The 144,179-nt window shown below is 43.8% G+C and overlaps 1 protein-coding gene and 1 long non-coding RNA gene across 3 annotated transcripts; one reads left to right on the top strand and one right to left on the bottom strand.

The window, feature by feature from the left end:
• Nucleotides 1-28,912: 28,912 nt before the first annotated feature.
• LOC117227893 (netrin receptor UNC5C) lies at nt 28,913-138,364 on the top strand. Of its 2 annotated transcripts, XM_033483434.2 has the most exons (12): nt 28,913-29,780; nt 68,675-68,891; nt 100,660-101,073; nt 104,241-104,522; nt 107,242-107,409; nt 109,274-109,306; nt 110,515-110,679; nt 114,574-114,615; nt 126,773-126,910; nt 130,524-131,021; nt 133,966-134,923; nt 136,495-138,364. In XM_033483434.2, exons 2-12 carry the CDS (start codon nt 68,810-68,812, stop codon nt 136,664-136,666), a joined length of 2,952 nt encoding a protein of 983 aa, XP_033339325.1. In that variant the 5' UTR covers nt 28,913-29,780; nt 68,675-68,809; the 3' UTR covers nt 136,667-138,364. The 2 variants fall into 2 exon arrangements, with proteins under 2 accessions (XP_033339325.1, XP_033339326.1); XM_033483435.2 differs by lacking the exon at nt 109,274-109,306 and having other exon boundaries at nt 29,063-29,780.
• LOC117227894 (uncharacterized) lies at nt 112,762-114,767 on the bottom strand. The gene is made up of 3 exons (XR_004492180.2): nt 114,501-114,767; nt 113,471-113,550; nt 112,762-113,338 (listed from the first exon to the last, which is right to left on the bottom strand). It is a non-coding gene; the product is annotated as an uncharacterized LOC117227894 (long non-coding RNA).
• Nucleotides 138,365-144,179: the final 5,815 nt, after the last annotated feature.

The raw sequence follows: 144,179 nt of genomic DNA, 5'->3' as shown, positions 1-144,179 counted from the left end.
AGCGGGTTCGCCCGTTGTTTTATCTGCGTGAATTCATTCTTGCCGACAGGGCGAGAGATAAATGTTGATCAATTTTGCTGGGACGCGCATATGTCTTCTGCTTCAACCCTCCGACGGCGGACTATACAGGGTGTCCCAAAAATGTCTCGCAATCTGAAAGTGGCGGGTTCCTCGGGTCATACGAAGCAACTTTTTCCTTTACAAAAATTTTCTCCGAGGCACCGTTAACGAGTTATTAACGAAAAACAGTGACCAATGAGAGGCGAGCTCGCCTGGCGCGAGGCGACCGAGCCAATGAGCGGAACTGGGCTTCGTGCGCTGGTTGGCTGGGCCGCCACGCGTCAACCGTACTCGATTCTTATTGGTTACTGTTTTTCGTTAATAACTCCTTAACGGTGCCTCGGAGAACATTTTTGTAAAGGAAGAAGCTGCTTCAAATGATCCGAGGAATCCGTCATTTCCGGATTGCGAGACATTTTTGGGACATCCTGCATATTTTGACGATTATATTATGACAATTTTCAGCTTTATTCGACAATTTTACTTGTACAACTGAATTGCCGAAAATTGATTAATTAGACAGCGATTTAAATACACTGGGATGAAACTGGCTCGGCGACCGCGGTCGGAAGCTTCGACTTCAACGATTTCTTGCATTTCGTTGAACTGCCAATGTAATTTCATCGTCAGAAACGGAACAGTCGAACGATGCTTCGGAGACACAGCCATTGATTCTTCTATTCTAACCCTTAGCGCTCCGAAGGCTCCGCTACGGAGATATTTGTCATTTGTTAGCATACGTTATCGTCGACGTTAGCAATTGTTATCTGTAGTTAAAACGTGCTAAGTCTGTGCCATTACGATTAAACCGTTTTTTGACCTTTTCTATAGTTAGCAATATGGAGAAAAATAAATATTACGATGAGAATTTAGAGCCGAGCGACACCGAAGACGTATTTGATTTTGAAGAGTTAAAAGACATTGTGGAAGACAATGTTAGTTATGATTTTGACACTTCGAGTAGTAGTAGCGAAATTATACTATCAAAGAGACGAAGAATGAGAATTATTGAAAGTGAAAGCGAAGATTCGTTACAAGACTTAGATGAATGGCGTGGTGTTACGGAAGAATTACATATTCCACATAGAATACCTTTTAGTGTATTGCCACAGGTCATTGGACCACAAGTTCCTACAAACATCGAACAGCCGATACAATATTTTAAATTATTTTTCACGGACCAATCGGTAAATGAAATCATAAAGAAAACCAACGATTACGCAGAAAATGTTCTAAACTCGAAAGAAATATCTAGTAACTCTATTTGGTAAAGCGAATACTGCGACACTTGTCCAAGTAAACACAGAATGCACATGGGAGATTGTTACCAAAGATATCGCACCATGGTGAATTACAAAATTGAAAATTTATCTTTTATTTACAATAGGAAAATGTATATTTATAAAATAAATAAAATTAAATGCATTCACAAGGACGTGTAATCTTTCCCGCTCAAAATAAGACTTCCTTTATTTCAGGTGCTTGAGGCAGTACTCGAGAAACGCGCGGAGCGCTAAGGGTTAAATCTCTTGATTTTCTAGCGAGGTTTAAACACGTCGTGGCAGAAAATAACGTGTGCATTGAAGGTAGAGGCACGCCGATGTCGCGTCGCTATGCTGCCGAAGTCGAAATAGGAGAACAGGGCCGGTCATTTCGCGAGTACGGGCGCACAGGTCAGAAACGGGTCAGGCGAATCACCGAAGAGATCAATGGGAACCGGAGCCCGCGCGGCCCGAAAAAGAAGAAGCAAACGAAAACTAGAGACAACGGGTGGGCTGAAAGGAGCCGGGGTGGAGGAGGAGGAGGAGGAGAAAATCCCAGCGCGTAAACCAACGCTTTCCATCGTCTTCGACGAGGTGGAAAACGGACGGGGCCATTGTGAGCCGACGAACGAATTAAGGTCGGATAGATTCTTCCACTCCAGCCGTGGCTGTGGTATCCTCGGGACTCGAGAGGAACGGAGACGGCGCAGAGGCAGGGCTATCGACGGTGTTGCACAAAGGGCCCGGTGTTGCTCGATGCATTGTGCAACAGCCGAGACCGGCGTCCTAATACACGAGGAAACCAGCGGGCTGTCAAGAGAGCAAGTTGGCTCGGGCCTCTCGAGCCAACAAGACCGGGCATTGGTGGAAGAAGAGAAAAAAAAAGCGGTGGCATGGAACCGTTCCCTTGACCGTAAGCATCATGGGAGACGTCAAGGTGGACCCTGAGGGTGGGAGACCGGGATCCGAGGAGATAGGGGTCCGGTTGCCTGCAGCTGCCTGATAGAGCTGTCGTCGCCGATGTGCGAAATCGACGAAATCCGCACCTGTGGAACGAACTCTCGGGTCCGGGCTGGCCATGGTGGCCATGACACGGGCGTCGATCAATGGGCCACCGTGTCTGAATGAACCGTCGACGGGCCGAGTAACAGGGACGTCGAAGGTCGCGCCGGCGAATGGAAGTTGCCGGCGCGGTCGCGCTGTTGCGAACAGCGTTGCCAGCTACGCCGTGATTCCGGTGCGATTTCGATGCTTTTGGAGGGACCGCCAATGGCAGCGATTCCGGTGCGATTTCGGTGATCTTGGAGGGGTCGCCAATGGCAGCGGTTCGTTGCCACCTCCGCCATGGAAAGCGCTGAAATCGCACCCGGACCCGGCAACGCCGATCGCCGAACGCCACGCCGCGAAACTTCGCGGGAACATTGGACTTCGTTGGATCATTTTCCGGAGAATTTCTCTAATCGTTTAATTCCAGTCGCGATAGCCTTTCCGTGCCGGCGTGGTTCAGCTCGCCGGCATACACTCGAGCCGCAGCCTTCTCAAAAAGGATCCGGTCGCTCCGACCAGACTCCACTAATTACATCATCCTCATTACACGTGTCCACGCTCTCGAGCAGCCGTTCAACAAGCTCCATCGACTTCAAAGACTCCTGACCCCGTTTGCTCTCAGCAACAACTGATACACTCGGCCGGCCACTCGAGCGCCGCGCACTAAATGAGCTTATCAAGAACCACCACGGACAACTTTCGAGCGAACTAGCCGACTGCTTTATCAAGTTCGGAGCGAAGAGCTTTTTTTTAGATCATTCGATGGTTTATAAACCACTCGGCTCGCCGGGGAGTGCGCACTTTACGTGCAGGGTGCTAGGCGAACGGGCTGAGAGAGCAATCCGAGGCGGGATAGCGTTCGTGGGACACGTTGCTTAGTGGTGATCGCGTTTAGGGAAATTAAGTGGGTGTGTTCTTAGTGTAGGATCCTAAAAGAGTCGATTTTTTTCCCGTTTCGTTTTCTGAGAGTACAGTAATTTCTCCTTAATTAGCGCTCAGATTACGCGCAGAAATGGACAATTTGGGAAGAGGAGATACGATTATTAGAACCTAAAATAATCTTGATATAACCTTTATATAACCTTGGCATCCATTTTAGTACCTAAAGATGAGGGGGGTATTAAATGGGATAATTGCGAGATTACCAACATCCAGAGGAAGAAATTGATTTGTATATTCAATTCTTTTAATTATAGAGATATGATTCAAAAACAATATTATTACTATTAAATTACTATTAAATTACTATTAATTACTATTACTATTAAATTACTATTAATTACTATCAATTACTATTACTATTAAATTACTATTAATTACTATTACTATTACTATTAAATTACTATTAATTACTATTACTATTACTATTAAATTACTATTAATTACTATTACTATTACTATTAATTACTATTACTATTACTATTAAATTGCTATTAATTACTATTACTATTACTATTAAATTACTATTAATTACTATTACTATTACTATTAAATTACTATTAATTACTATTACTATTACTATTAAATTACTATTAATTACTATTACTATTAAATTACTATTAATTATTATTACTATTAAATTACTATTAATTACTATTACTATTACTATTAAATTACTATTAATTACTATTACTATTAAATTACTATTAATTATTATTACTATTAAATTACTATTAATTACTATTACTATTAAATTACTATTAATTATTATTACTATTAAATTACTATTAATTATTATTACTATTACTATTAAATTACTATTAATTACTATTACTATTACTATTAAATTACTATTAATTACTATTACTATTACTATTAAATTACTATTAATTACTATTACTATTACTATTAAATTACTATTAATTACTATTACTATTAAATTACTATTAATTATTATTACTATTAAATTACTATTAATTATTATTACTATTAAATTACTATTAATTACTATTACTATTACTATTAAATTACTATTAATTACTATTACTATTAAATTACTATTAATTATTATTACTATTAAATTACTATTAATTACTATTACTATTAAATTACTATTAATTATTATTACTATTAAATTACTATTAATTATTATTACTATTACTATTAAATTACTATTAATTACTATTACTATTACTATTAAATTACTATTAATTACTATTACTATTAAATTACTATTAATTATTATTACTATTAAATTACTATTAATTACTATTACTATTACTATTAAATTACTATTAATTACTATTACTATTAAATCACTATTAATTATTATTACTATTAAATTACTATTAATTACTATTACTATTAAATTACTATTAATTATTATTACTATTAAATTACTATTAATTACTATTACTATTAAATTACTATTAATTACTATTACTATTACTATTAAGTTACTATTAATTACTATTACTATTAAATTACTATTAAGTTACTATTAATTACTATTACTATTAAATTACTATAAATGCTTACCACAGCAAAAGCATAGAACACCGCAAAACCACGATAAAGTCGAAATCATTATTTTTTTCTATTCATTTTGGCCTGCTAGAAAAAAATCAGTAAAAATCGATATCTCAATTTCAAAAAGCTGCGACTTTTTTAATCGTCAATTAACTTAAATATCAATTTTTGTCTTTGTTCGTGGTTCCTTCTACTTCTAAGAGAGTCTCTTGTTTTTTTTTTGTTTTGGATGGAATCCGAACGGCCGGAATCATGGCATCCTTTCGATGCCCAATTGCTAACAAGGCTCTGTACTATCGCTGATTTCGATTGTTATATCTCGTAAAAATTTTTAAATATTCTTGAAAGAATAACAAACGTATGTGACGAACGCCGAGAACGCAAGAAGTCGCGTAGTTTCTTTACAAAAGAAATTCTGAGAAAATAAATGCGTGTAACGATTCGCCGCGAATCGTAACGAGGATCTCCGTTGCTCCGAAAATTCTCGAGAAAACTCGGGGATTAGCTGGACGGTCTTCAAACCCGGATGGATCAGAACGGGTCGCTGAACGTCCACGGAGACGTTCGACGTCTTCGGAGCGGAGTCGGCAGGTTGCCGGCCGAAAAGTTGAAAGGTCATCGGCTAGGATCTCCTTTTCCCGAGCCCTTTCCCTCCCACGCGGCGCTATCTCGCAGAGGACAGGCAACCCCATCCGTCTATTAATCCGATCTTTTGTGCCCGCTATCGATCACCGGCGCACCGGGGGGCATCCACGACGCGTCCACGGTCCACCCGAACGTTTTTCTCGGGCCCCGTGACCGTCCCACGTCTCCTCGCGCAGGTATTTTCAGGTAAAGCCACACGCTGCGACGCCGAAAGCACCGGGCCCCGGCTTGTTTTTCGACCGTGGGAGGCGCTCGTCCGGGGAATATTAATTATGTTAATTACAGCCCGATGAGACCGTTCGACGAGCGGAACGTGCTAAATGAGTTTCGTTAATTACGATTGCACGGCGGGTCGATAAACGCGCGCGGTGCCCTCGGACACGCGTCCTACACGATACGCCACCACCTGACCGACTGTTCTCTCTTATTTTCTACATCGACGACTCCGATACCTTCTCGTCTCCTACATATTTATACTGCTCACCGTACCGACGGCCCCGGGGCGGCCGGATTCCTCAGACTTTTCGAGACTCCGGGCTCACGATGATTGCGCTAGAATGTCATTTACATCCAGAAATGCCCGACCGCGGACGTAGAATGGCTGTTTCTATGCATGGTCTTGCTGAGAGGCGTTGACAGGTTGTAAATTTTCGTAGAGTCACCGTGGAAATCACTCTTGGCTCTATTCTAGGCTATCCGTTCGCTGGAAATGCTGTTCCTGGAAAGCGAACAGTTTCGCGTTCGAGTTAGAGAAACGCTGAGAATCGCTTCGGGACTGAAATCGTTTCAAACCGTGCGCCTAATATTATTTCAATACGTTTGAATAATTCCTACCCGGTTCTGTTTGCCTCGAAATCGATCTACGTCGCCGCTAGTCAGAAATAATTTGTTACACGCCGTGCCGATGCGTGTATTCGTAACATTTATTTTTAACGATTTCGTTTTACAGCGTTTCGGCCGATATATTTATTCCGATATATTTATTCCGATATATTTATTCCGATATATTTATTCCGATATATTTATTCCGATGTACTTGTTCCAATAAATTTATGTCTTGAGAAATTAATTTCACCTACGATACCTCATCGAATCCGGTATTTGGAAACAAAAGCGGAAGACCGTTGCAAATATTCCACGTAGAAAAATAGGTTTTCGATTAAGAAAGACATATATTCATTTCATATCGTGATCGTGAGACGCGGATACCAACGCCGACATTTGTACACCAGTCGTGATAACTGAGACGGAACGAAACAAAATCTTTCAGCATTTCTGGAAAAAATTTTTATAGGAGAAATAACCTAAAATAAGCTAAATAGATATAGCGTTGGATTATAGATTTTCGGAGTTCACTAAAAAGAAACTGAAAAGAATAAATTTGAAAAAAATCACATCGTAGTTGCTCTACGCAAAAATCAGAAGACGTAGAGTACTCGATATAATTATATATTAATATAATTATACATTCTTATTTCTTATGTAACTATTTACATAATAAATAATACATAATATATAATAATACATTATTATTACATATATTATTAATCCCATAAACAGAACGATTTCACGGCTCCGCCAAATTCTGCCCACAAAAATCGCAGAACTTAGAAGACACAGAGGACTCGATATAATTATATATTAATACAATTATACATTCTTATTTATTATATAATTATTTACATAATAAATAATACATAACATATAATAATACATTATTATCATATATATTATTAATCCCATAAACGGAACAATTTCACAGCTCCGCCAAATTCTATAAAAATCGCAAAACCTACAAAGTGCCTCTCGACGGATTAAAAAGTACTTTGTGTAGAGCTAGTGGAGCACGGAAACGAAACAAAGCCAACTGGAATGAAAAGAATTAGCACAGTGTTCCCGCAGAAATCGCGCGCCGTCATCGCGACCGGTAACGGTCGTGATCGGGATCGGTTCTTGGCGGCTGAAGGAGTTGCAATACATTAATCCATTTTAAAGAGCCGAAGACCGATACGGCGAGCATTGCGCGAGGGGTGGGAACAACGAGACGGCTGCGTGCTCGACACACGCGTACGGAATCCTCCGCGCGAAAAACACCCCGGCGCGGCTCGGCGAGGGCACAGCGACGACAACGAGGCTCGGAGCGTGGCTGCGAACCCTCGAGAACTGGCAGTGTATTGCAGAGTTTTCAGGCCGGCCATATGCTTGATATGGGCACGGAATAGAGAGAAAGAAATAAAGAGAAAGAAAGAGAGAGAGAGAGAGAGAGAGAGAGAGAGAAAGGTCTCTCATTGTGCGCCGGGGCAATAATAAAAATAATCCCACCGGCAGAAACGTTCTCATCTAGCCAGCATTAGCGAGCTAATGAAACGTGAGTTGGATCTCGCAGGCCTCCGGTGTCGCGTTTCCGGAAGACGGGCGAGAGGAGAGGAGGGGCGCTGTCCTCCTCGGAAGAAGCTTCGGATCGAGGGTGGCTAGGTGAATAGAGAGAAAGAGGAAGGGGAGGAAGCGAGCGAGAAAGAGAAAGAGAGGGAGAGAGATGAAGGGAGAAACCCGATCAATTTATTTATTAAACGTTTTTCGTGCCTTTGTCGTGGACTGTCGCGTTCCCACGGGAAATACGAGGCGCTTAAAAGAGTACCGGGATCCGGCGGGAGAGGGAATCGCCACGAGGAGGGTGGCCCGGAGGAGGATCGGCGAAGAGTAGCAGGGCTACCCTTAATGGAATCACGGCCTCTATCCCGGGGAGAGAAGTCGGACGTTGCCGTCGCGATTCCGCGATACAGACGAATTTTCGGGTCGGAGATATTTTTCCCGGTGTTCTTCGGGGAGTGAAGGACTGCTCGATGAAGGGCGCGGGAAGGGGGATAGGCAGAGAGAACAAAGAAAAAAAAGAGCGCGGCGGATAACCGTGGATAAGCGTGGAAGAGGAAGAGTGGAGCAGGCAGGCCGATTCTTCTCTCGGAAGGAGACAGCGGTTCGCCATTAGCGCAATCTAATCGGCAGGGTCCCTTAATAACAGGTTGGTCTCCGGTTCTGGAGGAGCCGCGCCGAGAAGAAAATGAGAAAGCGAGAGGGGGGCGACGGGCGCGGGCCGGGGACACACCGCGGGCTGAAATTCATTCGGTTTCTCGGATACCTCCACCGCGAACCATAGATCCTACCTCTGTCTGCCTCGCTCTCTCTCTCTCTCTCTCTTGCTCTCTCTTTCCTCCTCTTTTTCCGTGTCTTCGTCTCTGTAATCTCACGACCGGGCTCAATTAATGCTTAACGACAAAACCGAGGTGGAGAGAGCCCTTCGGGGCTGCCGCGTGGGACCAGCCCCGCAAGAAGAATGCATCCTTCGGCCGTCGTCCGTAGATACCGCTAATTGTGAAGGCGTCCTCCGGCCGCAAAATTGCCGAGCACGCGCACCAAGAATGCGCGTCGAATTGCCACTACGTTTCCTTCCATCTTTTCCCGAAGCCTATCCTCCGCCGACGGTCTTCGCCTTCTCCTCCTGCTCCTCCTCCTCCTTTCAGCCTCTGCGTTCCGAGAAGTCAAAAGGCTACCCACCGACGGCGGCGGGAAAGAAAAGACGATTCCTCCTCGCGAGCCTTCCGACGCTTTTTAACCCTTTGCACTCCGCGCCGTTTTTCCCTCGGGAAAGCCAGCTGTTTTTATCGGCGAAACGTTTTTATCGTTCTTCTATGAACGTCTTCTGGACGAGAGCAAGCGGAATTCGTCGCTTTCGTTCCGGACTGTGCATGCTTCCGTGCAAATTATTTTTGTCCTACTCGATTTTCAGGTTTCAGGGGATTAAAATTGTTTTAAGGAATCAAGGAATTATCGGGTCGGTCAATAAGTCATTGCGTTTTTTCTTTTTTTTAATAGATGGCAATACAGGAAATATACGCAATGACTTATCGGGCAATCCGGTATTAACCCTTTGCCTCGAATGGCGACTCTGTGGCGCCGCTAAAAATTGGTATACTGTTTTTCAAAATCATTCCAAGAGCATCAGACTCGTTTATATTTAACACGTTGAACGCCCAGCACAAATCGGTAGAGTTTCTTCCGGTGCCACGAAGCAAAACACTATAACGTATTGTCCTGAGTGTCCAGAGTCACTCCAATTATGTTTACAATGTTTTAACGAATTCCATCGTGACTAATAAAATATTATAATATTATAGAAACAAATTTAAATATAAGTATAATTTGTTAGTATAAGACTGCGAAAACATAGCCGTCACCCAGATATGGGTGACGTGGCGTTCAATTTGTTAAAAGAAAAAGCTATTAAAATTGCATCGTACTTGCCAATAAGCTCAATTTCATACGCATAAATCGCAATAAATTATGTCAAATAGAAACACTATACATCGGAAATCATGTTTTGGATTTTGAATTCAAATAGCTTCGACTGCAAAGGGTTAACGGTCCATCTACTGTGCCGGAGTTACGACGTGAAGGAATGCGATTATGCGTCATTAGAATATCAGTGTGGGTCAGAGGTGACTCCGTCTCCTCGTGAAACAGCCAAATCTCTAGCTGTTCGTGAACTTTCGTCTATTTCTGACTATGAAGAAACGTTCGAAGAATTTCAGAATATTTTTATACTAACTTCCACTTTCAACGTTATTGAAATAAACCGCACGATCTTACACCATCTCTGTTTCCGACTGATTTACGAGAGATTCACACAACACACAGTTCGGATAAGAGGATCAACGTCGTCGTCAATAGGATCAGAATAAATCCTAGTTATACAATCAAAATTCTTGCGTAAAAAACGAACGGGCTCCTCGCCGACTGGCTCTCTCACGATACCCTGAAAAATGTTCACCCATTACGAACTTTATGTACAGTACCCAGTCGGATGGTTACCGCGAACGTTTGAAGGGTTACTTGAAACGGCGGAAACTATCAAAGCCCGGCATGCAAAATAATTAAGCAACATTTCCAAATCTTCACCGAATTAAAAAGCTTCGAAATCCTTTGGAGGGAACACGCCACCAGGTACCGGCACAGTGGAGTACGGGAAACAAAGCGAGTTGGTCGAGGGTAGGCACATTAACCCAGCAGCGAGAGCTGGCCAGCTTTCCACGCGTATCCGCGAGAGAAACGGGAGCGGAAAGGGGGCCGGAAAGGGACGAGAAGCAAACGGAAAACGCGTTTCAGAAGGATCCGCGAATCCTGGCTACGGGTTCCCCTTGAATAGCGGAGGCGCGCGCGCGCGCGCGAGCGAGCGAGCGAACGCTGCTACTCGAAACCTTTGCGCGCGCGAGTCGCATTGAAATGCATAGGAACGCGGCTCGCGGGGTACCGACGCATTCACGATTGCATAAGTGGCGCAACGGGCGCATAAAGCCTGTTGCACGAATGCGTATCCCGCAGCGAGGAATAGGCGAGAGAGAAAGAAGGAGAGAAAAAGAGAGAAAGAGAGAGAGGGAGGGAGAAAGAGACCTGGTAAGAGAGAAAAAGCCGGAGAGAGAGAAAGAGAGCTGGTAAGAGAGAAAGAGAGCCGAAGATCGCAGAGAGAGCCTACTCGAGTTACTCGCCGCTCGCTGGTTCACAATTGTGTCACCCCGCTGCCGACCCCCCGTTTCCACCCCTGCCGAGAGGAGCTCGGCAGCGGGGCGACGATTCACAAACTGCCGTGTAATAACTCGGACCCACCGGCGCGGCTCGCCGGCGCGCCAGGTTTTTTACGAAATCGACCGGCTGCGGGTACACCCTAATTTTCCAGGCCCGATTGTGCCCGCGACTTTTGAGCCGCGCCCGCGCGACTCGACGCGACGCGGGGAAACGCGGCGGAGTCTAGCGACCGGTTAGAATTTCAGCCTCGAGTGCAATCGGGCATATGGCTCGTTCGAGAATCGAACTCTCGGGGTTCTTAAAAGGTGGTGCGCCCGTTCGAACGCGAAAGCCTGGAAGCCACTTCTAAGCCATTAGAGAGGGTGTTAAATATGTCGGGACACACTCGGGCTTGTTTTACTCCGCCGGGCTGCGACGCGATTCGCACACGGCGTACCGCCGGCCGGTTGTTTGTTGATTGCTGTTGGTTTGTTGTTGCGCGCTGTTTGCACGGTCGAGTCGCTAATTGCGCTCTTACGATTGATTGCATAGGTCCGTTGCGGCGTATTTCTCGGGGGGCGGGGGGATGATGTCTGCGAGGCGGAACAAAGGAAAACGGTATCAATTGTACGGTTCTTTGAATTACGATTCAAACAATAGGAGTTCAAAGCCTGCTCGGTGTTTTCCGCGAGGTCTTTTCGAGTAGCTTTTGCAACCACTCGTTGCTTCGAGAATATAAATAATTGATGAGCCAAGCTTGCAAAACGCAGACTACTTGTGAGTAAGTTCGGTATACGGTCAAGCTGTTTATGAACTTATTTATTCGATCAAAGAAAGTACAAATTTAACGCTAGATTTACGGAGCAGAAGAAACAGCTGTTCCATATTAGCCCTTTGCATCAAAAGACTTAAAATTGCAAGTTTTCTACCTGCCAATAAGCTTCCATATGCATAAATCGCAATAAATCATATGAAACAGAAACATTGTAGATCAGGTAATATGTTTAAAATATAATTAAAATAGCTTCGAGTGTAAAGGGTTAGTTCATTAAAGTAACGATAAGACATTTGTTCTGATTTTTAACAAGTGTTGTAACGTTTGCCGTAAGTAACATATAAATTGAATAAATAACTCATAAATGTATCTTTACGATATGAGTAATCGTGAATATTAAAAAATTAGCGACCCGACATTTTGACGGGTTCCGTAAATCTAGTGTGGTCCACAGTGGTCCACAGAAGTGTTCGTACCCCTTTTAAAACTGAACTAAGTCGCTTGAATACATTTTAGATGACAGCGGGACCAATCTACGACGATCAAAATGCTTCTGTTAAATCTTGCTATTGCTTAGAATCCCGAAGAAAAATAACTTTCTAGGCCACCGTATCTTCGCCACTGGACGCCACCAACGGATTCCGCAGGCTCCATTTCTCGATGTAGGCGCGCACAATGGCAACGAAGGTCGTCCAGGAAATCAGACCAGGCATCGGCGTTCGCGGGACGCCAATTTGTTGCGCGATTCGTTCCCGGAACCCCGATTGGGACAAGAGAGCTCTGTCATTATCCCGGGGACGAGAGCCACGGGATAGAAGGACCCTGTAAATTGAGGGAGAGAAATACCTCGTTTCTGAATTACAAGCGGCGCAAAAGTGCCGGTCGCCGGGAAGAACGGCTAGAACGGCGCGGCGTTGGAGGACCGACCCGGCTAGATCATCGTGGCCCGCTCTTTCGCGGTGTATAGAGGCCGCGGGAAGAGATAATTCGCCTCCTAGGCGGGGATGCAATCTGCCAGATTGCGGGGCACCGAAATTGCCGGGTTAGGAGAGACAGAGAGAGAGGGCGAGAGAGAGAGAGACTGGGCCGGAGACTGCGTCGCGTCGCCCGCTTTCAGAAAACCAACGTGCCATTAGCGGTCGAGCTGGCCCGAGTCGAGCTGAATCGTGTCGGGCCGAGTCGGGCCGGGTCTCTCTTCTCTCCCTCGATACCCGACATGCACGCCGGATCGAGTCACCGGCGAATAATGCGCCGCGGGGTGGTGTCCCCCCGCGAAACAAAGGGAAGCAGCCTGCCTCCTTTTGTTTCGCGGCGAACGGAACCCGGGCCGGCCTCCTCGCGAGCACCGTTTCCTCCTCCTTGATCTCCGGGCGCAGGATCGTGGAACGGCTCGGCTGCTTCCTTCTTCCTGGCTCGCCCCTGGGACCGAAACGACGCTCGCGCGCTTTGAGGGATTAAAAACCGAAGAACGCAGGGGTTTTTGCCGTATCGGAAACGCGTCGGCTTAATACATCGGCACCGCTCCGCTCCGCCAGCGAACGCGCGCTTTGACTTTTTTCGTCGAATCGATGATTGGGGAGCACCGATAGCTACGCTCGCTCGTGGCAAACAGTCTTTGGCGAGGTTTTAATTCGTTTCGGGGTCCTCGGGGTGGCAGATCTTTGGAGGTCTTCCATGGTCTTCGAGGGTGGCTCGAATGAAATGCGTACGCTCGGTTTGATACGCGGCAATTTAAATTGATCCCTCGGTTTTGCTGGCGAGCCCGATGTCTCCTACGTTCGATTCAAACGATTGCTTACGAAAATATAAATTGCCCTCGGAGGTGTGATTCGAATAGCTTGCTCGGGGGGGGGGGGGATGGCTTGAAATAAGTACGCCAACCGCGGAGATTCTTCGCGAAGGATTTTTCCTTTGTATCCTTTTTGCAAAGAATCCGTGGAGGATTTGAAAGATAAATACACACGTGTGGCAAAATAATTTGTAATCGATGTTTTATTTGTTTTTGGAACTTTCGAAGAACGATTGTAATCTTTTTACAGAGAAGTTACGAATTAAATTCACCTGTGACGGAGACCCTTAACCCCTTGCCGTATCGTTTTTCTTCAAATGGTAGTACAATGATTTAGATTTAGTTTACAATGATTAGATCTTTTTCGATTGTAATGATTTCTAAGGAGAAAAAAGATAATCTATATTTATCTACGTTAATCTACGATAATCTATATTTATCTAATCTATATATATCTACGTTTACTTGGATGTTTAACCCCTTAACTTGTACGCTCGTGTTAATTTGAGCACGCTAAACAGGCAAAACTGTGCACACTCGAGATAATTCGAGCGGCGTTGTATTTTATGCTGCTATAATTTTTCACACTCGAATATAATTGAGAATTGAAAATAACAATGTGAAAGCAAAGAAAAATGATCGTTTTATCGATATTTATCATTTGCATAGGATTGTAAGCTATAACACTTATTTATTCAAGTATAAAATATAGCCTTTTTCCATGGAACAAAAGCGCAGTATATCAAAATTCTCCATAAAAAAATTGATTATTTTTGGCCGGCTTTTTTCACAAAAACTGTGCATTAAGAGATTAAATAGTGATGACAAGACATCAGAATTTTATTCAGATCGAAGAGAACGGAATAGCATTCATATTATTTAACAGGTTATTACTAGAACTCAGACACGTCAAAGCATGGTAAAGGGTTAATGAAAATTTGAAAAATCGTTCTCGCGACACAATTGCGATCTCCTCACGATTCGAGAAATGAACCAACTATTTAAAAAATGAATGCATCCCGGACGAAAAATACGAATTACCACTTTGCTTTTGTGCTAACAATTTTAACGTCTCCAGGGACGGCTCAGGAAAGCAAATAAACCCGTAGATGTCTACCCCCCGCTCCCCGAGAAATTCAAATTGTCATCGAACGTATAATTTAAATACCGGCAGAACCGTCCCGGGGTAATTCCCGCAGCCGGTAATTTTCAGAAAGGCGCAGCGATTTGATATAATCGTATGTAAAAGTATACAAATCGCGGGACGAATTTGAATTGCTAAGGCTCGATCGAACTATTCCGATCTCCTATTCCCACATTACTATTCATCTCTGGTACACGCCTAATCCTTATCCGACAAATGTGTACGAGCCGTGTCGCCGGGCCGGGGCATGCTCGCCGTGAAATCACAGCGATTTTTAACGATTAGAACGTCGACGACACGCTCGGGTGTCGCGCAAGAGCGACGCTCGGGTGTCGCGCAAGAGCGACGCTCGGGTGTCGCGCTAGGGCGTCGCGCGACGCTTCGTGTTTTTAATGCTCGAAACTGGTCCCGCGGACGAAAATAATCTTATTACCCATAAAGGCGGCCCGTCGAGGGGACCGTAAAGGGCACGGTAGTCATTAAAAAGTGTAGAAACAAGGAAGAAGCAAGAAAATCTAGGGGCCCATCCAATGGGCATCGCGATGTGAGAATATTCGGTGGGTCCAAGGTTGCGGCCGAATTTACGACTGCCGGATTTTCGTGTATCGAGCACGACGGATAGCGGAGATTTGTCCTACGACTTATCGATTCCATTAAGTACTATTAGCAAGGTGAGCGAGGGGAGCGTCTCGAGACGGCCTCTACCTGTTCGTCCGGTCCTCCCGGAGTGGATTCATTTGTTTTACGGGCCGTAGTGGACGGGAGATTCAGCCGCGGAGATAAAGGAGTCAATCCAGGAAAGTATCCATCCCCGTCCACGGGGATATCCATCCGTCGAATATTCGGAATGCGTCGGGGGCAGCGCGTTATCCGTCTCTCGTGGCCCTTTCGATATCTCCGAGCCCTGTGCTCGCCTCTCCGCGGTCGCTCGAGGTCCTTCCTTTGCTTCTCTCGTCGCTTTTTTCTCTCTTCTCTCAGTCTCCTCATCTCTCTCTCTCTCTCTCTCTCTCTCTCTCTCTCTCTCTCTCACTGTCTTTCTTTCTCGTTGCTGGCCTCCCTCGAACCGTTCGTGTCCTTACGAGAAATGGGACAGTCTCGAATTTCATCGGTGGCCTGTCCTCGAGCAGCCTCGCGTCGTGACTCTATACGTCGATTTTTCCAGCGGAAAATTAATGGGCCCGACACAGGCAAAGGGCCGCAAAAATGCCCGTCGTACACCGATTGGCCACGATGTCATCTCGCAATTTTTGCGGGAGAATCGCGGTCGCCTGAAACAACTCACCGATAGCGAGACACTGAGCTGCAACTTCAAACTGTGCACCTGTAATTTATTTATTTTTTTATTAATATTTTGTAGTACTTTATAGTATTATATAATATTTTATTTATCTTTATTCGTGTATACGGGCGTTAAAGATCCCGTATAAAATCGACTATATAAAATCTCTTTCTTTTATTTTCCTGTACTATACATTTTTACTAATAAGTATACATATAGTAGATATAAAAAAGTGTACAATACAAGAAAATATAATAGATGACAGATTCGATGTTCCTCGCCGTAAACGCAAACTGGAATCTCAGTTAAAAGGAAACCTCGTCGACGATCTTTATCAAAAAAGCGAAATTAATTGATAAAATAAAATCGGCAATATAAAATCTCTTTCTTTTATTTTCCTGTACTATATACTTTTACTAATAAGTGTACATATAGTAGATATAGAAAAAGTGTACAGTGCAGGAAACTATAATAGATGACAGATTCGATGTTCCTCGCCGTAGACGAAAACTGGAATCTCAGCTAAAAGGAAACCTCGTCGACGACCTTCATCAAAAAAGCGAAATTAATTGATAAAATATAACCGGAAGTCTCCCGATCAACACCGCCAATAACCTCGCAATGGACGCGACGTATAAGACTGCTATTTTTAAAAAAACGAAAGTACAGTAATGTCTCCCTAACTGACGCTCAGATCGTGCAGAAAAATGGACAATTTCGGAAGAAGAGGTACGATTATTCGAGTCTTGCGCCTCGTTTTTATGATTGTTGAGAATCGGTAATTATATAAACAAGGCGCAAGACTCAAATTAATCGTATCTCCTCGTCAGTTAGGGAGACATTACTGTAGTTATTTCTTAATTTGAACCGTCTTTTCCGTAGTAATTCTAACAAAATCGTCCGAAATTACCATAAAAATTACGAATGAAATAGCGGCGGCAGGTGAGAGACACGTTCGGTCAAGAGTTGAATAAAAGCTGCAGAATTATGAACCAGAAAAACGGCGGGAATGGTGAAAACGTTGAATTTCCCACGGCCTGGATGGCAGTTTCGGAGCCGCGGCGCGAACGTAAAACACGGGGGCCATGGGGCATTTTTTCACGGCGACGTACGTGCAGCACGCGTGATTGATCGCGTGTCTCTTGTTACGCGGAAAGCCACCGCGTACTTTCCTCGAAACCGCGGCATGCACCTCGTTAGACACGGTGATCTATGGACGACTGTTTCCCGAATTCGGAAAAGGACTCTCTTTCGTTATCGCTGACCCGGACAGTCAATTAGCAGCGTCTCTGCGAGCCGAATCGGCCGCGTTTCATCTGGACGCGGACTGATTCCGGTCTGTGCCCGGCTCGAGATTAGGCGAACGCTTTCAAAGCTTTTCGTCTCGCTGCGCCATGTACCCGGCACCTTTAATCATTCCGAGATTAATGATTTTCGATTTAACGATCGGTCGGTGGTTTCTTTGGACCACCCTCTAGAAACGGTTACGTGAAAGATCTTTAGGTTTATTTAGGCGGATTTTATGCGTTTATGACAAGAACGGCTCGGTATGACGTATAAGAGAGTATAATATCTAATTTGTTCAATTTTTTTCTGCTTATTTATGTAAATCGTACATTCGTCTGAGTGGAATCATTGAAGGACAAACGAAATTTCTGTGATTAGATTTTATTTCTCAAGCATTTCTGTTTCTTGAAAATGTTAAAATCGATGGAGGCCGTTTTTTATTCTGCATTAAAATCCGCAGTGTAATAAATGCATATTTTGGAGGCGTATGTTAAGTTTGGATGTAGTTGAAATGAAGTGAAATATTTTAGAATGTCCAGAAGTAAACGGAATGGACGAATTTTCTAACAGTCGAGCAATTTTTGATGGATGAATTTTATTTAATTTTATTTAATTTTATTTAATACCATTTAATTTTATTTAATTTCATTTAATTTCGATTAATTTTATTTAATTTCATTTAATTTCGATTAATTTTATTTAATATTATCTAATTTTGTTTATATATATAATTTTAGTTACTTTAACTGAATTAATTAATTTATTCGTTGATAAGGTACAGTTTCCGTTGTTATTCCCTGCGAATAGTTGGACACAGAAGTGTACGTTATGCACAATATGCGCGAACCAGAACCTAAAACGCCAAATACATGCGCAGTACAGGCGAGGAGTTCATCAGAACGGAGAAACTTAATTTACGAATTTACAAATCGTTAATCTCGCGGCACGGATCTAGCGGTCTCATATCATTCCGCATAATTGGTAGGGAGTATGCAACTCGTGGCTCGATAACCGCAGCCCGAGCGTCTTCCCCAAGCATGCAATCAATCTAAACACGAGAGAGCCTTACCGGCTGAACGAGAAGTAACACAAATCAATAGCCATAAAATATTCGAGAAACTCCTCTAGAGACGGATGAACGGGAACCCAGCAATTTCAAAGGTCTCGCGTGGAAGGTATCCAGAGGACTCGGGTCTCGCCGTCGAATAATTGCACCCTTCCGTCTAGTTTGCCCCGGTTCCGCGTGGAAACTCCTCGTAGAATGGAGAAGATGATCGGCTCGTAATCCTATATAAACACGGTTATTTTTATCCCATTACAGGGCGGTTCCGTAACGGCCCTGTACAACACGGAGCCAGCCTGCATAATGCCATAGTTCGGCATCCACACGAGGCCCTGCGAGCACCGCCAAAGGATGGGGATGACCGCAGGATCCCGAGAGGGGTGCACCGGTGCCACACCCGCTCTGCTCCGGTACCCTCGAGGCTCGAGCTGTCGCGCAGCAGGGGTCGATCCTGCGCGACCATGATACAGCCCCCTATACGAAACCGAACAGTCCCCGGGTCAGCATTCCTCCGGGCCCAGACTTTTCCTTGGTCATCCTCGTCCGCAGACGTCGAGCATCCCGATTCCTGGAACTTCTTCTACTCAGGAGTTCATCAGTTTTATGGGAGATCATGGGGAGGAGGTACAATTTCTCGTGGCTCGATGAAAGTGGGCATTTTTTAGGGGAATTAAAGGTGAAAGTATTTATTCAACGGTCAATTGTGAATACTTCTTGAAACAGTAGCACAAACGATACAATAAAAAATAGATGGAGCAGATGAAGCTGAGTGTGAAAATTGTATATGTTGTTGTTCTTCGTAAATTCACTCTCACTAATAACACTCAGCTGTAAAAAAATGTGTATTCGAATATTGTTTGCCTTTTGAAAACGAGGATTTTTTGGAAATATTGGAAATATTTATCTCCGGGGAGTAATGCGTAGATTCACCATAAAATCTTCATGTTTAAATGGACTGTTAACACCGACACCAATATTATAGATGCACGAATACACTGACAGATGGAAGAATATATATTTCCTGACAAAAATAATTGATTTAATTATATAAGAATTACCTGAGAGTAATGCATAGATTGACCATAAAATCTTGATGTTTGAATTGACTGTTAACACCAATACAAATGCACGAATACACTGACAGATGGAAGAATATATATTTCTAAACAAAAATAATTGATTTAATTATATAAGAATTACCTGAGAGTAATGCATAAATTGACCATAAAATTTTCATGTTTGAATTGACTGTTAACACCAACGCCAATATTATAGTTGCACAAATACACTGACAGATGGAAGAATACATATTTCCTGACAAAAATAATTGATTTAATTATATAAGAATGACCTGAGAGTAATGCACAGATTGACCATAAAATCTTCATGTTTGAATTGACTGTTAACACCAACACCAATATTATAGTTGCACAAATACACTGACAGCTGGAAGAATACATATTTATTGACGAAAATAATTAATTCAATTATATAAGAATTACCTGAAAACCCAGTAAACAATACATTAGTATCTAAAAACCGGAGAACGAGAAAAATATACCCTGCTCCTCTCCCTATTATCACTGCAATAAAATTACCAATTTGTTTGCAACATTAAGAATTCAACGCACAGCTGAAATAATACACAGTTGAAATAATTCAATAACCAAACGCAGACATAAAATGAACCCGACTACGATTTCTGGATAGTAGAGGCCTAACGAGGGGCTCGCGTAATTTATTGAACCACGAGTTATTAGACCGAAGTAATCGCACCTTAAATTTTCAATTTATCGAACAGTACAGAGATAGTTCGACGCGCGCAGCAATGAATTTCAAATGGTTTAAAAGCTTGCGAACCGTCGCGATGCGAGAGCGTTCGCGGAGCTCGATCATCGGTCCGAAACCGTCCATTTTTATGGAGCACCCAGTACGTCGGTCGGAAACTCGTTTTATATTGAGAGAGAGAGAGAAAAACGAGTGACGAGCGTTTTCGGCCGTTCGAATTTCGGGACGCGTATACACCGGGGAAAATGTACTGTAAAAAAATGTTGCGCGTCGCGCCGTTTCGACGATATTTATTGGTACCGGGGGCTGTTTCCACTCCGCTGAGAATCTGTTTTATTCGAGTATATGTACATTCGGCCGATCGGACGAGTTAATCCGCGGGGCCGGATATTTTACACGCCGAGAGAAAAAGCGACGGCGTGGCGCCCCCTGGAGGAGAAATAGGAGGAGGAGGAGGTGTAGGAGGAGGACGATCCTAATCGGCCGACGGAATTGGTCTTTCTCTCCATAAGTTCTCGGATAAGCGGTCCCCGACGGCCCGGAGAAAGCAATCGAAGGTATCTAGCCGTTTAAACCCAGAGAACCGTTCCGGATTCGACCCGACCACGGAAATTCGGTTCGCTTCTTAAACACCAAGGGGGTGTAACAAGAGGATTGCGTTCGAGTTCGATCTCCCGGGCGAAAAAAAAAAGGAAAACGACCTTACAAGAGTTTTCGCTTAGGAAAAGCAGACCGATCCGCGCGCTCGACCGGGACAAAAATATTCGGAACGAAACGTCGGCACGATGATCCGGCACGCATTCTAGACGGAAGCGGTTACTTCCGGTGAGTCAAGGCTGCGTGGCCGTCGGCGCATGGATTTACATGAATTCGACGTGACGCACCGTATTCGTCTATTATTATTATTATATATATTATTATTATATTATATTATATATATATAATAATAATAAATAAATATATATATTATATTATTATATATATATATATATCTATTATTATTAGGTTTCGGTGTCCCCAGATACGCAGCACGTCGACACTGAACGCTGAATATATGGTCTCACACTTTACATATTTGGACACCGTTAGTAACGATTAGTTTAATTGCTCCGGGAAACGCGGTAAACACGTGCGTAGCTAATGAACACCATTTTGGAACTGCCGACGGCAGCGGCGTCCGCGGCGAAGTCACGAGACGCTGTCACACTCGGACAAAGATGTCTCTGATACGACGTGCATAGTGATGTAAATCGTTATTAAATAATATTATTAATAGTATTGTTGTTGTCCTCCCGGAAATATGCTTCGAATTTGCATGTAAGTTCTCTGTTAACACGATGCATAATATTAGAGTAAGATATTGAGGTTATCGTCTGAGAAGATACGATTTAAATTGATTTAAAATTAGGTTAAATTGTTGCTGTACAATATGGCGTACGACTCGTAACGGAAGTTTCCAAAACAGTCCATTAAACACGTTGCTTATTTTTCTATTATTCAAATGTACCCATTAAATATTGTAAATATTATAAATAGTATAAACAGTATATAAACAGTATTGCTATTGTCCTCCCAGAAATATGCTTCCAATTTGCACGTAAGTTCTTTGTTAACACTACACATAATATTACAGTAAGAGATTGAGATTATCGTCTGAGAAGATATGATTTAGATTGAGATTTAAAAACAATCCATTACTCACGTTGCTTATTTTTCCATTATCCAAATGTACTCATAAGAGAAAATATACGTATTAAATATTGTAAATATTATAAACAGTATAAACAGTATACAGAGTGTCCCAAAAATGTCTCGCAAACCGGAAATGAGAAGTTCCTGGGATCATTTGAAGTAACTGTTTCCTTAGCGAAAATGCAATCCGTGGCTTCGTTTACGAATTATTAACGAAAAACACTGACCAATGAGAAGCGAGCTCGCCTAGCACTTGGCGGCCGAGCCAATGAGCGCACGAAGCCTAGTTCCGCTCATTGGCTCGGCTGCCTTGCGCCAGCATATCTCACTTCTCATTGGTCACTCTTTTTCGTTAATAACTCGTAAGCAAAGCCGTGGATTGCATTTTCGCCAAGGACAAACTTACTTCAAATTACCTCGGGAACCTGCCATTCTCGGATTGCGAGACATTTTTGGGACACCCTCTATAAACAGTATTGCTGTTGTCCTTCCAGAAATATGCTTCGAATTTGCACGTGAGTTCTCTGTTAAAAAATACTATACATAATATTATAGTAAGAGATTCAGGTTATCGCTTGAAAAGATACGATTTAAATTGATTTAAAATTAGGTTAAATTGTTGCTGTACAATATGGCGTATGACTCGTAACGAAAGTTTCCAAAACAATCCATTAAACGCGTTGCTTATATTTCCATTATCCAAACGTACCCATTAGAGAAAATATATGTACGAGTTCCAAACAGCGCGGCCATAAAATAAATCACAGGGGACAGGCTTGAAGTTTCCCCATGTAGGCAACCACCTACCATATCAATTTATATAAATTGAATCGTCTGTTCCAGGAACTAACGAAACCACCGTCCGGAGATCTAAAATTTTGTATCTTCTTGGAGAACGAGTGAGCGGGATCATTGGCTGCCGAGGGTTCCACCGTGAACTTTCGGACAGCGTAGAAAGCGTTCGAGCCAGCGAACTATTTTTACGCGACGGAGGGCCCTCATCTGTTGGGGGATCTCGGCCGATCGCTGGCACGCAGATTTTTGGAAATCTTTGTCCGGGGAACGTGGCTGCGTGACGCGGCATGTCGTTAACGAGCCGATGGAGATCGGCGAACGAGCGTCCCGGCGCTGCGGCGTCACGTGCGGCGATGTTCTCTACGGGGCCGAGTGCTCGACACGTGTTCGTGGACGGTGCCCGGGCGCTGCCGGACCCGCATCGTTTCAAGATCCACAGATACTTGAACATGCCGGCCTGGCGAACATCAAAGAAACCCTCATTGATGCACGGAAAACAACGAGGAAATCCAACGGGCCGTACGAAAATAAACTGACGCGGAATCACTGGGCCTCGACGAGTAAACAAAAATAGAACCGGATCGTCGACTCGGATGCTCCTCGATCCGTCACACTGGGCCACGGGTAAGTGTCATTCCGACGATCGTGATTCCGCTTGAATATCGTTCACCGTTGATTGACAAATTTACACGTTCGCCGCCGGCTCGACGGTCCACGAGTTTATTTTCACACGGACGTATGTATTTAATGAATCGCGATTCAGTTATCTTCCGGACGTATCTTCAATGATTAATCGAACGACGATGTTTACCGCTATCCATTATCTAATAACGAAATTTAATAGAGAGAGAGAGAGAGAGAGAGAGAGAGAGAGAGAGAGAGAGAGAGAGAGAGAGAGACGTGACGGATTCTCTGAACGTTGCTGAATTATTTACGACCTCGAAGAAAAATGTGCACGAAATAAATCCGACGTGTACAAATTCGACCGCGGTACAAATTACACCGACCGGCCCTCTTCCATCGTGCCTTTAATTGTGCATGCATAAAAATAAATCCGGGTGACTTAAACAAATAAATAGGTAAGCTGCGAACGAAGTTCGGTGCGCAGAATTTACGTCTGCGACCGCGGCACAGCGAACGAGGCGCCTCGAACGCTTAAATCACGGGATAATAATTCCATCTAGCTGCCATTTCGGCGACCATAAACAGATCTTAATGAGTAATTCCCAGCAACGATGTCTTTGGCACGCGTAGAACCGTGAACCACGACCTGATATTTTCTGTCCACAAATACAGGGTGTCCCAAAAATGTCTCGCAATCCGGAAATGACGGGTTCCTCGGATCATTCGAAGCAGCTCCTTCCTTTACAAAAATGTTCTCCGAGGCACCGTTAACGAGTTATTAACGAAAAACAGTGACCAATAAGAATCGAATACGGCTGACGCGAGGCGGCCCAGCCAACCAGCGCGCGAAGCCCAGTTCCGCTCATTGGCTCGGTTGTCTCGCGCCAGCCGAGCTCGCCTCTCATTGGTGACTGTTTGTTCGTTAATAACTCGTTAACGGTGCCTCGGAGAAAATTTTTGTAAAGGAAAAAGTTGCTTCGAATGACCCGAGGAAGCCGCCACTTTCTGATTGCGAGACATTTTTCGGACAGCCTGTACGCACCCTCGGAATCCGATGCCAGCTGGATTTGTCCTCGGCCGAGGATAATGAATTCCCGCGTGATAAGTGCGATCACCCGCGAGACAATCGAACCAGCCGGATGAATCACGCTCCCCGTCCCGATGTTTTAACGCCCCGCGTACATCGCGGCACGACACCGTGTCCGACGATCGACGCGTATTAATGGACACGTCACCGGCTCGTCGGCCTCATCGCTACCAATTTCTGTCGTACGACTTTCACGCCTGGCTTTCGGGGCCCTCGGACGAGGCCGAGTAATAGATACGTGATAGAATCGTCGAGGCTGTTGCCGGAGGCATGGGAGGGGGACCGGCGGCGATCGACGGGCATACACGACGTATTTATACGCCGATCAATTCCTGGAGCGGACGGTGTCGCGTGCGGACTATTGTCGCTCTTTTCGTGTGTTGACCCTCGTGGACGGCTGACGCATCGTCTTGCTCCGCGTTCATTTTCTCACGGCTTGCTGCTCCTCTTTTCTTTGTTTTTTTTCTTCTACCCCTGCTTCTTCTTTTTTACCCACTGCCTGCTTCTTCTTTTCTTTCTTTCCCCCCTCGCTTCTTCTTCTTCTTCTTGGTCTCCTTTTAATATTTAACGCCGCGGTCTCGAGGAGCCCGGCGGACAGAAGTGGCCGGTGGAACGGTCGGCGAGAGACCGAGCGGATATTTAAACGGCAAGAGGCACGGGGCACTGCCATTTACATTACTCGGCTCGGTTAATTCTATTTGGGGAATGGGAGGCCGGGGAAAGCTAATAATACAATTGTACCGTAAATAGTGAATGAATAAATAAGTCCGGGGAGAGAGGGCGCGCGGGTGCACGCGCGTACCTGTTGGCGCGGCTCTTGGCGGATACAGCAGGCGCGGGTTAACCCTTTGCAATCGAGTCGCGACTATGATTCACCGCTTAAAATTGCCACGTCTCGAAATAATTTTAACGTTGTCAGATTTGTTCGCGCTTTGAAAACCGTTTAAAGCGTAAAGTAGTGTGCGAGTCTCAAGGCTTGATTTCACATGAATAAGATACGCCTGAGTCGTGCAAAATGGAGGTACTGTAAGTCGGAAGAACTATTTTGAATTTAGAATTAAAATGGCTAAGAGTAACAAGTATCGTGCCGAGCCGTTTCTCTTCGACTTTTCATTTTGACCATTCGATATTTTTACTGGAGATTGATGTATTATACGTAATTAGTAATTATTGCAGATGTAACGAAGCTTATATACGTACGCTGTATTTTTGATCATGCTTCATTCTTTTGGGGGAAATGTATTCTTCAGTCTTCGACTTATTATAAAACATATCTATTTAATATATTATTCAATTTTGAACATATTCTGAAACATATCTGTTCAATATATTATTCAATTTTGAACATATTATGTGAAACATATCTATTCAACATATTATTCAATTTTTAACATATTATGAAACATATCTATTCAATATATTATCCAATTTTGAACATATAATGAAACATCTATTCAATATATTATTCAATTTTGAACATATTATAAAACATATCTGTTCAATATATTATTTAATTTTGAACATATTATGAAGCATATCTATTCAATATATTATTCAATTTTGAACATATTATGAAACATATCTATTCAATATATTATTCAACTTTGAATATATTATGAAACATATCTATTCAATATATTATTCAATTTTGAACATATTATGAAACATATCTATTCAATATATTATTCAATTTTGAACATATTATGAAGCATATCTATTCAATATATTATCCAATTTTGAACATATAATGAAACATATCTATTCAATATATTATTCAATTTTGAACATATTATGAAACACATCTATTCCACAAATTCTTCAATATTGAACATATTATAACGTATAAAATATGGTACACGTGGCATTAATTAAATGCTTCCAATGCTTTCTGCATTGGATCTACACGTTTTTGTCACAAATGTAAAAAAACCGCAGTCCAGTAACGACAGCAAAGTATCTGTCACACAGTAGCTGGCATCTAAAGGAATAAAATTATGCTAAAAGGAATAAAATTAAGCATTTCGGCGCGACTTCAATTTCCGCGCCAAATATTAGAGAAACAGCAAAACGCCTACTCGAATTATCCCGTGTCCGTTCTTCAAAACCGGCCGCATAATTGAACACCTGGAGCGTAAGTAGTGCAGCGGAGTGGCCACAGGGTAGCCGTGAATTTAAGCAAATTCGGTGCTGAATCGCGGCGCGAGAGCGCGCCGGAAACTCAAGGGTACCGAGGCAGAAGGATTCAACCGTGCTCCGTCAAGGCCACGTCCTTAAAAGATTAACGCGCCGTCCGCGGGCAAAGGGTCGGCCGGTTCCCCTCGCCTTGACCCCTGATAAAAGAGAGAGAAAAAGAGAGAGAGAGAGAGAGAGAGAGAGAGAGAGAGAGAGAGAGAGAGAGAGGGCTCGGGAAATCAGAGAACTCTCCTCGGGTCCGCGGTCCGCGGTAACATCCGCGTTTTCGGTCGGTGCATAAATTTGTTTTTTCACCAAATAAATACGCCGGCCATTTATTTACGGTGCTGCGCCGGGAGGGAGGTCCCCCTCCTGACCCCTTGACCCCTCGGCCCTCTATCCGGCCGGCGCGAGTCCTGACTCGCGCGGTCCTGTCGGCGCTGGGCAGGACTTGTCGCAGCGCTAACGTTCGCCCCGGATAAATAAATATTGACCGTTGGGAGCCAGGCACCGCAAACAAATCCATTAATAACAGGAATTTAGCCCCCGTTCTCGCGGGTAGGTGAAACGGGTTACGCTCGCATTTAGCCGTACCTGGCCCGATTGTCGTCGGTCCGCGCGCGCCGTCCCGTCGGAATCGGCGTTGTCGGTGTCAATTTATATCTGCGGGTAGATTCACCGTTACGCCAGAATAATTTAATAACGCTCGGCTACGGGCCGCGTCGCGTCCCCCTTTCACCCCGTCCTTCTCCGACGAACCCCCGCGAAGCCAGAAGTCGTTCGGCTACGATCGATCCGCCGGAAAGAGCGACGAGGACCGCTGCGAATCGGCTCGCGATCGGGAACAGAGCGAGCGGCGCGGCGCGGCGCCGACGGACCGGAGGCGGAAGGGAACAACGCCGGCACGCAATTAGCAAAACTGTAATCAAATATACAGTGCCGTTTAATATCGACAGAGCCCGATTTCGAGACGCGCGGTGTCTCGTTAGCGCGGCCATTATCAGAGCAAACACGCCGCGCACCGTCCCCGCTAGATTCTGCCTTTTCTGCGCGCGGAATCGATTGATTGGAAGACTCGGTGACGTTAATTACTCGTTTTTTGCGTGCTCCGATCGCTGGGGGTGTTCGCCAGCGAGCACCTTCCCCCGCTCTTTCGCGATCCGCTTTTTTTTCCTCCGGAGCTGCCGTGTGTTTTCAGCATCATTTGTTACAGAAACGATCATCCGCCGACGGATCGCACGAGCATCATCTTCGCTTTCGTCATCCCTTAACGCAACAAATTCAACCCTTGACTACTGTTGCCGATCCGCGAGACGGCTAATAATTACGATTATTCGTCTGTGATGTACAAGATTGCGGATCTTTATAAAGAATGGACATTTTCAAAGGCGATCGCTGGAAACAGAAATTGAATGAAAATAAATCGCTTTTTTTTGATAATTTCGATATGGAAGTAGCTTAATAAAATTATGAAATGCTTTTTATGCCTTCGCAAATTTCTATTTCAGCCACTCATTTTTGCCATAAGTGCCATAAGTGCGTAAGATCTGCAGTCCGATGAGGAGGCGATGCAATTGCAAGAAGGATTATTACAATAGTATAAGAAGAATTATTACAATATTGTAAGAAGTGTTATCATGAAAATAATTGTAATAAGAATCGTGGAAAGAGGAACGTTTTTATACACTTTTCTTTCCATTCAATCGAGCTTGGACCCCTCCGTTCAATAACTTAGGTAAAAACAAGGTAAGAACGATTAAGTTTGATTTTACATTTAACACTCTCTATATCAATAACAACGCAATTTTTAATAGGTGTAGCAGTAAGGGATCAACGCGACGTTCCAAGTAACACGGTCCATCCCACCCCGTCTGTACACACACCCTCCGGATGATTTTCGATAGAAAATAATGCCCACGTTGCAATTTGACCTTCTCGGAGGACCGCTCGGGGCTAATCTTCAAACGCAAGATCGGATCACAGTTCAAAGACCGATTACGGTCATCCCCTAGCGGGTCGTCGAAAAATCCGCCCTAGACTGTCTCTTATCAGCCACGGCATCCCTACAGAAGCTCTGCGAATCTCGCACGCCCTGCGACCCCAATAAAAATTACAGGACGACGAAGTATCTCGCAGAACCAGCTTGGTCCGTAAGACCCAAAAACTGCCTTGTATCCACGCGAACTAATCGGCCAGCAGGCACCCTCCATTCGCAAGCTAATTTCCTGGCGACCCTGTTCGTCCGAGACACCACAGCCGGATCCTCGAGCTTGTCTGTACACGCTCTAAAAAAGCAGATCGAACCTTGACATTCCGTGCGAAAGAACGTCGAAGGAAGAGGAAGAAGAGGGTCCGCGGTCCCGGAGCCGACAAAGGAACTCATTCCCCCTTCCACCGGGTCGTAAGAACAGTTATCCGGTGGCCGAAAGCGATCCGCTCTTCTCGACAGCTCTAACCGGACTCCGGCCTGTCCGCGTCGCGTCGCTCCGCTCTGCTCCAGCATCCTCGCTCCCACCAGCGAGCAAGCGGCGCTCTCCGCTCGGGTCCCGTAGCGCCTCCACTAGCTGGTCTAGTGCCACCACCACCGTCGCCGTCTCCACCACCACCATCGGGCACAACACACCACCACCGTCGCCGGCGTCTCCACCACCACCAGCACCACGCCGCGGCCAGCACCGGCGCCCGAGAGGCGAAGGGCCCCGAGGTTTCTGCGCTCCGCTCCGCTCCGAGTCAGTTGGCCGACATGAGCCGCGCGCGCTGGGGCTCCTCGGTGTTCGATCGTTTGCTGAGGGTGTGCAACGCGGCTCTGCCAGCTATCATCCGAGCTCGCTGAGAGATATGATACAGCCGCCGCTCGCGGGACACCGGCAGCATCTCCATCCACCGTCGATCATCGAGCCGACGAACTCGACCGCGCGGAACGCGTCGCCGCCGGGGGATTGTTAATCGCGAGAGGGTTGATCGCGACAGTGTTGCGACCGGGCGCCGTACCGAGCGGATCGTCGTCCTCCAGGGTGATCCCCTCGATCGTCCGCCAGTCAGTCGCGGAGACCACCCCGACCCACCACCTCGTCGTAGAACCGCGTGGATCCGAACGACCAGTGTGATAATATACAGTGCGGTGCCGTTCTAGTGTCGCCCAAGTGATACACCGCTCTCTGACCCGGAAGATACTTTTCAAGTCCCGCGGGTTACCGTGCGAGTGGATTTGTCGGAGGACGCAGCCCGGGATTCGTCGATTAGTCAGTGAGTCGATTTTTCACGTTCGACCTTATCCAGGCCCGGATGTCTTCGGGCGAGCGGCGCTCCTACGCTCGGATCGGTCCGTCGATCCGGGACGATCGTGCGATGACAGTCGCAGATAGGCGATGCATTGTTAAACGAGTCGCGCGCGAGAATCGATCGTTTGAAATTCTAGCGGAAATTATTGGGAAACATTGTGTCATCTTTCGGTGACTTTGATTCGGGGTATTCGATTTTGTATCGTCTTTGCACCGAGAAGAAGAAGATCCTTCCGGTACATTTTCCTCGGACAGCTTGTTCAACCGTTCGAGTCCCGAGCAGCGCGATCGCGCTGTTCAGATCTTGTGTCGTGATCGAAGTGCTTTTATTTATTTTTTTTTCTTTTCGTTTTATTTGTCAATCTTGACGAGCGCTATCGCGCCGCTTGGTTCTCTTCGCAATCGATTAAGCGCTATTACGCTGTGTTCGCCACTTTTCGACCGTGTTTTCCGAATAACCCCTGGGACTCGAACGGTTAAGCATGCATCGCCCACGCGAGATATTACGTACTGTTGCGAACAACTTGCCACTTCAGCGGCCGTAATGCGCGCATTCGGCGTTCCTTCTCGAGAGGCCGATGCACCGAATCTTCGTGCGCGCAGCGAATAAATAAATATCGCGGTACGATGCGGTGCTATTCCACGGGAATTCCTCCGTTGCTTCGGGAGCCACGGTTACCCGGTTTTTCACGAGAATTATTGCGAAGAACGATCGGAGTGCTCGCGTCGGGATCGCAACAGGGTGGCGGTCGCGTTCGCTCGATAATGGTCGCGCAAAGGGGCCGTTAAAACGCGGCTCCGTTTCGCGGCAGCATCCGTTGCCATACGAAGCAAAATTTTATACGGAAAACTAGCGGCGCTGTCGAACAGGATGTCCCCGTAAAGCGAGAAGAATCTGCCGATGGTGCGCGAGAACACGTTCACTCGAGGACCGAAGAACGGTGCTCGAAACTGTTTCCTCGCGACGCCGGCTTTCGAAGGTTCTTTAATTAAAGCTTAATCCGGCCGATACACCGGCGGCTCGCGGTATCCGCTCCGCGGAAACGAACTGGGAAAATATTTCGTGGGGTTAACGAGCTTTGGCCCCGGAGTGCTCTCGAATTAGGCGTGCTCCGATTCGAGCGAGCGCGCGCCCCGCGTTTCCGATCCGCTCGCTGACGAACGGTGCTAGCACGAACGCGTCTCTCTCTCTTCCTCTCTCTCTCTTGTTCTCTTGCTTTCTTGTTTTTCGAAAGTTCGACGAAATTAGGAGACGGATTTTATCTCGGAACTCCCGCTGCGCCCCGAATGCCCCCTGAAAGCGTATTTTAAAAAGGCCGCGCTTACGCTCGACTTGCCTCGGAAACCGCTCGCGTCATTGCTATTCAAATTAGGCTACCGCTGCGGACCGGCAAATAAAGCGATTCTTATGCCGGCCCGCGAATTCCGCAGCCTGTGGCGCGATAAAGCCGCGTTCACCGGTCGGCCAAACCGACGATTTATCGGCCACGCGAATTCATTCGGCTCGGGACATTCTTCTGCGATTTGTCTCGCGCGACTCGGTTATACGCAGCGTTGAAATACGATCGCAATTTCGGCTCGCGAGCTTCTTTTCGATTCGGCGACGTTACTGATACTTCTTTCTGCTACAAGCTCGTCGAGGTTCGGTCTCTTTTCGAATTTGTTCGCGCTTTCGAAATTGTTCGCTCGATCGCGAAATTCGCGAGAGCCTCGAAATTTTCGCTACTTTTTACGCGCACCGTAAACGCAGCTTTGTTTCTCTTTAATCTCGACTCCGCGGCTCTCTCTGTCTCTCTCTCTCTCTCTCTCTCTCTCTCTCTCGATTTTGTACACTTAACACTGAACCTGACAAACTTGTTTTAAAATTGTTTCGTATTATAGACACGATCTCGCAGTAAACGACCGAATAAATCTCCTCGAAGTCGAGCGCGCGTTGTAACTAGATCGCCGATTTTTGTGCGAAATAAAATTTACCCGCATCGATTGCGGCTCGACATTTATTTCTGTTATTAATCATTCGAAGAATTCCGAAGTAATAGAACAGTACTTGAAAATGATTCGAATGCTTTCGCTGTTTTATTTTTTCCATTCGGCGCACACGTTTTTGCCGTGAACGCATAAAATCCGCGGTCTGGTTGGAACTAAAATGGCGAGAAGTTCTAATCAATTCTGCGTTGCTATTCTTGAGAGCATTCATAGTGTTTCATAGCGTTCAACTAATTTTTCTGCACTTCTGTACTCTTGTGGAATAATTTCTGTATTAATTAATTACTGTATGCATTCATTGAATGTCTTAACTCTATGTACTCGAAGCTAGTTTAACTTTAAATATAAAATCATTCTATAGTGCTGAACTAATTTTTCTGCATTTCTATATTCTTTTAGAATAATTTCTGTATTAATTAATTACTGTATGCATTCACTAAGTGTCTTAACCCTTTGCACTCGTAGCTATTTTAACTCTAAATATAAAATCATTTTCCTAACTTTTCTAACTATTTCTATTTTATACGACAAAATGCATTTTATGCGCATGAAATCGACACTTGGGACTCGCACAACGGTTACGCTTTTAACAATTCTTTAAATCTAAATTCTTTTAACATAAAATTTATCTTAAAGCGTGATATAACGAATTTTAGTGGCGCCTCAGAGTCACCATTCGAGTGCAAAGGGTTAATATTAATTCACTATTGATCGGTCAACTCGTGTTCTTACGCCGAGATATTGTAGAATTGTCGATAAAAAATAATGTGTTAATACGGACCGAGAATCGTTTATGCAAAATTGTTTCGAATCTTGTAATATCGGCGGCGACTCGTACAACAGTTACACTTTCAACAATTTTTTAAATCTAAACTTCTTTAATATAAAAGTTACCTTAAAGCGTGATACAACAAATTTTAGTGGTGCCTTAGAGTCATCATTCGGTTAATTACTATAATATATCGTACAACGTCGATGCTCCATTGCACAACAGTTACTTAACCCTTAGGAGACCAAAACTATTTATTTCCAGTTTACACACTGCCAAGTCCAGACTGTTTTTCAAACGAAGAGAAATATTTTACTGAAAATTTTTCTATCAAATATAGAGAAGAGATATTCATTTTTAAAAATAAAACTTCGTTGATATATTTTCATCGAAACAATCGTGCCTATTCTTCCAATGTTTCCTGCTAGATTTTACGGTTTTATTGATTTCTGCCGCGTGTATAACGGCATTGGACCGTTAAGGGTTAAATCATCATCAAAAACGTTCTTCAACGTTCCAAATTGTTCTCCAACCAACCACAGCTTCTTTGATTCGCTCATTCGTTTCTCTCGCATCTCTCGCGCACCGTTCCAGGTCAATTAACATTCGATTCTGCGCGAGATCCGCTCCCGGATTCGCGCGGAACGTACACAAAACCGGCGATATAAGTTGACGCCGAACGAACGATTGGTACGGATGATTGGTCCTCGAACAATATTCCGCGTCCCGTATTGCCGGCATAATCCAGTTACGCGACGTTTCACCCGATTCCGAGAGATACGCGGCGACACACAATGGGCGCGCAAGGCTCGCGCGTTTAACATAAAGTCACAATCGCGGGGGCGACGAATTAATTTATCCGCCTAATACTTGTTGCCGCGAAACAGTCACGGCCGATAAACCCACGGCCGGCAAATGAATCGCGACAATGCCGGCACGTTCGGCGGATCTTTTCGCGATCGCGTTCGAGCCAAATCGACCGGAGCATCCAGAGCCGATCGGCTCTGCGTGCACGCGTCGCCGCAAATCGACCGGAATCCCATAAAATGTCCAACCCTTCCAGAGCGACGCCGATGTGTCGTTGCTTTTCTCAGCGAGATATGATTCTTCCCCGCCGAATCGGTCAAGCGGGTCCACGCGATCGCCGTCGCGCCGCGTGCAATAAAGTCGCGATTTTATTCGACGACGCGCGCGAGAGAGCCGAGCGAAGCGGATCGAGAGCGGATCGGAGCCGAGCGCGCGTTGCTGGAATTATCGGGACATCGATACGCGCGCGAGCTGAATAATCGAAAACCCATTAGGTCGCCGGGGTGGACCAGCCCGGAAAGTAAGTCGCTGAATGTTTGAAAATTGCTTGAAAAACACAGGCCGGTGTAATTGTTCGACGCAGTCGCGCGGCGGCCGGTCGCCGGGGCCAGTTAACGGGCAAGCGAAATGAGGTTGCCCGGATTGATAATATCGGTTTTCACCGGGCGCAATTAATTTTGCCCCGGCGTTATTGTTTTCATCAATCCCGTTCCTGTCTCGCGGCCTTCCCCAACCTTTTTCCACGGTCTCGTTCGAATTTACGAACGCTCATCCGCGGCGCGGCGTTATTTATTTAGCCAGTTATGCGGCGTGTGCGCGCCGTTTCGAGCGATCTCGCGACAATGCGACAACTTGATTGGCGTTACGACACAACTAACGGATCGTTCTCGATTTTCCGTCGCCGAAAGTAACTCCGCGCGATGCGCAGAGCGGCGTGTGTTCTTGTTTAAATCATCGACGATTGTTGCGGGCGCGACATCCGCGCTTCAAACGAAACTAGCCGATTCTTTGGCGCGGTCCGATGAACTTTAACATTAAACCTACCATGGTCGAAATGACCGATTTTTTATTTTACGATACTATAAGCTTTGGAAACTTCTCCGTGAAAAATGATTCAATAAATTATATTATTGAAACAAGTCTCATAATTAAAACTTTACAAAATCCAAGTGAATTCTAGCTTTTCACTCTTATGAGTCGATGCACGCTAATCATCATTACAGGTCGGTTGGTTCAGTTGGTTAAAAAGAATGCAGCTCCGTCGCACAGCTGTTGTTTTATTAACCGTTTGAGTCCCAGGGGTTATATTCAGAAAACGGTCGAAAAGTGGCGAACGGAGTGATAACGCTTGTCTTAATTGATTGCGAAGAGAACCGAGCGGCGCGATAGCACTCGTCAAGATTGACATACAAAACAAAAAGCAAAAAAAAACAGCTATGCGATGTACGCGCATCACTAAAGTTTGATCGCGACACAAGATCTGAACAGCGCGATCGCTCTGCTTGGGACTCGAACGGTTAAATTCCCGATGTCCGAATCGCTTAAATCGTTGCAAATTGTTCTTCAAGACGATTCCGGTTTTCAAAGATTCCTGAAGCGAAAGCACCTACGACGAAGCATCGCTTAATCGTGGACTCCGTTTGCAGCAGAGATAATGCGATAAAAAATAGAGCGTTTGAAAATGGATGTAAAAATTCTAGCCATATTTTTGAACGTCGTCCTTTCCAAATTCACTCATACGAATATTGCTTTGTATGGAATTATTTTCTATGGAATATATTGCATATTGTGTACCTCTGTTTTGTATTATCGCGTCTTTTAATTTACATTTTCGGTTATCTCTTGCTTCGTTTTAATTTACGTTATCAATTACATTTCAGTTTAACTTACATTATCAGTTATATTTCATTTCAATTTAATTTACGTTATCGGTTATATTTTATTTCAGCGTATAATTTACGAGGGCTACATTTATACTGTGTTTTTGTATTAGGTTGGGAACTATGAAACGGATGTTTTTGTTTAGTCTGTGTTCATTGCAATGTGCGCTCGATATTTTTATTTATAAATTTTAAAGGTATTCTTCTTACTCATTTCGTAAAATTTGTTTCGCGTTTGTATCCGATTTTTATTTTGTTGTTCTCCGAAACCAGATGGAAACAAAACGCGATTTACATCATTCAACGCCCGTTTCATAGTTTCCAACCTAATATATTTTACTCGTATTATCAGCGATTCGCGCGCGTGTTAACACGCTGAATCCCACGGGGGTCACCGGTGACCGGCATTTAACTTGGCGGTGACGCCATGGGGGCCATCGGTGACCGGCGCGCCCAAATTGATAGAAATATATATAATTTCAAACAAACGTCAATACCTAAAATTTTGTATTATTACCATCGTCGATTCAAACAGTGAGACCCCTGTCGCAATTAACATGTCAAACATGGTTATACACTGTAACTTATCTATTGCAGATAATATTTCAACATTATTATGTATCGCATAAAAGAAAATTCATCGTGGCGCCACGGACGATTTCTGTAAAACCAGCGTGGCATTCAACGTGTTAAATAAATATTTCAGAGTTCATTTCCCGTTGCCTAGAAAAACGGTCTATCGAACAGTAGCACGAACACTCGACGATAACGCTTTTCAGTTGTAATCGAATCGACGATAATCTTACAACACCCCCTGCAAAAGCGTTCCATAATAGGTACTTTCGCGTTGTAAGTACGTGTTCCTCTCCGCTCGGTGTCCAACAAGCCGCCTCGGTAATAACAAGCCTGTCCATCGTAGCGGCGGCGGCGAATCGCGCGGTATTAAGGACCCGGAATCCGGTCGAAATTTAATATTACTTCGCCGCGAGCCGGGCGCATTAATATTCGATATTAATTCAACCGCGAGAGGAGGAGCAGACAATACGGCGCGGCGGCCGCAATTTTCTGATAAATCCGCGGGCGCGGGGCTTCAGAATCGAAGCGGAAGATATCCGTAGGAGAATCTCGAACAGCCGGAACGGAGGCTCGAGGTTTCCCCGATACATATTTCGCGTGTTCGCAGGGGGTAAAACCCTCCCTCGATCCCGGTGGGATGATCTTCCGGCGGCGCGCACGGATCCGCGCGTAAATCGTTGGGAACGCGGCGCCGCCATTACGGGCCCCGTGGAACGACGCGATCCTGCCCGCGTAATTCTAGTAAGTGCCCTCGAATGTTTGTAAATCTCCGTTCGGCGCTCGCTGCATATGGCCGGCTGCTTTACGATTATGCGAGAACGGCGGCGCTCGCCGATCCGCCGGAGGTCGCGGCCGGCCATTTGTCTGTCTCCTGACCCGACCACCGAATGCGCTCCCTTTCGCGTATTTTTCCGCAGACGCCTTATGGCACCGTGGAGACCGCCGGCAGCTCGCCGGGACCGCACGGGACCCGGCGGTAATTCCGCGGAGGGCATATCCGGAAAACGCCGCTTATGGATCGCACGGGATCCGCTCCCGTTTTGAAATTCAGATCGCGACACGCCGCAACAGATGCGCGCCGCTTTTTGTCCCTCCGAGTCTCTCGAATCTGTCCTCGCCGGCTACTCGAACGTATTTAGCTTTATCGATTTAGAGAGATGCTCGGGAGAGCATAGCTCTCCCGCGGTTTCTGTTCAACGTTTTATCGCGGAATGCCCGCGGTAGAGAGCGACGCCGCGGTATCGATTAGAGAAGAGGTTGGCTCGTGTGCGGTAACACGAAGCAGAGACGCGATGTAAATTAGAAATGTTACGACTTATACGACCCTCCTTCGTTTCCTGTGACATCATGAAAGATGAATCCTTGCTTTCCGCGAAGCTGCCCGCGTAGCAATGGCCGATGCCTCCGGTGGTTGTTTCGGTGGATTAGGATCGACGTGACGCGAGACGCATTTTTGGCGTCGCGAGGAATGAGGGGCGTTATAGTTTGCTAAATGTGTGTATTGTTCGCTGAGGAAATTTGTTGGATTAAATTTTGATGTTGGATTATTAAGATGATTTAGTGTTATCAGTTTTGCGGGGCACTGGAAGCAGCTGAAAGAAGCTGAAAGCTTTTTATTAGTTTAGAAAAGTGAGACATTTATTCTGATTTTGAACGAGCATTGTTGTAATATTTGTCACAAGTAACCACATATATTGAATAAATAGCACATGATTGTATCTACAATCTGACCAATTGTAAATTAAAATGGCGATCGGCCATTTTGTCGGGTTCGGTAAACCTAGTGCTAAGTTAACTTAGCACTATATCTGCCAAACCAGTTAGAAGGACTTGTTTCCGGCCTTTTATTTTACAATTCCTGATGCTATAAGAATGTTTTTCTCTGAAATTTTTACACCAACGTCATTATTCAAGAAAATATTACAATAAAAATAGTAGGAAGTTTAAATAAAGTTCAGGACTTGATAGTTCTAGTGTTAACTTTATAACTTATTTCTCTCTCTCTCTCTCTCACACGTGACTTTAAATTTTGGCACGTATAGATCACATATTTTAAGATCGAAATCAACATTCTCGAAAACCAGTCATTTCATAATAATATTATTCCTGTTGTATACAACTTAAAAATGTATATTAGAGTAGAAAAATCAAATCAAAATCTATCAATGTCCTCTATCATGAATGAAAGCTGTAGAACAAATTTCCAGAATACAAACATTAGAAAACGCAATAATTAGATTGCGGGTTTTACGCATTTATTGTAAAAATAAGCAGACGCAATTTAAAGCGTCGGACAAATTTTAAAAATCGAACATTGCTCGTGTATCATTCCCAGCTTACTAAAATGATTAAAGAAAGGAAGAAACTCTTATTTTCCTCCCGTTTATCACAATCGATAAAGAACATATTTATTATGCATAAAAATCCGCAGTCTATCAACAATTACAAAGTAAAAGTACACCGATAAAAAGTACAGTCATCTTATTCAGTGTCCAAACTCGATTCTAGCGTCAGAATTGTCTGTCCATCGCAGCGGTTGAATTCGAAGGAACCGAAAAAAACAGGCCAAGACAGCAGCAAAAGAAAAACGAAAGTGTACCACAGCAGAGCATGCGTTCGAACGAACGCATCGTTCGCTCGGTAATTTTTCTTCTCTAATCTGACTGGAAGAGCATGTCCATTTCCCCGGTGTCGAGCAATCTTAATCGAGCGGTTTATCGCGCAGTTACGAGCCGGCAATTCCCCGAAATGCAAATGGCGAGGGCGTCGAAGACCGCGTCGCGTCGCATCGCATCGCATCGCGCCGCTCCGAGCCGCGTTTCTCTGGCGGAGGACGCGTAGGAACGATCGATAATTCACGGTCAGAGACACCGTGTCGACCTGTACGATTCTTCGAATGGGATTCAATTGTCAGCTGGCGAGCAATTTCGTGCGCCGGGAACGGACCGAGGCTCGATAACGCGCACACCCGTTTGTCGTGCTCCCGTTCGCGAAACAAGAGACAGAGAGAGAAAGAGAAAGAGCGAGACACACAGAGAGAGCAAGAGAGAGAGAGACTATTGGGGATCGCACGCGATTTCCCTCGACAAATCGATAACGCGGAATTGCTGACCGTTGCAGACTCGATCCGCCGGGAGAGATACACTAGAGATGGCGAGCGAGAGAGAGAGAGAGAGAGAGGAGAGAGAATGGTTGTTTGCGATGCTCTGTTAACCTTCCCGATCAGCCTCCGCGCGATCATAGACGCCGCTAACGAGGATCTATCGCGGGGCGACGCGACCAGAATAATCGCCGCTCGAATTCGCCCCGGTCGCTGCAATTAATTAATAAGTGGCGTATCGCGCCGGCGAGCCATTGATGCTCCCGCATTATCGCGGCCCCGATATACCCTTGGGCGAGGGAATGACGCCCGCGAATTGCGAATACATGCTCGGCGCTTCCGAGAAAACGATAAAAACGCCGGTCGTGATTCGAAGCTGTTCGATGTGTTTTTCTGGGATATGTATATCATGGTCATTCAACTGTGACGTTTAGACACGTCGATCCGCCGGCGAGCTCGTCAATTTTTGATCGCTGAACCGCCCGAAAGTTTATATCCTTCGTCAAAGCCACCCCGGCGAGATCAAAGCCAACAAGAATATTAGGCGACTTCTCGTTCTCGGCGTCTTCCGTTTTAGCCCGGTCGCGACGGATGTTTCCGACGATTTCGTAGCAATTTCGGCCGTTACTTTGCTTTCCTTTCGTTCGACTGTCTTTTAACTCTGTTTCCGGGCTGGACGGGTTAAAAACCGTACCGTCGTTTGCTTAGCTTTTTATGCGCGGTGCGATATGCGTTTTAAATCAGCAGGGAATGTTGAAGTTACTATATATATAATATATTTATTGCTGTAATTCGTTGGCAAAATAGTAAATTGAACTAATAGTAAATGCGTGAACAAGCGAAAGAAAACATTTTCAGAAATCGGAACGCATTGGCGTAAGAAGAGCCGGGCAACGTTGTTCGGCAAGTAACAAATTTTTTAGGTGCAGATTCGCAAGAGCAACAAAATGCAAAATAAAATATTGAAGCAATATTAATCGAATAATGCAAAATTATCTGAAGCTGAGCTTTATTCGAGAATATTTTTAGAGAAGATATTATTCAAGAAGAATTTTTAGGTGCGTTGAAAAGATTCGCAGGTGCAGCAAAATGCAAAATAAAATATTGAAGCAATATTAATCCAATAATGCGAAAGAAACCGAAGAGAAATTAAAATTGCGGAGCATTTTTGCAATTATACTATACTTACAACAATTCTGAGCTTTATTCGAGAATATTTTTAGAGAAGATATTATTCAAAAAGAATTTTTAGATGCATCGAAAAGATTCGCACGAGCAGCAAAATGCAAAACAAAATATTGAAGCAATATTAATTAAATAAAGCAATATTTCCACCAGACTTATCAGCCTTTCCATTGTCCCCGACGCAACGAATCATCAACGATTCATCGAATCGCCGAAAAGTCGAGCGTCCGAGCGAGCACGATTTTAAATACTGCGAGTCGAGGCGGACCCGGGCACCGCCTCGCCGGGGTTAACAAGCAAGTCGCCGGCGATTAAAAATACAGAGAACGCGGCGCTGCCGCATTATCGCGAACAACAAGATTACCGTCGAAAGGAGACAGAGAGAACACGCGACGACAACTCGCGCGGAGGCCGGAGTAAAACACCGAATTAACAATTCCGCAAACAACGGTCTCCGGCCGTGTCTTTCCGGCGCGGCGGGCCGGGCCGGGCCGTGCCGGCCGTTTAATTTCCCGAGGAATTACTCACAGCTTGCCGTTGCGACGGCGGAATAGCTCGGAATTATCCGTCGTGAAAGAGAAAGAGAGCTTAATGAATACCGGAGGCAGACTGCTCGCAATCTTGCCCGTGAAAAGAAGAATTCGTTCTCGTTGCGAAACGCTCGTACTTTTTCGTCTGTTCGCGTTTCCCATCGACGACGCGCGGCCGCCTCTGAGCGGATGGAAAATTCGTCGCGCGCGCGGTTTCGGCCGCGTTCTAGCCGCGAGGAGCCACGAGGGCCGAAGACGGACGGAGACAGGCAGCGAGAGAAATCGCGTTCGGTTCGAGTCGCTCGCGTGTGACGTTCATTCATATAAATAACCGCGGTGCCGGGAAGAGAGCGAGCGAGCGAGAGAGAGAGAGGACGCACGAAAAATCGAGCACTTCGAAAACGATTACGCGGAACAAGATCCCACCGCTGACTAAACATTTCGAGCGATGGAAGGCGGCCCGGGGCGGGTCGGAGGGGCCCGGGGGGCTGCGTTATTTGACTTTGACAGACATTATTAACGACTAACCGACCTACGCGCACTCGCACCAGCGTAATGATCCCGACGAGCCGATGAGACGAGAGAGAGAGAGAGAGAGAGAGAGAGAGAGAGAGGAGGGAGATAGAGGGACACGGAGAGAGACAGTGCGGGAGAGAAAGTCTCTCTGTCCGTCCGTCCGGAAAATAAAGAAGTCGGGTGAACCGCGAGTCGTGCCAATGGATCCTCTTATTTCTGCCCGTGCTCGTCGTTTCGTTCCTGTAAACGCGGCGAGCGCGACACGCGCCGCTTTGAATGTCCCCGTCAACGCTGCTTCTTCGCTTTTCAGCTCCGCTCTCTCCGCTCCGCTCCGCGCCGCGCCGAGAACCGCGACTTCCGCTCTTTCTTTCAACGACGCAACGTCGCCTCGCCTCGCCTCGCCTCGGTGAAATCCGCGCGATCGCGAGAGGACCGCGGGAAACGCCGGCATTCACTCGCGCGGAGCGTGTTACTGCGACGACGACGACGACGACGACGACGACGACGACGACGACGACGACGGTCGGATGTGACCGAGGAATGCGTGGAAAACGCGATTAAATATTGAGCGCTCCGCGAGTCGCTCGGAGCGCGTGCTCTTTTCCGCCGGCGCGCATCCGCTTGCATTATTCCCTGTAACGCTAAGCGCCTGTCTGCCCCGGCTGCGAGAGTACGCTGATTTCGAGACTTTTCGCGCGGAATACGTACACCGATTTTCAACGCTCGCACGTTTCCGCGTGCAGCGCCGTTGACCGGAGTGCACTCGCGCTTTCGTCGGTTGCTTTGCGACGGACAAAGAACGGGAGAAATTGATTGTTACGTTGAAACGATGCCTTTTCGGGACACGAAAGAGCCGTCGAGCGTTTACGATGCAATATAACAGGCGCCGGAAATCTATGACCCGTTTGATGTTTCGGTAATTACAGGAAATCCTCTCTAATTGGCGCTCAGATCGTGCACGAAAATGGACAATTCGGGAAGAGGAGATACGATTGTTCCAGTCTTGCGGCTCGTTTTTATAGTTGTTGACAATTGATATATTATATTATATTTATATTATATTTTATAGTATTAGTAGTATATACTATACTATACTATACTATATACTTTATACTAGTATACTATATTTATATTATACTATAAAAACGTAACTATCGAAAAATAATCTAAAATAATTTAGGAGAACAGCAAGGCTCGAATAATCGTATCTCCTCTTCCCAAATTGTCCACTTTTATGAACAATCTGCGCGTCAATTAGAGAGAATTTACTGTATACTTGTTTCGACGATAATTCGAATTGGAATTTTGTATTTTTATATTTCGAGTTTTTGGAAGCGTATTTTTATTTCTCGTATTTTCTCGTTGTTGTAAATTTATTTTTAATAGGGTTGATGTTATTAGTCGCTGGAAGACGAATTTTAAGATGAAAATGCCACTGACTGAAACCTTTTTGTTAATGTTTATTGTAAATCCTACCGTATTGTCCCTGTTAGTAGTTTATGTATTTAGTCACATTTTGATTGATTTTGACGACCAAAAATGATTGAAAATGCCTTAACAATGTCAGAAGGCTGATATCAAGAAATCGTCTCCATATGCGAAACGATTCACTGTATAAATTAACTCTTTGCACTCGAGTGGTGACTCTGCGGCGACGTTAAAATCTGCTGCACCGTTTTCAAAAAGAATATTCACTTTATTAAATCTGTCTACATTCGATAAATTGTTGGATAATAGAGGTCTTCTATGAGCATACACGTTCAATTTTATATGTACCAAATAAAAAAAACCGTACCAAATGGAAATACTGAAGCTTGAAACAAATTCCTTCATTTTGGAATTAAAATTATCTCAAGTGCGAAGGGTTAATAAAGATGAAATCTGGCGCTGTAACTCAGCAGCAACTGTTCTATTATCCGAACATCTGTGTCACTTTTGCCAGGATAATCGAGGTTGCACCGTATCACAAGAGCCATGAGGCTTAGAGAGAGAGAGAGAGAGAGAGAGAGAGAGAGAGAGAGAGAGGGCTCGGGAAATCAGAGAACTCTCCCCAGAGAGAGAGAGAGAGAGAGAGAGAGAGAGACTTCCAGAGACATTCCGCTGAGTCAAATATCAGCGCCACGCAAAAGACCGCATCAAGCACTTCCGGAAAAAGTCGCTTCCATCGCGTCATCCCATTTTCGCGAATCGTCTCCTGTGCTTCAATATACCGCAAAGAAGTCGGAGAAACTCCCCGCGCATTCGGGGCCAGATCGAAAGAGGGTTGGAACTTTCCTCGGTCGATGAAAGTCGTACTCCGCTGTTAATCGCCGCGGAGAGTTACAGGCGCATGAAATAGAAAATCCCGGCGACACCATCGCGAGGATATGTTTACAAACTGTGTCTCGAAAGGCACGATAACCGGACCAGCTAAACGGGCCCCGGCCCGTGTTCCACCGGCTACCAGTTGCTGAAAAGTTTCTCGCAGTCCTGTCAGTGGTGCGATGAAAACTCGATACGCTTTGGTCTCTCTCTCTCTCTCTCTCTCTCTCTCTCTCTCTCTCGTTCGCTCCAAAGCGCCCAGAAGACAAATCGGCGCAGGCTCGCCGTAGTTGGGCCCACACCGGCTCCACAGTAATTACCAATCAGCTTGCGCCATATTCAGACGGGCCTCGCGATTACCGGCCGCAGATCGCCGCAATCACGGAAGTCCCGATCGCAATCTATGCAAAAACAGCAACGTTCGGTAATTATAGGTAACCGATACGGTGTATCCCCTCCCCTACACCCCTCCGCGCCCACCCCACCCTGGCCGATAATCACGCGGGCGCGGATCCGCGGCGAGCCGGCCGCGCAAAAAGCCGCAAGAAAAACGCGGAATGGAGCTATCCAATCGAGAAGATTAACGATCTCTCTCTCTCTCTCTCTCTCTCTCTCTCTCTCTATCCGTCTCCCATGTTTCGCCTGGACCGCCCCCGAAACTTTCCCCGATTCCCACGCGGCGCAAAAAGAGGATGCTCCTTGTTTCGCCACCGTGTCCCTTCGCAAAATATTCCAATTCTCTTCCTAGCCGATTGGAATTAGTATTAACCCCGAGCCGACGAGAGCCGGCCTTCGTTAAACCGCTGCTCTCGTTCCTTCGACAGAGACGGGGGTCCAATATGTTGCTAGGCATTAAACGTTTTAAGCTGCGCAGCCGGCGCGGCGGAACAAGCAACGACGGAAAAATTCTGCGCAGATTAAAACGTTAAACGGTAGACCGCGGATCTTTATGCGAGATGAAAATTGTTTAGGTTAATATTAAGGGACGTGAGCTCGACGGTATTGTTTTGTCTGTTTTAAGCGTTCGAAACTGTTGTACTTGATATAAGAATATACTGAGGGTTTCTTAATGTCAGTTCTGTCGCAAATGCACCAAATTCATAGTCTAGTTAGTCTATAGTCTATACTCTAATTAGACGGTTTATTACTTTAACAAGCTACACGGGTTTTCAGGAACTCTAATTCAGTATTAGGGGGTTTGGTAATGTGTGCTTTAGTATTTTCTATTTTTTTTTAAGATTTGTATCTTTTTGCACAGGATTATCGCGAACGAAGAGTTAGAAAAGCAATTTCTACAATTCTTTTGATGTGTATTATACTTTCAGTGCATTTAAAATGCTTGTACCACAGTTTCATCATTTCATGCATCACTTTGATTAAGCTAAAAAATAGTCTGAAATAATTTAGAAGAACAGCAAGGGTTGATAAAGTAATACAGTTAGAAGAGCAATTTCTACAATTCTTTTGATGTGTATTATACCTTCAATACATTTAAAGTGCTTGTACCTGAATTTTATCATTTCATGGATCACTCTGATTAACCTAAAAAATAGCCTAAAATAATTTAGAAGAACAGCAAGGATTGATAAAGTGATACAGTTAGAAGAGGACTTTCTACAATTCTTCTGATGTGTATTACACCTTCAATACATTTAAAGTGCTTGTACCTCAATTTTATCATTTCATGGATCGCTCTGATTAAGCCAAAAAATAGTCTAAAATAATTTAGAAGAACAGCAAGGCTTGGCAAAATGATAGTTAGAAAAGAACTTTCTACAATTCTTCTGAATAACCTTGAGTACATTTGAGTACATCATTCTGATTAAACTAAAAAATAGTCTAAAACAATTCAGAAGAACAGCAAGGGTTGATAAAATTATAGTTATAAAAAAACTTTCTACAATTCTCCCGAATAACCTCGAGCACCTTTAAAGGGCTCACCCAACAATTTCAAATTCCCATGCATCCCTTTACCGAAACTAAAAAAAAACTGTCAAAAACAATCACGCAGAACAACGAAGTCAAAAACATATTACAATCGCAAAGACCATAGCACGCCACAACATTTACGAACAATAAAAAACGAGTCTCGCGAAGACAGTCTCCAAAACTCCGCACCCCTGGAACCACTAGAAAGCCGACGCTCCACTTAAATTCCTAAAAAAAAAGAAAAAGAAACGACACAGATTCGTGGGCCGAGCGAATCGAAACGAGAAAACGGTGGAACGCAACCGAACGGAAAAGTGCACAACCGTTTCCCGCTTCCGTTCGCGCGAGCACACGCGCGCGCGCGATCGGAACGTTCTTGGGCCTGGCGCGCGGCGCAGAGGGGCGAGAGGGTCGCCTCGTCGCCTCGAAATGGCAGGAAACGCTCGGCGCGTGATTCGAGTGCGTAAAGCCGGTCGAGCGTATTCCCTTCCCGCGGTAATCCCGGTTTCGCCATTAAAAACTCAGCGAACGTAGCGCGCGGTATCTTCGGCGAAGGATCGATCCTCGCCGGTCGGTATCGCGGCTCTCGATCGGATCTGCTCGGCAACAATGTTGCGCCCTCGAGTGGAGGGCGCGGAAGGAGAGGAGGGAAGCGGACGGTGAAGCGAGCGCCGGGGCCCACCACACCTGGCACGCGCAGACAGAGCGGGGCCCTCCATCTGCGTTCTCACGGCTCCCTCTGCCTTCTTTCTGCCTTCTACCTGCTCGAGGAGATAAAGCCGTGCGTCGCACGCGGAAACCGTGTTCACGCTCCGACGGATTTCCCGGCGGACAACACGGAGGCCTTGGAGTCGCGGGGGCCTGTCTTCGAGGGCCGATCGATCGGCCCGCCAGCTTCCGGCCCGCAGGATCTCGAGTATAATGGGTACAAATCGATCGGGAGATCCCCGCGATACCCACGAGATACGAGGATAGATAGCGCGAAGGGAGCCGGAATCCGTGGTAAATAACGCGTGAATACGATCTATTGGAAAGTTAACGCGCCGATCGTTAGATAGGCGGGGGCGTTGCCAGGTGTCGTTCTCAGTTATCTCGTTAGGTTCAATTAGGATCCCATTTTCGCAGGGCTACGGGGGGGCTAACTGGTGGGTCCACGAGCGGCTAACTTGTAACGCGCGAGCACGAGTTTAGATGCGACAGTAGCGACGAAATAAATATGTATTCGCGAAACTCGAAACGAGTTTACATGAATCGTTTGTCTAAACCGCCGATTCGCAGATTCTGTGTTATATTAATGGTAGCTTTCGGTTCGGTTGAAAGAACGGTTTTGTTGAAATCGAACAGTGTTCGAGCGTCGATGTTAAAACGGAACAAGAACAGTTGAAATGGAGTAAGGAATTATTCAGAAGTTGGAAGATTATCAAGTGACTTGGATTTGTAAAACTTTACTGTTAATTTACTGTCAATTTATTGTTAATTTACTATTAATTTGCTGTCAATTTATTGTAAATTTATTGTTAATTTGCTGTCAATTTGCTGTCAATTTGCTGTCAATTTACTGTCAATTTACTGTCAATTTACTGTCAATTTGCTGTCAATTTATTGTTAATTTACAGTTGATTTACAGTTGATTTACAATTGGCTTACAGTTAATTTACAATTGATCTACAATTCAATTACAGTTGATTTACAGTTGATTTACAGTTGATTTCCAATTAATTTCCAATTAATTTTCAGTTGGTTTCCAATTAATTTTCAGTTGATTTCCAATTAATTTTCAGTTGATTTCCAATTAATTTTCAGTTGATTTCCAATTAATTTCCAGTTGATTTCCAATTAATTTCCAGTTAATTTCCAGCAAAATTCATGCTCCGCTTTTCCATTAAAATCAAGCTGAACAGCCGAGCCGAAGATTTGAATCGCTCGTGTCGGAATCGTGATCGAAAAGACAGCTTAACTAATCGATGGAATCGATTTATCTCGCGTCAGGATCGGCGGGTCTAACGAACATCTTCTCGACGCCGGAACGTGTTTACGTGGCACGAAGGAGCCGAGACACTAGACCGTTTCGGTAAATAAATAAGCGGTCAGCGAAGAATTCGAAGGATAGAGCGAAAGCGACGGGCCAGGTAGATAAAGATTAATTTTGCGGCGCGTCGAGGATCCTGTAATTATTTTCCCTGGGCGGCGGGAGATTGTTCCGTGCGCGCGCTAAATGACCAAGCAGCTATCGTAAATCGTTCACGGAGCACCTTTCAGTTCCTCTAGACCCATGAATCCTTCTAACTCGAATTAAACTTTGTTCTCACGTTACCGGGTACATATTGGGAACGGTCGGCCCCTCGCCGGCCCGTGCCGCGAGGTCGGGGGCGGGGGTTATTATTAAAAGTTTCATAATGCAGGAAAGTTCGAAGAAAGTTTGAAAAAGAACGACGCCGTAGATCGTGTTGCCCCGTGCACGGCCGGCATGGTGCTTAACCGAGTGTAAGTTTCCCGCGGAAACTTGAGCTTTATACTTTGATGAGTGTTAATTCCGGTTGTGGCTGGCCACGCGCGCGGCCAGATCGCGGGAACGTTGCCGGCAGCATTCTTAACGAAACGACGCGAAACAACGAGACTATCTACGAGCCAGTTAACCGGGCTCTATACCGCAAGTATGTTTCCGAAGACCGTAACAGGGAACACCGGCGACGATAAACACCGTCAAAGAAAATTAAGCGGGAATGCGAAGCACGAAGCGACGTAATGAATGGTTAATTATATCTTCCGCAGCCGCTGCCAGACCCGAGATTTTTACGCGTTTATGAAAGGCGATCTAGACTACGGATCTTTATGTACTCGTGATAAGATCATCTCTAGTTGTTTCTTTTAAAGAAGAAATAAGTCGGCTGCGGAAGCGAGGAATAAAAATAGAGCTTCGTAACGACGTCGCAGGATTTGAAATCCTTTTTCTTAACCGCGATATTATGATTCAGAAAACTTGTTTCACTGTTTGTCTGTATTTAAGAAATTGTTGAAAAAATTATGTAGAATGAGAATATCCTAGATCTGCGTTGGAAAAAGAAATAAATTTAATTGCAGTGTCTTTAGTGTATGAAATGTTATAGTAAGGGTTTCAACCTTTTTTCTTAACTATAATATCATAATTCAGAAAACTTTTCTACAGTTTTTTTGTATTTAAGAAATTATTGGAACAATTATATAGAATGAGAACATTTTAGATCTGCGTTGGAGAAAAATAAATTTTGATTCAAAGTCTTTAGTATACGGAAGGCCTCAGTAAGGGTTTCAACCCTTTCTATTAACCACGATTTCATGATCCAGAAAACTATTCCACAGTTTCTCTGAATTGAAAAGAAATTATTGAAAAAATGATATAGAATGGAAAAGAAATATATTCGAGTACAAAGTCTTTAATATACGAAAGGCCACAGCAAGAGTTTCAACCCTTTCTATTAACCACGATATCATGATCCAGAAAACTCTTTCACAGTTTCTTTGAATTGAAAAGAAATGATTGAAAAAATTATATAGAATGCAAAAGAAATATATTCGAGTACAAAGTCTTTAATAAATGAAAGGCCACAGTAAGTGTTTCAACCCTTTCTCTTAACCACGATACAATGTTTCAGAGAACTGTTCCACAATTTCTCCGCATTCAAGAAATCGTCGAAAAAATTATGCAGAATGAGAACACTCTAGATCCGCGCTGAAGAAAAGAAATAAATTTGAGTGCGAGCGCTTTGGTATGCGAAAGGTCGCGATGCCCGAAACGAAGATAAAATGTGTAATAAGTTGCCGCGGTAACCTTGCCCGGGAAATCCGAGAACAACGTAAGGTCTTGTAACAATTCGACGAACGTATACCGCCAACAAACAAGAAGATAGGCATCTCGAGAGGAGCGAAGATAGAAGACGGGCCGAGGCGAATCTGCTCACGTTTCCCAATAAACTAACACGACCGCGCCACCCCCATTCATCAGGTCCCCGAAAAAAGCACGGTTGCGATGCGAGTCGGGCGCGCGATGGACACGAGAGATTAGGGGAAAACCGTATTGGGAAACGAGTTTCTTCTGGGAGGGAGGATCGCGTCAAGATCGCGGCACAGGATAGGCAAAAAAGCGAGAGGTGAGGAGGAAGGGCGGCGAAGACGAGAACGACTCCGGGGGCGTAAAAAGCTCGCGCTTTTTTCCCTTCCCCCGCTTGACGGATATTCGCGTCGCGACGCCGGCCCAGTGCTCGTCTCGCGTTTCATATTCATGCAAAAACGTCAAATAACTTTCACCGCGGCGAAAATCCGCGCGTGGGAGGCGCGTTTGATCCTCTCCGGGTCCACGGAAACCTGATGGCGTCGTTGACTCGGCTAGACGGGGGGCGCTCGGCACACGTGGCCCCGTGGTGTATTTTCAGCGACCACGGTCCTGCCGCTCTTATTCGCCGGCCACGTTTCGCGTTCCGCCCTAACGAAGCGATCAAAGAAGTCGCCAAGGTGTATTTCAATTTCTCCCAGACGTACCCGGCCGCGGCCGCCGCCGACGCTCGGCCCTCCCGGCACACAAAAGCCACACGTTTCAAGGTCCTCGGAATTTGCTTCTACACCGCGTATCAATGAATCAGAGGAAAGTTAGTTTCTCTTGGGGTATAGTGTTTCAGGATATCGACGACGTCGACCGTCCGTGACACGGTGCTTTCCCCTTTAATTTACAAAAAAAGAAACTCGGCTGCGATTTTTTCTCGCAAAGTTACAGCAGTTTATAGTAACCCTTGCATGTTCTCCAATCTATGGTACGAATTGTCAGCGACCATAAAAACGAGCTGCGAGGCTCGAGTAATCGCATCTCCCCACCCCAAATTGTCCATTTTTGTGCACAATCTGTGCGCCAGTTAGGGAAACATTACTGTACACTCCCGACGATCGCCTCAAACTCGATAGAAAAATTCTACCGAGCCGCGCCGACGGCCCATTACAGTAATGTCTCTCTAACTGACGCTCAGATTGTCCACGAAAATGGACAATTTGAGGGAGAGGAGATACGATTGTTCGAGCCTTGCGGTTCGTTTTTATAGTTACGAATTGTCAAGGTTATGTCAAGGATCGAATAATCGTATCTCCTCTTCCCAAATTGTCAATTTTTGTGCAGAATCTGAGCGTCAGTTACGGAGATATTACTGTATTTCGAATTTTCTCGAAATACACGAGATGATGGTTTCGAATCACGCGGAACGAATCTCGAGGAGACTCGATTATACGTTATATTATGGAAAAGTATTCGTACACCTTTTACAACACAATAATTTTTCTAAAACTGGACCGAGTGATTTGAATTTTTGTTTAGATGATAGCGGGACTAGTCTAGTCGACGATGACCAGGATGCTTTCTTAAAATTTTGCTATTACTTGGAATGTCAAAAAAAAATAAAGGCTCTCGTTTTTTAACTTTTTTATCTGAGCTTATAGCGGAAATTTAAGAAATGTTTCTTGTAAGTCTCGGTAACTTATATCCGTGTTGAAAATTTCATATAAAAAAGTTATATCTTGTAAAAGTATTCGTATAAAAGTATTACTATATTAAATAGTATTATTTATTTATTATATTATTAATTATATGATAGTAATATAGTATATTACTATAATAGTAATATACTATACTACTATTACTATATAATAGTAATATACTATAATATACTGTATATTACTATGATAGCAATATACTGTAATATACTGTAGTGATAATTACTATCACTACATAAAAGTATTATCTTAAAAAAAAAAGACAGTTAAGAAAGAGTACAGAGTTTCTTATTTTTCTTCTCATCTCAAGTAACAGCAAAATTGCAAAAAGGCATTTAGTCATCGTCAAGTAGACTAATCCCTCTATCACCTAAAACAAATTCAAGTCATCTAGTCGAGTCTTAAAAAAGTTATTACGTCTTAGAAGATGCACGAACACTTTTGTCGGCTACTGTACAACATTCGCCCTTTCGTCGAAGTCTCCGGAACGCAACCGCGCTGAAAAATGTCTACAAAACGGCTACAATTTAACACACAACATCAAATCCGTCTGCAAAAGCGTCCAACAAAAAATCCGGAGGACTTGCAGAGGCTCGATTCAAATGATCGTAAAGATCCGTCTGAAAAATGAAAATAAAACCGGCACGTCGAGCTGCGTCTCCGGCAAAAGATACAGCAGCAAAATAGAAATAACTCCGGAGAAAAGTTCTGCCGAACGGCAGAGAAATTCCGCTCCGTCCGTCGATTTCCGTGTGCGGACCATGCCCTCGAGGATTCTTTTGACCCGTCCGCGGAATTTCCGCGGCGACCCGCGCGGGTCAAAGCCGCCGTTTAAGGGTTAAAACCTGGCTGCTCTCGAAGTCACTTTGATCCGGGGTCGTCCCATTCACCGGAAAAACTCTCGAGGAAGACGTTTGAAGGATCGCCGGGTCCCCGTTGTACGGCGGTCACCAGGCAACAACCCCCCCGGGGCGCGGCCATAGAAGATCGATAAATCGATGAGTTTGTAATAGGACGAGCTTACAGGCTTGTGTCCGGCTGCGGCGGCCAACAAGGCCGCACACAATGGTCTAGAAAGCCATAAATCGGCGCCGGGGGCCGAGTCCGGCTCGAATTGAATCCCCGCCTCGCAGGTAGCCACAAATTTGTACGAGCCGGGGCCCCGAAGTTGCGTCGCCACCCCCTCGGAGCCGCCGAGAGGAGCAGCAGCTACAGGACGCGCGGATGGTTTATGGGGGGCGATTCCGATGAGAATTTGATTAGAGAGATATCTCGAGGATCCTCGACGATCCTGGCGCGCGGAGGACGCGCACCGTCTCCTCGGCGTTGTTTTTTTTCCCCCAAAGTGCGGGAGAGATCGGGCCGCTGCGCGTCGATCTAGATGTCCGAGGAGGACACCCTGTTAGTTTTCGACACGCCGAGGGGGAGGACGGGGGACGCTGCGCGCCCTATCGGCCGCACGGAACTCTGTATCTGCGAGGGCCAAGATCGTAGGAAGATAGAGCACGCGGTCGATCGCATGCGTGTGAACTTTTTCGCTGCATCTGCCGGTGGCCGAGGCAACGGCCCGGCCCGAGACCTGTATCTTGAGGGATCTTCATCCGCAGGACTGCCTGCGTGGAACGCGAGCCGAACGAGAGGAAGACGAGCGACGAGGAGAGGAATATTCGACGCACGGTCTATAAAGACGCTCCGCAAACCCACATCCCTCCCTCCGCGGGGGGGTTGACATGTTTATTTCGCTCGGTAATCTTCTCGGATTACGTTCGCTCCGAGAGCAAGCTGAGAGAGCGAACAGCGAGAGAGAGAGGGCGGGGGGCAGAAGCTTGTACGTGGGGGTGGAGAATAAAAAGAAACGGAACCGAAGAAGAGATAGCCTTCGCTGACCAAGGAGAAACGTATACCTGAGGACCTGACGCGTGTATCCCCGGATACATTGTGGGCACCTTGTGGTTACCTGCGAGCACAGCCGAAGGTTTATTCGAGCAATAGGTCAGACCTGGAAACCCCGGGATCGTCGGGTCCTGTTATTGCGTACACGCTTCTGTCGAAGTCGAGCGGAAATTGGTTTTCCCATTTTCAACAAAGAGAAATACTTGTTGCGTCGCTTACTCGCCGACGGAAAAATCACGCTCGCTTCGAAGTTGTAAAATTCACACCAGTCGCTCGCGTTCTCCTATTCCCATTGTATGTGTTCACTGATTTTTGCCTTCGTCGTTGTTCAAGATTTCTTGCCGCCGTGTCGTCGATTTCGAGCTTGAAAATCGTTGGAAGAAACGTGGATAAAAATGGACCCAGAAATTGCAGTCTACGAAGCCGATAAAAATTCTCTGCGTTTGAACACTTTGCACTCGAAGCTATTTTAACTGTAAATATAAAATTATTTTTTTTAAACTTATAGTATCTTTATTTTATATGACAAAATGCATTTTATGTGTAAGAAATTGACTCTTCGGACTCGCGCAACAGTTACACTCTTAACAATTTTTTCAATTCAAACTTTGTTAATACCAAGCAATAATATTAACTGGCATGTACTGTTTCACAAAAGTGAGAAGACCGAATTTATTTGGAATTTGTAAAGTTTTTATTATAAAACTTGCTCCAATAATATAACTTATTCAAGCGTTTTCCACGAAAGAGTCCCGGAACTTTGCAGAATTGCAAAATAAGAAAGCTGTCACTTTGACTGCGGTAGGTTTAGTGTTGATATAAAAATTATCATAAAATTCAAACTTTGTTGATATAAAAATTATCTTGGAATATGCTATAACAATAATTTTAATGGTGCCTCTGAGCCACCACTCGAGTGCGAAGGGTTAATATTTCTAATATTATTTCTTACTCGACGCTTTCTTTTCAATTTTTCTTCTCAATTTTTTTCCACTCTGACTTCGTAAGACGAGCCGCGTAGATTTACGTAATTTAACCTCGAATTTTTATTAAGCTGTTTCTCGTTTTCACGCGTATTTATTTCGCGGAATCCGAGAGAAACGCCGGAAGAACAAACCCTCCGTTAAGCGTCGAACAGGTAAATCGAATCGCAACGCAATCAAAATCGGATGTTTTACAGCCGAATGGGAAATCGGGGGCGGGGAGGGGGGAATTTTGCGCAGGAGTATCGTTAACAGGTGAAATAGTAGGCTATTTTACAGTTAGAGAGGCATCGTAGGATGCGCAGGGAAGGATAAACTCGGATCTTTCGTCTAGATAATAAATTTGCCCGTTTCCAGCAATGAATCCTTGATCGGTTTAATACATTCGAGTCCTGTTTCGAGTAATTTTCCCCTCCCCGCCCCTCTGGCGCGCTCCGCGAGGGGATTCATTTGTAACCGGCCGGAGAATAATAGTGGAAACGCGCGAGCATGTTCACGGAGGAAAAGAAACCCCAACCCGGGAAATTTACGACTCCCCTGGACCCGCGTTTCTACATACTGGGTGACCCTGGAAACTGGGACGGAGCGGCGGAGATAGGGGAAATTGGTCGAGGGGCGCGCTAAATGGCGCAATGACGGTACAACCCTTCGCCTGCCGGTCCTTCGTGGCGGCAATGAATTCCAATTTTTGCCCTAAATGCTTCCCGTTCCCGCCACTGAACAATGCGATACTGGATTTGTAAAAGCAACACGTTTTCGCGAAATTGTATCAAATTGTTCCAATAAATCGTATATATATATATATTAAACTACCAGCTTCGGTAAGAATATTTCGTTTTGTTAAAACGATAGCTGTGTAATCGTTTCAATATTGAAATTTATATTGAGATCTCAATATTCTTGACATTCGCGGGAGTCTTGCAAAAATGATCGAGTTAAAGCAAGAAACAAGATTTTTTGACAAATTTTCTAGAAAGAATTTCTTTTTACTGGACGATTAAAGTAAGTCTTTTAAAAATCGATATTCAAAAAGCTAAGATTTTAACAAATTTTCACACAGAACGATCTATGAGTCTTTTAAAAATCAATGTTCAAAAAGCCAAGATTTTAACAAATTTTCTAGTTAGAATTTTTTACAGAACGATCGCCTAAGGGTCTTTTAAAAATCAATAATCAAGAGTCGAGATTTTAACCAATTTTCCAGTTAGAATTTTTTACAGAACACCTAAGAGTTTTTTTTTTTAAATCAATAATCAAGTGCCAAGATTTGAACAAATTTTCTAGTCAGAATATTTTGCAGGATAATTGAGAATGGATAAACAAGAGCCAAGATTTTTTAACAAATTTTCTATAAAGAATTTCTTTTTACCAGACTCTTTTAAAAATCAATATTCAAAAGGCCAAGATTTTAACGAATTTTCCAGTTAGAATTTTTTACAGAACAATCACCTAAAAGTATTTTCAAAATCAATAATCAAGAGCCAAGATTTTAACAAATTTTCTGATTAAAATATTTTACAGGACAATCGCCTCAAAATCGACGATCAAGCGCAGAAATCTTAACAAATTGTTCTACACAAAATTCGTTTACAGACCAATCACCTAAAAATCTAAAAATCAACAATTAAGCACCAAGATCCACTCTCTTGTCTCTTCAAACATTATTATTTAAAAGCAGCTTATTACATTCTTCTCTAACACAGTTTCACGGTCTCGGGACATTTTCACCGATATCAGCGAGCCATCCAAGTTCCATTCTTATCGGAAGCAAGTTCACGTTCGAGAAAACCACCGCCCCTACCCCTCGACAAACCCGGTCCCGAGCGTGCGTGGCTCGGAAGAATGCAGTCGCAGGAACCGAATGCAGCATCGTAAACGGCGAAATTTGTTACGTAGCATGCGAACGCATGCAAACTTATCGTAGCCGGGGGCAGCAGCCTGCGCGCGTCATAATTTATAATACGGGGCTCGGATAAAATGCGTAATACTCCCCGAGCATTAGGAATGTTACGGCGCGGCGCTTATACCACGGCGAGATTACACGGCGGAGAAGCAGAGGTCGTGGAAGAAGTACCTAAATAATACCGACGCCGGTTTCCACGGTGCTCGTGTAGTCTCGAGGTAATCGCACGATGTTTCCGGGATCTCCTTCGGTCTTCGAGGGGTTGGACTTCGGGTTCGAGGGGTCCCCCCCGATCGATCTTCCTGGACCTCCGAGCCCCTCGGCCGGGGGACGCCCGTGATGGGATAACTTTCGTTAAATGGCTGCCTCTTATTGCGAGTAGCTCAATTTCCCCGCTTGGATAATGAATAATGCACCGTTTGTTCGATTTAGCTGTCCACACAACGAGCAACCCCTCCTTCCTCCCCCCGTTCCAAACTCTACGAGTACGCACTACAAACTTCCTAATTTTATTGGACTACTCGCGAGCACAATCCCATAAGCCGCGATATAGGGCAGCCGTGTCCCAATTACCGTGCCTTTGAGCCTATTTTTCCTTCGCCGGAGTTTTCGTTGAATAATCCGATTTTATTAGGTTTCCGGTCTGCTTTTTGCTTTCTAATAATATAAATTAATATTTATATTATAATATACATAATATAATTTATAATATAAATAATATTTATATTATAATATACATAATATAATTTATAATATAAATAATATTTATATTATAATATACATAATATAATTTATAATATAAATAATATAAATTGATAGGTTAGGTACGATTTCGCGGTCTAATACGAGAAGGCACCGAAATACGGACACGTTCTAAAATCTGACCCTATTTCCGGATTTATCGTACAAATATCGAAATCTGCGCGATTAGGGTGTTTTTGTTTTATCGTTTTTATCACATTAATATTAAAATCAATTTTGATCACATTAAAAATTCATTTAGAAGGAAATCTTCAAAAAGAATTTCTTCTGATCTTTGACCACAAAAAGCTATATAAACTCGTCGTAAACTCGTTGCTGTAGCAACGATTGAAAAATATTTACTACATTCTCTCTATCGCATGTTATAATATAAATAATATACATTGATAGGTTAGGTTCGATTTCGCGGTCCAATACGAGAGGGCACCGAAATACGAACACGTTCTAAAATCTGACCCTATTTCCGGATTTATCGCACAAATATCAAAATCTGCGCGATTAGAGTGTTTTCGTTTTTATCACATTAATATTAAAATCAATTTTGATCGCATTAAAAATTCATTTAGAAGGAACGCTTTAGCAAGCATTTCTTCTGACTTTTGACCACAAAAAGCTACATAAACTCGTCGAAAACTCGTTGCTGTAGCAACGATCGTAGAAATTACATTCTACCGCATAAACGATGTGATATTTCTCTCTGAATCATGCATGCAGTTGTTTGCATTGTTTTGCATACAGAATCAGCATCGTCCGACGAAATAATTTATGCGGATCGCTTGCCCAGATAATAACAATGAATTTGTACGCGGTGATTCGTTTCGATCTACAGATGGAACGCCGAAATTTTTTAAATCGACGCGTCCATCGAGCCGTTCGATCGATTCGAGAGCATATTTTTACAATCCACGACGATCTACGATTCGATTTATTTTTTCTGCGTGCGGAACGACGCACTGATGCATACAGTGTCCGAGACGATAAATTTCAACGGTTCTGACAAAAGTACAAAGAGAGGCCACACCTTGGTGCAAAACGTTTGCCGTGTCACGGCAATCTGTGAACGCGGCAAACGCGCAAGGTCCGCGTTCAATGGCGGGTTCCCCTCAGCATGCGACAGAGATTAGGAGCTGCCAGGGACATTGTCCTAGCAACAACACGAATCATTGAGAGCCATTGTACGAGATTAGTCCAGCTATGCGACACTGCACTTAACAACTGCAGCCGTGCCCCCACCGTGCGCGCACATGGCCACATCGCATGCTCCCGATTTTCCTCTTGGCTTTATCTCGGAACGATGGAGATTCATGCTCCTCGTACCCCTAATCCGAGATTAGAGCCTCGGGAACGGGAATGAAAATGCCATCGTCAAAAGTCCGTTCGACAACCGACCATCCCGCGAAACCATCCCCCGTGGCGTTGTTAATCCGCGGATTTTACGCGTTAAACACTTTGACTTTGCAACCGCACGAATTTCGTGCAATTTTCGAGTGTTTTATTTTGTGGAATCGAAGCTGAAAAATTAAGTTGCGGAACATTGATGATATTGCTCGATATTCTTGCGCTTCGCTGATTCCTAATTAAATTGGAAAGATATCGTAGATCATCGTGATAATTAAGTATCGAGTTAAACGATTGTCGCATTAAAATTACTGAAGGAAGAAACCTATTTTTATTCGATTGTTTGTGATTTTCTCGTTGCCCAGAACTTTTACTTTGTCTCGCATTTTTCATCTTATTTAAATATTCAACTCAATCATTGTTGAAATGCTGTGGCAGATGTAGATTATTAATGTTTTCTATTTTATCGACAATTTTTAAGTATCGATTAAGTTTACGAATTATGTTAACGAAGTTTTCGTCGCTATGTAAATATTGTTACCTACCAACGAGTATTGAATTTATTACAAATCTTCTTAGAGTGAACACGTAAATTTATTAATAATAATTTATTTTTATTAGTCTGATGATTTTATATTAAAATATTTAAATTTAAAAACATCGAATACATAAATTATACGCCATTATTTTGTACTAAATTGTGTGTTGAAGACAGAAGTGCCTTGTTAACATTCCAGTGGTGACAATTTTTATAGCTTGTTTTGCAAAGTGATAATACGTCAAATTGACGCACGCCACCAGTTGAACATCGAATCAAGTCTTTTCATTCATTTGAATATTTCAAGAACCATGTTACAATGATTTTAATGCGACGTAAATTTATCATTTTATATCAGTTATCATTTTATGTCAATTATTATTTTATATCGATTGTCATTTTATATGAATTGTCACTTTATATCAATTATCATTTTATGTCAATGATTATTTTATGTCAATTATCATATATCAATTGTCATTTTATATGAATTATATTATCAATTATCATTTTACATTAATTATCATTTTATATTAATTATCATATTATATCAATTATCATTTTATATTAATTATCATTTTATATTAATTATCATTTTACATCAATTACCATTTTACATCAATTATCATTTTACATTAATTATCATTTTACATCAATTATTATTTTATACCAATTATCGTATTATATCTTTTTGCGTCAAACGACGTCGCAAGCATCGAAACTAGAATCTTCGAAGCGGAAAATCTGTAAAACCAGCGACGGAAGAAGCCACGAATTCAGCTCGTCGTAGAAAGCTGCGCGTCTCGCGCCCTAGAAGAGCCGAAACTCAATAACGCCCCGCGTCTCCGTTGAAAATATTCCGACGACAAACAGTCATCGACGAATTCCCTGACCGGGAAAAACTTCTAGCGGACAGGGATCTCCGCTCGGAGGCAGTTTCCAGCGCATTAGCTCCACTGTTTGGCCGATCGCGGCGCGGCGTTGTTCCTCTGGGGGGGCTCGCTCGTCTATTCGTTCCGCGTTCAGCTTGGAATAGACACATCCAAGGGAGAAAGGAGAGCCACGCAAACCGGTAGCTGAATACTTCGGGGAATCCGGCTCGGTTGATTTCCCCTACCTGTTGTCACGCGATACCCAGGTTGCCCTTCGAAGCTTTTAAACCGCTTTTAAGTCGCAGCCGCGTTCACCTCGACGCTTGAAATCCTGGGGTCGCGCCAGCGGTGCAGAAGCTCGAAATCGCGGTCAAAATGTAAGACCGTTCGACGGATTTCATTGAGAATTTGTTCGTAAAGGTTTTCACGGTCGCCGATTGCGAATCGGAATTTGCAAATTTCGAGAAAAATCGTAGATTCGATCCTGCGATTCTCCGTTTCGTAACATCGGCCAGAAAATAATTTCTTCGTCGCTGCCATCGGATTACAGTAATGTCTCCTTAATTGACGCCCCCATCTAGTTTTTATAATTGTTGACAATTGGTAACTATAAAAATGAGTCGCAAGGCTCGAATAATCATATCACCTCTTCCCAAATTGTCCAATCTTGTGGACAATATGAGCGTCAATTAGGGAGACATTACTGTACTCGGAAGCGAGATATCGAGTTCTAACAGAGGACAACTTCGAGCGACGATAACTCCGCGAAAAACCACCTCGGGACGATGACTCTTTTTTTAAATTAAAGCTCGAAACCTCTACTTTCGGACAGTGTATCTATATTTTAAGTTCCCCGCAACCTCGCCACTGTAACCCTTTAAATGCGAGGCCATGTTCGTCATACGTCATACGTCATATCGTCGACTTCGATGAATTGGACGAACTTTGGACAATTTTTCTCCGAGATGCCGTTCACGGCAGAACGAAGTTCGATCTTTCCTCTTTAATTTAAAAAAAAAGAAACTCGGCTGCGATTTTTTCTCGCAAAGTTACAGCAGTTTATAGTAACCCTTGCATGTTCTCCAATCTATGGTACGAATTGTCAACAACTATAAAAACTAACCGCCAAGGCTCGAATAATCGTGTCTCCTCTTCCCCTCTCTTGTCCATTCTTCTGCAAAATCTGAGCGTCAATTAGGGAGACTTTACTGTATATTTGACGTCGATGACGCATCCTTTTCGCTCAAATATTTAACGTTTAAAATGTTCAATCGTTGAACTGGTCTCATCACTTTACCCTTTGCATTCGAGTGGTGACTCTCAGGCACCACTAAAATTGTTATAGCACGTTCCAAGATAATTTTTATATTAATAAAGTTTAGATTTAAGAAATTGCTAAATTGTTTATTACCGTGAATTGCCGTAACTGTTGTAACACGAGACTCGATTTAATATAAGATGGAAATACTATAAATCGGAGAAATTATTTTTGATTTACAATTAAAATGGCTTCGAGTGCAAAGGGTTAAATGTCCTAGTGATTGCGTTTCTTCCACCCCGTAGAGGCGTCGATTTCGGTGAAATTTTAAACATGCATATAATTTACCGACGTCTTCGAAACAAATTTTTTAAATTTTCGTTGCAGACTCTGATAAAAAAGTTAAAAAGCAAGATTATTTTCTTCTATCATTGTAAGCAATAGCAATCTTTTAAAAAAGCATTCTAATTATGCTCTAGCAAACTGGTCGCTCTATCATCTAAAAAAAAAATTCAAGTCGTTTACCCCAGCTCTAAAAAAAGTTTGAAGTGTCCTAATATTAATAAGAGCCCTGATATTTACATTCCGTAAGAAGTTCGCGATTGACGCACGATATTTGTTGCCCACGTTCTCGAGGCTTAAATCGCAGATTGAAGGGTTAAAGCATCCAATCCGCGAGTTAAAACCTCCCCACGTACGACTTCAGTATTTGGGATTTTGACCATGATTTCGTGCTTCTGCGCCACTATGGGGAGAAGCACCCTCCCCTCTGTGGAGGGGATAAGGTGTCGCGGTGGGTAAATCCTGGGCCAAGAGACCGAGGGCGACGACGAGAATGAAAGAAAAGAAGAAGAAGAAGATCGGCTTCGAGACGAACGGACAGCTTCGCAGACCGCTTGTAAAGCAGCGAAGAGGAGCAACGGCAGGCAGGAGCGTCGGCTGCGGAACAGGTCCTGTGAAAAGAAAGAGAGCTTTTCTGGAGCTGCCCGGTGAATAGCACTCGAGTTCTCGGTCGCCGCTTATCCCCGCGACGAGGGGTGCGCCGCAGCGACGCGGCGAGAAGGGCGCGAAAGGGGGGTAGAGGGAGGGAGGGTGGGAGGGCTGTGCAGGGAGGCGACACCCGAGGACGACAGAAGAGGAGGTGGCATTCGTGGCAATTGCAGTGTGAAATGCCATGTGTTCGTCCGCACGGCACGACGTCGCTCGGTGTCGAGTGTTTTAAGCCTTTGAGTGGTAATACCGGGCACGTTTATAAATTGAGTCCTCGTCCTGGAGGATTAGACCGGGCTCCGGCGATGGGAAATCTGTGTAGGGACGCCGATACGCTCGCATAATGCGCGTTCCATGGGCTCTTCGCCGTGGATTATTCCGCGTCATGAATCTCCGAGAGCATTCTCGCCCCGCGTCGTCTGCCTCCTCTCTCTATTTCTCTCTCTCTCTCTCTCTCTCTCTCTCTCTCTCTCTCTCTTTCGATCGCTGTTTCCCCACATATATCCGTTTCCCGTGTTTCTCCGCGGTTTCGTCGACTTTCTGCGTCTCCGAGATAACGACCCACCGGGAATTATCGATTCGACGGTCGCCAAAACCCGCCGCGACCCCCTCTTCAAGCCCTGCCGAGGATCGCGAGGCGCGGTACGCGTGGGTGGCTAAGCTTATGTTTCAATTAGGGCGGCATCGGTTCGCGCGTCGACACAGAATCTCGATATGTTTCGGTGCGTAGCCGCGCGCGGCGAGCCCCGCCTCCTGGGATCGGCCACGGGGATTTGTACCTTCTTCGGGGAAAGAGACCCCCCCCCTCCCCCTTGGTGGGAACCCTGTCTAATTACACGATATCGGGACTTTAGCGTCGATTCCTGGAAACGATGTCTCGGACGATCCTCCGCGCTGCGTGACGAATAGATCGGCGTATATCGCGAGCTGAATACATCGGCGAATATCAGAAGCCCGATACATCGGCGAATATCAGAAACCAAATACGTCGGTGAATATCGCGAGCCGAATAGATCGGTGATTATCGCGAGCCGAATAGATCGGCGATTATCGCGAGCCGAATAGATCGGCGAATATCGCGAGCCGCTTAGCAATCAGCATCCGAGGATCCTGGGATCGCTAGAATGATCTATAATTGACCCCGGTAACACCGATGCCTCGATATATTCACCTCGAATTTGCACCTTCGTTGATAAGCAGACGGATATTATCTTCTATCAAGAATAAGGTGTGAAGTTTGTCACAATAGCACTCAGTTATTTATTTTCTAACTTTTACCTGACTTTTCGTGTACCGAAGGTGTGGAAAATTGTTTGTTCTTCTGATCATTTGTAATGGAATGCGGATTCGATCTATCATTGATCGAAATTCGTAGAAAATTGCTTGGGCAGTTTCGCGGTTTTTTCTTTAACGCTTGAACTGACTTATAGCTTAGTATGTATAGCTTAGTATGCTTGGGATCATTTGTAATTTTATATAACAATTTTTGTTCAATATATTAAGGTTTTATTTGGACACGTTAATTTGTCTACTACAGATTTTAACGAAACACGCGAAAATTTTAATTTGCAGTCGAGCGGTGACACCGACGCACCACTAAAAATTATCACATCGCGTTTTAAAATAATTTTAACATTATCAAATTTGTTCACACTTAAAAAACTGTTAAAAGCGCATCTGTTGCACGAATCGCAAAATTCGATTTCGCATTTATAAAATGCGCTATAAATTATATCAAACGGAGTACCGCGAGTTTGAAAAACAGTATCGGATCTCGCGTTAAAATAGCTCCGATCGCAAAGGATTAATCATCGGTAACTAGACGGTCAAATAACGATTATTTGAACTGTGTGTCCAAGCGGGCCGGGAAAATTAGTAGGTTGAATTTAAAACGATCGAAAGACAAAGAGGAGTCGAAACGATGATTGAAGAGCAGCTATACGCGACCACCGTGTTTCGGAAAATTTCACGGAAAGAGCAATTTACATTTAACCCCATTGACTGGCACGCGAATTTAGCGCGTCTTAAGTTACTGATATAATATTGCAATGGCATTTACAGTATTTTTTTTTATTGATAATCAATATGATCTCTACACTATAATAACTTAACTCATTGACTAGAGCCGTGCAAATTTAGCGCGTTTTGCCCTGGGTGCCATGGTTTTATTTGAAAGAAAAAAAACACGAAGTTTTACAAAACATAATAATATTAAGTTACTGATATAATATTGCAATGGCATTTACAGTATTTTTTTTATTGATAATCAATACGTTCTCTACACTATATACATTTTTCATTCATTCTTTCTAATAGTTCCTAACTCAAATAGCCATTTGACCCGTTTATTTTGAAAGTGGCATAAGTCACTTTACCGTGATGAAAAGTGGTGATTTTGTAATGTTTATACGAAATTATTTATACCGAGAAAAATATCAGTATCCTGAGATAACAAATACAAGTAAATCTTCTCGAAAGTTAGCATCCATATTTTTAAACGTGTTAAAACGCAAACCCTTAAATATATCGACTTAACAACAAAGTGACCGACTTAAAAACAAAGTGACTTATGCCACTTTCAAAATAAACGGCTCGTAGCTGGCAGTTTTGGTACAGTCGCTTACTACGAGATATCTCGCAATTGGCAGTCAATGGGTTAAAACGTAAAATTTCGAAGCTCGATTCGGCGCTCGTGAAAACAGCGGCCCCGATTCGGCGAGGTAAAAGTAAATCGCGGCGAGGCTCGGCCGCGGTCGCGGCCGCGTTTCGAACAAAGATCTCGGGAAAGGTAGACATTGACAAACGATCCTCCCGCCGCGTTTCAATCCGCCAATAGAACGAATAGAATCGTACAAGTCCGTGCCGACAGGTTTCACCGTGCGCGGTGCGGCGCGGCGCGTTTGTTGCCACGGGTTTCCATCGAAAATGCCCGGACGCGGCTGAACAACGCGATCGCGCTCGCTGGTCCCGCGTAAATATTCAACTATCCGAGTCGTGTTACGGTGAATAGATTCGTTGAATGGTACATTATTGCTGAAACTCCTGGAATCCGCGGGTCCCGGCGCAACGTTCGCGCGATTCGCCAACGGTTTCCCCGGCTGTGTTTGCCAAACACATCGCTGCCGAGCACTGTTTAATCTAATCTATGTTAGCCCGTTACAAACAATCCTAATTAAACCGGATCGCAATGATTTTTACCGCTGTCGTTTATCGAATCGGGCCCGTCGATTTTATCGCCGGGACAACGTCACCTGTTTCGCCTATCGGCTTTCGAACGATTTATCCGTTCGCGATTCCGCGCGAGACTGTCACCGGCGACCAGAAAATGCAAATTAATCGTTCTCTTCCAGCGAGATTTTAAGCCTCGCGCGACGGTGGCTGTGTCAATATTGACTCGGGAGTATTTAAATCGTTCGCCGAATCGTTGAATTTTTGGAAATCGAGTCGAATGAATTGTTTGGGAAATTTGGGAACCGCGGGAAGGTTAATGAGCTTGTAAGAAATATCTTGAAGAATATGTTTGGAAAAATTGCTGAATGGAATGTAGAATTTTTATAATTATTGTCGATAGTATAGTTGCGAGAATGGACCGAGGATTAACCTTGATTCCTTAACGTTGACAAGTATACTCGTCAATGTAGCTAAAACCGATTGAGAAGTGCATGTATAGGCATACTTTGATATTCTTTGTTAAATTGTATATTTTATTGAAGCGTTTTATTTGAACGAAATGTGAAGAAAATCAAACGCTATTGTATAATAACAATATATATTGTATAATTACATGTAAATAATTCCAGTAATTCCAGTAAATAATTACAGTAACCCCAGTAAATAATTCCAGTAATTATAGTAAATAATTCCAGTAATTATAGTACATAATTCCAGTAATTATAGTACATAATTCCAGTAATTCCAGTAAATAATTCCAGTAAATAATTTCAGTAATTCCAGTAAATAATTCCAGTATATAATTCCAGTAAATAATTCCAGTGATTCCAGTAAATAATTCCAGTAAATAATTCCAGTAAATAATTCCAGTAATTCCAGTAAATAATTCCAGTAATTCCAATAAATAATTCCAGTAATTCCAGTAAATAATTTCTGTAATTCCAGTAAATAATTCCAGTAGTTCCAGTAAATAATTGCAGTGATTCCAGTAAATAATTGCAGTAATCCCAGTAAATAATTACAGTAATTCCAATAAACAATTAAAGTAACTTGCACACATATCAAATAGACAGCAACAGCCGACCGGTCAATAAAATCCCACGTTCCGTTAAGAAAATACTCGACGAATCTCGATTTCCATCGATTTCCATGAGATGCAAACTGCAGAAAAGAGAACGGATCGCGCAGCCAGTGTCTCGCATACGCTTTATTCTAACGAAGAAAAGATTCGTGGAGTAGCAACCGAGTTCAGTGCACCCTGAAAGTGCACCCAATACCGTGTCGCGCGCGCGGGCGCGCGTCCGACGTGCTCGCAGCTGAGCCCAAGCAGGGCGCGCGGTATCTCGTTGCGCCAGAAAAAGCGCCGGGAATCGGTAACTTATACGAGTATCAGGGTTCCTAAATGAAAAACCCCCTCCGGAAGGTTCCCCGGGAGCGTGCTCGACGCCCAAGCTGGTCGTCTTCCCGCGCGAGCTAGGAAAAAAAGGGCCAGCAGTGTTCCGTCGAAGCGCGGAAGCCACGTTTATTATTCGACCACCCGTGCGAGGGGTGCGTCGCCATCGAAAAAATGCTCGCCGGCTGGTCCCTCTCTCTCTCCTCTCCTCTCCTCTCCTCTGGTTTCGTTCCGTTTCGCCGGAAAGTGGAAAAAACGTCGGGTCGGGGAGAAACGACGGGGTGAAGGAGGAGGAGGAGGAGGAGGAAGAGATTTAAACTCGCAAGCGGCACGCGATGGGCGCCGACGAAGGAGCAGCATCGACGCCGCGCGGATTTAACGTCGGGCTTCGTTGTTTCCACCGGAAAACGTAAAAGACGGTTAGGAGAGGGCGAGAGTGCCACTTAGGCACCGGCTGGCAACCCTTGCCATTTAAATATTCCACCGGCACCCGCGCACTTTCCCGCACGCGAAATTTCCCCGTGGCGCCTTCGTTCCCTCTTGCGGCGCGCAACCGACGCGGCTGAGAGCGGCGAGAAGCGTTGCGGAGCGTTGCGGAGGCGGCACCGCCCGTTGCGGGGTGTAATTCTCCCCTTTCGCCCATTCATTCGTTCCCTCGGAACCCGGAGGATCTCCCGGCCGGTTCTTCCCGCGGCCAATTCTGGTCGATAACCGACGACATTAATAACTAACGACAATCCGTCTAGGCGAAACTCCGCTCCGCTCGACTCGGCTCGGCTCTGATTGCCGATCACCCGCGCCAATCGAATCCGCCTCGATGGAAACCGAACGCGCCTCGGAGAAATTAAGTTTGGGAGACCGAGCGTGGCTGCCGCCAACCCGACCCGACCCGACTCCTTCTTTGTTCCTTTATTATTTACCGCGGTCTCGATTCCGCCGCCGGAATTATTTGCAGCGAACCCCGCGATCTACGAGCCGAGCTCATCCAATTTGCAAGGGACCAAGTCCCGGTAATCACGGCACCCCCGAAGTCCCGAAGACGGGATACCAAATTGAACGCCGAAGACAGAAAGACTCTTCGTGGTTCGGAGATTGCGTCGGAGTTAACGTAACCGGTTTCATGATTATTCATTTTATAATTATCGATGACATAAAGCTGCTTAGATTAGAAGCGGTCGAATATGTCTTATTATTCAGGCATATGCTGTCGTAAAAATTGTGAAACGTTTATGTAACTTTGCAGACGAGTGATGATTCTGAGATGCCACTAAAAATTGCCATACTATTTTTCTAAGTAATTGTAACAGCATAAGATTCGTTTATATTTAAAAGAAAAAGCTATTAAAATTGCATTGTACTTGCCAATGGAAATACTATAGATAAGAAAACTTGTTTTGGATTTCGAATTGAAATAGCTTCGACTGCAAAGGGTTAAGTAAATCCTTTCTCGTAGGTCTTATAAGCTATACTTATTGCTATACTATTATATATTAATAAGTATAATATGTTATATTATCCTTATTGCTATACTATTATATATTAATAAGTATAATATATTATATTATACTTATTGCTATACTATTATATATTAATAAGTATAATATATTATATGTATTATACTTATTGCTATTACTTATATTGCTGTCTTATAAGCTATACTTATTGCTATACTATTATATATTAATAAGTATAATATGTACATTATATTATACTTATTGCTATTACTTATTGCTATACTATTTTTCTAAATAATTGTAACAGCATAAGATTCGTTTATATGTGAAAAAAGCTGTTAAAATTGCAAGTATTCTACTTGCCAATAGGCTCAATTTCATACGAATAAATCGTACTGAATCATATAAAATGGAAATACTGAAGATCAGAAAACATGTTTTTGATTTCGAATTGATTTCAATTTAGCCTCGACTGCAAAGGATTAAGTAAATCCCTTCTCTTATAAGGTTGCCTTATAACCTGCTTGTTAGTCGCTTTTAGACCTCGGCGGGTATGGCGTTAGCGATCCGAATCCAGAACGAATCTTTTCCGAACGGCAATACAGTAATGTCTCCCTAATTCGCGCTCAGATTGTGCACAAAAATTGACAATTTGGGAAGAAGAGAGCCTTGCGGTTACGTTTTTATAGTTACGAATTATCAACAACCATACAAACGAGCTTCAAGCTCGAACAATCGTGTCTCGTCTTCCCAAATTATCCATTTTTGTGCACAAGCGTGAATTAGGGAGACATTATTTCCATTTTCTGTGATTCGTAATCAGTGAATTTTATGCGGATAATATTCATCCTCGGTACACGCGCAACGCTTTCAACAGCTTTTTAAACACACCCAACGAGAATTATAGAATTAATCTAAAAAAGATCTCGATACAGCCACGCGTGGCATGTCCACTGAGAAATTCGCGGCAACCCGAAATTCGGCAATTCCGGGAGAAACGACCGTAAATTCTTGCCCGACCAGAGCGAACGGAAATCATACAGAAAATCCGGTCGTGCCCGGCGTGCCGGATATAACCTGGCATCGAAGCACGAGGACTCGTCGATTGACTCGGATTAAGCTCGATCGAGAAACAAACAGGCTCGGCGTGTGGCCGAGCGCGCGCGGCGTAACCCGGCTCTCTCGAATTACAAATCCTCTTTTCTGCTTTACAGGTGTAATCCTCTGTCGGGAGGTTCTCCGGTGAAAGTGCAGTGACCAGTTTCCTCCAGAGCCATCATACGCACCGTCTTCTCCCGTTGTTCGCAAGATGAACGAATGACCCGCGCGACAAAGGTGACAAGCGCGCGATGAGGCCGAAATCGTGTTCCCTGTTCCTGCTGTTCTGCGTGCTGCTGCCCGGCCTGGTGCGCCCCTTCACATCCGGCGAAGGTGAGTAATACAATGGGGTGCGGAAAAAGTCACGGGAAGGGTGCGAAGCCACGGGGACGCGTCGAACGGGAGGGCACACGGGGGGCAAAGGGTGTCCCGTGGATTCGTTAAGCTGCCTCGTTACGTTTCGATCCGTAACGAGCCGAGCCAGCCGAGCTCCTCGGCCGGCCGGCTATTCGAAAGTTGACACTCGTGACGGACGAACCGGCCGGACGACGACGACGACGACGAAGCTCTCCAGCGAGTTCTCTTCGGCGAAGCGAATGCCCTTGCTTCGTAGATCGAGAAGATAAGGATGGGAAAACGGGAAACTCGTTGCCGAGAAACCGCGACAAATATTTTATAACCACGGATAGGGCAATTAGCTCGCGACCGTAGATAACGAATTTATGGTGATCAAGCGCGTCAGGCTGCCCCACGAGTTATGATCGCCGGAGTTTCTCCGCGCCGAGGAGCTTCTTCCGCGGATTTCTAGACTCGCCGCGCTTTCTCCGCGACGACGGTTTTGGAGATCGAATTGATCTCCAAAATCTCTGTCTTTTAATAATCCGCCCGGGCCGATCGAGAAATTCGGTGATATTTTATTTGGAATAAATTGAACAGTTCGCGAAATGCGATGAAATGTTCGCTAAAAAAAATATTGTATATTATAATTTATAATATTTAGTGGAGTTCTCTCTCTCTCTCTCTCTCTCTCTCTCTCTCTCTCTCTCTCTCTCTCTCTCTCTCTCTCTCTCTCTCTCTGCTACAGGTAATTAAATAGTTTTCGCATTTGCCGAACGATAACTTTCAGTGAATTTTCATCGCTGTTTTCGATTTGAACGAGAATTGTTGAAACATAATTTTTCGAGCTATTTTTTGCTTTCTAAATATATAATTTTATATTCATATTTCATCGTGGAATACGAGAAACAGAAATTCGAGGAAGCACTTTGTAACCAACGCGTTAATAATTCGCGATAATTACAATTTCTTTTAGTGGTCGGAGATAAGAATAAGCGGTAAAAAATATTCGCATAAAATTTGAATTGGGTAATAAAGAGATGATTAACTCCATAGAAGTATGATTTTGTATTGCATAAAAAATACTTCTAAAATTAATAAAAAAGAGCGAAGTGACAATATCCAACTTGCTTTTCAATGCGATTCGAAGAAGGCAAAGCAACTTTTTCAAGTAATTTCAAGCAATTTCAATTTCAAATAACGATTGAGTTAAATTTTGAGCAAAATGTCACCTAACTTACGAATATTGTCTGCGATACAAATCGAATAATTATCAATTTGTAATAAAATTATAATAATAATTATAATAAATAATTATAATAAATTGATTTTTTACTAAAACGTCACCGAATTCTTCGAACGGGCCCGGCATGTCCGCCACGCTGATTTGCGACCGTCCTGGGCTCGCGGATGATTTGTTCCGGTGCCGTTTCTGGCCGTCGGAAGGCTGCCGTAATAATTTCGTAGATTTATGGAACTTTCCCCGGAAGTTTAGTTTTCGAGTCGAAAAAGTAGCTTGCCGTTCGTAACTGTCGTTTAACACTGTGTTCGCAAGCACATTCGCCGTAGTTTCGCTCTGCCGTCTTCTTCTTTTCCAGCACTTTTCTTCGGCGAGTTCGGACAGGGTCGTAAAACTTTCCCTCGAGGTTCTCCTATTTTTGAGCCCGGCAGAGGTACTCTAACGATCCATGGCTGTCAGTTTAGAGCGATCTCGAACGACGTTGCGCCAATTTGTATCGATTCGAGCAGCTACATTTTCAATCATCCGGTTTCACGTTTATGCTCGCGAGGCGACTGCCGATTTTGATTGCGTTCGTAACTGTAGCATGCACTTGTCCATCGATTTCTTCAAATTCCCGGTATTTTTCTCTTTTAAACAGAATTTATGTCGCATTACCCGATATAATATCGCAACGTTATCACAGTCCGCAGAGATTTATCGTATTAATTCAAGGAATCCCGGTTTTACCTTGTATATTTCTTTTTACCTTAACTCTGTATATCAAGTCACTCTAAATCTCTATAATTTTTTATTTCGTTAATTCGTTTAATTCCGTAACTAATTGGCAACTTCCCGCACATATTCGATGAATAAACAAATAACAAAAACGAGCAGGTCGATCTTGAAACGGTAAAAGCGAAAACGCTAGAAATCTAGAGAATTTAAAAACGTTATTTGTATTGCAATAAATAAATAAATAAGTAACAAAAATGTGCGGATCAATCTCGAAACGGCGAAAGCATCCAAAGAATTTAAAATGCAACTCATTTAAATCGAATCCGGAATTTAAATGAAAATCTGAATTTAAATTGCAACTCATTGAAGTGATCGAGCAGAGAAATAAATCTTTCCGCGGCAGCTGTATCTTGCAATTAATGCAGAGAATTTTCATTTCGCATGAAAGTCCGCGCGCGGTCCACTTGCGAGCGTAACGAATCGCGCGAGCCTGGTTCAGAGGTAATATGCAACTGTCATTAAACGCTGTACGCCGGCCTCTCGGTATGCTAATCCGTCGTCCCACGTTCGGTTCGCGAAGACAAAGGATCGAAAAGGAGGTCCGTCGTTTGCCAGTTTCCTCATCAAGTTCATAGTTCCGCGGAACTTTCTCAGGACGCAGGACTCGCCGAGGTGACTATCAAGGGGTGACTGGCAATCCGTAACTGTCATTTACGACTGACCCGAGCGTCGAGCCGCTGATCCGTAATGACCCGGCGCTTCGCGAACCAATCTCGCCGCGGTTTTCGCTCGGTTCGCCACGCGAAGAAGAATATCCCGATACGTTGGTCCCAGAGCAGGAAGTTCCTTCTTCCCATCATCCATCACCCATTAGCCCACGCTGCACATCACGACGCGCTAACGAAGCCGGCCGCGAGCCACTCGGGATCTCGCGGCCGGGATCGTGCGACCGGTGAAATTTTCGAAAGTGTTCACAAGTTTGCCACGGAAAATCGCGACCGGCCGGCGACCGCGGACAAAGGTGGAGACAGACCGATGTCGCGTGAAATCATGCGAAATTACGCGAAAACGTAGGAATTGAAACCGTCGAGACGCGAAATTGTACGAATATGGTCAGCGTTGGTGTTACGTGCGGTTATGTCAAGGCGAACTTTGACGAAGAAGATAAGACCTTTTACGCTAATTAATTGACGACTTGGATTCTTTAACTGTTGTTCTTTAACTTGAATGTTTTTGCTTTCCTCAGAATATTTGAGTTTCGAAAGCACGAACTTCGTTTAGAAGAGTAATGTAAAGAGACCATGTTTGTGCATATGTTACTGCGGTTTTGTATCTGTTACTGCGGTTTTGTATCTATTACTGCGAGCGGTCGATGCTCAATTCCGCTCTCATAGGCCGCCTCGCACCAGCTAATCTCGCCTCTGATTGGTCACTGTTTTTTCGTTAATAACTCGTAAACGAAACTGCGAGTTGCATTTTCGTTAAGGACAAAATTACTTCAAATGTCCTCAGGAATCCCACATTTCCCGCTTGTACAATAATTTTGGGACACCCTGTATAGATAGAGTGGTTAATAAATAAATTGGCGCAAATCACAATTTCCTCATTATAAGAAACGATGAGTGTTACTGTTAACCGACCAAATTCATCACTAAAACAATTTAAAATTAAATTTACAATTAACAATATTAATTAATCAATCAAATATCTCTGTCATTTATTTCGCTTGCTTTAAAACGAGCTTGTTCCAACATTTCATTACATATTACATTTTTGGACGCGAGTCATTATCAAAAACATGTCACTCACACCACACAATCCTAACGCACCCGATTGCTGCCTCGACCGTAATTAAAAAATCATCAGAATTGCATCGTCGCAACAATAAAAGTACAGACATAACGTTCGCGCATAAACGCCGTGTGCATCGCATGAATTTATCGAAGCCCAGCACAGCCGCCGCGGTAAAACTTTGAAATTCGATTTTTGCGAGCTCTCCCTTCGCCGTCTCCCCCACCCATCCCCCCTCCTACCGCCGCGTTAATAATTAACGCGGCTAATATTTTTCGCGGCGCGCCGGAACGGCGGCGAGTCGGCGGGGCGAAATTATGACACGATATCGCGTCGCGATAAATCGTCGGTGTAATTACTCACACGCGTGTTTCACGCACACACCGGACGAACAGAGGGGCACGCACGCACGCATGCACGCACACGCGCGGGCGCGCACGTTGGTGTAGGAGGAGGCAGCTCTTTGCACGCTCACCTGTCCGCGCCGGGTGAAAACGGCCTCACGCTCGATTTTCTTAGGCGCCTCTGACGCCTGGCCGCGCACGATGCTTCATCTCGCGAGAAGATGCTGCATGCTGCACGCCTTGTCCGTGTGGCGTCCGTGTGCGAGCGTGTGCGAGCGGAACGTCGACGCGGGCAATTTGCATCGGGGTTTCTCGTTATGGACGTGCACCGTGCATCGCTGGAACCGCGTTAACGACTGTAATTATAGCCGCCGGAACGAATATATATGGTCTCTCGCGGAGGAACTTTAGGGCACCAAATTGCTGCTTTCTTGGCTATCGGTTGGATTCCTACGCGAACCTCGCCGATAATTTCCGAGAGAACAGTTAGCCCGAGAAAAAAAGAAGCGATGTACTTACACGGCGCTGTTAGAAACGCATTGCCACTTAATTAAGATTGCTTGCCGCCGCGGATGCCGCGCGCCGTTCAATCTGCTATCGATTTCCGTGCCCGACTCTCTTGCTCCGGTGATCTTTGTTAATTCGTTGTATCGATGATCTCCTCCCGCAGACGAGAACCGTTTCCTCTTCCTTTCGCGATCATTTTTTCTTTTTTTCGTTCGTTTCTTACCAGTTTCCGTGTCGTGTTGGACAATGCGAGCTGACGCGTCGCGATGGAGAATGTTTTGTAACTGTTAATGCGCGATTGATCCACGATTGATCTATGATTGATCCACGATTGATCCACGAGTCTTCGCGCTTTTCTGGCAACACGATTTTTTTTATATGCATCGTGTGTGGATTTCAGAATCGGAGAATTATTAAGCCTTTGCACTCGAATGGCGGCTCCAAGGCGCCATTAAAGACTGTTGTGTCGCGTTTCAAAATGATTTTATTAACCAGATTTGTTTATATTTAAAGAATTGTTATAAGCGTGACTGTTGCATGAATCACGATATTCAATTTCGTGTGTATAAAATGCACTACGTTATGAAAAATTGGAATACCGTGGGTGAAAGAAAACTATTTTAAATTTTGCGTTAATTTGGCATCGAGTGCGAAGGGTTAATAAGTCAGTTTTGTTCCGTGTTGCATCGAAACATTGTTAAAACGAACCTAGAACTGGGCCAGGCGAGGATAGACAGGCGCCGTTTACTGTGCGGCGACCAGTCGCTGTGCATAATTAATACTAAGTTCACGGAACCCGTCAAAATGACGGGTCACTAATTTTTTAATTCACGATTATTCGTATCGTGAAGACACATTTATGAGTCATTTAGTCAATTTATATCGAATTACTCGCTTACGCTAAATGTTACAATAACGCTTGTTACAAATAATAAAAAATAATAAAAAACAAGTATCTTATTGTTACATTTTAAACTAATGCGAAACAGTTGTTCTTTGTGCTCCGTAAATCTAGCGTTAACGCTAATCAAATAACCGAACCAGTCAAAACAACGGGTTTCCGATTTTTTCTTTCACAGTTCCTGATGTTGCAAAAATACTTCCAGAAGAAATGTTTAGGTACACTTCTTTATCGAAGCATATACTATAATTAATAATTAGATAATTAGACCGCGGGCAAAACTGTGTAGCTGAAATATAAAATTCCGAACACACAAGAAGAATTCGATAAAATACAGTTACACTATTTTCAGTTCATCGAAATGGTGGAAAGAAGCGATTTATTTATTTATTTAATTACCGTTCCACGCAATCGTCTCGGAAAAAATTTACTTCGCCTAAAAAAAACCGCGGTCTAATTTTAACATAAATCGTACGCCTAAAAATTTAAACAGATCCAGTGGTGGCATTATTATCAAAAATTAGTGTATATTAATGTTATTGTTATTAATGTTATATATTAGTGTATATCATTGTTATTGTTATTAATGTTATATATTAGTGTATATCATTGTTATTGTTATTAATGTTATATATTAGTGTATATCATTGTTATTGTTATTAATGTTATATATTAGTGTATATCATTGTTATACAGTGTATATTTTACCGTTCCTCGCAGTCGTCCCGGAAAAATTTAACTTCGCCTAAAAAAACCCGCGGTCTAATTTTATCATAAATCGTACGAGGTCTAAACAAATCCACTGATGCCATTATTATAAAAAAAAATTAGTGTCTATTAATGTCATTGTTATTAACGTTATATATTACTGTATATTACTGTCATTAACGTATACATTAAGTCGCGTTTAGGGCTCGCTAGTTCCAGCGTTGATAGTAATTTCGCTTGGATACGGGAAAACGGGAACGGCAATTGTGCCGAAGGCGAAGCCTGGAAAATCCATCGCGAGCAGCTATCACCGGCAGCCAGACGCATGCAGGGGTCGAGAGTACGGAGAACAGCAAGAAAAGTAAGCGCGCGCGTCGAAGGGGAGGGATCCATTAGAGCAGATAGTGAAAAAAAGTTCTCCGCATTCGTTCCATCATAGTTCGAGAGCGAGGCCTAACGAGCCGTAGGTCTCCGCACGAGGTCTCCCCTGACCCTTCGACCGAGGGAACAGAGAGAGCTCGCGAGCAAGCCTAGGCGAGAACGGGAACGTGGACGCCGACGAGACCGAGAACTGCCGCGGACTTTCTATCGTTATATGTAACAATTTTTTTCCGCGCGGCGTCATTCATCATCCGGTACGTCGCGATGACGAGACCGGTGGATGTCGGGGACGCTAATTAGTCGGCCACGTGGTCCCGCGAGAGCCCGAACAGCGAAGAAAGGGGCAGCCCGACGCTTCGCGGACGGGTATAGTCGCTTTAAAACTAGCTCCGGGGGAGCGTAATCCATCATCGAAAACGGCTGGTGTAACGTAACCGTCCGGTTATGCCCACCACTAATCAGCGACGCTGACTTGCCGTATAATTAGATCTGCCTGACCCCTCTCTCTCTGCTCCTTCTCCGTCTCCTCCTCCTCCTCCTCCTCTTCCTCCTCCTTCTCCGCCCGGTTCGCCACCACCTCGTTCCCCCTTTTTCCTTTCCTGAGACCTCGTGCTCGTGACCAGTCCCCGCGCAGTATGAACACGGGCTTCCTTTCTTGAGCAGGGAATCGCAAAAAGCATGTCCGTGTTAGAGACTCCCCCCTGCGAGGCAGCGCTGATTGCTGACGTACCCCCTTGGATCATCCGGCGTCGCGATCGATCGCGCACAGGGCGGCGATCCGTAAATCACCGGACGGGGGCCTGCGGCAGTTTATGTGCTCTTAGCCTGCGCGGGCTCGACCCGGCAGCCCCGCGTTAATTGTGCCTGCAGAATTCGGGACGATGCTTAACGATCGTTTAGCGACGGCTTTTCTTCGTGCACACCACACCCCACCGAGCCCTCGGAAGCTCTCAGTTGCAAAGAGACTTCGTGGTTTTTCGTTCGCTTGCCGACGTTCGGTATCTGTTTTTCATAGTTTTATAGGGTACGGTTCGTAATTGATTCTGGATTTCAGGTATTTATGATGGGGATGTGGATTGTATGTTTAATTACTGTGGTCTGTAATCGGTGCGTTAGGATTGGTAATTAGGTTGTTCGTTATCTCGTAGAGTTTTACTTGTTGTTGGAGATATTGTTTGAAAATTATTCGGAGAGTTATTTTGCATTCGCGGGTGAAACCGGAGGTGCGCAACATTTTATTTAGAATTCATGATAAGGACTAATTAATCAAATTTAATTCGTTGCTGTAGAATGAATTGCATATTCAGTCGAATATGAAATTAAAATCAGATTCTGTTCGATTAAGAATTCATTCCATTAAGGATTCATTCGAATAATAATTCATTCGAGTAAGAATTTATTCCAATAAGAATTCATTCTTGAATAAGAATTCATTTAAATAAGAATTCATTTTCGAATAATAATTCATTCGAGTAAGAATTTATTCCAATAAGAATTCATTCGAATAATAATTCATTCGAGTAAGAATTTATTCCAATAAGAATTTATTCCAATAAGAATTCATTCTTGAATAAAAATTCATTTAAATAAGAATTCATTTTCGAATAATAATTCATTCGAGTAAGAATTTATTCCAATAAGAATTCATTCGATTAAGGATTCATTCGCGAATACGAATTCATTCGAATAATAGTTCAGTCGAGTAAGAATTCATTTTTGAATAAGAATTCATTTGAATAAAAATTCACTGGAATAAGACTTCATTCTCTCCAATAAAAATTCATTCGAACAAGAATTCATTCGAACAAGAATTCATTCGAATAAGAATTCATTCGACCAACAATTCCTTCGAAAAAGATTTATTCCAACAAATAAACTGCTCTATGACTCTTGAATGAATAATCGTAATTCGAATAAAATACTCACCGAAAAAGAATTCACTCAAATAATTACCTCAAATACGTACGTACTCGGAACAGCAATCATTGCAACCTACTGAAACATCGACAAATCTCAGCCAAAGGAGAAAGCAGTATCCGATCGCATGCGCGTCGCGTATTTCAGCGAAGTCGCACAAACTCGCCTCGACTGTCGCAAACACGTGCGTGCGATCGATGTACACACAATGGGCAGCTCGCGATTGAACGTCGATTGCAAGGATCGCGGCGAAGAGCGTCGATTTGAAAGTAGAAGAGGAGTGTCGGGTGGTGGAGAGGGAAGGGAAGGGGAAGGAGGGAGGCGAACGCGAAATTTGCGGCTAATAAATCGGCGACGCGTCGAAGCGCGGTAAAGGTCGCGTCACGATCCCGATTTCGGATTCCGTTCCATTCTCGCTGGTCTCCCAGCGTTATCTTAGCGGGCCCCCGGTCTCCCGGGGTAACAGTATTCGCCGGGGCCCGTGAGAACCTATTACTCATCCGCGACGGGGCCCCGTTGGCTCGATAAGTATCATAAGTAAATCGCGATCAACGTCCGCGATACGACCTTCGATCACGGCGCGGCCCGGCTTCGGGAGATAGTGGGAGGTCGATGGTGGATCTCGTAAAATCGACCCCCGGGCAAAAATGCAAACGCCGCGGACGCTGGTTGGTGGGCTCGCTCGACCGAGCAATTACCCGGTTGGCTCCGCGGGCCCGGTCTCGAACCGACAGCCTGAGAGAAAGAGAGAGAGAGAAAGAGGGGGGAGAGAGAGATGGGACGCGGAGTGACTGGTAGACTCGAACGCAAAAACGAGGAAAAAATCGCGGAGTGACGGGAGAAGGGAGAAAAACACTCTTTAATCTCTCCGTGGTCTCTCATCGGCACCGGTGCCCGACCACGCGGCTCTCTCTCCTCTCGCTCTCTCTCTCGCTCTCTCTCCTCTCCCCGGAGAGGCTCTCCGTTTCTGCCATTCTTTTCCCGGCCGCGACGAAAGGTCGGGTCAGCTTTAATTATCGTAAATCAAACGAGAGAGTGGAGCGCGCTCCGAGAGAGGAGGCACCGGTCGTTGTGCAAGCGCCGATTATTGTTGAAATCGCGGAGAAACGACGCGGGAACAAGGCCGGTCCCGGAGCGGCTCTCGGTCCCGGAGATCGTGAAATATCGAACGATCGAGTTACGACAGCACCCCGGCGTCATAAAATCCGACGAGCACCACCCCCCTGTCGGACTTGCGTCGGCCCGCGAGGAGAGCCGCGCGCCGCCGAAGGACTTAATGCATATAAATCGTGATCGAAGCTCCGTGAATCGTCCGCGATCTTGGCTGCGATGAAGCGCGAACGGGCTGTTTATCCCCTAAAAGTTTTACTGGCGGAAAGAACAGTGTTCGGCTCGTAGGTTCGCGATGCTCGGCGATGCGCCTCCGATGCTCTCGCTGCCTCTGTTATGCGAACGATAGAATCCTTGATTTCTTCTCGCGATCGTTCTGTAATTTGATCGGCTCGTTCGGAAGTTACGAGACGATCGCGGATTTTTACGCGAGCGTTTCCGCTTCGGTTGTTCGATTGTTCCGCTTCGACGAGGCAGGAATCGCGTAGAAATTAGTAAATTAATATAATGTGGTAGAATTTTCGAGAATTTGCACGCGGAGATGTTCGAACTCTGAATCGAAAATAGTGTTCCCGAAGTGCGGTAATGTCTCTCTAATTGACGCTCAGATTGTCCATAGAAACGGACAATTTTGGAAGAGGAGATACAATTATTCGAGCCTTGTAGCTTGTTTTTTTATAGTTGTTGACAATTCGTACCACAAATTGGAGAACATGCAAGGGTTACTATAAACTGCTGTAACTTTGCGAGAAAAAATCGCAGCCAAGTTTCTTTTTTTTTTAATTAAAGGGAAAAGATCGAACTTCGTTCTGCCGCGAACGGCATCTCGAAGAAAAATTGTCCAAAGTCCGTGCAATTCGTCGAACTCGACGATATGACGTATGACATATGACGAACATGGCCTCGCATTTCAAGGGTTACAGTAGCGAGGTTGTGTGGAACTTAAAATATAGATAGACTGTCTGAAAGTAGAGGTTTCGAGCTTTAATTTAAAAAAAGAGTCATCGACCCGAGGTGATTTTTCGCGGAGTTATCGTCGCTCGAAATTGTCCTCTGTTAGAACTCGATATCTCGCTTCCAGGTACAGTAATGTCTCTCTAATTGACGCTCAGATTGTCCACAAAATTGGACAATTTTGGAAAAGGAGATTCGATTGTTCGAGGCTTGTTGCTCGGTTTTTTGGTTGTCGATTGTCAACAACTGTAAAAACGAGCTGCATGTCTCGAATAATCGTATCTGCTCTTCCCAAATTGTCTATTTTCGTGCACAATCTGAGCGTCAAGTAGGGAGACATTACCGTATTTCCATTTTCTGTAATTCGTAATCGGCGCATTTAATGCAGATCACATGCAATCTCAACCATCGATACCACGTGCAACACTTTCAACAGCTTTTTAAATGTACGCAACAATAATAAATCGTATAGATCTCGATCTAACCATGGCTGCCGTATCCGCTGAAAAACGTCCGCCGTCCGAAAAGTTAATTTCTTCCCAAGGTATAGTAAATTCTCCCTAATTCTCCTTCAGTTTGTAAACCATAAATCTGAGCCACGTGACCTTAAATAATCATACCTGCTCTTCCCAAATTGTCCATATTTTTATTTACAAGCTGAACCACCATCTTCTAAAGACAATCTCCTCAGTATCAATTGCCAAAAGGAGTTGTCTCATGTATCATCGAAACAGCGATACATGTTTTATCAAAGTGTTTATGTTACCCTATGCTCGAGCAACGTAATCGATTCTTCAGCTATTTTATAGCACGATATAGCATCTATCAATTCACGATCTCCTGACTAAACATTTGTAAAAAGTCGAGTGGTGTCAGACACGGACCAGCGTCGACGACGGACCGTGGACGTATATTGAATCCGGCGAATGGTATCGGCGGATAGGTGCGCGTATCTCTGCCGCAGACGATGACGGACGAGATAAACAGATAGGGCCCGAACGTCGGGTAGAACGAATCGCGATCGGAAGAGAGGAGTCACGGTAGGCGAGGCGGGGAGGCGAGATTTTTCCGGGCTCGGCCGCGCGGAGATTCGAATCTTCGGGGCTCGCAATTTCAATGCAAATCGGTACACGGACCCCATTGTGTCTCGCGAATGGAACGATGAATCCGCAAAACTCCGGGACGTGAAATTTTGTTCCAGTTCGTCGGCTGGTCGGGCACAATGGCGAATAACGTCGAGCCAGCTCGGCGCGTCGGCTTCGGGCTCTCCGGGCTCCGGGGCCACGGGTTTAGCCGCGGCGTCGGCTTCGGCGTCGGCTCCGCGCCGATACGGCGACTCTAGGGCGTCGTTATCGATAGCTGGCGAAAGAAGGCACCACGGGAGGCGAGCACGCAACCAAGCAGTCGTATCTGATTCTGTTACTCGGTTAATTACACGCCTTAACGTGGGCCTCGTTGCCGGTGCCGCAATCGACTCGTATAATACGCATCATCACCCTCCGCTTTCCGCTCTCCGGCTTCATTCTCTCTCTCTCTTTCTGGTTTCTCTCTTTCTCCTGCTCTCCGTCTCCCACCCCGCGCGCCGCTTTTAATATTCACCCTTTCGTTGGCGCGCGTTTTTCGAGCCGTTTGATTCGTTTAATTCTCTCTTCCGCCGCGGCGCGCCGGCCGGCCTGCTCCCGGGCCCCGCACGAAAAATTTCACGGCCCGCTCGAAACAATCGCCGCGCTTGATGGATGGACCCTGTTAATGAATCGCGTTAAGTTCCCGGCCACGGACCGCCGAATCGAGCACCGAAGGGCGCCCGGCTGATTGCGCCGTGTCCGGAAACTGCGCGACAAAGGGACGACTTCGGGAAATTGCTGATTGACTTCGCTGGATATCCGCGCCGAGTGCACCGAAACTTTTTGTCGGGACGTTTTGTCCTTTTGCAACCGTTTTTTATTTCTATTTTATTCTTTTTTTAGAGAGATAATACTGACTTTACTGTCTGCTAAATGGGCAGTTGAATCAATCGGAACGTACTTCGGAAACTTTGCAGTTCTTTTTGCGAAAACTGAATAACTGGGAACAATAGCAATTGCGGAATATTCTTCCGACTGATCGAAACTGCCTCGTTGCAAGCTCAAATGTTATTGAAAGAAATGAGCGATCGATGTAATTAATGGTGGCGTAAGTCGCGGTTTCCTCATTTTGAGAAAAGAGTTTTATTGTTGACGATACTGATCATAGTGTATTGTTTACCGATTAAATTCATTGTTAAGATAATTTCGGGTCGAATCAATTTTATAGCTTGTTGGTATATTTTATAGTAATTATTTACTATAGTAGTTATATTTACAGTAATTATTTAGTATAGTAGTTATATTTACAGTAATTATTTAGTATAGTAGTTATATTTATATTATTTATAGTATTTATATTTACAGTAATTATTTACTTATTCATTTATTTATCTGCACGTACCGGCGAAAACCTATTTTTATAATAAAGAGAAAATGAAAACTAAAATTACTATATTATTACAAGCAGTTATGCTTGTACATACACAGAATCATCGAGTCAGCAGTTAAGTAAACAATTTACATAAATTCGTTTATGTAAATTAATTTATGTAAATATTACAAATATAAATATTTTAAAGTATTATAATTTATACACTAACTTTATAAATTATTTCACTTGTCTTTCCAACATTTTCGCGTATATTTCGGGTATAATTAAATTGCCTACTTATCGTATAATACGTATCAAATCTATTTATTTTATTTATCTTGTTTATTTTCGAATAAACAAGAGTCGAAAATGTTCGAAAACGCCGCCGTGATTCTAACCCACCGAAACGGGAAGCGATACGAAATTTTGAGACCTGGTTCGATTCCTTGGCGCGAAGTTGCACAGCCCGAAAATCCATCCGAAAATCCCGGCGATATTTCCTATCAGTTTTCGATTTCCCTGGATCTCTAACGGTGCACCGGTATAAAATGCGACAGTCGCCGTTCTCGAGCGCCGTTCCACCACCTGAGAAGTCTATCCCGGGTCCACTGACCGCCCTTTAACTCTGACCCCTGACCACGATTCCGAATACAATGCGGGGCTCTTGTCGCGCGGCATTCGAAGATAATCTGCCGCTGTCCAAACGAAACGAATCGTCCGGCTTCAACCTGATTCCATCTCGGCATCGATCGTTCCGGAGCAATCGGCCTGCCCATCGATTCCTGCTCCGGAACCCTTCCTCGGAGATTCGTTCTGGAGACCGAGCTCCGTTTCTTTCCCTCTCTGCCTCTCTTTCTTTCTTTCTTGCTTTCCTTCCTTCTCTCTCTCTCTCTCTCTCTCTCTCTCTCTTTTCACTCTTTCTCTCCTACGGCAGAAATCGTGAAAAAAATCGTTGATCTCTCAAGGTGAGAGGCTTCACCCCGAAGAGAATTTTTTGATCGTGATACAGTGTCCTTGAAGTGTGCGATGTTTCTGCTGTTTTCAATTTCACCGATCCACTCGCGTCATAAATGTATATACATAAATATTATATAATATATTATATATATAATAATAATAATATATTATATTATATATATAATAATAATAATATATTATATTATATAATATTAATAAATATATATAATATTTGGAATTTATTAGTAGAATACTTGGAACGGTATGAATTGAGGCAACATTTTTGCACAGAATCGCAAGAAGTTTTTTTTAAAGAATTTTGTGCTCAGTTATCATATTAATTTACTAAGATATTAGTATATTTTTGTCGGTGTGTGTGTAGCCTGTGTTATGCATGAATGTTATTTCGTTCTTTCAAATTGTAACAAAATTCTCTTTACCTTGCCATCGATATTTAAGCATTGAAATATAAGGGTGCAGGCATAAAATATAAGGGTGTCCCAAAATTATGATATTTCCGGGGAATAAGGGGTTCCTGAGATCATTTGAAGCAACTTTTTCCTCAGCGAAAATATTCTACGACGCTTCGTTCACGAGTTATTAACGAAAAACAGTGACCAATGAGAGGTGAGCTCGATTGACGCGAGGCGGCCGAGCCAATGAGCGGTCGAAGCCTAGATCCGCTGATTGGCCCGACGCCTTGCGCCAACCGAGCTCGTAGAACATTTTCGCAAAGGAAAAAGTTGCTACAAATGACCTCAGGAACCCCTCTTTTTCTCGGAAATACCATAATTTTAGGACACCCCGTATAAATTCCTTCTTATTTTTCCTTTCAAGAAATTATTCCAACGAAATAATTAGAAATGAATCATTACTGGACCGCGAATGTTCGTGCAACAATTTTCTACCTCGATTGCAACGAGCAACAAACAATTTTCCATTTTCAATGAAAAAGTTATTTTCACCCGTAACATTTTTAATAGCTTGAAAACTTATCAACTATATTCCATCCACTTATTTTTGTCATAAATGCGTACGATCCTCGGTCCGATTATTATTACAAACGAAACTGTGTCTAAGCTTGCGTTACGCTTGCAACGTAAACAAAAGAAAAAAAAAGGAAAATGTAGCAGTATCTTGGAAAGGCCGTGAATCATGAAACGTCAGCGGACCAATTCCGTTCGGTTCCACGTTCACTTGAACGTCCGGCGACGCGGGGGAGTAGTCGGTCTCGTTAAACGGGATGACGGTACAACAAAGTCCGACGGTCTGTGAGAGCGGAGGGAACGCGATCGAGCAACTTGACTGGCATTATTTGGGCCCCCGAAGGTCGTGATCCGTGAACGGCGGGGCCGCCGCGCACAATGGCGGTCCGAGGTTCGAGCCGGCCAGGCGCCGTCTCATTGTGCGCTCGAGCCGCTGCTGCGGACACTCTCTCGGCTCTCGGCTCTCGAGGCCGGAAGTGGAGCTCTTCGCTCTTCGGGTCGCTCTCCGGGTCGCTCTTCGTCCTCATTCACCGGCGACGTTACCGTCGAGTGCACGACCGACGTCACCTTTCCACGAAAACTCGTTCAAAATATTTGGCCCGCGCCTGGCTCTGACTTCTCCAGGCCGGAATAAGTGTCGCCCCGGATAATCCGGGCCTCTCGAGGGCAGCTCGTAGAGCTCGGTCGACGGGCCGGGAAGCGCCGGAGACGAAAGTTCACACGGCCGGTGCACACTGCTCCTCTCTCGAGCGGTGCTCGCTCTTTTCGATGATCTCCAGGTTGCCGAGAAACCCCGACCGAAATTCAGGGAACTCGGGGTTCATCTCTTCGCTAATCTTCAGAGTCGCACGCGAATGATTTCTTGGCGATCGGTTTTCACGCAGAACGTGTACGTTCTTCTTGGAACCTTCGTCTCGTTGCAACGTTCTCTCGTCGCCGCTCGAAATACAGGGTTCCCCGGAAAGAATCATCCGATTTCAAAAATTTATATTTTAAAAAATTACACACAGAAAATTATAATTCAAACACGAATATAACGGGAAAATGTGCGAGTTTTACTTTTTACCCCATTGGCACTTGGAGGTTCGGAATTTTCTTAACACGGAACTACCAAACCGTTAGATTGGTCGCAGTTCGTCCGATAATATGGTTCTACACAGTTGGCCTCCGAGATCATCCGACCTAACCCCATACGACTTTTTCCTTTGGGGATTTGTGGAGGATCTTGTCTTTGTACCACCTTTACCTACAAGTGTAAATGAACTGAAAAAACGCATTTGTGATGCTGTACAAACAATTACCAGAGATACATTACACCGTGTTTGGCAAGAACTTTCATATCGCAACGATATCATACGTGTAACGAAAGGAAGTCATATTGAAAACTTGTAAACAAAAACTCACACATTTTCCCGTTATATTCGTGTTTGAATTATAATTTTCTGTGTGTAATTTTTTAAAATATAAATTTTTGAAATCGGATGATTCTTTCCGGGGAACCCTGTACATTCTGCCCTTCCATGGTTAAATTAATGCTCTCGGTACGACGTTGATGTCGGAGCGTCAACGAAGATTTACCCGCGACTTCGTTTCAGACGACCGCGAGAAGTACAGTAATGTCTCCCTAATTGACGCTCAGATTTTGCAGAAAAATGGACAATTTGGGAAGAGGAGATACGATTATTCGAGCCCTGCGGTTTTCATTTTTATAGTCACCAATTGTCAGCAACTATAAAAAGCGAGCTGCAAGGCTCGAATAATCGCATCTGCTCTCCCCAAATTATCCATCTTTGTATAAAATCAGAGCGTCAATTAGGGAAAATTTACTGTACTATAATTTCTCTCTAATTCGCGCTCAGATCGTACAAAAAATGGACAATTTAGGGAAGGGAGATACGATTATTCGAGGCTTGTGGCTCGTTTCATCGGTACAACGATTGAAATTTCTTTTGGGAGCTAAATTTGTTGGAGTTAAACTATATAGGTAGGTATATTGTTGTTAACTTAATTAGCTTTTGCTGAAAACGTCCTCGATCTCATTGAGGTAGAAAGGAGAGTCACTGATTTCAACTTCTTAAAATTATCAAAAATAGAGAGAAAATTATACTTGGCTCATTCGTCTCGCAATCGATGCGAACAATTTTTATTTTACTCAAAGGTCCGGAGTCTGTTGATTATAGGATTATAGTAGTTTCTCCTGGAAATGCCAAATTTCGGCTTGCTGTGAATTTCCCTGCGCTAGGCCTACGCCTATATAATTTATTGCACGTGTTGCGACACGAATTCCCGGAAGAAGACACAGAATGATCTGTTTGGGTCTCCGAATTGCCTTCGAATCATGGCATATGGCCTCCGAATTGCCTTCGAGTCGTGTCATGTGGCCTCTGAATTGCCTTCGAATCGTGTCACACGGCCTCCGAATTGCCTTCAAATCGTGACATGTGGCCTCCGAATTGCCTTCGAATCGTGTCACACGGCCTCCGAATTGCCTTCAAATCGTGACATGTGGCCTCCGAATTGCTTTCGAATCGTGTCACGTGGCCTCCGAATCGCCTTCGAATCGTGGCAAAAAATTAGAAATAAAAAAATTAAGTCATCGTTTTTATTCTATCATTACTATGTATCGCACCGGCATCACAGCCCCCCGATTACATTGCTTCCTATTACAAGATTCTATCACAACCCGGCATTCGATGCTTCCGTACGAGATATGCAACTTTAACAAATCTGACCGCAAACTGCCAGTCATCTCCAACTGTTCCCTACGTTCTCTTTAAAGAGCGCTCTACATATCGACACGTACACCTCGTAACGCGCACCAGCTCGGGCATTCAACACGTACGCGTCGATAGTTACCAACGCTCCTGCGCTGAATTATAGAACTTCAACAAATCTGATTGTAAGCTGTCAGTCACCGCGAACTGTTCATCGTATTCTATCTAAATAGTACTCCGCGTATCGACACCTGCATCGAGCAACGCGCCGATTCCAACACAGACTGCAGAAGCCAATTACTGTGCTCTGTTGAACAGCCTTCGGCAGTTTTCGCTACTAAGCACAACTTTAGCGATTTAAACGATATTTCTAAACACGTTACCGTCCGGATGACCGATGATAGTCATTTTCTCGGCTGCTCGTGAATTGCGGGATTTCTAAAGTTAGTAATTTTTTCATTTGCTCGTGAAATACCGGAGAACGAGAAATATAAACTAAAAAAGCATAACCTTGACATAACTGTGAAGTTGTGAATTTATATGAATCGAATAGAATTGATCTAAAATTTCAGAATGTTAAATTTAATTCACATCTATTCACATTAATTTATCCCTATTACGATTTGTTGAAATAAATTTAGATTGAAAGCAATCTGCCTATAAGACGCGAATTTTAACTAAATATTTACTAACAAATAATACAAATTTCTAAAACTTCAAAATTACAACCCTAAATTTACGATGCTATTTAAAAAAAAAAACGTGAATAATATTGGGTTGGCAACTAAGTAATTTCCGATTTGTTCAATGAAATAAAAAATTTCTTTTTACTTGGAATGAAGTTTAATCTGTAATGTATTTTCCATTTTGTTCGATGACCTTTTGCCATCTCTCTGACAACTTGAAAATTCCACGCTCGTAGAAAGTCTGATCCTTTTCGGTCAAAAACTGAGTTAAGTGAGATTTTACAGCGTCATCATCGTTAAAAGTTTTACCACGAAGGGAGTTGTCCAGGGATCGAAGTAAGTGGTAATCCGATGGCGCGAGATCTGGGTTATATGGTGGGTGTTACATCAATTCCCAACCAATATTCATCAATTTTTGCCGAGTGGACAAAAACATGTGCGGCCTAGCATTGTCCTGCTGGAAAATGAAACCTTTACGATTCACCAATTCTGGTCGCTTTTCCTTGACCGCTGCATTCAATTTGTCCAGATGCTAACATTCACGGATAATACAAAATAACATAATAATAATAATAATAATTTTATAATATAACATTTACGGATATCATAAAAATGGGAGTGAAACACATCTATAACTGAAATCGGCAATTACTTAGTTGCCAACCCAATAGATAGAATATATATATATATATATATATATATATATATAGATAGAATAGATAGAATAGAATAAAACTTCGATTCTTTCGTAGATATATAACTTTTTTATGACACATGTATCAAGTCTCCTTTCAATATTAAAAAAGAAGAAAAAAAGGAAGTCCTGCAGCCAGTTAAAAAAAGAATTGAAATAATTATTGCTTATTATCTTAAGAACGTCCGTCTCTTACATATTCAATTTCGACAAACAAATCCGTTAATAATAAAAAGTAATCGCTACTGAAAAGTAACAATTACCGCAATAATACCAATTTCAAATAAATTCTATCCCAAAATCACGACTTGTCTTTCAAGTATCCGCGGAACCACGATAACAAACAAAATCATCGACTGACCCTAAATCACAAATTTCGATCCATCTCGACCAACAAACACGAAGATTAATTCTGCTCGAAAATGAGCGAAACGCGCAGCGATCGGCTCGGCAAACCCGCCGCTGCTTGATTTACCGTTTCCCCGTGTGTCGGCGGCGAGAGCCGCTCGCCGCTGCACTTGCCGGCTTTAAAATCCGAAAAAGGCGCGTCGTCTCACGTTCGCGTCTCGGTGCACGGCTCGCACCGACCGGCAGTCGCGGTGCTGCTGCACCCCGCAGACCGCGCACGAACGTCGGTGGCGCACAGGTACCTTTGTTAATTAAGAGGCGTCATGTGTGGTCCCCCGGCCGTCGCGGGTACACGTTGAAACTGTACACGGCCGGGCTCGTGTCGCTGGCCGGCGTAATACGTGGTCAAGCCGCATAGTAGCCACGCGATACTGGCCACGCACGTGTGCTGCAACGTCTGCATGCACGCGCGACACACACACAGCCGCGCCTCGAGCACGCGCGCGCGCGCGCCGAGGATCCGCGTGCACGCGAGCGCGGCGCGCATCGTCCGACGGAGACAACACGAGCGCAGCGCCGATCCGGGGTCCCGGTGCCTGGGCCAGGGTTAACGAGAAGCCTCGCGGAGATGACCCCGCGGACATCACCCCCCTCCCGGCGGGTGATTCGACCCCGTCAGGACGGAGACGCGCGCCGGACGCGTCGTCGTTCCGCTCCGAATTATCGGAAACCGATGAACCCGACCCTCTTTTCCCCCCCGCGATCCGGCGAGCCGGGGCGCTCGCGTGTCGCGTGACGTCGCTCAATTAAGTCCGACCTGTGGCCGCCCCCCTCCCCCCTCCAGCGACTCCTTTTTCCTGTTCCTTGGACCCAGAAGCGATGTTTAGACCGTCGGGGGTAAAGCAATTACCGTGGCGCGATGTAACAACAGCCCCGGCCCTCCCGCAAAGGGCCCCGATCCGCAAAGCCGCGTGGGTGCGCACCCGATTTCTCGGCTAGATCGCAGATTAACCCCCCTCGTGCACCCTCGGCGGCCAACTCGCGACGCGAGAGCACGGCCCTCGGCTGAAATCGCGATTTCTTCTACGATCGGAGAAATTGATTTCGCGTCGACAGGCTCTCCGCGGGTTGCACGCGAATCGAGGAACGGCCTCGGCCGGGATTAAATGTCGGCCGATGATTTAATTGCGTTCTCAGGGCACCCAGGGTGCGCCGAAGTTATCGGCACTCGGATGTAATCGAAGGCACACCGGAGCATCTCTTATCTCGAGGTTTGGGTTTGTGATTTCCGGACACCGGAACGTTCTGTTATCCAAACGTTTCGTTTAGAGTTCTTTGCTAGACGATAATGTATCTGAATAATGTGCAGTGATTAGATAGTGGACACCCTCGTGACCTAAGCGGGCAAATTCCTTTAGGGGAGGGTCCTTTGTGGTCTTTTATGGTCTTTTATGGTCGTTACTAGAGTACGGATCCTTGTGCAAAATAAAAATCATCCGAGACGATTGTAAATAATTGTGGTTAGATGACCGTGTAGCTCTTCTTTCAATAATGCTAATAATAATTAAAAATAATCCAACAATGTTGTTATATTTTTTTAATTGTTTCACGATTTTGTTTTACGTTCGACCATTTATACCTGAAATGCATAAAATGCGCAGTCTAGTCATTGCAATTGTCTCAACAGAATTATCAAATGTTTAAACTTTTTTTAGCAACAATATAAAATTGTTCTACGACACCCTAATCGCCCGACGAAATTTACATAATGTACTTTCGAATTAAATTACTGAAAATAATGAATTATTATGAAAAAATTACTAAAATTACTGTGAAAGAATGTTTATACAAAAAGCTGTTCAGTATAAAAAGCTGTCTTACGCAGCATCAACAATAGTTTCATTCACACAATGGTGAAAGATATTTCAAGGTCTAGTTGACATTTTTGTAAATCATGCCATACATTTTCTTACTCGTATTACAACCTCCCCCATTTAATTACTGAACAAAATGAATTATTATGAAAAAATTACTGAAATTACTGTGAAAAAATATTTAACAAAAAGCTGTCTTACGCAGCATCAACAATAGCTTCATTCACACAATGGAGGAAGATATTTCAAAGTCTACTTGACATTTTTTTTAAATCATGCCACACATTTTCTTACTCGCATTACAATCTCCCCCATTTAATTACTGAACAAAATGAGTTATTATGAAAAAATTACTGAAATTACTGTGAAAAAATGTTTAACAAAAAGCTGTCTTACGCAGCATCAACAATAGCTTCATTCACACAATGGTGGAAGATATTTCAAGGTCTACTTGACTTTTTTTTTTAATCTCATGCCACACATTTTCTTGCTCGCATTACAACTCCCCCCATTCAATTAATAAACAATAATTAACTAAATAAATATTCAGATAAGAACTGATAAGAAACGGTATGGTACTGCCATACCAAGAACCCCAATTAGATCCTCGATCGGACAAGTCACTCGAAAACTGGACGCAACCCAGACCCGAGACACCCGTCCACTCCGGATCTCGACTAGTTTACGCGTCGGAGATCGTTCATAAACATCCGATAATTCAATTTCCATTCATCTTGTCGTCCGCGACGTTCCGCCCTCCCCATCCCCCCATTATCCGAGCGGTGTCGAAGCGCGAAGAGATCCGCAGTGTCTGGACTTCGTCACGTCCCATCGAGATGCCGCGCAACAGACGCCGATCCCGGAGACACTCGCTGTCAAACGGTCCATCTTCGAGCGACGTTGAACAACATCAACATCGGCCGATCGGTCACCGTTTAATTCCCGTCGGACTACCGCGATCTCGGTACCCCCCGCACGTTATCTTTTAACGCTTAATGGACGGGTCGCGCGTGAATATTACGTTTTTCCATTTTGACTTCCTAGGACGGGCTAGGATCTAAAGTATCATTGTTGATACTTTTTCACAAATTTTAGAGCGTTGCAGAGTTTCATTGGATCAACGCTATTCTTAATAATATTTTACAAAGTTATTTATTTATGTCTAGTCTAAATTTAAATTCGAAGCGATCTGCCTGTAAAACATGAATTTTAACAAAATATTTCCAAACAAATAATACAAATTTCTAAAACTTCGAAATTGCAACCCTAAATATATGATGCTATTAAAAAAAAAAAGATACGTGAATAGTTAAAACTTCGATTCTTTTTTGCGGATATAATTATTTATTTAGTCTCTAGTATCAGTGTCTAATATTTATTTAGTGTCTAGTATTAATTTTTATTGACACTAGACACGTGAATAAATGACTTCGTAACATTTTATCAAAAATAGCGTCGACCCAGTAAAACTGCAACGCTTTAAAAGCATGCACAGATGTTTATTTATTTCTCTTAAAAAGTGCTCGGAAACCGAGAAAGGCAGAGAAAAAAACAAGTGTTAAACACTGGTGCTTTAAATTAAAATTTATCTCAACGAATCGTAATGGGGGTTCAATTAGTAGAAATAAATTTATTCTATCCCTAAATTTCAAGGATATTGTTGCATTATTTCCAATTTATTACAGTTATTAAGAAAAGCAAGGCATTTTCATGGAAATTAGGTCGCCTACAATTAAGCGGACAATTTCTATCTTGCATAAAAATTCACAATTCAATCATTCAGATTTCAGCCTTGTTCCAGGACTAATTGTTCCGTGCAATAATAATAACAATAATAATAACAATAATAATAATAATAATAATTGTGTAATAATTGTAATAATTGTAACAATTTGTAGTAATTTGTAGTAATAATAATTGTTCCGTCGCTGTATCTCCAGAAAATGTATATACGTTCAAAGATCCCCCAGAAAAATTCACGAACATTTAAACACTCGGAGAAGCTGACCTGCTAAAATCACAAAATCCATCGTCCCCCGATGATCGATCTCGATCGACAACCTAATCAAAAACGCCGGCGAATAAGTTCGATCGCCATTTGCATACGGCGAAAGCGGAAGAAAAAGAAGCGATCCTGGCGAATCGGTCGAAAACGGCGGGCGCTTCGGAAGTAAATTGCGCGCGGATCGAGCGGATCCGCGCGGCAGATTTCCGGAAATGGGGTTCTGCCCGTGATTCCGTATTCGTTTATGCGTAATGGGTTTCGATTCGGCGCGAATTCGGCCGATCCCGCCGTTTCGCCGTTTCGCGCAATCGGGGCCGAGTGGTTTCTCCCGTTCCGCGCGCGTTACACCGGCCGATTAAAGCGTCTGTCTTGTTACTCCATTTTCCATCTCGTTTCACCGGCGTCGGGATAAAACAAAAGGGTAGAAAAGGAAACGCTGGGCCGCGCGGCGGCTGGCTTCGGGGCGCAGGTGAATTAGCGTCGTACACGGACGCGCGCTGTTGCAAGTAATCAAAGATACGGCCGGCCGGTATATGCGGCCGAAATGGCTAACGGGAATTTATACGGGCCCGGGGCTCGTCGAGAGGAATTAGATAGAACGATTCCGCGGAACTTTATCGGCGGAACCGATCACCACAATTATCGGAAATCGATGGAAATCCTCTTTCGTTGCTCGGCCTTTCTCCACGGCTGGCTTCGCCCGATTAAGTCCTCTATCTTTCTCCCCCCCTTTCTCCCCCTCTCCTTCTCTCTCTCTCTCTCTCTTTTTCTTTCACTCTTTCACTCTCTTTCTCTCTCTCTCACTCTCTATCTATCTATCTATCTCTTTCCATTTCTCCCTCGCCCCCTCCCCGGCCCTGTCTCCCGTCTTCTCGTTACCGATGCTCGATCTCCGCCGGTGTTTGCGAACGTGTGCACATAAAGCGTGCGCCACGTTCTCGAAAGGTTCGCGAACGAGCTGGAAAAGGGCCGAGCCGCGAAAAGAAAACACTCGATGGATTATGGTGCCCGTGTGTGCCGACGCACGCGTCGCTTATTTTTAATCGTTCCGCCGGCCCGTCCGCGACCGATCTTTCCCACCGATTTACGCGGCCCGGTCTTAATCAACTGACCGTTAATTGCTCCACTTGGTTACGCTAACGAGATCCGTTGGCCCGACGCACAGCAGGCGATTCGACTCGAACCGCGCGCCAAAAACTGACATTTCTATTTTCTTCGAAATTAACCCCTTAACGCACAGTTTTTTTTTTTGGAGAAAGAACCGGCCGAAAAATATCAATTTTTGGTGGAGAATTTTGATACACTGCGCTTTTGTTCCATGGAAAAAGGCTATATTTTATTCTTGAATAAATAAGTGTTATAGCTTACAATCCCATGTAAATGATAAATGAGCCGTTTATTTTGAAAGTGGCATAAGTCACTTTGTTTTTAAGTCGATATATCTAAGGGTTTGCGTTTTAACACGTTTAAAAATATGGATGCTAACTTTCGAGAAGATTTACTTGTATTTGTTATCTCAGGATACTGATATTTTTCTCAGTATAAATAATTTCGTATGAACATTAAAAAATCACCACTTTTCATTACGGTAAAGTGACTTATGCCACTTTCAAAATAAACGGCTTAAATATCGAGAAAACGATTTTTCTTTCTTTGCTTTCACATTGTTATTTTCAATTCTCGATTGTATTCGAGTGTGAAAAATTATAGCAGCATAAAACACAACGCCGCTCGAATTGTCACGAGTGTGCACTGTTCGGCCTGTTTAGCGCGCTCGAATTAACTCGAGCGTACAAGTTACGGGGTTAATGGAACCATTCTCTTCACGCTCCTGTATGTACATACCCATAATAATATTCTATAATAATATTCTATAGAGTATAATATTCTATAGTAATATTCTATACGGTATAATATTTTATAATAATATTCTACAGAGTATAATGTTCTATAATAATATTCTATAGAGTATAATGTTCTATAATAATATTTTGTAGAGTATAATTTTCTATAAGTCTAGAGGAATATTATGGCATTAAGGACAGTAATTTGTAAGAAATAATTGCTGGAAACTGGCTTATACGATTTGATAGAACTACGTGATTTTTGACACGATTTCTCGAGCGTTTCTAATAATCTGACGGAAAAACGTTTCGAATAAAAGTTGAACAGTATTCGGATATCTGCAAACAGCGGTATACAAGGTCTCTAGAAAAAATTTTTTACACAAGAAACTCAGGATCACTGTGACTATTTATGCGTTAAAGTTGATTTTTTATTCCATAAAGTTGTAGCCGACGTTAAGACGAATCCAACGATATATAAATATTATAGCCTTTAGGCGGTAAATAACGTTGTAACGTTTTTAGCGCGCCAATCCGGACAAATATCCCACTGTGCGCCGTTTTCGCCACGCGTTTTGCTTCGAGCGAGAGCCTATTCTCCGCAGCCTTCGAGCTTTTACGACTGCGAAAGGCAATTAGTAGATTCGGGCAATGAAAATGATTCGGCCTGGCTCGTTCGGAATTTCAATGTCTCGCAGGAAACGCATAAAACGGTGTATCTCCTAAAGCAAATCGGATTCCATTATACACCGTGCGCCACAAACGCAATAAAGACCTGCAATTAATGCGGCCGTATCTCGAAACTAAATGTACACACGGTGTGTCTATAAATACGCTGTCGAATAAGAAACAGGCTGTAACACGCGATAAAGGCCGGAGCCGGTAATCTGCGAGTCCGTCAAGTAGGATCGTGGCATAGCGAGTGGAAAAGTTGCGGAGAACTCGCAGTAGCCGTCGACCATGCAACAAGCTTGGGTTTACGATACGTCAATTTTATCGAGGGCGGAGTCGCGCGACTAACTTGCACGCCGGTCGACCAGAGGCGCAGAAGTGCCCGGTAATAAATCAGCCGGGACGTTGACTCCGCACGAATGCCCTTTGGAAAAAATCAGCGGAAATTGTCTCCCATTTTCGACCGTCTGTGTCGTTGATACTAGCTGGTGCACTTGGAAATATTGAATCATTTTAATTTGAAAGTTTTCAATTAAATCAATCAGTAATTCAATTAGTAATAATTATATAGTAATATTATATAATATTATATAATATTATATATTATTATATTATATTATATTATATTATATTATATTATATTATTATATTATATTATATTATATTATATTATATTATATTATATTATATTATATTATATTATATTATATTATATTATATTATATTATATTATATTATATTATATTATATTATATTATATTATATTATATAATATTATATTATTATATTATATTATATTATATTATATATATTATAACTTATAATAAGTTAGTAATCATTTTCTAATACATATACAAACGGCGTCAAATTTATAATAACTCAAACGTCGAGAAGAGTTCTAAGAGAGAACTGTAAATAGTTGCAGGCACGAGAGCCACCTTTTTTTTATACGAAAGGTCTAAATTAATTACCGAGGAGAGGATATGTCAAGTTTAGGTGCAACCTCTTGCGACCTTCGCGTGTCGAATGCCCCGACAGCATTTCGACACCTGCGTAAACAGTGGAGCGGTAAGCAGCGCGCTCGTCCCTGAGCGCCCGTATCCAATTTCAAAACAAACCACGATCTTTTAGACACTCTCGACGAACCGACGAAAAAATGTTTATTACTCGGGTCGGTTAGTATTCGCGTCTCTACGAATGAGAACATAGAAACTCGCGAAAGGGAGTATTCTTTTCATAAAAATGTCAATTCGATGTTTTAAAATGTCAGGAGATATTTTTCGACTCGATAGAATATTCTATAATAATATTCTATAAAGTATAATATTTTATAATAATATTCTATGTAGTATATAATATCATATTTTATATAATATTCTATAAAAATATATTTTGTAGAGTATAATATTCTTTAATAATATTCTGTAGAGTATAATTTTCTATAAAAATATTCTGTAGAGTATAATATTCAATAATAATAGTCTGTAGAGTATAATATTCTATAATAATATTCTGTACAGTATAATATTCTATAATAATATTCTGTACAGTATAATATTTTATAATAATATTCTATAGAGTATAGTGTTCTATAATAATATTCTATGTATAATAATATTCTACAGAGTATAATGTTCTATAATAATATTCTATACAGTATAATATTCTATGTATAATAATATTCTATTGAGTATAATATTCTATAGAGTATAATATTCTATAGAGTATAATGTTTTATAATAATCTATTGAGTATAATATTCTATAATAATATTCTATAGAGTATAATATTCTATAATAATATTCTATACAGCATAATATTCTATAATAATACTCTATAGAGTATAATATTCTAGCTGATATCGCGACGAATTCAACGACTCGCTGTATCATGACCAGAAACCATGAAACAACGGTGAAATAATGTTGGTGACAGAAAGCGAATACCCACACCACACTGTGCGACGACGCGAAAAGATAGTTCGCGTAAAATCGCGAGAGTTCGCGAACGTTATAACGTGATCGTGGACGCAATCAACGATATGGCTCGCGGTGCTGCGCCCAAAGTGGCTAACGAGGATTTTCGTACGAACTGATTCGCTCGCGGGCGGATCGTGGGGGGCGGGGACGGGGGCAGGGGCGGCGGAAACTGGCTGCCACGATTCCGCCGGACCCCGTCGGACAGCCGATCGAGTCCCATTATCGGAAACCGATGAAAATTCTCTTTTAGTCGCGCCTCAATTCGCCACGTTGCCGAATTTTTTTATTCCCTGTCGTCGTTTTTGTTTTTTCTGCCATTTTTTTCTTCCTCTTTTTTGCTCTCGTATTTTTTTTTTTCATTCATTCAGCCGTCGCCGACGCCGGTCCTTCCGCGCGCGCGCGCGCGTTTCGCCCGTCACCCGATTCCTATCTCGCCGAGAGCAGGATATTGAAGGTATCTCTGCGTCGGCATCGGTTATAAATTCTGACATTTTTTCCCCGCGCGAGAGAAACTTTTGCCCTCTGCGCCTGGTCGCGCCACCCTCTCCCCCCATCCCATCCCATTGATCGTGCTCTTTCTATCCGCAACGGCGTCCTGGATAGCGTGAAAAAAAAAATAACCGGAAACGAGAACGATAAAAACCAGCGACGCGCGGCCCCGTGTGACGTCTGTCGATCCCGGCGCCCGTTTGACGATCGGGAATCTTCGGTGGACCTCTCCCCACCCCCGGGAAATTTCGAAAACCGCGCCGCCGTCGCCGCCGCGCTCCGCGTAACAACGCCGCGGCGGATCTCTGCTCGACTAAATTCGATTCGGGACCGAACACGCGCCCGTCGAGTTTTATTGTTCCTTTGGATAGGATTTTCGGCGTAAATATTTCAGGCGCAATTTCTGCGCCGCCTTTCTCTACGTCCAATTTTTCCGGATGCGTGTATTCCGAGGAGAATATATCGCCCCCCCCCTCCCTGCGAACTGCATTCGTTTCTTCGAATATGAATTATGCATGAGCACGCGTATTGATTGTAAATTTTGTTCAGATTTATCTGCTGTTGCGATTTGAGGCGTAATTGACAGACCACTTGGCGTGTTTATGGCGATCTACTTGCACACGTATCCACGAATCGGTGACTACTGTTATAATAGTTTTCTTTCATTTTTGCAATGATGAATTGGTTGATCCACGGAGAGGACATTTTTCTCATTATTCTATACGTACATTAAATAATATATTCATCGTATTCGTCATACGTTAAATAATCTGTCGAAAATATATTCGCATATAAATTGGCGCTGTAATCCAATAAAATGTTTTTAATTGCTTATTCTGTTAAAGAAATATTTTGTATTTATTTATTTATTTGTAATTATAGCATTTGCACGGAACGAACCCTTTGCGTTAGAAAATTAGAGTAAAATGTGGTTACGGTCGAACAAACAAGTTAGAGCAAGGTAGTTAGTTAATTAGTTCGTTATTTATTTTTGTTTAGATGCTCGGGAGTACATACAGGTTGCATTTCGTCTGTTTAACGGCGAACAACAGAGGAAGACAGAATACAGAGATACAATGCCCAGAGTTAAAGAAATATAGTTTTTATTATCTTGATTTAATAAATGTTTATAAAGTAAAAACAGCGGTTATAACCCGGCGCTTTCTAAGCGACCGTGTAGCATTTGCACGAACTTCCGAAGCGTACAATTTTTCTGCAAGCTAATTCTACAACCTATTTAGCTAGCATCGCTCGAGACCAAATCGCAATGAAAATGAGCGAGCGATGTCGGCTAATTGGATCAGTTTTCAACCCCCCGTCGCCATATCCAAACACGGCTATAACTTACGAAGTGTTCGTGATCCGGTCGCGTGCTTATTCATAGCAGAACGGGACCGATCGCGGCGCGATAGCGACTCGCAGAGAGAGAGAGAGAGAGAGAGAGAGAGAGAGAGAGAGAGAGAGAGAGAGAGAGAGAGAGAAAAGAGTGAAAGAGAGAGAAAGAGAGTGAGATTCAGCGAAGCTAAGAGAGCGAGAAAGAGATTCATCAAAGATGAAAAAATAAGAGAGAGAGAGAGAGCGAGAGAAGAGAGAAGGAGAGAGGAAGAAAGAGAGTGAGATTCAGCGAAGTTAAGAGAGCGAGAAAAAGATTCAGCGAAATTGAGAGAGCGAGAGAGAGAGAGAGAGAGAGAGAGAGAGAGAGAGAAGAGAGAAGGAGAGAGAAAGAGAGTGTGATTCAGCGAAGTTAAGAGAGCGAGAAAGAGATTCATCAGAGATGAAAAAATAAGAGAGAGAGAGGGAGAGATTGAAAGCGAGAGATTCAGCGAAGTTCAGAGAGCGAGAGAGAGTGAAAAAATAAAAAGAGAGAGGGAGAGGGAGAGAGGGGGAGTAACCGTTCTCCCGGGCAAATACAGAGACTTTATTCGCGACGCGTCGCACTTACTCGTTCCGCCTGTTCCCCCGTTTCGTCCGCGGCTATTTTTGTTTTGTTTTGTTTGGCGATTTTATATTTGTCGATTTTTCAAGTGTGACGCGCGGGACGAAAACGATATACGGCGGGACGGGGGTGTGCCCTCCGCCGATTATCGCGATGAAAATTGTGGCCCCCGGCCAAATGTCGCACGGGGATAAAGGTCTAACCACTCGTTGGCGGGAAATGCATCGGACTTGTGCACCGGTGCGCCGCGTAAATCCGAAAATTCATTACTGCAGCGTGGCGCGGCTCGGCGCGGCGCGGCGCGGCGCCCGATTGTTCGTAGCCAGAACGCGGAGTTTCGGGCTGCGAAACGGCGGCATTAATGGTCCGCCGTCAGGATTTACAAGAGTAGGAGGATGAGGATGAGGAGGAGGAGGAGGCGGAGGAGGCGGAGGGCGACGGGTTCGTGTGGGTGCGCGGGGGCGTGGGTGGGCCGAGCATTGGGTGCGAGGGCCGATGGCCATTGTTGACAAGCAAATATAGAATTTTCACGACTCCCGATGAAACGCCGCGGCCGAACAAACCCCGGGCCCGAATTAATAACTCGATCGTAAATTACGATTACCGGGCTTGTATTTTGAATTCAAATGACTGACCGTCCGGCGCCGCGTCGTCCTCTCGCGTGATCCTGCCTGATTGCGACTGCCTCCTGCCGTGATAATGACGATAATCCAATTCCGTGAATTTATTGTGCGCCGATAATAAGCAACGACATTCGTTTCGCTAAATCGGCCGGACTCTGTAACGACTTTCGTCGTTACCGTCTGGCCCCGGATTTAAAAAATTCGTCGAACGTCGCTCCACTCCGCTCCGCTCCGCGTCCCTCCGCAACGGGACGTTTCGCCGGCGTTTAATTAGTGCTAATAATTACGGAGTTTAATAATTGCAATTCCGTTTCGCCGTTCGTGCGCCGAGTACGCGTTCTATCCCCTACTATCGCCGGCTCATTTTCTCAATCGCCGGTGGAATCGAGCTTTCGCTACGTTATCGCAGCAGCGATCGCTCTCGTGCCGCGAGTCGACTACATAATTTACTTAAACAGCGGCTTTCTAGGAGAGCCGCTCTGAAATGAAGAATCAGCGAAAATCCCGCGATTCCAAAGGGAAGTTCGGATGGAATTTTAGTTATGTTCCCGAAGGGTTATTTCGATGCATCTGTGCTCAAATGAAAGCTGAAAGTGTCTACATTAAAACCTGTTAAATTCCTAATCCCGTGATCGCTTTGAAAAATTAGAAAAAACTCTACAACGTGCGCCATGACATCGAACTTAATTAAAAGCTAGACACGATTTTCGAACCGGAGGTTACAGTTTTCAAGGTTCGACGAAGCGTTCGAAAACTAATCGTACACCAATTTTCGCGGAGCCATTGCAAAGAGAAAGCTTCGATCTCTAAATCCACGACAATTTCAATCGCTAGGTCAATTCGTCAACGTTTCTAGAGACGTTTCAATTCGCGCCGTTTCGAGACCAAATAAAAGCGATCGACGGCGCGCCGCTTTAGCAGCAGCGGATTAAATTGTAATTAACTTTTGCAGAGGGCGAGGATGCCGCAGAGGACGAGGACACTTACCTCCTGGAGGAGGACGACGTGCCTCCTGCGACGATAGCCACGGACACGGAGCTGATCTCCGAGGCGGGTGGCCATCTGCCTGTGTTCCTCACCGAGCCGGTCGACTCGTTCGTCGTGAAGAACAAGCCGGCCACGTTGCACTGCAAAGCCGCGCACGCGTTGCAGATCTATTTCCTGTGCAACGAGGCGAGGGCCGAGGACTCGCAGCAACAGGACTTCGTGGATCCGCACACCGGAACCAGGATAGTCGACTGCGAACTGAATGTGACCAGGGATCACATCGAGGAGTACTTCGGCAGGGACAAGTTCAAGTGCGAATGCATCGCCTGGTCGGGGTCTGGCCAGATCAAGAGCCAGCCTGCCACCGTCGACGTTGCCTGTGAGTGTCCCGTCATTCGCGGTACGCCAGGGTAGCGGAGCCAGTTACTGTGCGAGCAGCCAATTACTGCGCCTTTAGCTCGTTCCCGAGCATAATTAACTTCATATTTATCCCACGAGGCACATCAATTTGTTTTATTTAAATTCAGTCAGCTATTTATTCGTTGAAGCTTATTGTACTGTATTTAGCTATGGGAGTAACTTTAACCCTTTGAGCTCGAGTGGTGACTCCGAGGCACCACTAAGAAATGTTTGCATCACATTCGAAAATAATTCTTACGTGAAGAAAATTTTGATTTGAAATATTGTTGAAAGTATAACTGTTGTATAAGTCACTGTTAGATTTACGGTTAAAATGGCTTCGAGTGCAATATTATTATATATAATAATAATATATTTACAATATTATATTTATATAATATTTAAATAATATAATATTATATTTATATTATAATAATATATTTATAATATTAATATATAATTAATACTTTTCACTGTTTAAAGAATATATTCTATGCTTTCTTTGATTAAATAAAAGCACTAATTGAAAGTTCGAGCAATGAAAAGTATTAACCCTTTGCACTCGAAGCCATTTTAACCGTAAATCTAACATATTATACTTTTAACAATTTTTCAAGTCTAAATTTTCTTCACGTAAGAATTATCTTGGAATGTGATATAAACATTTTTTAGTGGTGCCTCGCAGTCACCACTCGAGCGCAAAGGGTTAAAGTTACTTATGGGATGTCTGCTTTAACTGACACGATTCAACTCGGCGAAAACAATAACGATTAGAGAAAAGACAAAATACATTATCACGTGCTTTCATGGTTAAATCATGTCAAGTGGTACATAAAAAACTATTTGCTAGATTGATTTTTGTATTCAACCTATTTGTTGAAATTCGGAGTTGAACATGTAAGAGCCGGAAGTTCTTGAAATGCTACAGAAATTAGTTCAATTTCTTTTTTTATTCCGAATGCGCGACATTTGTTGCGAGGTTTATGAAAAAGCTTCAGAAAACGCTGAAGGAATAAAGAACGATATTCAGTGGAATAAATCGGTTCACGTTAATCCTTTGCACCCGAGCGGCGAGAATGAATCACAATCGATTGCCATGCTATAATTCATAATAATGTTTGCGTTCGTAGATCCGTCTGTATTTTCTAAATCGTTAACAACTTAAATTTTAAGAAGAAAACATTCTTTCATAGAATGGAAATATTAAATAGTTTCGAGTGCAAAGGGTTAATTGCATTGGTAAAACGTATTAAGATTACGAAAAGGGCAAAGCAGGTAATTGGCTCCTCTACCCTAAATTGTCCATTCTTCGATATCGATATTTTTAGCATCCTCGAAAATTAGTTCCCGAATCGAGAATTTGTATCCCCGGGGACCACGATTCATTTTGCAATCGGACAACATTTTTCGCAATTGGATCACGGAAAAAGAGTAACGAGGAAAGGATTGCTGCCGAATATACATATATAGAAAGTCGAATCTCTCGATACACCGGTGATAATTAACGAACGGTCACGCGATCGGCAGAAGCGTTTCACCGGCAGAGCGCAATAAATGGGCCGTTCATTTTGCAAAAGCTATTTGAAAGTCCATTTTCTGTTGTTTCGAGAAAATTAAAGGTTAGCATATTTGTCAATTAAAAAATACAGCTTAATTACGCCAAGCCCGGCAATGTTCCTAGTAATTCATCAATGTGTAATTCGATTATATAAATTTCTTTTAGACGAATTTAACTAAAACAATGCATATTTATACTTTAATTTAATTATAAAACGATTTCTTTTATTGACCAATTTTAAATTGAACGAAGCATCGGCATTATTTCAAGATATCAAATATTAATCAGTTACAAATCAATGTGTAATTCGATTATATAAATTTCTTTTAGACGAATTTAACTAAAATAATGCATATTTATATTTTTATTTAATTATAAAACGATTTCTTTTATCGACCAATTTTAAATTGAACAAAGCATGGGCATTATTTCAAGATATCAAATATTAATCAGTTACAAATCAATGTGTAATTCGATTATATAAATTTCTCTTAGGCGAATTTATCTAAAATAATGCATATTTATATTTTTATTTAATTATGAAACGATTTCTTTTATCCACCAATTTTAAATTGAACGAAACATCGGCATTATTTCAAGACATCAAATATTAATAAGTTACAAATCAATGTGTAATTCGATTATATAAATTTCTTTTAGACGAATTTAACTAAACTAATGCATATTTATATTTTTATTTAATTATAAAACGATTTCTTTTATCCACCAATTTTAAATTGAACGAAACATCGGCATTATTTCAAGACATCAAATATTAACCAGTTACAAATCAATGTGTGATTCGATTATATAAATTTCTTTTAGACGAATTTAACCACAATAATACATATTTATATTTTTATTTAATTATAAAACGATTTCTTTTATCGACCAATTTTAAATTGAACGAAGCATCGGCATTATTTCAAGACATCAAATATTAACCAGTTGCAAATAAAAAGAAATTATATAAAATATATAACAATACAATATAATTATATAAAATAAAATCAAGCACAAATTACGCGACATCTCACTCAAAAAAAAATAAAAGAAAATGGACCGAGACACCGCTTTCGAAATAAACGGTCCAAATATTCGGCCGTTCGACGCGCGAGCAAAAACATCGTACGTCTTACTTCGCAGTGGCCCCACCTAATTATCTTGATTCTACCGAGCGCGGTCATTATTTAATTCCGACCCTTAATGCGAGCCGAAGCAATGACCGTAGTTTCTAAGAGAATCAATTTAGGGTAGGACCGTTTGCCCACGGGCTTACGTAACGTCCCTTTTGAAACGAGCGTCTCGAAAGCAACGACGATAACTCTCGTTTCTCTCCCCGAGGCAACAAGTTCCTTCCGCGACGATAAACAAAGCTCGGGAGCTTCGCCTTGCCCCCCGGAGGGCAACGGCAAAGGGCGAGAGGAGGGGGGATGGAGGGCTGGCGGAAGAGTACAGTGGCGAAACGGAAAAGAAAGCAGCACGGAAATTATCGGCATCAATCCTTTCCGTCCAACTTTCCCGGCCGATCCTTCTCGCCGGCACCGCCATTATCGTTTCTCCGAGCCCCGTAAATTCCATTTTCGCAGACTTGAAGAAGCAGTTCGAGTCGCCGCCGTACTCGGTGTCGGTGGAGGCGGGCCAGAGCACCGAACTCAGGTGTCTGCCGCCGGTGGGTGTACCGTCGCCCAGGGTCTACTGGCTGAGGAACAACGTGCCGGTCGACACCGAGTCCGACACCCTTTTAGTGTCGAGCGAGGGACACCTTCTCGTTGGCCAGGCGAAGCTCAGCCACCAGGCGAATTACACCTGCGTGGCGGAGAACATCGCCGCGAAGAGACTCAGCGAGCCCGTCAGTCTCACGGTTTATGGTAAGAACTTTCCCTTACACCCTCGCGCGCCCCTTCGGCCGCTTAAGGACACCTTGGCTGCCGTTTCTACACTTCGGAGCTGTCCCAGGACTAGAACCGCGTCTTCGCTTCCGGCGTTCAGGAATTAATTTTGCGGCAGCGAGCGAACCTGGCTCGCCGAAATTTGGCAACTTTATTTGCGCGTGTTCGAAGCGGAGTTACAAATTTTTGGAAGAGATTTTATTGATAATTGCGAGAGTTGTTTGCGTACACGGAGATCGTGTGCAGCAGGTCGATGCGAAGACGCTGGCCGAGACAGTCATCTTTAAAGATTTTTTTCTCGACGACTGTGCTATATTTTTCGAAAAAGGTTTCGGCGTTTTGAAAGGCTTGCTTCGGAGAGTATCTCGTAATTTTTTTACGCGGGAATGTTCGTTGGTTACAAAGCTACGGCCGAAGATTCTGCCGAAAGCACTCTGAAATCGCCCGTCCAGAACGCTCGTTCAAACTGGAAAATTCCGGCACGGGTCAAAATACTGAATAAATAAACGAAGCGACCCTCTCAGAAATTGATTAGACGGCCCAGCTAATGCATCAATTACCGGCGGACTGCGATACACTTCGGGTCCAGACGGTGTCCTCCTCCTCCCCGCATTAGATTAGAGGAAAAGAATCTCCAGGGTGAGATAGCTCAATTGATTACGCTCCGGCCGATAGCAGTCGCCAAGGAAACGAAAGCATCCCCAATCCCAAGTGTCCACGGTCCGACAGACCCTTTTGCTCTCTCTCCGGCTGTCCGTCTGATCCCTGAAAGTGGCTCGGTCGAAATCAAAGGAGAGATCTCCCCAATGGATCCTGTTGCAGTTCTAATACACTTGCGCGACTAATGAAAAATTGCATTGTTGGAAAACTCGAGTACGATTTTACCGAAGGTGTGTCCCTTCTGGTCTCTTTGTGGGACAAGGCTCTAGGAAAAACCTTTCAACGGTTTAATTAACATTGTGAACTGTTAACCCTTGCCACCGATAGTCCCTGGTTCGGATTGCGTTGATTAACAGTGAACCTATCGAGATCTAAAAGCGTCTAACGCTTTAAAAAATGGCAAGACTAGAATTTATCTCTTCGTCATTTTTATTGTAATTATTTATTTATTATAAAAGCTTGAATGAAAGGATTTAGTGAATCGTTCCTTAACCAGTTAACTGTTGAAATGTCTCTTTGAAGTGCAAGTTACTGTAATTATATCGTATTTAATTTTCTTCAGATTTTGTTTATTAAATAAGTACTCTTATAAAATATACAATTTAACTCTTGTCATTGCAACCGGCAGTAAAGTCGAGCTTGAGCCATCGTTGTAGTTCATAAAATTTTCGGGGTGATGAGGGTTAATCCTTTGCACTCGAAGGCATTTTAACTCTGAATTAAAAATAGTTTTTCTGACTTGCAGTATTTCCATTTTGTAAGACTTAAGTGCATTATATACAATATATATGAAATTGATTTTTATGACTACTGCGACAATTGCACTTTTAACAGTTTATAAATTATTTTTGAAATGTTATGTAACAATTTTAAGCAACGAGTCGGAGCCACCAGTCGAGTGCAAAGGGTTAATAAGGAATATCGAAGTACAGTAAATTGTCCCTAATTTTCCTACAGCTTGTAAACAAGAATAGACAATTTGGGAAAAGAAGATACGAGTCTTGCACCTCGTTTTTATAATTGTCGGCAACTATAAAAATGAACCGCGAAGCTGAAGAAATATCCGGGAGAATTTACTGTATATATTCTTCTTAACCACTAAGCTGTTTTCAATAGCACAAACTAGTGCTATTTTTGTACGACGAGCATACTCGTCGAGAACAGCTGACTGGGAAAAGAAAGAGCCTTCAAAAATTTCAACAGTTAAAAAATTGAAAACGCGAAAACGGTCATTTTAACCTTGACAGTGTAAGTTTCACGTTAATAAACAGAAAATATAAGAACAGTCTTAGGATTTCCTGTTCTAAATAGCTAAGTAACAAAGGTACACCGAAGTACAGTAAATTCTCCCTAATTGACGCTCAGATTGTGCAGGAAAATGGACAATTTGAGAAGAGAAGATACGATTATTCGAGCCTTGCGGCTCGTTTTTATAAACACAGATTATCAGTAACTATAAAAACGAGATGCAAGGCTCGAATAATCGCATCTGCTCTTCCCAAATTATCTATCTTTGTATAAAATCAGAGCGTCTCTCAATTAGGGAAAATTTACTGTACTATAATTTCTCTCTAATTCGCGCTCAGATTGCGCACAAAAATAGACAATTTGGGAAGAGGAAATGCAATTGTTCGAACCCTGCGGTTTTCATTTTTATAGTCGCCGATTGTCAGCAACTATAAAAAGCGAGCTGCAAGGCTCGAATAATTGCATCTCCTCTTCCCAAATTATCCATCTTTGTGTAAAATCAGTGCGTCAATTAGGGAGAATTTACTGTACTATAATTTCTCTCTAATTCGCGCTCGGATTGCGCACAAAAATAGACAATTTGAGAAGAGAGGAGATACGATCATTCGACCCGTTGCGGCCCGTTTTATTCGACAATCGGTAACCATAATAAACGAGGTGCAAAGCTCTAAAAATTGCATCTTCTCTTCCCAAATCATCCATTTTTGTGCACAATCTGAGCGTCAGTATTTATTACTATATTTCCGGCAACACTGTGCGTATCCGAAAGCTAACAGAAAGCATTCCACAGTGAACGGCGGATGGTCCTCGTGGTCAGCCTGGTCAGAATGTCACTCGAGATGCGCGAAGGGCGGCCAGAAGCGTACTCGGACCTGCACGAACCCTCTGCCGATGAACGGGGGCCAGTCTTGCCTGGGCCCGACGCAGCAGAAGATGGACTGCAGCACGAACTGTCCCGGTAAGTCCACCGGCGGTGTTCGTTACCCGTGGCGAAATGAGATTTTCAAGGAAGCATCACGCTTCGTTAACGTCACCGCGCGCCGTTAGGTTCCGCGGATCGGCGTTTCTTGCTAGTTCTGCTTCCTTGTCTATTCCTCGGCCAGGTTTTCCGCCGCGCCGGCCCGCGAGAGAGAAAGAGAGCGAACGAGAGAGCGAGAGGAGAGAGAGAGAGAGAGCGGCGGATCGTCGTTCGGTACGTGGGTCGCTCAGACGACAGCCAAGCAGGTTCTGTGCCACGGCAAACCAATATTACCGATGCCGAAGAGCGGAGAGCCGCTCGTTTGATTTACGAGCTTCCCTCTTTCCCTCTCACGGTCGTCTCGGCTATCTGTTGCGCGACCGTTCCGCTCCCCCGTCGGCCCGCGTCGGCCCGCGTCAAGCCGCGCCGCGTCCTCTGTTTGCCTCCGTCGCCACCGCACTCTTAAATTGTATTCACCTTTCGAAAACGTTTGCGACATTCCGAAGACACCTGCGGCAGCAGCCCCCGAGAGAGTCGTGCGGAGTGTATTGAAACGCTCGCTCGTCTCGTCTCGTCTCGTCTCGTCGGGGCCAACGTCCATCGACAGCCGCGTTCTCGCTCGACGATCCGACGGCTGCGGCAGCGGCGGCGACGGCGGAGGCGACACTTGAAATATTAACCCCTCGTCTGCTGACGAGTCACACCACGGGAATTCTGATGCAGACGATCGACGCATCGCCGGAATGCTACCGGCCGTGTTTTCCAAGATCCGTTTCGAAACGGACCGCGTCGTTTTCTTAGGCGAGGAGGAGCTCTCTCTCGAGAGAGAAGTTCTTCGGTCTAAGCCGCCTTTCGGATTTTTTTCGGAGCTGTCGGGATATTGTCTCGCGGCGACGTTTCGTTGGTTTGTTCTGTAGTGTTTGAAGTACATTGTGTATTTTTTTCGAGACGAAATAGCTGAAATTGTACGAGCCGCAGTTTGCGCGATGCGAGGCCTGGTTGGCTGTTTTTAACGCTGGATTTACGGAACGCGGCAAATTGACGGGTCACTGATTTGTTGATTTACGATTGTTCGGATCGTAAAGATACTTTTTCGAGCTTCTTTGTTTAATATGTATGTTGCAGCAAACATTACACTGGTAATAATGCACGTTTCAAAATAAGAATAAATGTCAGATTGTTACTTTTATATACTAATAGATATACTAATACTAATAGAAATACTTATTATGTAATTTATATTAATTATATTAATATTTATTATATTAATACTTATTTATATACTAATAGAAAACAGCTGATTTTAGCGTTTCGTAAATCCACTGTTAAGGAAAGTACAGTAAATTTTCCTTCCCAATTTTCCATAACCTTGTAAACAAAAATAGACAATTTCGGAAAAGAGATGCAATTAAAACGAACTGCAAGGCTCGAATAATAGTATCTCCTTCTCCCAAACTGCCCATTTTCGTTTGCAAGCTGAAGGAAAATTAGGAAGAATTTACTGCATTTCACTGGCTCTCGCGGTGCTAGCAGCTCGCGTGAAAAGGATTACTTAGCATTAGTGCAGTATTTGTATTTAAAGCTACAATACTCTTTTAACAAAAATTCTATCAACTCTATTTAGAGTGAAAGTTATTCATGGCTAGAACAGTCGAACGAACTCGGCTGGAATCGATAGTAGATGGACGGATGATAGTCGCGGGTTTCGTGCTCGCTCTGGAAAAAATCGTGGCCAGCGTCGCAGACGAGGGGTTGTTGATGTCTAGGCAATAATGTGTCACGCTTTCTATATCTCACCAACTAATTGTTCGCTTTCGTTAACGCACCTACGTGTCTTTTCTGTCTAACGCTTACTTTGGAACAGCCGGCGCGTTGGAGGAGTTCACCAACACTTTAGGTAAGTCCGCACATGCGATTCGCAAACGAGATGTAATCGGTTCGGGTCGTGGAAAGACCGTTCGAAAAACGTCCGAATTTCGTCCCCTCGAATTCTATCGGCTTCAGTCGCTGCCTGTTCCTTCCATCGAGAAACTTGTTCGGCGATTACAGTAATTTCTCCCAGAAATTCTCGGAGGTCGGAATTGAGACCGGCAGATCCGAGAATATTATTAGTATTATTATTATTACTTTATATATTAGTAATATTAATATTATTATTTCATGTATTAGTTATATTAATATTATTATTTTATATATTAGTAATATTAATATTACTATTTCATACAGAATATTAGTAATATTAATATTATTATTTTATATATTAGTAATATTATTAATATAAATACATAGTAATGCTAGAATAAAAACGATGACTTAACTTTTTTATTTCTAATTTTTCGCCACGATTCAAAGGCAATTCGGAGACCATACGACACGATTCGAAGGCAATTCGGAGGCCACATGCGACGATTCGAAGGCAATTCGAAGACCCAAACTGACGATTTTCTGTCGTCTTCCGGGAATTCGCGTCCCATCGCAGTAAATTACACATTCGTAGCACCAGCACAATAAAATTCACAGCAACCCGAAATCCGGCATTTCCGGGAGAAATCGCTGTACTCTTCCAATAATCGCAGAACTCGAAAAAGTCTATATCGCCGCATATCGCATCGAATCGCATCATTCCAAAAGAAAAACTGGAAACCACCCGCGACGGTGTCCGAGGTCTGTCCGCGGCCCGTAGCACGGAGCAAAGTAAGCGACACCGAGCGTAATTTGTAAGTATCACGAGGCAGCATGGTGCCGGGCGCTGTCGTCAGCAGCGAAGATTAAGGCGTACGTACGTTCTCGTGCGGCGTTTTTTCTGCGCGGGAAAACGCGCGCGGCACACGAGTCGATTAAGCGGGGGAAAGAAGCGGCGCGGAGGCCCCGTCCGAATCGAACCCGAACAAGATTCGACGGCGGGGCACGGGGGGCGCCCGCGCGGGCCGCGGGACGAGTTACGAGCCCGTGTCCCGCCGCGCCGTAACTTTTTTACTGTCGCTTCGCGTCGATCGAACTCGGCCTAACGACCACGGACGACTACGAAGAGCAACGTTCGATCCTCCAAGCATCCGTGTTTTTTTCCCCTTTGCTTTCTGTTCTTTGTCTACCCGGACGACACAGTGGTGGACGGTGGATGGTCCAGATGGTCGGCATGGTCGGTGTGTGGGAGCGACTGCACGCACACAAGGAGGAGATCGTGCGACGATCCGCCACCCAGCCACGGCGGCCGACCTTGCCAGGGTAGAGACATCAGCGTGGCGAATTGCACCGGCGGCATGTGCAACAGTAAGTCACGAGGCGAACTCTATTCTCTACTTGTCACGACTTCCTCGGCCGGCTATCCCCCCCGATGCCCGCCTGCCGGCCCCACGTGCTTCCTCCTTTCCGCGGGAAACTTCGTCCCCCGGGTACGCGTTTCAGGCTCTGCCAATCTTGCACCATTTTGTATAATGAATTCTTCCTAATTGAGACTTAGATTGGGCACAAAAGTTGAGAATTTTGGAAGACGAGGTGCGATTGACAGACGGTAATTATAAAAACGGACCGCAACGGGCCGAATAATCGTACCTCCTCTCTTTCCAAATTGTATATTTTTGTGCGCAATCTGAGCGCGAATTAGAGAGAAATTATAGTACAGTAAATTCTGCCTAATTGACGCTCGGATTGGGCATACAAATGGAGAATTTTGGAAGACGAGATGCGATTGACAGACGGTAATTATAAAAACGGGCCGAATAATCTTATCTCCTCTTTTCCCAAATTGTCCATTTTTGTGCGCAAACTGAGCGCAAATTATAGTGCAGTAAATTCTCCCTAATTGACGCTCTGATTTTACACAAAAATGGACAATTTTGGGAGAGCAGATGCGATTATTCGAGCCTTGCAGCTCGCTTTTTATAGTTGCTGACAATCGGTGACTATAAAAATGAAAACCGCAGGGCTCAAATAATTGCATTTCCTCTTCCCAAATTGTCCATTTTTGTGCGCAATCTGAGCTCGAATTAGAGAGAAATTATAGTACAGTAAATTCTCCCTAATTGACGCTCTGATTTTACACAAAAATGGACAATTTGGGAAGAGGAGATACGATTATTCGAGCCTTGCAGCTCGCTTTTTATAGTTGCTGACAATCAGTGACTATAAAAACGAAAGTCGCAGAACTCGAATAATCGTATCTCCTCTTCCCGAATCGTCCATTTTTGGCGCAATCTGAGTGCGAATTAAGGAGAAATTACTCTATATCTCGCGGTTATTTCATGAGATACGGAAGAACTCTTTGTTAGCAACAGTTGTACAGTCGGTACTTTTTCATAGAAAACGTCGAGCTTCGACCAGTCTGTAAAGGGATACATGTTCATAATTAGAACATTGAAGATGACCTTGGAATCTCCTAAAATTATTACCGCTATATTATAGATCTCCGCGAAACTGAAGAACTATTATTTTCATATTAACCCCTTGTCATACCATTTTTTTCACGATTAAAACGAGTAGAAGCTTTCAATTGAAATAATTTTTCAGAAGAAAAAGAAATGTATATTTATAGTGTGCGTTGCCCAGACATAATTCACCTATTTACAAAAATCAACAATTCTAAGTCTTCAAAAATTAATAATTCTGCAGTTTTGAAAATTTCATTGCACGATTCACGCAGCTCCACGAGAAAAATATTGTTCATGTCTTACGTATGACATTCTGTGTAGAATTTCACATTTCAATTCTGAGGACATATATGTCTATCGATTCAACGAAAATTGCCCAGAAATAATTCACCTATTTACAAAAATCAACAATTCTAAGTCTTCAAAAATTAATAATTCTGCGGTTTTGAAAGTTTCATTGCACGATTCACGCAGTTCCACGAAAAAAAAATATCGTTCACATCTTAAGAAACGTCCTCGAGGTGTCAAGCTGAAATATCTTTGGCAACACGCGAGAAAGTATGAATCCCGCGGAACGTATCCAGATTGTCAATCAGAAAGATTCTGAAGATCCGAGAAATCTCGACTGACGCCGATCGAAGCTCGATCGTAGATAAATCATCTTTAGAAACAATATTATCGGAAAGAATATTCGTAGAAGCGTGAAAAGCGTTCGGTATCGCCGTATCCAGGTAGAATTGCAGGCCTTTGAACAAAATCCCATCTGCGCAAATGACTTCGGGACCGTGCAAGAGAAATTTAAATAACGTCTGACGGTGAAAAATAGACGGGAAAAAAGCAAGAGACCGCGTCGGATGGGACGAAGCACGGACGAGGATAATATTCCGTGTCGCGGCTGTGTAGCAGCCAGCAGCAGACTGTTGAAAGCCTCGGAGAACAGGAGAACCAAAGGCGCTTATTTCTTGCATAATAGAATAACTGTATCCCTTTTTTTGCGCGCTACTATATTTCCCGCGCCTGTCGATTGACCGTAAATACAGCTGGCTTTCTCGGCAGAGATAATTGTCGCTCCAGTTATGCCCGGAAGCCCCGGACAATATCAACTGCAGGAGCCCCGGCAATGAAAGCCCGGGTAATCTTATTTCCTGTCGCGCTCAAAGAAATACGATTACGTCTTAACGCGTTCGCTGTCGGGAATATTTCATTTGACCGTCTTAAACCCCATTGTGGATCAATCTCTCGTTCCTCGGAGAAGAAATGAATTGCACGCCGTGATATTCAATTTGCTTCGAGCGTATCCACCGCGCGTCGTACAACTTCCTTCCTTCTCGCGTTCCCGCGATCGCAATTGCGAAACAAAATCGTCGCCGTTGCCGTCGCTGCTGGTCGCCGAGGAAAATTAATAACGCGCGAGAAAGGACCACGGTGACCGAGAGACGGCGGCGAACGGCGCACGATGGTCTGGCGAACCGGCGAACCGCGGGCCAAAAATTGTTTCACCAGCGTCGCTTCGAAGTTTAAGGTTATGGTGCTGCCGGTCGTTCAATTCGTCTCGAGATCAGCTAGAATGTTATATGATATTATGTTATAATATTGTCGAGTCAAGAATATTATATTATATAATAATATAATATAATAATATATAATTATACTAATTATACTATAATAATATAATATAATATTATTATACTAACATTTAAAAGGTCGAGGTATCCTTTTTTACCACATTTTTTTATGAAAAAGAAATTCATTCTGCAAGTTTTTATGTTCTGATCTGTAAAAAAGTGAATATAGTACATTTTTCATAATTTTCCTTCGGCTTGTGAGCAAAAATGGACAATTTGGGAAGAGGAGATATATTATATGTAACAATCATATATATATTGTTCATTTTTGTTTATAAACTGAAGGAGAATTAGGGAGCATTTACTGTGCTGAGCAATTTTTGTTGGAATCCGCGGTCTAGATACATGACACATAGACTAAAATATACCAAGTTGATAACATAGTAACTGTGGATTTTATGCAATCGTGGCAAAAAAAGCAATCAAGTATAAAAGGTTGAAAGCATGTAATTAATAAAATGCTATTGCATTATTCGTAGCTCGTTAAAATAATCAAAGAAGGAAAGGAATGTTTGAGTAGCAATTAATATCCATATCTGGCAATTAATCCGGACAATTTTCATTTCGCATAAAAATTCGCAATCCAATAATAATATGATACAAATTCTTTAAAATTTTCACTAGAGCTGGTCTTCATAAAATTACATCTTATTACTAGACCGTGGATTTTATGCATTCATGACAAGAATAATCAGGTCGATTTTAAAATATTAGACCAATTAAGAGAATTAAAGAGTTGTCATATTTTTTTCATGTAACTAAAATTGTTAAAAATCGAAACAACCGTTTACCTGACAACTGGTTATCGCAATTCACAAATACAGTTTTCATTTTGCATAAATATCCGCAGTGTACTTGTTAACAGATCCTTTTAAGTGAATTAACATTTTAGATTAACAAAGCTCCGGGGGATGGTAAACTCGTTCGAAAAAAACGTCGAAAATCTGAGAGCTGCAAAATTGATTTTTGTCCACGAATCGCCGCACCGCCACAGCACCGTACAACGGTTAAAACCGTGCGCGGGTTCAAGTTGACGAGTTCTCGGACCGGTTCCCATCGCATGGAATCCGAGAATCGCTCCCTTTTACGTGTCAATTACCGTAGCTCACCCACTTAGGCCCTCAATTACATCCACATTTCTAGAGCCCGTTCGTTCTCTTTTTTTCTTCCAGACGGCGGCACGAAAATGGGTGGCGCTCACTTGACCGAGGAAGGTAAGTCAGTCCATCGGCGAACAAAAGCCGCGTTTCTCCCACGGGCTTAATCTCCTTTCGGCTCCATTAACCCTCCCGACGACGGCCGCGGAGGAGACGGCCGTAATATTTGACGCCGTGACAAAAGACGGCGCACCGTTGCTTTAGATCCGCCGTTAAACCGAAAGTAGTACGCCGAACACGCCGGAATATAAAGGGTGTCCCGAAAATGTCTCGCAATCTGGAAATGGGAGGTTCCTGAGGTCATTCGAAGCAACTTTTTCCTTTGCGAAAATGTTCTCCGAGGCCTCGTTTACGAGTTATTAAACGAAAAACACTGACCAATAAGAGGCGAGCTCGGCTGGCGCGCGGCGGCCCAGCAAACGAGTGCACGTAGCCCAGTTCCGCTCATTGGCTCGGCCGTCTCGCGCCAAATGATCTCGTCTCTGATTGGTCACTGTTTTTCGTTAATAACTCGTAAACGAAGCCGCGGATTGCATTTTCGCTAAGGAAAATGTTGCTCGAAATCACCTCAGGAATCCCCTACTTTCGGATTGCGAGACATTTTTGGGACACCCTGTACATACATACATTCATATTTCGGCGTCGTGCCGGTGTGACGACGACGACGACGCTGTAAAGTGATATTAACCGTTCCGTTAATCGTAAACCGTGTCCAGGGTCTGTGGATCATCGGCTTGAGGGTAGTTCATGCGATAGATAATGGAATACTATATCATGCTTAAGTAAGTGGGCCGCGGTGGGGCATCGTCGAGGGGGTTGAACTCCGAATTTAGGGGTGCGAATTCAGTTGCTGCAACCTTTTCATTTTTCGTGGATCTTCGTCGGGCGATTCGATCGTTCTAAAGACGCATTCTAAAGATAAAATAATAACAAAAGATAAAATAAAAGATAAAATTTGCGATGGAAAATAACTCGAGAGATATCCATGCATATTCTGAGAACTTGAAATGATAAGAAAACGTATAATATTATTGAAGAATATTATTGCAGAGAATCACAAACAAATCTGGAAGATTTGTATTATTAATAAAATATAAACGATCCGACTACGATAACAAGTATTATAAATATAAATAATATTTTAGAAACATGCAGAAATACGTCTAAAAATCCAGGCTAAATAAAACATATAAAATAATACGTAATAAAGAATACAAAAAAATACGCGACCGATATAATATAAACATATCAAGAATAAAATAATATAACTGATAAAATAATAATGTAATAGAAAATATCCTATGATAATCCGAAGGTATTATTTGCAATTATAAAAACACTGCATGGGGAAATCTAAAAAAAACCACATATGAACCACAAAATACAAAAGAAAAGGTCCTACAAAAATTCCAAAATTGTATCGAAGGTCCAAATTATGGAGAATGACGTCATGGAAGACAATGAAAGAATATTATAATACGATATATTATACATAATATAAACATATCAACAATAAAATAATGTAACCGATCAAATGTAATAGAAAATATCCCACGATAATCCGAAGTTATTCTTCGGAATTATAAAAACATTGCACGAATAAAACTAAAAAAAAACTACATATGAATCACAAAATACAAAAGAAAAAATTCTACAAAAATTCCGAAATTATATCGAAGGTCCCAATTAGTTAGAACGACGTCATGTCTCCCGCTGAAAGAATATTATAACACGATTAAATTTACGAGATTATTTATAAACAAAATACACGCGCCCGCAAGAAATAAAAATAAAACTATCGCCGCAGCAATAGGAACAGAGCAACCGATAGAATCGATTCAATTGGCGCGCGACGTATGCGAAGGAATTCTCATTAAGAGTCGTCCGGAGGCGCGGCGATTATCTAATCGCGATTCGCGCGATCCTTCGGGAACCACCCCCGATTCGTCTCGGGCTCGCGGCGAGGCGGGCAAAATCGAGGAAAAAGCGTCGCGGGGGGACGAGTAGGAGGAGACGAAGAGGAAACAGGGTGCGACCATCGTAGAAAACGCGGGCCGAACTCGTCGCGCGACATTCTCGGATGGGATTATTCACGGCCGGTGCCTCGGCCCCGCGTTTCTATCGGCTGAATCGCCGCGCGCGGCGCAACGACGACGTGGCGCTACGGCTCTCGTCCCGCGATCTGATAGCATTCAAATCGGACGACTAAATAGAAGACCGCGACCGATTTATAATCCAGGCCCGCGGCCGTTGCTCGCATCGCGCCGCGATACGCATCGATTCCGGGGTATATTAATGCGACGCGCTGGGAACGCGTTGGCTTTTTAACCGGCGGCGCGTCGCGGAACGAGCAGAACACGAGAAAATCGTCCTCCCTTTAATGGAACGGACGCGAGGAGCGTGTTGCGGACGCCCTGTTGCGACGCGGACGAATTCGTCGATTCATCATTGATTACCTCGCCGTCCGGTTTTTGCGAGGGTAATGACAACGAGGGGGAAGGGGGGACACACACACGCGGGGGCCGATGGATATTTATGCGGGGAATGGCGACAGCGAGTCATGCACGCGGCGGCGGCGGCGGCGTGCTTTCGGCCCGAAGTCGAACACGTACCGAAAGATATTTATGAAGTTATCTCCATTCGGCGGCAGCCTGTCAGCTCTATATTCGTCTCCCCGGGTCCGCGACGCTTCGTCTCGTAATTCTCCGGCGAACGCGCGACATAAATTTGTTAGCGCTTGTTCGTAAATAACTTCGTCGGCTTGCTCGTGAATTTTAAGACACCTGTCGCGACCGTGACGGAGACGCGACGAACTCTGTGATATGTAACTTGATAGTAATCGAAATGTAATTAAATAAAGTTGATTTCACATTTTTCGGTGTTATTTTGCCGGGAATTGGAAAGGCAACGAGTTCAAGATCGACACACGCTCGCGAGGGATGAAATTCGGAAAACTCTTAATAGTAACTTAATAGTAATTGAAATGTAATTAAAATTGAATTGGTTTCACATTTTTCGGCGTTATCCTACCGGGAATTGGAAAGGCAATGAATTAAAAAATCGATACACGCTCGCAAGGGATGAAACTCGAAAAATTCTTAATAGTAACTTAATAGTAATCGAAATGTAATTACAATTAAATCGATTTCACATTTTTCAACGTTATCTTACCGGGAATTATAAAGGCAATGAATGAAAAAATCGATACACGCTCGCAAGGGATGAAACTCGAAAAATTCTTAATAGTAACTTAATAGTAATCGAAATGTAATTAAAATTTTTAAAATTTTTCGGTGTTATTTTACCGGTAATTATAAAGGCAATGAATTAAAAAATCGATACACGCTCGCGAGGGATGAAATTCGGAAAATTCTGGAACTTCTGGAATTTATTACGCAATTTCATTTTATTGCGTATATATTCTGTTTTTCTCATCTGTATTTTAAGGGATGAAAATTAATCTCGAAATATTAGGTTATTTTTCATTTTGTTGCTATAATTCGCGAATTGTGGAAGACGGAGGAAAACTCTTCGAACGAAAGCTACTTCTTTCGTTCAGTATTTGCTTATAACTTTTGACAATTGTTTCAACAATTAACGAAAATCGTACACCATGTGACAGGTTTGAACAAAACAAGTAACTCTTGTCCGACGACTTTTCTTCTATCGTGTATAATTATAGCAAATTATACAGATCGATTACAGAACAGCCGAAAATATGTTAACTTCCACCCTTCAAAGCGAACTTACGCAAAGAAGGAAAGAAATCACGTAATACACATCCACATGTACACTCCAAGCATCCCTCAGATTTCAGAATATTTCGAATTTCTTAATCTGGGATCATCCCTTAATCTCGTGTCTCAAGAAACCAAAATTTCTGCAGCCCCGTCTGAGACGATATCATTTTCGACATCCGCGAACACATTTCACGCGCGTCGCGGCCATTTCCAATAGCTCGATACATCGAACGGCTCTCGAGGAAATCGCTCGGAATGTTTCTCCAACGGCAACGCGACGTCGAAATTGATGGATGCCGAGCAGAAGAGCCCCTCGCGATCGGAAGGAAAAAAAAAGTTCGGCCGTTCGGAAGGACGCAATCGTGCTCAAGTGGGTTTACCGATGAAATTTTCCGCGTCAATAAGGAGCGCCGGCTGCGAGAGAGCCGAGAGAGGTCCTCACCCCCGACTATTTACTTTTAATTACGCGACTGGTTAATTATTGACGCTTCGCGGAGGGGGCCCGGGGAGGCGATCGCCGGCCCCCAGACCGGTCCAAACAATCGTAACAATGAGATGGCGGGGGCTGGTGGTAGTCAAGGGTGGCCCGCTGGCTCCGTATAGATCCGGACACCCCCGGTTAGCCCTGGACGATTCTATCGACCGGGCCACATCAAAGTTGCACGCGATACGGTTCACCCCCCCTCCTCCTCCCTTCGGTCTCGACGCGGCTCCGGGGATGGGGGTCCGCTTTAATATCGAAGAAAATTATGTAATCGGTAGCCGTTACGCCCCTCAGCGGCCTGCAACAGGGGAAATTGATCGTGCATGCAAATAAAGTGCCATTATCCCCGTGCCGGAGCCCCGAACGTTGTACAACGCTGTCGGGATTACCGGCCAGAAACTGCTCCCCCGGATCCAGGGGTTCGATTTTCGCGACCGCCCGCGATAAGAACCTACGAATCGCAATCACGGCGCGTTCGACATCTCGCGATCTTCGAACCGTTTGCACGAATACCGTAAGTGGCCGCGCTACTTCGATGTTCTCCTCGCGAATCGGGTGAAAAACGACTACCTCGAGCGCGTTCATCGATCGAGACCGTTCTTATCGAGCCGTCGATTTTTTTTCCTGGACAGCGTGCGCTGTCAATTCTCCCTAATTTTCTTTCAATTTTCCTTGCAAACGAAAGTGGACAATTTGGGAAGGGGTGGATTATTTGGGCGGATTATTTTAGCATCGTGGAACATTTTTATATTTGTCGGTTGTCAACAACTATACAGGGTTTCCCGAAAATGTCTCGCAATCCGGAAATGGGAGGTTCCTGAGGTCATTTGAAGCAACTTTTTCCTTTGCGAAAATTTTCTTCGAGGCTTTGTTTACGAGTTATTAACTAAAAACACTAACCAATAAGAGGCGAGCTCGGCTGGCGCGCGGCGGCCCAGCCAACGAGCGCACGGAGCCCGGTTCCGCTCATTGGCTCGGCCGTCTCGCGCCAAATGATCTCGTCTCTGATTGGTCACTGTTTTTCGTTAATAACTCGTAAACGAAGCCGCGGATTGCATTTTCGTTAAGGAAAAAGTTGCTTCAAATGACCTCAGGAATCCCCTACTTTCGGATTGCGAGACATTTTTGGGACACCCTGTAGAAACGGGGTGCAACGTTCCCAAATTTTACCATTTTTCTTTTCAAACTGATGAAAAATTAAGGAGAATTTATTGTATTCTTTTCTATAGTACCTTGAAGTTTATAACGAAACCAATCGAATTTTTTTTCGCATTAACCCCTTTGCCATACCTCGTCGAGTCTGACACGTGATAGAGATTTCTAGTAATAAAATTCATGTTAAATATGAATGATATTCCGTTCCCTTCGGTCTGAATAAAATTCTGATTTCTTGTCACCGGTATATAAATATTTGAATAAATGTAGACACGATAAATATAAATGATCTTTCTTCTTCTTAGAAATTATTACAATCGAGAAACTTCTAATCGTTCTAACTGCAAAGAAAATAGTCTGGCAAGGGGTTAATAATTCTGATGAATTGTATTCAAAATGGCGAGATGTCTAAATGAATACTGTCTTCGTACTAAACGCGGATTTAGCATATACGTTTGACGAGCAGACACCGGCGGCCGGAAAAACATATCGAAGAGGAACGATCGAAGGGAAATGATTTTCTAAACATTGTCTACGAAACCCTTTTTCGTATTATCAAAGATGAGGAAGGTATTCGCTTCTGAGATCTTCAATGGGACACGATGTGCGACGCCGAGCAGCGAACTCCGTTGCACTTCGGCGAACTTCGTTCCAGCGCGACGCGATCTTCGTTGTCCTCGAATCTCCCCGGAATTTAGGAGCCGGCTTAATTCGTTCATCTTTTTCGCGATCTCCAGGCGGAGGGGGGAACGAAGTTGCGCTAATTCCATTCACCCGCCGACGAACTTAGCAAGTTCGATAATTTCGTTTGAAGAACAACAGAGCGTCTGTCCGGGACCGGGGTTCCGGGTCCCGGTTCCTCCCGAAGGTTCCAGCCCGGCTGGCAATTACGCTCGCCCGAAAGAGATATCCTCGAGGCATGGTGTAACCTCGGGTGCCTCGGTGCACGGTAATTTCTGCCAGAAATGTTAGGAGGGCGGAATTGAAACCGGCGGATCTGAGAATTTTAAATCGCGGATTTTTGAACGTCGCGGTTTGGTTTTAGAGAAACTCGGGACAGTCGGTGAGAAAAGCCAGTGGCCAGCATGTCAGTGTACGTTAATATGAATACATAGTAATGTTAGAATGAAAATGATGACTTAACTTTTTTATTTTTTATTTTCTACCACGATTCGCAGGCAATTCGGAGGCCACGTGACTCGAGTATAGCACAGAAAAACGGATATAAATTGGCCAACTTCGAGTGACGATAACTCCGCGAAAAACCACCTTAGGATGATGACTTCTTTTTCAAATTAAAGCTTGAAACCTCTACTTTAAGACACTCTACTATGAATTTTAAGTTTGATGCACCCTGTAACCCTTCAAATGTGAAGCCATGTTTGTCATATCGAAAATTGCCAAGTTTGACGAAATGCGCATTGGTCAGCTTCGACTGACGATAGCTCCGCGAAAAATCACCTCGGGACGATGACTCTTATTTTAAATTAAAACTTGAAACCTCTACTTTCAAACAGTCTATCTGGATTTTAAGTTCCATGCACTCTTGCCACTGTAACCCTTTAAACGCGAGGCCATGTCCGTCATATTTGATATCGTCGAATTCGACAAATTACACGAACTTAACATAAAAAAAAGAAACTCTAATCTTATAAAAACAGTATCGCCCCTGATCTCATCTTGATCGGAAAAGCCTCGCTATTACATCGATGGAAGGTCCCGATAAGAAAAGATAAAAAGGTTTCCCATTTTATTATTACTATATCTATCCTCCGTTCGGCGTCCTTTTCCGCGAAGTAACAAAGGCGGCCCGGGAGTTTCATTCGGTATTCGATCGGACCCCGGCGTTTCGCTTGAAGCGCGTTCTTGGCGCCCTCGGGCGACCTGTGGATGCTCGATAAAGGAAAAGGAACCGGGCTATCGGCCGCCGGCCGCAGACTTTCCACGGGAGCAGCCGGGGCATGAGTTATGGCGTTCGGATGCATCGGGCTCGGGGTTACGAAGCGTTATCAATTGCCGCTAAGAAAATAAATCTCGGCGACCCCTGCGGCAGTTTTCGAGCTCGCGGAGGGTGAGACCCGCGAACAGCTCTCCCCGTTCGTCCCGCCGCGCGGGATCCTCCTCCTCCCCCCCGCGAGGGTAACGACGCGGAACTATTGCATTTTCGGGGGAGACCCTCCTCCGTGCCGCCGCCGCCGTCGCCGCTCACGGAATTCGTATGCGTTTTTCGACGCCGCTGTATATTGATGTTCGAGGCACGTGTCCCCGGGACAAGCGAGCGTGCGCCAACCAGACGCTCGCCATGATCCCGCGCGGCGAGGAGGAGGAACGGCCCTCGGGAGAGTCACGTACCGGGGTTACAACCGGGAATGGCTTTGACATTCTAAAATTGGAAGAAGCTTAGGAACGTCGGCCATCGGTTTGTCGCGGTATTCCTCGAAAATCCCGGCACCGGCACGCGCATCCTAAACGCGACGATGAAGCCGGAGATCTATGGCCGTTGACGGCCTTCCGGATCCTGCTCGCGCGATCACGCTGCGCAAATATGTATGCACTGTGTTCTACTTGCCGATTCGAACGCGTACGCGGCATCGTGCTTCTCGAGTTTTTAATCGAACCGCGCTCCTTCGAGATCTTTGTTGCTCGAAATATCGGTCGTTTTCGTGGTACAGTTTTAATTGAGCAATAGTTTTATGTATTCGTTCTTTTAATTGGACTTTTAATTGTTCGATCGTGTTGTGTTCTGTTGGTTATTTATGGACTTTTAATTGATCGATTGTGTTGTGTTCTATTGTTTATTTGGAGTTTTAATTGATCGATTGTGTTATATTCAGTTGATTATTTGGACTTCTAATTGATCAATTGTCTTATATTCAATTGTTTATATGGACTTTTTTTAATTGATCAATTGTGTTATGTTCTGTTGTTTATTTGGACTTTTAATTGATCGATCGTGTTATGTTCAGTTGATTATTTGGACTTTTAATTGATCAATTGTCTGATATTCAATTGTTTATATGGACTTTTTTTAATTAATCAATTGTCTTATATTTAATTGCTTATATGGACTTTTTTTAATTGATCAATTATGTTATATTCAATTGTTTATATAGACTTTTAATTGATCAATCGTGTTATACTTGGGCGGCTCGAAAGCCAATCAATGTAAGTCGATTAACCTTAAAATTCAGATAAATAAAGATCTTGCGAATTAACTGTAAAAAAATGCCGTGGTGCAAAGGTATTAATGCAAAGCACAGTTTTTATTCGAATTGAACGAAAAGGAAATTAATATCGTTATTTAAATATTCTATTTAATTTACTTTATTTTTATTTCTTTCGTAACTCTTCACTTTATTTGATCGTTTCGTATTTATCTACGAAGAAATCGACTATATCGATTTATCGATCAAAAGATCTCCTACGATAAAGATACGTTTTACTCCGTAACTCATTTAAAAAAAAAGAAAATGGACTGAAAAAGTTCGACAATATCTTCTAAATCGTTCATTCAACGTTCTCAACGATCGCAGAAGAATTAGAAACTGCACGGGATCGGTTTAGCTAACAGTCTTTCACGCGAAAGTGTCTAAAAAAACAAAGCATAAACATCGTAGAAAAGACACAAAAATCCAGAGAACGACTAACAAAATTGAGAATTGCAAGGAGAACAAAAATTGCTTTTAATTTAGCTTTCATGGCTGGTCGACTCTACAAATTCTGCAGTTAAACCAAAAGAGGTGCACCATTTTCGCCGGCGAAAGGTGTAATTGCCTCGATGCGGCGTTCTAGTTTGTCGCATCCGTAAAAACTGCAAGTAGAACAGAATTAGAGGCGGCGGCGGCGACGGGAGAGAATTAGAGGAGGGGTTGAAGCGTCCGGGTGAAAATGAGCGACGCGTTATCCAAGGGTTGAAAGCCGGGTCGTGGCACTTACACGTGGTCGCGGCGGCCGCAGCTTGCCAGGATAGGAGCGAAATTAGTTAAAAATTAACCGACACGTAGTTGGCTCGAGTTAGAATCAATTTAGCCGAGGCCGGGTTGGCCGGCGCCGTGTTACGCGGGACGCGCCCCGCCCGCCGTCCACTCGCCGCGCCGGCAAATGGCAACAGTCGGGACGGCGGGGAACACAGTCGGACGCGGGGGCGCATCGCGATGAGAAAACTTTCAAGAATAATTTTCGTAAATTGATATCCGGGAACTTTCTCGATTTATGACGGGCCGTATATCGTTCTGTATTTACGGGTCGAGCGTTCCCTTAATCCCGCGAAGACCCGCCGAGCGGACCGGCTCGCGGCTCGCTGTTACATAATTCATAAAACGCGTTCGAATCTCGGTGAAACTTTGCATACAGGTAATTCAATCCCGATTTCATACGGACGGCGAAAGAGAAGAGAGGGAGTCGGAGAGGCTATTGCAGCGTGACGCAATCCTTTCTCTCCCCCTATCTCTCTCTCTTTCTCTCTGTTTCTTAGTTCCTCTCCGTGCCTTTTAATCGCTTCCCACGTAGCCTTTGTTGCCATCGTGTTCACTGTCCGTCTCTCGCGACCGACACGAAATTATTAGGTTGTTGCACACGAAGTCGTAGGCCTTTTTAATGGCACTATACATTATAGCCCGGACCTCGAATGAGTTTTATTGGTCGAAATAAGTCCCGGGAGAAAACCGGCGAGGAAACGCCGCGCCGCGCCGCGATTATCCCGCAATTACTTCGGGAACGTTTATATTATTATTGCGAAACCCTGCCTGGACATAAATCTTCGCTCTTCTTTTTCTTTCTTTCTCTCTTTTTTTTTTATACGTCTCCGATTACCGATACACCGTCGCCGCGCGCAGATTCCAATCACGAGAACTTCGAATTAATTCTACCGTTTCGAATCCGCGATTTCAACTCCGGCTCCGGCGGCGTTTTAATTCGTTTCGTCGATCGCGCCACGCGTATGAAAAATGCGATCGGTCTTTTGCGAAACCGATCGCTTTACGACCGGACGCCTCTTTTACACTTTGAACCGGCGCCTTTATCGTCCGTTTCTTGCGCAACGATCGTCGTCGCACCGACGATTAACCCTCTTGGCCGCGCGGACGACGCGTGCACAGGTCGCGAGGAAATTGCGAAGTTTTATGTCTTGAATAATACTCGTAAATTTTGCACATTTTAGAATAATTCTGGAACGGCTTGTCGAAGCGAACTGCACCCGGTGAGATCGATGAAACGCGTACAGAATTGATCTTGAAGATAGACCGATGCAAATAAGTGGTTAAAGGCATTCGCGATAGTTCACGAACCCAAATAGTTCGATTCCTGAGGTGATTTGAAGCAACTTTTTCCTTAGCGAAAATGCAATCCGCGGCTTTGTTTACGAGTTATTAACGAAAAACAGTGACCAATCAGAGGCGAGATCATTTGGCGCGAGATGGCCGAGCCAATGGGCGTAACTGGGCTTCCTGCGCTCGTTGACTGGGCCGCCTCGTGTCAGCCGAGCTCGCCTCTCATTGGTCAATGTTTTTCGTTAATAATTCATTAACGACTCATCGGAGAAAGTTTTTGCAAAGGAAAAAGTTACTTCGAATAACCTCAGGAATCTCTAATTTAGCACCATAATTTTGGGACACCATGTGTACATGGTAGCACTTTTCAACGGTGGAAAGCCTACTTCCCAGTGTCAACGAAAGGATTAAATTACACGGCCGATGTCTTAAAATAAAATCTACACATACTAAATTATTAAAAGGCTAAATTATTGAAGTGATATAAATGCGACGAAGTTACCAATAAATAAACTCGCCTCTAAATTATCTTAACAATAAATTCGATCAACGAGCAACACTTGCTTCCACCACCGAGAAAAATATATAAACGATAATGATTCCAAATCCGTTCAAATATAAATAATTATCGCAGTACGGCGAAGTATCCGCCGCGATTCCCCGCCCCGCCGATCCATCCCAGTTCCCAAAAATATACGCGCCTCGGATCGGCGATCCAGCGGACGAAGAGGCCAATGTTCTCGGTTGCCGGAGAGCCGGTGCTTTACCGTTCTTGCTCGGGGACGCGTTAATGGCCACGATAATAACGATCCGAATCTTTATCGTCGCGCGGAATAACGCGCGGCAGTAAAACGATAAACCGGCCCCTGGAACGGGTCGCTCCCCCGGCGTAAATGGAGAGGAACCTTAAAACTTTGCTACGACGGGCCGTAATATTTAGCGAGGAGGAGAACGACGTCGACGACGACGAGGACGACGAGGACGAGAAGGACAGCGCGGGGCACCGTTTAAAAACGCGTCCCTCTTCCGTCGTGCTCCTCCGACGAAAAGCGGCACCGGGGCGGACGGGGGTCGGCGCGGCTGCGTGGCCGTCGGGTGCACGTCTCGGCCCCGTAAAAAGTAAATAAAAGTTGCCGCGTAAATTATTCATGAGCGGGGGTCGGCTGTCGGTCGGCGTCCGGTCGCGCGAGCGCGCAGCGAAGAGGGCACGCTTCTCGCGGACACGCGAAAATTACCGGCGCCATTTGCGCGCCGCCTTCTTAAGGTGGTGGCAGACGGTGGGATAGAGTCAGTCGCCGGATCGTATCTCGCCGAGCGCTGCTTAAAACGAGGAATTAACGCCTGCTGGTTACTCTAATCCCGCGCGAAGCGATAATCCTCGCGAGAGACGCGGCGACAAAGTTTCGAATTAGCGTCTGCCGGCGATCTCTCTTTCCTATTTCTCTCTCTCTCTTTCTCTCTCTTTTTCTCCTTCTCTAAATCTCTCGCGCCTTTCTCCCCGTCCTCCTATTAGAGCCTTTTCGCGAGAAAGAAACGCGTTGTAAAACGGAAACGTTTGATGTTGACAGCGAACCGGCAGATGGACGTCGCTCTCTACGTCGGCCTGACTGTCGCCTGCGTGGTAATCGGCGGCCTGGTCGCGTTCCTGGCGAAGTTCCTCAGGCGCAAAGGTCGGGACCATTCCCTTTACTCCATGGCCCGTAACGGTAAGCATCATACTGACGAGAAAAAGACACCCGGCTTCTCTCCCCGCCATCCCCGAACAAAGGTGCGAAAAGGTGACGGCGCGCGCGCGCACACGCCGGCTGTAATCGCGGCAAATTCTCCCCAAGTTTCCTTCAGCCTGTGGGGCACAAGTGTGGGCGTTACTGCGGACGCCCCAAATACTGCGCCTCAAATATTTTATAATAAAATCTAACATTTTAATATTTCACGTTGACAATTTATGAGAAGTAACAACAATCGCAGTGTTAATTAATTTAAGTGACGAAAAAATGGCATTGTTTTGAGCTATTGAAAATTATTGAGAACGTAATTGGTTGAGAAGACTGTACAGGGTGCCCCGAAATTATGGCACTTCCGGGAAATGAGAGGTTCCTGAGGAGATTTGAAGTAACTTTTCCCTTTACAAAAATTTCCTCCGACGCATCGTTCACGAGTTATTAACAGAAAACCACTGACCAATGAGAGGCGAGCTCGCTTAGCGCTGGGCGGCCGAGGCAATGAGCGATCGAAGCTTCAGTGCCGCCTATTGGTTCGGCCGCGCAGCGCCAGGCGCGCTCGCCTTTCATTGGTCATGGTATTTCGTTAATAACTCGTTAACGGTGCCTCGGAGTAAATTTTTGTAAAGGAAAAAGCTGCATCAAATCGCCTGAGGAACCCTTCACTTCCCGGAAATAACATAATTTCGGGACAACCCGTATATTGTAAATTCTCTCGGATTTGGGGAAAGGTGACACTTTTATTCGAGGCTCGCGGTTCATTTTTATAATTGCCGGTTGTCAACCATTATAAAAACGATTATAAAAAAGGGATACGTATTGTAAGGGAACAATCGTATCTCCTCTCCCCGAATTGTCCACTCTTGTTCACGATCAGAAGGTAAATTCGGGAGAATTTGCTCTCCCTAACTCTCGTTACACCTGCCTTCTTCCGTCGGGTTCGACGTTCTCGGACGGAGGTTATTCTCCCCGCGCGGCGTTCAGGCGTGTGCGAGCCCGTTGTTACCCATTCTCGGCCCTTTGCTCGCGGAGCACGATCGGAATGATATACTACTTCGAAGTTTGACTGACATTACGTGCTCGCCGCTTTCGTCCGACCATGGTCACAGAACGATCGTAAGAATAGAGCGGAGCATACGTCGCCGGTAATGGACGCCGGGTTAACGGTGACGTATCTGGAACGCGGCCGGACTGTTGCACAACCTTCCTGCGGAAACTTCGCGGCCGCTAATGGAGCAAATCGTGTTAGATCGAGCTTCGCCGGGCTAGTTAGCCGACGACGAGTCTATCCGGCGCGGCACTCTGTCGAATGCGGCTATCGACGGACGGGGGAAGCCGACGTTTTCTAGGATTCTACAGTAATGTCTCCCATACTGACGCTCAGATTGTTCAGAAAAATGGACAATTTTGGAAGAGGAGATACTATTATTCGAGTCCTGCTGCTCGTTTTTATAGTTGTTGACAATTCGTGACCATAAAAGTAAACCGCGAGGATCGAATAATTGTATCTCCTCTCCCTGGACAATTTGGGTAGGGGAGATACGATTAATTTGAGTCTGGTGCCTCGTTCTTACAATTACCGATTCTCAGCAGCTGCAAGGCTCGAATAATCGTATCTCCTCTTCCCAAATTCTCCATTTTCCATTTTCTTCCATATTCGAGTCTTGCAGCTCGTTCTTATAATTATTGGCAATATCGGCAACTATAAAAACGAGTTGCAAGGCTCGAATAATGGTATCTCCTCTTCCCAAATTGCCCATTTCTGTGGACAATCTGAAGGTCAGTAAGGGAGACATTACTGTACTCGGGAACGATTCAATGCGACGAAAGACATCCTAATCGGACGTCTGAGCAACGACGACGTCGTTGTCGTTCGAACGACTGACCAGACGAGACAAGAAGCGAACGAAACGCCATCTTATCGTCGCGTCGAAATTGAAGATGCGTGACGTAGAAGTGTGAGGAGAAGATCATTCTTGGCGATTTCGAAGACCTTCGTGAAAATTAACGAGCTTTTTTTTAAATTGAAGTACACAGAAAAAGAGTTCAAGTTTTACTGTTCCCAAAAGCAAGCATTTTTTTGTGCAATTTGCTTCAGACTCGATGAAACACAATTACGCAATTTCTAGCAAATCGTGGAATTTTCAACAATTTTCGATTCCGAACAATCGTCGATCGGTTGGGCTAGAAAGTGACGCCCGAGCTTCGCGTCCTCCGCCAGTCAGTCAGCCCCGTTATCGGCGCGCAGAGATAGTCAGGGCTTAAAGGGAATAGCAAATAGCATGTAAAGCAAAATGTGCTCGCGTACACAGAACGAACCGACGAAAGCGGCGAGCAGAGTCGCGTTGGAGTCGGAGTACTACCCCTGGCAGAAAATATTCGATCAGAATCACAGACACGTTTGTCGGAAGAGAGTTGTTTCCAGCGTTTATCGAGCAAGAAAAACCCTCCCCTTTTTTCTTAAAAATCTTGAAAGTTAAAGATGACGGTACATTGAATTGCAAAGATGACGTTCTCGTGCCATGGACGTCCCATTTTTTTTTATTCCTCATCTCAGAGAATAAAGTATTGATTTTTACGTATTAATTTTTGCATTAACATTGACTTTATACGCGATTTTTACCGTTTTTTGCCCGATTTTTGCCTTTGGATTCAACGCACACGGGCCAATTTTCTAGCAACGAATCTGAAATCTGGAGTTGAGAAACTTTCGGGACGTTTCGGGACATTTTATCGGGTCGGGTTGCGAAAGTTCGCAAAGTTCGGCTACCCGTGATTCCGATACACCCCTGGCCAATTCATATTTCAAGTGTCATGTCTCAGTTAACCCTTTGCACTCGAGACTAATTCAAAGAAAAGTTCCATTTTAATTCGAAAATAGAGACATTTGTTTCAATATACAGCATTTCCATCCGACGCGATTGTTTCTACTTGATAAATATGAAATATAAATTTCTCACAGAAAACTTCTCTATTACTTGACAATTTATCGAATATAGATAAATTTAACAATGCGAAAATTCTGTTGAAAATAGTGTAGCAATATTTATCGTCGCCTCAGAGTCGCCGCTCAAGTGCAAAGCGTTAGCAGCTATAGTCCTCGCGCGAGAAGAAGGCACGTTCTACGTTCCCCCTCTTGCTAGCTGCCGCTCGCTATTGGCCGCAAACGGCGGCGAGGATCGGCGGCGGTCAATGGCGGTCATCGGCAGTGGGGACAGCGGCGCTGCGCCGCGAGTAGGAGGGGGAATGCGAACGGAAAGGAGCTTGTTTCTCGCGCGAGGACTATAGCGGCACTCTACGATGCCACGCAAAGACGGCGTTTTGTAGTTCTTCGATTCCCCTCGCGGGTTCGGTAGCACCCTCCCTCGCCCACAAACCAAACATATGTGCGATATTGATGCGTCCTTGCGATCCGCGGTCGATCCTAAGCGATCAAAAGATCATTTTCCACACGGGGACCGTGCGAACGATCGGAAAGATAAGACGGTTGAAACTCTTCGATCGAGTGGCTTCCGGCAGGGGTTGTAGTATCACGGCGGCGTCTGTCCGCAGCGCGCAGAGATACCCACGGGCCGTGGCTCGGCGGTGTGCGTTTCAGAATTCCAGCCGGAGTTCTTCCCGGACCAGGACAAGAAGCTGAGCTTGCAGCCGGACGTAACGGCGACGAGCGTGCCGGCCTGCTACGAGTATCCTTTCGACCCGAAGCTGTCGATGTCGAGATCCCTCTCCGAGCACCATTACGACGTGCCCCACCTCTCGATCGCGCCGCAACCGTCGCCCATGTCGCCCACGCCGAGCACCTCGACCCAGGAGTCATGCAGCGACAAGCAGATCCATTCCGACTGCGAGAACAGCGTCACTAGCTCCTACCCGTCCTCGGACTCGACCTACAACGTCGCCTCGGAGAGCGTCCGTCTGCCGAAGCTCGAGACCGGAAACGTCGCGGGGGCGGCGGTGAACACGCGCGGCGCCCTCCTCGTGCTTCCGGACGCCGGCATATCGATGTCCGTGCCCGAGGGAGCGGTGCCCAAGCCACTCAGGGAGGAACTCTACCTGGCGGTGCTCAACGAGGATCGCTTTAGGCCTCGATTACCCGGTAAGTGATGCGTGCATTATTAATTGCGCCCGGTGCGTATGACGGTTACCCGTTACGCTACGATGACCGGCTATCGATCCGATTCAATCAACGGCCGCATCGCATCGCGCCGCATCGCGTCGCGTCGCATCGCGTCACGCCGCATCGCAGAAAGCCGCGGCGCCGCGCAGTGCTTGATCCGGCCGAGCGAAGATCCACGGTCGAAAATCAATTCTGTTATTTTCATAGTTTCAACGATTGCTTTTTCAAATGGGTTTGCATACAATTTTTCAGAACTTTAAAATCGAAATTCTAGCACTTTTGTAATAAGTAGAGTGCGGATTTTATTTATTTGTTTGTTTTATTTTTATAGTTTATAAATTGGGTGGTTGGAATTTCGAATGGGAGATTAAAAGAATTCTGAAATGTCAGTGTCTTATTTTTAATCTATTAAAGTGGTGAAGGTTATAATTAACTTGCTATTTAATTTCTACTTCTCGCAGTCGACGCAGACAGTTTTCATTTTGCATAAAAATCCGCGGTCTGGTAATTAGATGTAACGTTACGAAGACCAGCTAATGAAAATGTCTTTCTTGAATTAACACATTTTTTGCGGGTCACAGTTCAGCATTTGTTATACATATAGTACAATTATATAATATTATATATTATACAATTATATAACAGTATATATATTATACAGTTATATAACGTTATATATAGTATACAATTATATAACATTATATTATATTAAACAATTGTATAATAATTGCCACGCCACGCCATATATTGTTTAATAATTATATAATACAATTGTTTTATAAGAATGGCAAGATTAGATTTTCTTTAAGCTTCGTGCGATTTCTATGATTATAGATATGTGTTTAGACAGAAATTTCTCTCAGAGACATTTTTAGAACTTCAGAAACTATAAAAGAAAAGATCTGAAACCATTTTGACCATCATTTTGACCGGTTTGGTAATTCTAGCGTTATATATATAACAGACATTTATTTTATTATTAAATGAACTTATGACTTGAACGTAATAAAATAGTATCTTTAAATTGCTCAAATGGCCAAAAATGGCAAAAAATTGCCAAAAATGATCAAAAACCCGCCAAAAATGACCAAAAATGACCAAAAATGACCACTGTTTCGAATATCATCCATTCACTTTTAATGCCTAAAACGCATAAATGCATAATGCACAAACGCATAATAAAATCCTTAGTTAAATTGTAACCTCGGACCTCGAAGCACCGCTAAAATAATTTTGGCCACGGATCGCTGCTTCGCTAGACCACCATCGTGCGTCAGGGACCGGGGCTAATGAATATTGACGGACCCCCGATCCGACACCCCGACGCTCGCGTTTTTCCCAATCCGTCGCGTCGAGGACCCTCCCTAAGGTGCTTCGGGTTTCACCGACACTTGACGTGTTCCCTTCCGCCGGTTTCGGTCTCTACACAGACAATCTCCTTGATCCACATTTCGGCCGGCATGATTGGTAGCTCCATCGATTGATAGCTGTCCACTGGTTCGGTACTTGGTCTCTGGGTCTCCAATGGCTCCGGAGTGGACAGCTGTTGCGGTCGTTAGCGTACTGCGGATCTTTATGCAGCGTTCCGGGTCAATCGACGGAAATCGGGTTGACGCGACGCTGTCGTCTGTCGTTGATAGACCGCGCGAATCCTCCTGGAAAAGAAAAGAAAATTAGATGAAAATAAATGTTTTAATTTCTTTTAATCGTTTTTAAAACGGTAGATAGAGTTCACAGAATTGTCGGACGAAGCAGTTTATTTTTATCTCGCTCGTGTTTCTTGCAATCAAAAGAGGGAATGTTTTACTTTGCACGAAGATTCGCGGTTTAGTTGTCACAATTTGATATTTCAGTTGTATAGTTTTATCGTTGATGCGTAAAAATTCATGGTCTAGTATTCGTAAGTTGTGGAGGGTGTGATAGGTTTCTTTCTCTCGTGCATTTTTATAGTTTCGAACGTCGGGCGCTCGGTCTTGCCAAGAATTGAAGTCCAGTGAACGTCGAGCTACAGTAGTTTCTCCCTAATTCGCACTTAAATTGCACAGAAAAATGGACAATTTGGAAAGAGGAGATATGATTATTCGAGCCTCGCACTTGGTTTTTATAATTGCTGACAATCGGCGACTACAAAAATCCTCCTCCAAAATTGTCCTCTTTTGCTTGCAAGCTAATGGAAAATTAGGGAGAATTGATTGTACAGTAGTGTCTGTCTAATTGACGCACAGATTGCGCACAAAAATTGACAATTTGCGAACAGGAGACACGATTATTCGATCCTTGCATCTCGTTTTAATAATCGCTGACAATCGGCGACTATAAAAATGAGCCACAAGGTTTGAATGATCGCATCTCCTCCTCCCAAATTGTCCTCTTACAAGCTGATGGAAAATTAGGGAGAATTGACTCTCTAATTGACGCTCAGATTGCGCACAAAAATTGACAATTTGCGAACAGGAGACACGATTATTCGATCCTTGCATCTCGTTTTAATAATCGCTGACAATCGGCGACTATAAAAATGAGCCGCGAGGCTCAAATAATCGCGTCTCCTTCTCCTAAATTCTCTTCTTTTACTTACAAGCTGATGGAAAATTAGGGAGAATTGACTGTACAGTAATGTCTCTCTATTTCGCGCTCAGATTGCGCCCAAAAATGGACAATTTGCGAACAGGAGACACGAATATTCGAGCCTCGCACATCGTTTTAATAATAAAAGGTCAACATTTTGTCATTAAAACTAGGTGCGAGGCTCGACTAATTGCATCTCCTCCCAAATTCCCCTCTTTCGCTTACAAACTAAATCAAAATCAGCGAGAATTGTCTGCATTTCCCACACAAATCCCGCCAAACTCAATCAAAACCGACCGCGTTCCCCTAATCACAACCAGAAAACGAATCGACCTCGAATCTCGTTTGCCCGCAGACGGTATCACGCAGCTGTCCGCGGTGGTGACCTGTGGCCCGTCCTCGGCGACGTTCAACAAGCCGGTGATCCTGCAGTTCGAGCACTGCGCGATGCTGCACCCGGCCACGTGGGAGCTGAGCGTGTGGGCGTGCGACGGCCTGAGCGTGGAGGACGGTGTCGCGGTGGCGTCCTCGAAGGATCACCAGTCGATCACGTGGACCAGGGTGTTGACGTTGGGCAACGAGACGATCAACACGCCGTTGTTCACGCAGCTGGACCACGCGGAGGCGTTCATCGTGACGGAGCAGCTCCGCGGCTACGTTCTCGCCGGCCAGAGCTGCGAGAACTCGATCGCCACGAAGCGACTTCGATTGGCGTTGTTCGCGAGCCAGGCGGGCCAATGTTGCGTCAGGGTGTACGCGGTGGAGGACACGAAGGCGGCGATGAAGGCGATCGTGGACAGGGAGTCGCAGATCCGGGGCTACCTGCTGGACAAGCCGCGAACGTTGTTGTACCAGGACAACGGCGAGATCTTGTGCGTCAGCCTTGAGGAGGTGGGGAACGAGTGGCAGAGCAAGTCGCCCACGGAGAGGCAGGAGGTCTGGGTGAGAGACGTGTGGAACTGCCAGGAGAACACGAAGCACGTGACATTCGGGCTGGACGCCGCGTTCGGCCCGACCACCACCAGAAGCTACAAGCTCCAGGTCTCCCAGGGCAACTCGGACACCAGGCAGGTGTTCAGGATCGTCTACGACGGCGCGAAGCAATTGATCTCATCCGGAAGCGTGACCAGGCCTCTGCGGGAGGTGACCGTGGTCAGCAGCGGGCATGCTAACAACGCGACCACGGACTCCACCACCCTGAGACCGTTTCGGTTCACCAGGTCCCTGAGGAAGCAGCTCTGCCAGTGCCTGGACCCGCCGAACGCCCACGGCAACGACTGGAGAATGCTGGCGCAGAGGCTCCAGGTTGACAGGTTAGCAATCTTTCAGAGCTTTACAGAGAGGCGTGTTCGCCGGCGAACGGCTTGACTGACAGCGCCGTCCTCGGGGGACGCGCGCTCTGCCAGTTTCTTTGTCGAATGCTCCCGCTGACCGGTCGACGGTCTTTTAATAAAAGGATTTCCTATCGGAATCGGGACCCCGCCTAGCCGGTAGCTAGCTTCGTGTAGGATCGTTTCGCGCTGCGATCACGGACTCCGGGTGTTGTGTTGTTGTTCCCTGTAAACTGCCGGCTGACAGGTATATTCTTTGCGCCGCACGGCGAACAGGGTAGTCATTTATCCTTCTTATATCACACGCGACGCCGGTTACAGTAGCCGGATACTTTGGTAATCGCTGGCAGGTGGCTGTTCCAGGCGCGATCCCGCAGCTAGAACGGCGGCGAACACCGACATGTGCAAATTACGCGTGTAACGTTCGCGCAAAGTAGCCGGCGATGATTTACGCCGATGCTCGCGGGCTGTACGTTTGGTCGAGTAGAGTGGGCGATTTTAGATTTCGATGTTTCTCGTGGCAGTTCTTGGTAATGTTACGGTTGACGAGCCTTGTTAGCACTTATAGGCACTCGGTTATTCGGGCCTGATGTGCCACGTCGCGTGGGACGTTGTTTGCGACCGATAAGGGTCGGAGAATATTTTCTAGCAGCTGCTTTGATTGCTGCCATTTAGTTTTTTTATGATGAAAAAGCTGGACAAAATTGACTGATCTTTTGTTACGTACTTAATCAAATTACGTGCTTGCAACTTCTGAGATCGGGTGTAAAGGTCCTGACGTCGTTAATATCTTGGTATTTGATCTCAAAAGGGTTGATAGTTGAAACGAGATTTTTTTTCTTTAAATAAGATCACCTCTTGAACGAGCACAAGAGTCCGGTTTGCGTTAACTGTTTCCATCGAGGTAGATAGAGTAAATTCTCTTCAATTGTCCCTCGGCTTGTGAACGAAAATGGACAATTCGGGAAGAGGAAACACGATTATTCGAGCCTCGTGGTTCAAGTTTTTATAGTCGTTGATAATCGGCGACTGTAAAAACGAGCTGCGAGGTTATATATATAATTATGTATAATTATTATTCTATTATTTTATTATTATTCTATTATTATTATTATTATTAATTTTATATATACATATAATTGCATATATAATCGTATCTCCTCCCATTATATTCTTCCTCCATATTATTCTATTATTATTTTATTATTATTATTATTATTATTATTCTATTACTATTATTACTATATTATTATTTTATTATTATTATTATTAATTTTATATATACATACAATTACATATATAATCGTATCTCCCTCTCCTAAATTATCCATTTTTGTTCACAAGCTGAAGAACAATTGGGAGAGTTTACCGTAGACAATCTTTCAGTTATTTTATTTTATTTATTTATTTTTGTTAATTCACCATAGACAGTTTTTAGGTTTCCCCGAAGCGTCGCGCAAGGGAATATTAGATTAATCTCCCCTAGAAAATCTTTTCCAAGGAAATGCTATCGATCTCGATGACGAAACGGGACGTTTTGGGTCCGATTGCAGGTACATCAACTACTTCGCGACGAAGTCCAGTCCGACTGAGCACATCCTGGACCTGTGGGAGGCGAAGCACCACGAGCCGACGGCGGTGACGGACCTGCTGAACCATTTGCGGGTAATGGGCCGAACGGACGCGGCGACGATCCTGGAGGCGCAGCTGGGCCCGTGGCTCTGAACGGTGGCCGGGGAACCGTGCCCTCGGGACAATTTCCAGTGGTGAGTGATAGCCGTGATAAGCAGGCCGCCGCGGCCCGGAACATTCACAGTGAATCAGTGGCTGAATAATCGGAGGGGGCGTCCAACGGTGAACAGCTCGCGGACGACCCGCGCGGGGGAGAGAGAAGGGGAGGGGGCGTCGTTGTCCTCTTATCCGTGGCGAACTCATCGAAAACACTGCCTTTTGGTCGCGCGCGGTTTCGTCGCGCGGCTCTTTGTACATAGTATACCCCGTTTGTAAGAAGAGAACGGAGAGCGAGCGAGAGAGAGAGAGAGAGAGAGAGAGAGAGCGAGAGGGAGACGGAGACTCGGCTCGAAAGCGTTCTCGAGGGCCGAGGATCGAACGAATCTCTGTAATAATCGTGAACGAGAAGTAAAACGAGAAATACTGTAATGTCTCCCTGATTGACGCTCGGATTGCGCACGAAAAATGGACAATTCGGGAAGAGGGAACACGATTATTCGAGCCTCGCACCTCGTTTCAATAATCGCTGACAATCGACGACTATAAAAATGAGCCGCGAGGCTCGAATAATCGCATCTCCTCCTCCAAAATTGTCCTCTTTTGCTAACAAGCTGATGGAAAATTAGGGAGAATTGACTGTACAATAATGTCTCTCTAATTGACGCTCGGATTGCGCACGAAAAATGGACAATTCGGGAAGAGGAGACACGATTATTCGAGCCTCGCGGCTCGTTTTTATATTTCTCAACGATTCGTAACTATGAAAACGAGAACCGCGAGGCTCGAATAATCATCGCGTCTCCTATTCCCAAATTGTCCATTTTTCTGGACAATCCGAGCGTCTCAATTAGAGAGACATTACAAAAAAAGGTCTAGAGACTGTGCGTCGCGTTTAGATGGATATATGTGTACATACGTACTAAGAAACCCGCGAGAAAAAAAGGAAACAGATGCGAATGGGCTTTTTCGGGCCCATCTCAACGGATGTTTATATATAAATAAAGAAAAGTATAGATAGGTAGTTAGGTAGAGGACATCGAGAGTAAGGAACGAGCGAAAGTGAAGAGAGAAAAAAAAGAAAGACAGAAGAGGATATCGGCATCGTTCCAGCACGATATAAAATAAACGAGCAAAAAAATGCTGATGGTAAATGGAACGCGTTTTATCGATTTGTTATATATATATATGTATATGTATATGGAAAACGGAACACGCACGAGCGGGACACACGTACATAGGAAGGACGGCGAGAGAGAGAGAGAGAGATATACACATACACATACACGTACACGTACACACAGATATACACCGGTTTCCTGGAGGATGATCGTGCCAAAATTCCACAGCTCTCGGTTTTCGAAAGAACGAAAGAACGTTTTCCGTTGATGTTTCTATTCAGAGTTTGTTGAAAATGCCGTGTTTCTTTCGTGCACGTCGACAATACACTCCGCGCCGATACACGACACGATTTTTTTAGCGAAACGAGAACGAATAAAAGAAGTGGGTGAGAGAGAAAAAGAGAGAGAGAGAGAGAGAGAGAGGACGGATCGTGGGTGGAAAGCGAATCGCGCGCGGACGTTCGATCGCGTAGAACGACCCGCGAGAAATCCGATGATTTCAATCGACACAAGTTTATTTGGAAGATTGTATATTTGTTACTTTCGACGAATAAAATATTCTTGTATACCTCGAGCGGTCGTTTAAACATTTCTCCTACCTCCGATCATCCAATGTTTGTTCCCATTCGTCCGATTCCTTCTTCTTCTTCTTTCGGAAGAAAAAGCTTCGAGGTAAGTGATTCTTAAATATTGTTGATCTAGTGGGGAAAAACTTGGAAATAATTAACTTAAGAAATACAAGATATTAATGTACCAGCGGTTGGAATCATTTCGGGGTACAACTTTCTTCGCGAATTCACTTTTTATTTATTAACAACCGCAAGAAAACGCGATCTTGACTATTCTATTGAAAGAAATTGCTTTCTTTTTATTTCGATGTATTCTTTTCCTTTTTCGTTCTTGACGAAACCGATACAGAATTAATTAACGTGCAAAAATAGTGATTACTTTTCTGGACGTAAAATGAACCATTTGGGGAGACTATGAATTCATTTGTACGCAAATAAATTATTTTCAAGGACCATGAGTGAATTTGTATGTAAAATAAACATTCCTACTTGTACATTTCTACATAAAGTACAAAATAAATTATTTATAAAGACCATGAATGAATTTGTCCTTAAAATAAAAATTCCTACTTGTACATTTCTACGTAAATTGCAAAATATATTATTTGTAAGGACCACGAATGAATTTGTACAATTAAAAAATACAATTTAAAAACGTCATATTCGTACATTTCTACATAAAGTACAAAATAAATGAATTACAAGAGTCACGAATGAATTTGTCCTTGAAATAAAAATTCCTACTTGTACATTTCTACGTAAAGTGCAAGATAAATTATTTGTAAGGACCACGAATGAATTTGTACAATTAAAAAATACAATTAAAAAAAGTCATATTCGTACATTTCTACATAAAGTATAAAATAAATTATTTACAAGAACCACGAATGAATTTGTTCTTGAAATAAAAATTCCTACTTATACATTTGTACGTAACGTGCAAAATAACTTATTTGTAAGGACCACGAATGAATTTGTACAATTAAAAAATACAATTAAAAAAAGTCATATTCGTACATTTCTACATAAAGTATAAAATAAATTATTTACAAGAACCACGAATGAATTTGTTCTTGAAATAAAAATTCCTACTTATACATTTGTACGTAACGTGCAAAATAACTTATTTGTAAGGACCACGAATGAATTTGTACATAAAATAAGAAAAAAGTCATATTTATACATTTCTACATAAAGTACAAAATAAATTATTTGCAAGGACCGCGAATGAATTTGCACATACAATAAGAAAAAAGGTCATATTTCTACATTTCTACATAAAGTACAAAATAAATTATGTAAAAAGAACCGCGAACGAATTCGTACATAAAATAAATGGATCGCGCGAATCGCGAATTAATTTGTGCACGACGCCCACAATTTTTCTCCGTTTTCTCGGGGGGGGGGGGGGGGGGGATTAATATTTATGGTACAGCGTTCACCGAAAAGGTCTCTCCGAGGTTTGTCGCAGGCGGATATCGTGTTTCGCCAGAACAAATTCGTCGTTGTTAATCCCTCGGACGGTTCGCCCGATATTCTCGGCCATCGATGACGAGGAAACCTCCCTTAAATATGAAACCATTAAGGGACGACGAGGTAACACGAGACACACGAGTGCCGTACGAAGAAGTAGGAATGTTGCTTTCTCAGGAAGAGAATGAGTCAGCATCGATCGCCGCGGACTCCCACGATTCTGGGAGTCCGGCATAATCGTCGCAAAAGTTCCACGGCCGGCGCCGGGGCCGCGGCCCGTCATTACCAGCGTTTTCGATTCCGTGATATCAGGTAACTGCTGAAACCCGCGATGCGTGCACTTAATACATCCACGGATTAGTTCGAAACGTTTTACCTGAACGCCGCCGACGTTCTCGGAAACCGGGGCGGGGGACGGAATCGCGTGAACCGCGCGACGAAAATTAAACGCGCGAAAGAAACCGTTTTAATAAACAATTCCGCTCGATTTTCGCTCCGTTGATAAGCCGCGGCTTTATCGTTCATTCTCGAAGGTACCATTTTTAAATATCGCACTAAGCTTACAACTTGCCTGTTAAAACGGAAATTCGTCCGTTTTATCTTTTTAGGTCCATTTTAGACCCATTTAGACCTATTATATCTTTTGTGTCCATTTTAGACCCATTTAGACCCATTTTATCTTTTGGATCCATTTTAGACCCATTTAGACCTATTTTATCTTTTAGATCTTGCACAATTCTTCAGTTTTGTGCTTTGAAATTGGTCCAGCTGTGTTAAAAGATTCTAACTGCTCGCGTTCTGGCAAACAATTAAAAATCGTAGCTGTTCGGTTCGTTAAGAAAAAAGAGCAGAATCAAATGTCGTCAGAATCGTCTGCATCTTGAGAGTTATATTTGCTTAAAATGAAAACGTTTTATACTAAAATACTTATAAAATTAATTATTTTTTAATTTCGTGTACAAGATAACGTATTTTATTTTATTTTTAAGATAGCGTAGACAGTAACGTGACCAATATTTCCCTGATATTTTAACATTAATTATCATTAATATTATCATTATCATTAATATTATCATTATCATTATCATTAATATTTATCATTATCATTAATATTATCACTATCATTATCATTAATATTTTGGGTCCACCAGGGTCGATAGTACGACTTAAAAAGAAACGCATAATTGCTTCCTCGAAACGCCTCTAATTAGATGCAAGCCGTACACATTCCTAATTTCCCAGGGCAAGAAAATAAAATATGCGGCGGCTAATCGTTTCGTGGAACCGATTCGGATTAGCGTTTTCCGCGCACGGTTCCACGGAAGCTCGAGCCGGCCGCGCTTTCTCCGTGGATCACGCGACGCCTGGGATCGCACGAGAAGCGATTCCCCGCGATTTATCACGAAACACGGTCCGTCACGGTTATATTGTCTGTCACGGCGGCGCGCAACAAGCTCAGCCCCGGCCTGCAAATGCGTTTTATCGACGTATCGCCGATAATTCCCAGCGAAAGACTGTCCCCGTCGCCGCCTTCGGTTCCGCGGAGCAAATTGGTCCCAGGGACCGCGTGCGCGTCTCGATTCCGTTTCCACCGACGCCGACGAAGGGGGATAGAATGAGCAGAGGATCTTCCTCGCTCCCGTCTTTATCTCCGCCGGTCTGAGAGGCCGCCGAGCATAGGAATATTCTTCGATTTTTCTCGCGACGGGCGTCGAACGCGCCGCGTCCGCGAGGGAAGAGACGGACGACAATGGACGTCTCGAACGTTGCAATTTCGAAATGTCGATACCAGTCACGCGTGCACACCACTCCCGCGCCTTTTCTACGGCTGAGAGCGCCGCTTTAGCCGGGCTTTTTCACGACGTAACGCGCTTATCACGCCACTTCCCCCCCCTTCCGCCGCCACTTGCCGCTCGCGGGAATTGTCTCTGACTTATCGTATCATCGTTCGAACGCCTTTAACGGGATCGCTTGTGATGGATGCGCTCGATTTATCTAAGGAACACGCGAAAATTATCTTCCGCATTTCTTCCACGAATTCTTCGGACAATGCGGCTTTGTAGCTCTCGATCGCTCAAGCGGTTTATCTTAACGCATTATCTATCGGCGCACAGTGTTTGGCTCGATCGCCGCGTCGGAAAGATTGCGGCGTTTTTTATTGTATACTAAGTCGTAATATTTGCATGGTTGGATTTGTTTTAACGTCAGCTGTAACGTTGTGGGATAATGGATCGTGTTTAGTATACAGGATGTACCAGAAATGTCTCGCAATCTGAAAGTGGAGGATTCCTCGGATCATTTGAAGCAACTTCTTCCTTTACAAAAATGTTCTCCGAGGCACTGTTAACGAGTTATTAACGAATAAACAGTGACCAATAAGAATCGACTACGGCTGACGCGCGGCGGCCAAGCCAACCAGCGCGCGAAGCCCGGTTCCGCTCATTGGCTCGGTAGCCTCGCGCCAGCCGAGCTCGCCTCATTGGTCACTGTTTTTTTTGTTAATAACTCGTTAACGGTGCCTCGGAGAACATTTTTGTAAAGGAAAAAGTTGCTTCAAATGACCCGAGGAACTCGCCAATTTCGGATTTCGAGACATTTTTGGGACACCCTGTATAAAGAATCAACGCGATCCTCAGATTTTTGCGACAATAATTCTTTTTTCGAAATTTTGTGGATTGGATTTTGTAGACATTCGAATACTGTTGAACTTTTCGTTGGAAACTGTTTTTTGTTAGATTGTTGGAAAAGGTTGAAAAATCGTGTCGATAGCGACGTACTTGCATCTCAAACCTCAATGTTTTATTAAATTTCATTTATGATAGAATATATTACAGTGCTAAGTATTTAAATGCTTTATCAAATTATATTATAATAAAATACAATATTACAGTACAAAGTAATTCAATGCTTTATTAAATTTTATTATAACAAAATAGAATATTACAGCGCAAAGTAATTCAATGCTTTATTAAATTTTATTATAATAAAATACAATATTACAGTGCAAAGTAATTCAATGCTTTATTAAATTTTATTATAATAAAATACAATATTACAGTGCAAAGTGTTTAAATGTTTTATTAAATTATATTATAATAAAATACAATATTACAGTACAAAGTAATTCAATGCTTTATTAAATTTTATTATAACAAAATACAATATTACAGCGCAAAGTAATTCAATGCTTTATTAAATTTTATTATAATAAAATACAATATTACAGTGCAAAGTAATTCAATGCTTTGTTAAATTTTATTATAATAAAATACAATATTACAGTGCAAAGTAATTCAATGCTTTATTAAATTTTATTATAATAAAATACAATATTACAGTACAAAGTATTTAAATGTTTTATTAAATTATATTATAATAAAATACAATATTACAGTACAAAGTAATTCAATGCTTTATTAAATTTTATTATAACAAAATACAATATTACAGCGCAAAGTAATTCAATGCTTTATTAAATTTTATTATAATAAAATACAATATTACAGTGCAAAGTAATTCAATGCTTTGTTAAATTTTATTATAATAAAATACAATATTACAGTGCAAAGTATTTAAATGTTTTATTAAATTTTATTACAATAAAATACAATATTACAGTGCAAAGTAATTCAATGCTTTATTAAATGTTATTATAATAAAATACAATATTACAGTGCAAATTATTTCAATGTTCCACTAAATTCGATTACAACACAATATATTTCCTTTACATTTCAAAGATCAGAAAACACTCTTTCATTGAAAAATTACGTATCGAACCAAATTAGCATTTTTCCATCGTCCAATAAAAACACGTCCTGCCCGTTCATCGAAATATAGTCACGGTTATATCGACAAACACTCGAAAGTGATCTCGTCGATAGCCTAATTTCCTAAGAGAGGAAATCCACAGGCTCCAGTAATTTTCGTGTTCTCTCCGTGGGAAGAGAGCCTCGCGATCGCGCGGAGATAGATCCGATCGTTCGATTCACGGATTCGAAGGTGCTTCGTTAGCTGCGCCAGATTGTCGGGATCGATTGTGCGTTCACGACTCCACCCACACTCCTCGACACTCGAGCTTTCTGCCGGTTTTTGTCCCGTGATTCCTCGCGACGGTGCTAACTGCGGAGAGGACAGGTCCGCCAGGTGCGCCTGCTTCGGGGATCTTTCTCCAACTCTTCCCGATGTCCGCCTACAGCTGCCGCAGGAAACTCGAGGAGTTCTCACGTTTTTCTATGGTATCTGTCCGTGGCTGCTCTTGGCCGGATGCAGCAAGTCGGTTTTGACTCCTTTAAAACGCGTACTTGACCGCAGCCGGCGCATATTCATACCGTTGTAAGTCTCTTC

Source organism: Megalopta genalis, chromosome 12 (genome assembly GCF_051020955.1).
Source record: "Megalopta genalis isolate 19385.01 chromosome 12, iyMegGena1_principal, whole genome shotgun sequence".
NCBI classification, from domain to species: domain Eukaryota; kingdom Metazoa; phylum Arthropoda; class Insecta; order Hymenoptera; family Halictidae; genus Megalopta; species Megalopta genalis.
Note: the sequence above shows the minus strand (reverse complement) of the source record. Positions and strands in the feature narration are given on the sequence as shown.

Bases quoted from the DNA above. Each gene is read 5' to 3' on its own strand.
- LOC117227893 (XM_033483434.2), top strand. From the start codon at position 68,810: ATGAGGCCGAAATCGTGTTCCCTGTTCCTGCTGTTCTGCGTGCTGCTG. The intron at 68,892-100,659 runs GTGAGTAATACA...TAACTTTTGCAG, and splicing joins CCCCTTCACATCCGGCGAAG to AGGGCGAGGATGCCGCAGAG. The intron at 131,022-133,965 runs GTAAGTGATGCG...GTTTGCCCGCAG, and splicing joins CTTTAGGCCTCGATTACCCG to ACGGTATCACGCAGCTGTCC.